The sequence below is a fragment of the Calypte anna genome, chromosome 1, assembly GCF_003957555.1.
Source record: "Calypte anna isolate BGI_N300 chromosome 1, bCalAnn1_v1.p, whole genome shotgun sequence".
In the NCBI taxonomy this organism is placed as follows: domain Eukaryota; kingdom Metazoa; phylum Chordata; class Aves; order Apodiformes; family Trochilidae; genus Calypte; species Calypte anna.
This window is the reverse complement of record NC_044244.1, coordinates 104845817-104971357: the sequence shown is the minus strand read 5'-3', so window position 1 is coordinate 104971357 and position 125541 is coordinate 104845817. Positions and strand designations below refer to the sequence as shown.

The following is a 125541-nucleotide window of genomic DNA, read 5'->3' as shown; positions in this document are numbered from 1 at the left end:
CAAAAAGTCTGAAGATAAATATTTAGCTCTTCTCACCCTCTCACCTTCTAGTTCTAGCCCAGAATTGATCGAATCAGTGCAAATCTCAGGAAGCCAGCAGTTGTCCTTGTGGCCTCAAAAACCTTTTTCATACTTCGAAATTACTAAACTGCAAAAATATTCTACCCACAATGCCTTCCCCAGCAATGGCGTGGAAGGGTATCAGACATTAGTTAGGTCTCTGCTGAGGGCATCTTTTTAACTGCAGTGTGATTTCCCAAAGAGTGAGTGAAAAGAGGGACTGCACCTCTGACTATCGTGACCATTTTTCCTTCTCTTGATGTACTTCTGGAAAGATTGAGGTTGATGCAGGATTCCTCCCTATATGTCTCCTCTGGAAGGGGAGGGAGAGTGATTTGCCTCTGATCACAACCGTTACTGCAAATAACATTCTACAGCTCAATACCATCACCAGTTGGTATTAATCTCCAGTTCCAGGTCCAGTTCCTGTGAAAGCAATGGTTTGAAGATACAGAAAATCCTGGCTCCAGAGAAGTCACTAAAATTCTTCTGCTTCAGTTTCCATGGAGCTAGGGTTTCCCTCCAATTTGTGAGAGCCTCTTCTGCTTTGTATGGACAGATAGCATTTAGATGGAATGAGTGTCTCCATTACATGCCCAGGTGCCCAGGTGGCCAAGAAAGCCAATGGCATCCTGGCCTGTATCCGGAACAGCGTCGCCAGCAGGTCCAAGAAAAAGAAATAAGGTAGCTACGGTAAGGAGCTTAATTCTTAAAGTGCCTGTTCTCAGTGATTCTTAACCACAACAACCCCATTCTTGGCCACAACAACCCCATGCAACGCTACAGGCTGGGGACAGAGTGGCTGAGAGCAGCCAGGCAGAAAGGGACCTGGGAGTCTGGATTGACAGGAAGCTGAACATGAGCCAGCAGTGTGCCCAGGTGGCCAAGAAGGCCAATGGCATCCTGGCCTGTATCAGGAACAGCGTCGCCAGCAGGTCCAAGGAAGGGATTCTGCCCCTGTACTCAGCGCTGGTGAGGCCACACCTCGAGTACTGTGTCCAGTTCTGGGCCCCTCAGTATAGGAAGGAGATTGAGGTCCTGGAGCAGGTCCAAAGGAGGGCAACCAGGCTGGTGAAGGGACTCGAGCATAGACCCTATGAGGAGAGGCTGAGGGAGCTGGGGCTGTTCAGCCTGGAGAAGAGGAGGCTCAGGGGAGACCTCATCGCTCTCTACAACTCCCTGAAAGGAGGGGGTAGCCAGGTGGGGGTTGGTCTCTTTTGCCAGACGACTTTCAACAAGACAAGAGGGCATGGTCTTAAGTTGTGCCAGGGGAAGTTTAGGTTAGATATTAGAAAGAATTTCTTTACGGAGAGAGTGATCCGGAATTGGGATGGGCTGCCCAGGGAAGTAGTGGATTCTCCGTCCCTGGAGATATTTAAAAAGAGACTGGATGTGGCACTCAGTGCCATGGTCTAGCAACCACAACAGTGGTAAAAGGGTTGGACTCGATGATCTCTGAGGTCCCTTCCAACCCAGCCAATTCTATGATTCTATGATGATTCTATGCCATTTACAGTAAAGCCTAAGAAAGTCTCTCTATGTAAAATCTTGAGACATGGGTAATTTTCAATAGCCATGACAGCAAGGGTCTGGGACAGAAATTGTGGCCGAATAGCCCCAGTGTGGCTTTTCCAGGTGGCTCTGACACCTCACATTTCCAGACTGATACCTCAGTTGTATTCAGTTTAAATAGTATATGCATTTGGAAGTTGAGTTAATAAACATTTTATGCTTTGTATCCATTGTATACATGCTTTCTAAATTTCAGTGTTTCCAGTTAAATCTGCATTATTATACACACTTTACAAGAGAAGATGGAATCACCTGTACTTCACTTAATATGCACACTTCTCTTCTAAGAGGTGTAGTGCTTCCAAGAGCTACGAATCATGTGAAAAAATACCACAATTGTACAAACCAAAAGGGCTCTGATTTGCATTTAAATATCAGTTCTGTGCTTTATAGTGTGATTAGTCACCTGAAACTACTACTTTATGGAAGATAGTGTATTTTCAAGATGTGAGGAAATTATAGCATTCTGCGTAGAGAACATTAAACTTGGACCACGAGGATGAATGAATTGACTATAACCATTTTATTATATATTTATTTCTGGGGCTATGGTGCTAAAATGTCCAACAATATTGATTTAAAGGGCACATTTTAAAGGGTTCTCTAAATTACTTTATAACAAGAAACCAGTGAAAATTTCAATTTTAAACAACAGAAAAACTGAAATCCAGGGCACTTCCTTTCCATGAATTCCTCAAATTAACCATCAAAGGCATTGTAAATTTTGGTTAGAGATAAATCCCATTTGTCTTATTCACTAGGTAGGTGACTAAAATCTGTGCCACTAAAAAAATTACTCTCCCATTTATTGTAACACAAAAAAAATCACTCCTTTATAACAGGCTGCCAATACACCTTATAGCCCTATCTGTGAAAACTACAGATTGCTGATAACTCCAGCCTTTTTGTAGCCCTGTTTGTTTTTCAGCATAGTCTTAGTCATCAGATGCATGGTACCCAAGCAAAATTTTTTCAGTTCTCTATCACATTATGAAACAGGTATGCTAGAAAAAGGTGTTGTGTTTTATTCAACAACACTGTAAAGAAACACTCAAATTAGGAACACTGGGACTTACTGATATTCAGCAGTAGAAACATGCAAATTCATAGTAATTTTTAGGATGAAGTATCAGTTATTGTAGAGATGTAAAAAAATTAATATCTGCTATCTAATAAAACACCTGTTGCCTTCCTGTTTTTAGCTGTGCTACTTTCAATTCATCTCAGTTTCCTAGTATAAGTAGTATTTTTGTAGCATATGACTTCATTCATGCTAAAATGGTGTTTCACAGATTGCCAGTCACTATTTAAAAATACTCTTTAAGTATTATAGCATATGGAAGATGTTCCAAGGAGAAAATGAAAAAAACAAAAAAAGAAAAAATGAAAAAGAAAAAGAAAAAATAGAAAGTGCTTTGTCTAAAATTGCATGTGGAGAAGAATCATCATTTTATAGGTTCCTCTGAGTACAAACAGAATCCAAATTTTGACAGTTTCAGATGAAATTATTTCTGCAGCAGTATTAATAGTTAAAAATCCTACTGTGGGAGGGATTTGGTCTCCTTCAGTGACACTGTAGCTGATCAGGTTGGAGCTGTTTGATGTTACAGAGAATTGATTTTGAAAGCATAAACACTGGTGAGTTGCACATTACCTGTAGAATTACCAATATCAGTTAGATTGCATGACTCAGAATCTGCCAGATATTAAAAGCTAGATGGTATATGGTCTCCAATGGGAGTTAAGTGCCCTCAGACTAGCCACAAAAGTAGAATTTTTTTGCTTACCTTATCTCTTATGGACCCTGCAGTCCATGAGGATAACCATTTCAAGGTGGCATGGAAGTGGGTAGAGAATTTTTTTTTCTAAATCATCAGTTATCCTATGTGAGATCAGAACACCCAATATGGTATAATAAAATAACATTATTCTCAGACAGAAATCCAGAACCAGGAAAGAATACTTTTTTCTAGTCTTTTGGATAATGGAAAGGTATAGATCAAATATCTCACCTCACACAACATAACCTCCCAAGTCCTGAGAGCTCGAGGAGGCAACAGAGCACTTCATTACTGTTCCTAGATACTACCTCCAGTCTCCTTGACTAGGTAATATTTTAACACAGGTAAAATAATGTATTTTCCTCCAAGCTGTACACTCATAACGTCTGAACCCTATCAGATGAAATTAAGTCATTCAAAACAGGAAATGTGGATTTGCAGGAGCTGACTTTTTTTACACCTGTCTTAAGGCCATCTGGAAGTAACTGTAAATTGAATCATTTGAAAGCCTGATATGAAAAACTCCATTACTTCCACAGCAACTTCTAGACAGAAATCATGTGGCTCTAATGCTGCTGAGAGGAAGAGAACTGAAGCCTTTGAGATATTATGCTGCCAAGATCCTTATATATCTTTCACATGGAAAGTTAAGATGAAAGCTGAAGTTGGAAAAAATACCGGAAGAGCCTCACTGCTGTCAGAAATCAGCAGTGCCACAGAAACCTTACATGCCACACTCTCATATGAGGAAGAATTTTTTCATGATAAGGGTGGTGAAGCACTGGCCCAGGTTGCCCAGAGAGGTGGTAGAAGCCCCATCCCTGGAAACATTCAAGGTCAGGTTGGACAGGGCTCTGAACAGCCTTATCTAGTTGAAGATGTCCCTGATCACTGCAGAGAAGTTGGACTAGATGACTTTTAAAGCCCCCGTCCAACCTGAACCACTCTATGATACTGCGATCTATGAATTACAGGAAGAATTGTGGCACATCAATTGGCACAGAATGAGGAAGAGGATATGGATTGACAGGTGTACAGAAATTAGCTGGGAGATCAGAAGAAAAATGTTCAAAGGTAACCCTGGGTAGCCCTCACTAACTGGATACACCAGCACTTTCTTGCCAGCACATAGACACAAATGCATTAGTTTTGCTTACCAAAAACTACATTGGCCTTTGCCATTAAACCACATTGTCCTAGGATAAAATCATAATTCTCTCGTATCCATGTAAGAGCAGAGTAATTACTCCATTTCAACTGGACTTGCCACCCTCAAGCATTCAAGGGAATGCTTAGCTTACCTTGCTCTAAGGGAGCTAAGAGGATACTGAAGAGGATACTACAAGACACTACAGCCTCACTTGCTGATAATAGACAAGTTCATCATGCTCTCATGGATACATGCATGAGACTTTTAAGGCAACATACTTTTTCATGGAACTTTGGTGTTATAAGGAAGAAATCAGTATCCAGAAGAATGTGATAAAATGCCCAGTAGCAGCTGGTATTCTGCCCACACTTGAAACCTCACTCTTGATTCAGCACAGAAACTGCCTTAGTTGATAGAGCCAGCTGCAAAGACAGAGAAGCTTAGAAAAAATAAATGCTAGAATACTTATTATCAAAAATGTTACATTATTAAATACAGCTTATAACAGTCCAAGAAGTCCTCCCACCTCCTCTAGATATTTATCCTCCCTCCCTTCCTGAGGGAAAACATATGCTATAACCAGCAAGAGCAGAGCAGACAGCTCAGCAGTACAGTAGATGTTTCAGGCACATGGCTATCACACAATGACAGGATGTGTGTGCATGACTTTATCTCAGTTCTGTAGGATGAACTACACCAAACAAGAAACTATGGTACAAACTCAAAACACTGTCAGAATTATGACCTGCCTCCCTGTTTACAGTTGGTTTGCAACCCTTGGACATCTCTGTTATGGTCTTTAATGATGGATGCTAACACCACTTCCCCCTGGGAACCCAATTCAGCCAAAATTGTTTGTTACAATGAAAGATACTATCTTTTTATAAAGACATACTAGGAAAAAGAAAAAAGAAAAAAAAAACCTAGAAAAATAAGGGAAAAAAATGAAAAGAAAGGGAAGGGAAGGGAAGGGAAGGGAAGGGAAGGGAAGGGAAGGGAAGGGAAGGGAAGGGAAGGGAAGGGAAGGGAAGGGAAGGGAAGGGAAGGGAAGGGAAGGGAAGGGAAGGGAAGGGAAGGGAAGGGAAGGGAAGGGAAGGGAAGGGAAGGGAAGGGAAAGGGAAGGGAAGGGAAGGGAAGGGAAGGGAAGGGAAGGGAAGGGAAGGGAAGGGAAGGGAAGGGAAGGGAAGGGAAGGGAAGGGAAGGGAAGGGAAGGGAAGGGAAGAGAAGAGAAGAGAAGAGAAGAGAAGAGAAGAGAAGAGAAGAGAAGAGAAGAGAAGAGAAGAGAAGAGAAGAGAAGAGAAGAGAAGAGAAGAGAAAGAGAAGAGAAGAGAAGAGAAGAGAAGAAAAGAAAAGAAAAGAAAGAGAAGAGAAGAAAAGAAAAGAGAGGAAAAGAAAAGAGAAGAGAAGAGAAGAGAAGAGAAGAGAAGAGAAGAGAAGAAAAGAAAAGAAAAGAAAAGAAAAGAGAAGAGAAGAGAAGAGAAGAGAAGAGAAAAAAAGAAAAGAAAAGAAAAGAAAAGAAAAGAAAAGAAAAGAAAAGAAAAGAAAAGAAAAGAAAAGAAAAGAAAAGAAAAGAAAAGAAAAGAAAAGAAAAGAAAAGAAAAGAAAAGAAAAGAAAAGAAAAGAAAAGAAAGAAAGACACCTTGTGTATCAGCCAAGTTTACTATACAAAGCAATTTCAAAGCCCAATGTATCCAGGGATAGGTCCTGTCCTGAAAATGAGTCTACCAATTTTCTACCGAGACACAGATAAGACAAAGTGGAGTAAGAGTTACTTCTTAGAGAAGAGAGTTACTTCTTTTTCAGGGGGAAAGAGCATTTGAACTTTTTTCATTCTAAATGATTATCCATGCCCCTGAGGATGTCTGCACATAAGGGACCAAGCACTACCATTTTGCCATTAGTAATGCCACACACTTCCTTTTATCATGGGACTTTAAAAAGGAAGAAGCTGATATTCTTGTGATCTAATGTAGAGGACCAAGCCTGTTATACTAATAGACCAGAATATTCACCCACAAAATGCTCTTTCTTAAGTGCAATACTTCCAGGAAAGACGAGACATCTAATTAGCATTGTTCAAGATGATACATCGCTTCTAGAAATGACATAATATTGATATTTGTCACATGAAAAAAAGCACACAAAAAAACAACACAAAAAAAACCCCAAAATCAAACCCCCCCCCACAAAAAAAAAAAAAACAACACCAACCAAAAAAACAAAAAACACCACCAGTTGAACAAACCAAACCACCAAAACAAACAATCAAACACACCCAAAATAAACCAGGGGGGTTTGGTGTGATTTTGAGTACCCCACAGGAGAGAATTACAATGGTTTAATCACTTAAACTGAAACTTGTCTGCTATGGGATTTCTGATGGATTTGCATTTATGACTCCTAAACACATTGCTTACCTTTAATAACCTGTAATTCTAGACAACAGAGAACAAGCATTATGTTTTTAGTCCCTTACTCCTTATGAATAGAAGCTGCATTTTACAGAGAGATTTGCACTTCAATGCTGCCCCTTAGAGGACACATCCAATAAATTCATCCATCCAAGTTGAAGGAAATACAAAGACAATGGGATCACGACAGTGTGATGTTGCACCACTTAAAACCTATTCACTATTTTAGTACTGACTGTTCACCAATATGGCCTATTAATGTAAAACTCCTTAATCACTTTAAGAAATTGCCTTTGCTACAGCAATTTTTGTCAGAAAACAGAGCTTCATTGCCCAGACCACCTTCATGTGAGCCCTTAATGACAGCACAGGTTTGATTTTATGTTTTTCTTCATGTGGTCATCCACAATAATCCAAAACTAAAATTAAATTTCCAAACTAAAGCTGTAATGATTTATATATAAATATATATTTTAAGCTTTGTTTGCAGTACCAGTTAATTGTTTTATCACCATGAACTGTATGTACTTCCTGCTGGAGCTCCCGAAATCCTGGTTCTTATCTGAGAGTGATAGGAATGCCACCTCCAAAGGGAGGTAGCAGGGAATGCCAGTCTCAAAATTACCTGAATTATGGGCTCTGGTAAAAACATTTAAGATTCTCATCTTGCAAAATGTAACGTTTCTATGTGCAAAGTGTCTCCCTACTTAGAATGCCTTTAGATCAGCACTTAGATCTTAATGTTTGCTAACTGTCCATTTCAGGTGAAAACACCACGAAACACAAGACTGCAGTCTCAGGTAGCCATCCATGGCATCATGAGACAAGCTGTAAGGCATGTAGAGTTTTGCATACATTTTGAGGGGAAAATTGTGTTTCAAACTACAGTTCAGATCATTAACTTGTCTGCCACTTCAGTGTTCCAAATCTTCAAACAGAGTGCAAAATTAGAAAATTACTAGTGAAATACCTAACAAGAAAGCTTCTCATGTTTCCATATATATATATATACATATATGTATATATATATTCATACGAATTCTTTTCTGGTTTGTTTTGTTTCAGTTTTTTGGGTGGGGCTTTTTTTCAGTAAAAATACCCTACATGGCACTGTAGTGAAATGAGGCAACCAGGTGCCACTAATTGCCAGGGAGTGAGCATGAGCTTGTGTCAAGCCCACCTGTGCCTAATTAGGGCGGGCCCCCACTGAGCAGGAGAGGGTGAGGCTTGAGTGGCGCAGCCGGCCAAGACCCAGTACCGCAATGGTGAGGCCCCAGGTTCGAGACTCCTCAGAGCTTCACCCTAAGGGCGATGAGCACTAGTGGCGCAATGAAGGTAATACAGTGCTGAGAGAAGCAACTGACCTCTCTGCAAAGCATGCTCAGGCCTGAGCTGAGCCTGTGCTTCAGGACTCACCTTTTATTGGCCCCCTGGTCCTGCTCATGCGCAGTGGGGGCCCGCCCTAATTAGGCACAGGTAGGCTTGACACAAGCTCATGCTCACTCCCTGGCAATTAGTGGCACCTGGTTGCCTCATTTCACTACATGGCACACTTAAAAAAATACACTTTGTTTCACTATTTCAGCTTGGACTGTGATTCCAGCATATAAAATCAATTATTAGCTCTCAATTTCATAATCAGTTATAAATCTCATCAGAATTAATGTTTTCTTTTGTAGTTCTCCTGCACATGCCACTGGTAATTGAAACTCAAAGTTGAAGAAAAATTGCTGGTAAGACTGTATCGTAGAGGATTGGAGGCATGAAAGCACAAAAAAGTTTCCAAGTTGGTCTGAGAGTTCCAATTTCAGGGACCCTGCTGGCTTGAAAGGCAGGCATCACACTGATGAGAGCAGAGAGTTGCACCTCTGTTTTCAGCTGCATCATAAATGGAATCACACACTGCTGAATGCCTGCTTTGGGTACCCAGTCTTTCCCAAAGATATCTTTCTGAACCCTACTCTGCTCTTTTTTCTGCACAAAAGAAGTGTAATTGTCAAATATGTTATTTAATTGAAACAGGAAATCAAGTTCAAAACCTTAACTACAGGACAGAGTTTGGAATTAAATATAGCTGATGACTGACCAGGGAAATTACTGGTAACCTCCTTTTGCTTCCCTCAGCTTAGTTTTGTCATTCTCATATCATCCATTCCTTGTGCAGTACACAAAGTGTTCGGAGATCAACTTAGCAAATAGACAGAACTCTGACTGAGCAACGTGCCAATAACTTCATTTATCATCGTAGAACAATGCAAACAATAGTTCCTGCTGATTAGAAGTATATTAGGGTGATTTTCTTACCAAAAAACTTCCAGGTCATTAATTTTTCTTTTATTGTACAGACTACAACACTTGTACATTCACAATTACCTGTTTTGAAGTTGCTTATTAGAAAATGTTTTCTCCTTATGTCTTACATGTTAACTGTGTTACACTGCTTAAATGATACTTTAGTAACTGTCTGCAAATATTTTATTTATATATATATATGTTACATGATTTTTCTCTACTGTGGAATTTAAGCAGCGTAATCTTCAACTCAACAGGTTTTTTAGGCAGCAGGAGATGTGTCTACTTTAGAATACAGGAGATCACACTCTTGGGATTTCATACAAGACAGGAAAAAAGTCCTGTGCAGTACTCCCAGCTTTCAGCATTAATCCTTTCTGTGACCTTTGACCCTTCTTACAAGATGGCATGGTTCCCTTATTCATACATTATGGTATGGTATCTTCTGCTTTGCAAAATCACATTAGGAGAGCTATGATTCCTAGTTACAGCTAGGAAAGCCTATGCAGTCCAGAAATGAGGGCTGCAAAGGTATCTTTGGAATTCCTTTGATTCACAACCAAGCACAGTATCAGGCCAGTTTCCCAGCTGCTGGCAGGTATATGGGGCTGACAGAGTATCCAGGAAATAATGTGACACACAGACATTCCCCAGGCCATGCTGGTGCATCAAGCTCTATGCTGGCAGCTAAGAGAGTGCTCTGCAGCCCCTGGCCCTGATTCAGAGAACCGTGGGCCAGGAGACTCTCACTGACCTGAGTGCTGAAGAATTAATAGATTTCTCAACAGATATATTCATGCTTAAGGGTACTAAAGTTAATACCCAAATAAAAATGGGGACAATATGAAAAACAAAATTTGTAGTTATTTGGACAAGGTTTTTGAAATTATTTCAGTAGAGAAACAATGTATTAAAAATAAGGAAAAACCTCTGTCTTTGTCCTGAAAATTCTAGTGCTGTTGTAGATCGTAGAAAATTCCAAATTGGGCATCCAAATCAAGGCATGACACAGTGAAGAAAGAAGACCGCAGATCTCAGTGGCCCAGGTGCCAAGCAGAAATTTGTGGTATTGATCTCAGAATCCTACCTTTTAGCTATATTTTTTCAGCTAAGTGTCTGCAGAGCTGAAAAAAAATGCAAATCATGTGTGGTAGTAGCTTGTTCCCAGAAGTATGCAGACAGTTGTTACTTTTAGTCTTCATTACTTCATTTGGGTGCTATTTCTGGAGAAGTCTTCAGCTATTCAATTCCAAGCTAGCCACTCTCTTCCAATATTTTCTAACTTTTCTAATTACAGCCTAAAATTACTATTTCAGTCACTTTTCAGTTTTATGCTCTCCAACTTCCCACATCCAATAGATACTGATAATTTCTTCCCACCCCAACAAGAACATCCAGACTTTTGATAAGAACTGGCTTTTTTTTCCAGGTATTTCCACACGCCTGTGCACTCCACTGGAAAAAAGTTCCAATATGACCACTCTGAAAACTAAAGAGAGATGTTTTCCTAGCCCTTACCTGTGCCTTCATTTGACTTCCTCACGCAGAACAGAACTCGTCATCTAGAAGGCATGGCATTTTTGCCCACTTGTGGTTGCTTTCTTACAAGATCAAAAACAGAAAGATCACAAGAATTTTGCTCTCTCTTACGAAGCAGAACTCTTCAATTGTATTTTGGTGTGTACTGTACCAGTGTCACAGCATGATTTTATACTTTGATTTTATCTTCAATACAAAATTAATACAAGCAGCATCAATTCCATTCTGAGACTATCATGCTTTCCAGTCTTGTTTGTTTAGAGGAACCTCTAAATTCTTGCCACTTGGGCACATAGAATCAAATATACTGAATCCTCAACTCAGCTGGGAACTGTCATCACTGTTTTAATATATCAACTTTTTCAAACAATTTAACCTAAGCATTGCCAAAGCAAAGGCAATGCGCCTCTAAAATCCCCAGAGTGCTTTTCAGTGACTGGAGGTAACTGGATTAGCTATAGCAGAAAACACATAGGTAAGAATACACAAATAGTAAGAAAAAATTGCTTTCTTGTCTAGTTTTCAATCCTCTGCACCAGCAAGCAAGCTCAGGATGAGGGTAGCATTTAACCCAGGAGCCATGGACCAATGACCTAAGAAGTACTTAACTGATTAAAAGTATTCTAGTTGATTAGGGTGCTCCTCCTCATTATGTTTTAAGTGAGATATGCACAATCTGTCAAAAGGTGCTGTAACTGCTGCTGATGTTACAAGAGACTCATGCTTACCGTGCATGTTCAGATCTATGTGGTTCACAAGTCTCTGTTTCATATACAGCATAATCCTCTGCAAACTATGTATGGTCCTCAAGGTTCCCTCAACACGCCACTCAGATTTTTTCACTGGCCAGATGTCAGTGTTGTTGGACACAGTCAGATGTTGCACTCACAACTTCAGCAGATGCTTTTCTAGCCCTTGTATTCCAATTGCTCAGGTTCCCACTGCTGAACAAGAAAATAGAAATTAACCTTCTGTCCTTTCTATGAACTTCCCAAGATCTTGGTAAATTTTTACCATCCTAGAATTTAACAAACAAGTGTCTACAGATAAGCTGGGGATTTCCATGTGTACAGTAATAGATTCTGGATGGTGAAAGGATAGCCGACTGCCAATAGCCAACCCTCTGACCTTTGGATGGCCTTTTAACATGGCAATGTCTGTGCAGAATATAAATGGTCTAGAGGAGTAACTAAGAAAAGATGAAAGCCAACTCAAAGTTGTAATTAGTGAGTCCCAAATAACTCCTGATTACAAGAGAAAGAGATGTTTTACTGAGAGCTTAATAGAGGAATAGATATGCATATATTCATAACCACAAACCACATTTTAGATTTAGTGGTATTCTGGCTTTAAAAAAAAATATAGCTAGCATAAGCTTCAATCAAGGCAGTCCCAGAAATATTTGAAGATGGCATAAGGCCACATTGCTGCAGAGAGACTGCTGCACTGTCTCCCTTCAACTCCCCTTGTGCCAGCCCAAGGCTTTGCACAGCCCTATAATGAGCAGAAAAGCTAATGGCTGTCCTGGCTTCTTTTGGGTTAGTCTGAATGCAGATCAGATCTTTATACAATTCACTGCATTGTTACACAAATGTTTAGCAAGAGATTTGAGAAAAGGGGAAGGAGAATGCAGAGGTGAAACAAGCAGACAGAGATAGGACTGCCTTTGTGGCCAGTGTCCTTGCTTAAAATACTGGACCTAGTATGTGGAATCATTAAGCAACACTGACTTCATGATTCTGGAATATTATGAGTAGAAGCAAACATGAGTGAATTTACTTTTTCAAGCAAAAGCAGCGCTTAGGAAGAAGCTTAAATTGGAGTGACCTGGACAGCTGAAGTCCTGAGTAAGAAGAGCTGAGTCTTTCAGCCCCAAATTACTTATTTAGCTCAAGCAGAGCTGACCTAACAAGAAGTACCATGCAAAGCTGCAATGGGTACTGTTGGCCTGAGTGAGATGACTTTGCTTTTTGCTGTAACATTATGCAAGCTACATTTCCTGCATATAATCACTTGAGAGACTAATTAAATAACTGTTTTCATTATTGAAGACTCAGAAGGAGATTGTCACCTTCTTAGTAGGTTGGATGCTCACAAGGTTAACATGCTACGTTGCCAGGTGGTAATAACCCTTGATTTAATTTCTGAACTAACATTTACTAATATTTTGATGAGACACGTGCTTTGTAGAGGCCATCCCTGAAAAATCAGAATTCAGATGTTATGAAAAGGTAAATACTCAGCCTTTCTTGTTATGGAAAGGTTATAAGAAATGTTAGCTTGAGAAGTGTTTCTAATAGTAAAATTTAATTTCTTTAGCATCCTACATACTATTGCCCTGATTCCTTTGTTACTTGTCTTAGTGAAAATCAAGAAAGAAAGAGAATACAAAATTTTTAATACATCTAATACATTTTTAAAATACAAATCAGTACTGCTTTGGGCATCATAATTCAAGTCCAGGTTAGCAATCCACCTACACAAGAGATAGGATACTATAGGAAAAGAGCTTTGGAAGAATGCAAAATTTCCAGGAAGCAGTTTTATCATTTACTTATTCTATTTCCTATCTAGAAAATAGTGCACTGATATTAAACCTTGCAACACTGAAAAAGCTACATCCAATTTACATTGAAAATGTAAAATACATGGTAACGACAAATCACTGTACACCTGCCTGAGGTTATGAAGGGTTATTAGTCACAGTGAACTGGAACACATCTTGCAGTTACAAATCAGCAGTCTAACCACTTGAACCATCCTTTCCCTCTGGCCTGAAATGAATGTCACTGACTAGAGTGCATCTAACTATTGATATAATGCATGTGACTTCATGCTCCTGACTCTGAAAAGCCTTCTGCACTGACTTTGGAGTAAGCACCTCCTGTCATCTTTATGCCTAACAATTGAGTACAGAAGTTGCTTCATAAAAGACTTTCTGGTATTTGGGCATAATGGAAATTTCCTTCTTTCCTAGATGCATCGTGAAAAAGATACACTGGATAAAATAAGAGGGGGATAAATGGGGTTATGCCCCCTATGCCAGCCCCCAGCACTTCCTTTTGGAAGTGCCTACACTCCTTTGTCGTGATAGTTAAGACCGAACAGGTCCCCTCTTCTGTTTCAAGTGGCATTTGCCTCTAAGTACATCAAGCAAACCTATCATACACAGATTTTTTTCAAGTTCATTCATAGGGTGCTTTATGTAGTTTTGTTTTCTATCACCCCCCATTGTTACAATGACTGTTATGTGTTACAGGCTGAAAGTGACTAACTTTTAAGAATTATGGGATGGCAAAACTGACCCTAGTCTGTTCCTGAGGTTGCATAGGCAATACATATGGTGATTTAATTAACCTTGCAAGCAGCACAGCTGTGCTGCAAGGGTAGAGAAACTCAGTCTCCACTGGGTTACAGGCTTCTGAACTACACAGCCTAAATGCAGCAGTATTATTTCTAAGGCCTTGAAGTTCCTGTCTTGAAACAGTGTGTCCTGTCTTGAAACTGCTGCTGACTCCAGGAGTCCAGCCTGGACTTTCCCAGGGCTGCCCTGCAGCCTCGGTGGTGACGTGAGAGTTATTTGGGGAAAAGGGGAAGGAATGTGGTATCATTTTTCTGTATATTTCTATATATTTAATATTTTTTCCTTTTTATCATTACTGCTTCATTGAAGTTGTGTAATTTAGTTTCCAACCCATAAGTCTCTCTCCCTTCTCTCTCCTTTATTTAATAGGGAGGGGAGGGGGATTAACAGAGCATGTTATTCAGTTTAATTGCCGGCCCATAGGAAAGGCCACCACCACCCAGCGCTCTGACAAAGATGTAACGAGCTGCATGCACGTAGCACAATGAATCAAGCTACACCAGCTTTATTATTTCACAAAAAAACGTTAACTGGGCTCCTTTCCAAAGTGAGATGAACCATCGACTTTGATAGGTTTAGTTTACCTAAAACTAAATGCACAGACACACAGGACAAGTTACTCCTTGCGTTATCAGTCTCCAGCGGCTAACCCGTTCTGTCCATCTTGGCACTCTCCGAGAAGCTCAAAGGCTTTTACTCGGGGGCCGGGGCTGCGAGAAGAGACAAACGCCAGCCCAGGGATTGCTCCAGCGAGCGACGGCTCCCAGGAAACCCTTCCGAGGAGCAGCAGCTCCGCCGGTACCCGAGCGCCACCTCCCGCCGCCTCGGAGCTCACAGCCCCCGCCGAACCGCTCCGCTCCGCTCCCCACGCCCCGCCCCGCCATCGACCTTCCCCGGGCGCAGCTCCTCCTGCCTGCGGGCAGCGCGCTCGCCCTGCCGCGCCTGCGCTCCCCTTCCCTCTCTCCCGTCGTCCCCGGTGAGCGGCAGCGTGTGGTCGGAGAGGAGGCGAGATGGCGCTGCACGTTCCCAAGGCCCCGGGCTTCGCCCAGATGCTTAAGGAGGGGGCGAAGGTGAGAGCGGCGTGAGGCGGGCGCGGTGCCCTCAGGGGGATGGCGGGGCGGAGGGGGGGGAAGTCTGGTCCTGGCGGTGCGGGGAAGGTTCTGGAAGGCCGCGGGGCCTGGCGGCTCCCACGGGGCGGGACGGAGGCCTGCGGGACGGAGGACCGTGCTCCCCGCCCCCGGGTTTGATTCCCGCGGCGGGCCTTGCGGGGCGGGGGTGGGACCGGGACCGGGTCCGGCCCCGCTCCCGCTCCGCCGACGGGAAGAGGGTGGTGCCGGCGCACGCGGCCTTCGAGAAGGCTCCAGCGGAGCCGGGATCCCTCCTCCTGCTTCCTCGCCTTGCCCTGTGGGGCTGCCTCCCTCTGGGGGGTGTGGGGGTGTCGGTGGGTTCCTGTCTCCCGAGTTGTGCGCTGGCTGTGGAAAGGAATCCCGGGAAGGCGTTTGGGCTGCAGAGCTGAGGGTGCGGGGATGCGGGTGTTCCGTGGCTCTTGCTCTGTGGCTGTGCCCGTAAGAGAAGTGCCTGTGCCAGGACTGCAGAACAGCGTGGTTTTCATCTCTTTTCCCTAAATTCATTTTCACTGAATTTAAGGTTAACGTACTGTGGCTTTTGGTAATAAACAAGGACCATGCCTGATAAAGTAGAAGCTTTCTTCCAAAAGCAAGCAGGGTTGCGTTTTGGTTTCTTGGGTTTTGGGCTTTGTGTTTTGTTTTTATTGCAGGAGAACATTAAAAAAAAAAAAAAAGAGTATTTCTGCTTGTTGCTGCTTAATAGATAGGAAAGTGAAGTTAGCAACTCGGAAAGCCCTCTATTTTTCTTTACTGAATCTTTTTTGGAGTCAAAGGATGGCGTATATCAAAGGCAGGAGTGTGAGGAAACAAAGCAGTTTAAATACTGATTCTCGAATAGAGAATTTGTAGCAAGAATAGCAACAGCTGTTTTTTACAAAATAGAGGGAAGTGCCATTCTGAGAGACTTCTTTTGTATTTAAAGGGTAACTACTATTAAAGAGTGCGTTTCTCCTTTATCTTATGGCTGTGCCATAGGTTCTACCCTGCTGCTTCTTCAGGTACTTTCCCATGGCCGTCCTTGTCTTAAAGTTTTCAAGCTTATGTCAGTCTAGTCAGGTTCTCAAACACTAATATTTTATGAATCGTTCTTCTGAATTTTCACAACACACGTTTGAATGTAGAACTCAGTTAAATGGTTTTCATGGAGCACAGATTTTTGAGTAAAGAAGCATGTACACAATCACATGCTTACAGTGGTCTTGCCCCTCTTGAGTCCAGTATTGGTTATTTTCTGTTTCCTTTTGATGTGCCACTATTTGGAAGATTTAGGGGGTGCAAAACGTATTGAAAATGTGGTGACTGTTCAAGTTTCTCTTCAGAAACTTACTTAGCCTGCTGACCTGCCCAGTTGAAAAGGAGTACACAGTGGTTCTTTTCTCTGTTTTTTGGTAAGGCTTGGTCTCCATTTAAACTGTACTTGAAATACCAAATCTACATCTAAAACCTTCATGGAATCAGGTTATTGCTGCTTTTATTAGGAGTGGCTGGTTCATCCCTCTCATTTTTTCTTATAGAGACTAATTGTGAGCAAAACATTTTTCTTTATAGCATTATTCAGGACTAGAAGAAGCTGTCTATAGGAACATCCAGGCATGCAAAGAACTTGCTCAAACCACCCGTACAGCTTATGGGCCAAACGGTAAGTTAATCCTAAAACTATTATAATGTTTTTCAGCAAAATGTTAGTTTAGAAGGCAAAATCTACCTTGAAACATCTCTTTGTTTCTTGAGAAGACACACTGGATTTGCTCTAGAATTCTAGTCTTTTTGGCTTTACAGATTAGGCTTGGTTAGCTCTTGAATTACATATAATATACCTGCCTTTGCCAGGTTTTTGTACCAGTTACTGTGTCATCTTTGGTGTTGTACTGCTGTGTGGAGGACCAACAAAAATTAAAGACAGTAACATTAAAGACATAATGAACGTAACTGTACCGTGTCGAGTCAAATATACCAAAACAAGAGTTGTTTTCCAGTATCAAATTATATACAAATATTCCTGAAGAGAAAGCTGCTTACATAGAAGTTATTGACTTCTTATTAATGTAACACAATTCCAAGCATTGCTTCGCAAAAAATCTTTTAGATTCCTTAATTGTAAATGGGGGTGATGTTTTGTTGTTTAAGATACACCTGAAAATTATGAAACAGCATCTGTGTACAATATGATATTTTCCTAATTATTTATTTCATTTCTTCTTTCTTCCCTGTTAGGCATGAACAAAATGGTTATCAATCATCTGGAGAAGCTTTTTGTTACAAATGATGCTGCTACTATCTTGAGAGAGCTGGAGGTAAAGTTTCTTGCTTCAGAAGATGTCTGTTGTAAGCTAATGTTTGTGTTCTTGGGTTGCTGTGGTTCTGAATGTTAATAAGGAAGCACGCCACCATCCCAGATGATTTACAAATGTCATTTTGTAAATAATTTACGTGTTTCACTGCATTTGAGAAATAATACAGAACCGACATTGAGGATGTCTGATTCATGTTGTAAGGGGAATGTTTAGTTTTCCAATTATTTTTCTTTTCATGTATTTTTGTACTTCTGCTTATTAGGGAAGCTAGCTGATTAGTGTCGTTAGATATAACTTGAAACAAGAGTTTATACTCCATACACAGAAAAACCTGGAGCTGTAGTTGAGTTAGGATGTTAGTAACTATGATGTGTAACTTCTTGTAAAGGTCCAGCATCCTGCTGCAAAAATGCTTGTGATGGCTTCCCACATGCAAGAGCAAGAAGTTGGAGATGGAACAAATTTTGTTCTTGTTTTTGCTGGAGTTCTTCTGGAGCTAGCAGAAGACCTTCTGAGGATGGGATTATCAGTCTCAGAGGCAAGTTACATTATTATTACAATTCACATGGCTTGAATTCAGATTGGTGTTGGTCAGTATTCTTGACTCATAATGTTATGAATTGTCTGCTTCCTTATGAAATAATTTTTGAGATAGAGATGTAGAATCCTGAAAAGCATTATTGTCTCAGAACATCAGTCCTGACAAAATGGACATTGTGCTTGGGTAGAGGCCTCATTCCATAAGCCACCTGGACTCTGTTTTCTCAAGGAGAGACCCTCATTTGGGCAACCACTCTGATAAACAGGGCCCTATTCTCACAAGAGCAGCCCCTCCTTTAGAGGCCATTCCAGTCAGCTGAACACTGTCCCTGCAAGGGGAGCTCTGTTTGATGCCACCCTGACAGGCAGGACACTGTCCTTATTCCATAAGGGACAGGGGCAGGGAAGCTGCACCCTGGGGAGGCAGAATGACATCTTGTGTGTGCCCCGGGTAAAGACACTGTGCAGAAATAAGGGTTATTGCTGTGTCAGCCCATCTGGAGTGGCCCAAATGAACACCTGGCTTCACAAGAACTGCCAAAGCCCCCCCCTAAAATGTGGGGTCAGATGGCATAAAAGAGGCACACTTGAAATCCTGGATGTGCGCCTGACATCCAGGGGCCACAGCTTCCTACCAAGATCATTGCTAAGGGTGATCTAAGAGTGGTGGTATCTTTCTTTTCTTTTCTTTATCTCTCTTTCTCTGTGTCTGTGTTTCTAACTTTTATCATGGTACATAAGGGTAATACAGTTTCTAATTTTAGGTACTACCCATTGCTTTGTTAATTTTTGTTGTAACCTGTTTTGACAATTTCCTGAAGTTTTGCTAAATTGTAATCCATTGCTTTGGAAGTACCATCATTTATAATTCTGCTAGTTGTAATCTGACATGCTTTATAATCTTACTCATTTTTAAGTAAAGTTGTGTTTTTATACAAATCTCCTGGGTAATAATCCTACTCACAGAGTACTGCGCAGAGAATTCCGAACTTAATCTCGTTGAATGGGTTTTTAAAAGAGATAATTACAGCAGGATTGGGCCCAGCCATACCTAGGCTCTAGGAAGCAAGGGGGTCCAGTACAAATCTTTTTGGGTTGACCCCCACTCTGGGGAGCTCTACCCATGCCCACTCTGTGGGATGTGATATTTAGTTTGGCTCTCACCTCTGGGGAGCTGTGTTCACTTTGTGACATGTGAGTGTGCTGCACCAACCGATATATAAAGAACAGTATATGTTTTGCTGCTTGTGATTACTTGCTTTCTTTGTAAGCTTTTGCATTTCTTAAATGTTTTATGGGTCTTTGAAAAGGAGTATGAATGAACAGTGAAGTGGTGTAGTGAATTTATTTATTATTTGCTGCACAGGTGATTGAAGGATATGAAAAGGCTTGCAAGAAAGCCTTAGAGATTCTTCCAGACTTGGTGTGCTGTTCTGCAAAGAACCTTAGAGATGTTGAAGAAGTGGCATCTTTGTTGCACACTTCAGTGATGAGCAAACAGTATGGCAATGAACAGTTTTTGGCAAAGCTGATTGCTCAGGCCTGTGGTAAGTGAAAAAGAGCAGATTTGTGTATGCATCTGAAACACTGAGTAGGTTTGCTTATGGTTACTACTACTGTCTTCATGTGACATAGAAGGTGCATTTAGTCTTCCAGGTTGAATTGAATGGAAAGCTTTAGCTTCTGAATGTAGTATAACCTTTCTTGTGCTGCACACTTCATTGGTATTGTTGCTCAGAAAAGGTCTGTTTGTTCTCTTAAGTGTTTTAGTCCTTTCAAAGCAGAAACCCATCTTCCTGTTTTCTCCCATTAGGAAGTTGTATTACATTTCAGGTAAGCTACTGCTAGTCTCAGAAAAAGAACAGTGAGACTGTAGCTGTGCTGAGTTGTTGCTTTCTCCCTTAAATTTCCCAGAAAAAACTTTCACATCTAGCTTAAATGTTTTCTTAGAACAGTCTGGGTTGGACTTCGCTCTTGCATGTAGATGTGTAAATGGCTTTTCAGTCTTAATTTGCCTGAGCAGCCTGAACAGATATTGCTTTCTGATTACTCATTGTAAAGACAAAATTTCTGTTTCTCTTGAAGCAGGTTATTAGCAGATTATAGTTGCCTTATTGAGACAAGAATCTCAAACCACTGAACTTGAGAATTTGAGTACTTAAGAACAGCTCCAGACATTACTTATGGTGTCACTGTTCTAATTTATTAATTAAATAATACATACTTTTTTTCCTCCCCCAAACAGTTTCTATTCTTCCCAGTTCTGGTCATTTCAACGTTGATAATATCAGAGTGTGTAAAATTGTGGTAAGTTGGAAGATGCTAGCTTTACTGTATTATTAAGGTAAACAGTCTTATGAAAGTTAATATCTAGCTCTTTAAAAGTGCCTTTCCTGTTCTAATAACTGTTGTGTTATAGTATGCATAAAAAGTTTGGAAAATGAGTCTCTACACTCCTTGTCCAGTAGCAGCATTCAGAAATGAAAAGCATTAATATTGAAATTTAAATCAGAGCCATCAACTTAATTATACATGGGGTTGTTGCATCTTTATTGTGGAAACAGTCACAAGATAAGGACAAGATGCAGGCTGGGTGACATAGAAGTCTAATCTTGGATTCATTTAGCCAGTGGGATATTAGGCCTCAGTATGGTATGTAGGATTGGAACAAGTTTATATCTATTAGAAATTTCCCCTTGTGATTTTTTTTTCCCCAAGCTAATAAAAACATAAAATTTGAGCACAGAAAACTAATGTCTTGGGCTTAACTTGGACTGCCAACCAGTCCTAAAATGGGAAACTGTAAGGCAATGTTTGATGTTGATCAGCTTGTCCTATTTTTTTTATGCTCCAATGCAAACTTAGGTTGCTTCATTGAAATGAATATAAGGATTGTGTTTCATAAAATGCAGTGCAGGTTTCTGACAATAATCAATAATATGACTTCTCTCATTGCATTTCTTTCCTTTCAGGGTGCTGGTATCTCTGCATCCTCAGTACTGCATGGCATGGTTTTTAAAAAAGAAACTGAAGGAGATGTTACTTCTGTCAAAGATGCAAAAATAGCTGTATATTCTTGCCCTTTTGATGGTATGATAACTGAAACTAAGGTATGTAGTAACTCAAAATAAATTAGATATCTATTAATGCTCATGTGCTCTTATTTTTAGGCTTAACTATAAATATTCTTGACACTTAGTGATAGAGATTTTTTTAATATTGAGTTCATTAGTTTAAAAAGGTTTGTAGAAAACATCTGAACCTAGTTTTGCTTTACAGGGTTTTTGAGGTTGGGTTATTTGAGCTGAGCTACATGCTAGAACGTCTGCATCTCAGCATTTCCTAGGAATGCTAAAATTGCCCCCTTTTGTTGTTTTACCCCAGTGTCTGGGAAGGGTGGCAGTATTATAAAATAGAATGATTTGAGGTGTTTGGACAGATGGGAAGACAAAACTTGCATGCATGTCTTAAAACATTGGATTGGTAACAGTATGTGTTTTTCACTAGGGCACAGTACTTATAAAGAATGCTGATGAGCTGATGAATTTCAGTAAAGGAGAAGAAAATCTAATGGATTTGCAAGTCAAAGCTATTGCTGATAGTGGTGCCAATGTGGTAGTAACAGGTGGCAAAGTGGCAGACATGGCACTTCATTATGCCAACAAATACAATCTTATGTTAGTCAGGTGAGTACTAGAAGAGCATAAAAACATTTTATCTACCAGGTTTATGAAAGGTACTTGCCTTATTGTTTCTTGCCTCTTAAATTAAAAAACAAAATACTGCAGACTATTTGTTTTTCTAGTGGATCAATGCCTGAGCTGCCATGTGGTTTCATAGCTTATGTTTCTTGATAGTATTTCACCTCTGTGACAGCTAATTGGGGCTTAACTTCTGTATATGGTACTATTATTCTGGTGTAAGGGTCTTTATATAGCACAAATGAAATATAAGTATAAAATCTGTGGGCCTAATACATAAAATATAAAATTTGTGGGTCTAATAAAGAGAGCTTGTGGGGCATGTAAGACTGTACTGTGATGGTTCCTCCTGGTTGCAGCCCTCATGTGATGCTTTAGCAATTATAAGATACCCCTCCACTCATCACTAATGTATTGCTGAATGGAAGAAAAAATCTTAATACTTTCTTAAATCATTCTTAATACTTTTCTGTCATTTTTGTAGGGCTTTAATCTTCTTATCTATAAATAAAGCGTGTTTGTGTACCTTTTAAATACATGCTGCAAAACACGAAGTTCAATTGCTAGCAATAGCTCTCATGTCTCAAACAAATAAGTGATCCTTTAGTGAAAGCTGCAGCTTTATTGGTGATGTCCAAAAAGTCTGAACTTCGGGAAATGGAGTGTAATGCTATAATCTCTGGCATAACAAGTATTATTACAGAGGTGTCGTAAAGATTACTTCGAGTCTTACGTAGTAGAGAAAGCAGCTTAAAAATTTTTATGTATTTGAACTTCTTATTTATAAATTCTTTGAAAATTGTCTTTGGGTAGCATCCCTGAAAATAGGTAAAGTAGAAAAATGCACGAGTGGATTTTATAACTCGATGCATCAAATTTTGATGGCTATCATTAGTTTACAAAGTGATGCCAAGTTAAGAGAATAACTTGTGTTAAAATTTGTTCTGGAAACTTGTTATTACAAAGACTGCTTTTCATCTTAAAGGTTGAACTCAAAGTGGGATCTGAGAAGACTGTGCAAAACTGTTGGTGCAACAGCCCTACCCAGACTGGTATGGACTTTCCAAATGAAGAGCAGAAGGGAGAACTGATAAGCAGGTTCACTTATTAACTCTTGTTTTTCTTTCCAGACTCCCCCTACTCTAGAAGAAATGGGTCACTGTGATAATGTGTATTTGTCAGAGGTTGGGGATACACAAGTTGTGGTGTTTAAGCACGGTATGTATGTTCTGTAGAGCTCCTACTGTTTTGTAGAGCTCCTACTGTTATAGAAATATTATGTTCCTATGTGTTATACATCTAACAAATGTCACATAGTAATGCTCATCTGTCTGAACAGAAAAAGAGGATGGTGCCATTTCTACTATACTCATCCGTGGTTCTACAGACAATCTGATGGATGACATAGAGAGAGCTGTGGACGATGGCGTAAATACTTTCAAAGTACTCACAAGAGTAAGTAACCAGAACACCTCAGTTATCAGAACTGAGCTATGGATCAGTTTGAGGCAAGGCTTTGGCTTGCTTTGTCCTCATTTGCTACCTAGGCTATAGCAGATACTTACATTGTCAGCTTAGAAGCCTTCTTGAGATGTAGAGAAGGCTGTGTAGTACTGAGGTGTAGAGGCCTATGTAGAGAAGGTTGTGGCTGACATCCTTGTGAATAGAGTGTACAAAGAAGATGGTGCTTAGCATGCACTGCATTCAATTTTTCAGTAATGAGGTGAGCTCTTAAAGATAGGTTAATTTTATCACTTTCTAATGACAGTCAATTTGTTGATTATTTCCCTAAATGTTTCATAATGTTCCTTGGAAACCAGGCACAGAACGGAAGCCAGATAGCTTTGTCACCACAGGCTAGGAAGAACTGAGTGGTTGCAAAATAAACTACCTTACTGGTGACAAGACATACTTCCCTTCCCATACCACAGATACAATTTATAGATGGAAAATTTTAGTTCTGCAGAGGTTTTTTGTGGACTTGAATACTTAAATTTTTTTAATGCAAATGGAAGTGTTTGTGTATTTGCTCAGCAGGTAGCATGCAAAAAACTTTTGTGTGACACTAAATATCCTGTACATATCAATACATGCACTTTGATTTGGAGTACAAAACCAGCCACAAGCTGCATTTATGATTGTTTCTAGGAGTTTTCCTGACTTCTGGTTTACATTGATTACTCTTCTGTTCAGAAGCCTAGAAGTTCTGGAGTAGATGCTTGGTTGTACAAAATGCTTAATTTAAAAATGAAACAAAAAGATCCAACATCTTGTGATACTTCTTTACATATTAAGCTCTGTAAAGTAGATTGATTTCCTGCAACATACTTTCTAACAAGTTAATGAAAAAGATGAGAACATCTAAGAGTTCTAATGTTAGTAAACAAAGTTGAAATTATTAAAAAAACGAACAAACCCTACAGCAAACCCAGACACAAAACCTAATGTATTATTATTTTCCTTTTTACAAGAGAAACCATTTTTTTTCCTAAGACTTTTGGCATGAATGAGTAACTTATGATTAGTTTCTTTTACAATGTAAATTTGTTCTGAAGCAGATTTTTAGTAAGCCTTCATGAGATAAAGTTCTGTTGCATTCTTCTTGATATAAATGAAAAAAAGTAAAAAATAGTGTGATGCTTTAGGCAAAACTTTGCATTTTGGCATGGTCTGTTCACAGGATAAACGTCTTGTTCCTGGAGGTGGTGCAACAGAGATTGAATTAGCCAAGCAGATCACATCTTATGGAGAGGTACAAAATGAGCTTTTTGACTTTTTATATGCACACATACATATGTGTACTTAAATATGTATCTGTGGCTTACATATAAATCAATTAAAGATATGGGAGAATACCTCTCCCCCATCTATTGGCTTTTGAAATGCTGATGTAGTTTTCAACTTTGCTTTAGACCTGTCCAGGACTTGACCAATATGCCATCAAGAAGTTTGCTGAGGCATTTGAAGCCATTCCTCGAGCACTGGCAGAAAACTCTGGAGTGAAGGCTAATGAGGTCATCTCCAAGCTTTATGCTGTGCATCAGGAAGGAAAGAAAAATGTTGGATTTGATATTGAGGTAAATAGTCTCCTCCTGTTATTTGGTGCTTTTCAATACAGGGTTCTATTTAAAGGTACCTCTGTTGGTATTAAGTATTTATAGATTAAACCATTGAAGCTCTGTGTGAACAGTCTAGAAGAATTGTTTTGTAGACTTGTAATATTGAAAGGTTGATTTTCATCTGCAAACAGTTAAATTTGATGTAGTATAGTGGCCTTATGTAGGAGGTAAAGTGGGATATTGAACTAGTGTGATGGATGGAGAATAAGTACTTATAAGTACTTATTTTGTGTTCCTGCTTATGGATTAGGAATGAACGTTTTGTGAGGGGAGAAGATGAAATCAGAAAACTTAATAATTTGTTCTAAACCTATAAGTTTGAAAACTCAGTGGCTTGCTAGGTAGAAGCCTGAGAAAGACTTGAATAATATTTTTCCCTACAATAGGCCGAAGCTGCTGCTGTGAAGGATATGTTGGAAGCTGGCGTATTAGACACATACCTTGGAAAATCTTGGGGTATCAAGCTGGCTACAAATGCAGCAGTAACTGTCCTAAGGGTAGATCAGGTAAGCTTACAAGTAATTTAAATGCTGAGATGAACCCTTTGCCTCTGTGCAGAACACTTAATGCCAAATGTGTGAAACCTCTGGGAATGTAAGGAATAAAAATATGATACCTGAAAACATTATTTACATTTTTGAAAGCCTGGAAGCAATTTCTTAAAGAGCTCATAATTTGGGATGTAGCAATGTTGTTGCTTCCAAAGGCACACTATTAATGTTTCTTTTAAGATGTGGCAGATGATACTTGTGTTCACAAAGTTTTCCTAACTTCAGTAGGAACAGGATGTAACACAAGAAACCTTCTCATGAATTGTTTTTACATGAAAATCCAATTTCTAGGAAGATGGAATGACAAAAGTCGTAACTTTATATAATTTTGCTGAACATAAGAAAAAATGTGTTTGCATGTAAAATTTCTGTAGATTATTATGGCAAAAGCAGCAGGCGGTCCAAAAGCCCCTAAGCAGCAAGGACATTGGGATAAGGATGACTGGAAAGATGAGCCTGAAAAATAGTATGCAGTAAGCTCTGTGTCTCTAGCAGAGAGGTATCTGTGTGAGTGCATGCATGGATATATTGACAAGCACACGGCAAATGATACCTATCTTGGACACGTAACACTGCTGTCTTATGTGTGCTGATTGCTGCCTTTTCTACTTGTGCTTTTGTGAGTGAATTTTACTCCTAAAACAAAGTTTTTTAGACAAGCTCACTTCTACCTTACTTGTCAGTATAGTAAGTGCAGAACATGAGCCTTTACCCTGGCAGTACCAGTGAACTCTTGCTTTTGAAGTGTGTTTAGATTCAGTAATTCAGAGCAACAGCTCTGAGAATTCTGCTTTTCATAATGTGTGTCCTGCAAATCAGTCACTTGTTAGCATTAATTTTCTGTTGTCTTAACTAACTGAAGTTTTAATTTGCATGCAAAAATGAGGTAAAAGCACATTTTTGTGCATCAGGTCTCAGTTTCTGCCATTTCAAGAAAAAAACTTGATTTTTTAATATCAATTAGATGGATATAAATATTCACTGGCTTATGTTCAGAATGGGGAAACTGCATGAATTCAGTGAATGTTGGCTAGAAGGAAGAATGGGGTAAGAGTCTGATTCTAACCTTATCTTGTTCTACTTCCATGTTTCCTTCAAGATCATTATGGCAAAACCAGCTGGTGGCCCTAAACCTCCATCAGGAAAGAAAGACTGGGATGAAGACCAAAATGATTGAGGAATTAACTGTACTTCTTAAGGGACGTGACTACGAGTTTTTTAATATTCCAGTTGAAGCCTGTCATGTTTTTGCTCTGTTGCCTTTAAGTTATGAACGGTGTCCATTGGAGCACAGAGCTCTAAACACTTCAATAAATGTACTGACTGTTAAAATGGTAACTTTCATTTTATTTGGACTTGGCATGATGAGGTTGCTCCCAGTATGTGAATATACAGGAACTTTTGTCAGGATGACAGTGTGTGGGTGGGCACAGTGGGCTGAGTTTGGCTGCCAGGTGCCCCTTAACAGGACAGAAGCAGAGCAAAACTTGAAAAAGGTCATGCGTTGAGATAGGCAGGACAATCACTTATCAGTTTCTTTCACAGGCAAAACAGATTTAGTGTCTGGAAAATCAGTTTATTAGAGTTGGAGGGTGAGAAACAAGAAAAAATACCTTGCAGTTCACCTCCCTTTTTTCCCATGTCCCAGATCTTTGTTCCTTGCTCCTCTGCCTCTACCCCCCCTACATGGTATGAGGAGTGGGGGCCCCTCCCACAGGGTACAGTTCTTCATGAGGTGCTCCAGTGTGAGGATCCTCTGTATGGGTTACAGTTTGTCAGAAACAAATGCTCCTGTGTAGTTCTTCGTGCACTACAGTTTCTTAGCAGGGAAAGGTGCTCCAGTCTGGGCTTCTCTCTGTAATTTCCTTCAAGGGACTCATCCACTGGCCTGGAGGCCTCTCAGCTGTAGTGTGGTGTTCCACCTCAGTCCTCTCCATGAGCTTCAGGGGGACAACTTAATCCATCGTGATGTCTCTAGGGGACACAGGGCATCAGTGTAAGAAGGACAGAGATGGGCTTTTCTCATCAGTGATGTCCAATAATCACAGAATCATCCCGTTTGGAAAGGACCTCTGAGATTATCAAGTCCAACCCTTGACCCTCTGCCACTGTGGTTACCAGTCCATGGCACTGAGTGCCACATTCAGCCTCTTCTTAAAAACCTCCAGGGACGGAGAATCCACCACCTCCCTGGGCAACCCATTCTAGTGTCTGATCACCCTCTCTGTAAAGAATTTCTCCCTAATATCCAACCTAAACCTCCCCTGGCAGAGCTTAAGTCCATGCCCTCTTGTCTTACTGATGGCTGCCTGAGAGAAGAGACCGACCCCCCCCCTGGCTACACCCTCCTTTCAGGTAGTTGTAGAGAGTGATGAGGTCTCCCCTGAGCCTCCTCCAGACTGAACACCCCCAGCTCCCTCAGCCCTTCCTCACAGGACTTGTGCTGGATCCCTTCACAGCCTCCTTGCTCTTCTCTGGACCTGCTTCAGCACCTCAATCTCCTTCCTGAGCTGAGGGGCCCAGAACTGGACACAGGACTCGAGGTGTGGCCTCACCAGGGCTGAATACAGGGGCAAAATCACTTCCTTGGACCTGCTGGCCACACTGTTCCTGATCCAGGCCAGGATGCCATTGGCCTTCTTGGCCACCTGGGCACACTGCTGGCTCATGTTCAGCTTCCTGTCAATCCAGACTCCCAGGTACCTTTCTGCCTGGCTGCTCTCAGCCACTCTGTCCCCAGCCTGGAGCTCCCCATGGGGTTGTTGTGGCCAAAGTGCAGGACCCGGCACTTGGCCGTGTTGAACCTCATCCCGTTGGAATCAGCCCAACTCTCCAGTCTGTCCAGGTCCCTCTGCAGAGCCCTCCTGCCTTCCAGCTGATCCATACTCCCCCCAACTTAGTGTCACCTGTGAATTTGCTAATTGTGGACTCAATCCCCTCATCTAAATCACAGATGAAGACATTAATCAGAACCTGGCCCAGCACTGATCCTTGGGGGACACCACTGGTGAGCGGCCACCAATTGGATCAGCACCGTTCAGCACCACTCTCTGGGGGCCTCCAGCAGTTCCTAACCCAGCACAGAGTGCTCCTCTCTGAGCCCTGGGCTGACAGCTTTTCCAGGAGAATGCTGTGGGAGACGGTGTCAAAGGCCTTGCTGAGGTCCAGGGAGACTTCATCCACAGCCCTCCCCTCATCCACCAGGCTGGTCTCCCAATCATAAACAGGACCTGTCCTTTCTAGCCCCGTGCTGGCTGGGTCTGATCCCCCTGTCCATCCTGTAGGTGCTGTGTGATTGCCCCCAGGATGATCTGCTCCATAACCCTGCCAGGCACTGAGGTCAGGCTGACAGGTCTGATATGGACAAAGGGCAGTGGGTGCAAAGCTAGAGCACAGGAGGTTCTGTTTAAATAATAAGGAAAAGCTTTTTCACTGCGGGTGACAGAACACTGGCACAGGCTGCCCGCTGAGGTTGCAGAATCTCCTCCGGAGATATTCAAAACATGCCTGGACACATTCCTGTTTGACCTACTCTAGATGATCCTGCTGTGGCAGGGGGTTGGACTTGATCTTTCGAGGTCCCTTCCAGCCATCAACATTCTATAATTCATTTTTCTTACAGGCATTGATTTGATCCTCACTCTTTATGCTCTCAAAATGGCATTCTGATAGCACTGAACTGCTTCTCATGCTAATGGCCTTAAAAATAAACACTGAGCAGCAACAGCCAGGATGATGCAGGGGACTGGAATCTTTCAACTGAAGCCCCTGTTAAGATTCTTCTTGGAAAATAAACAGCTTACATGTCTCAGAGTAGCTCGAAAGGAGAACTGCACTTGAAATTCAAGCCACTTCAATAATTAATTCTTTTATTACTCTTGCAGTACTGCTCTATTTCACAGCCAGAAGGGAGTGGAAAGCTAAATCAAGCCTGGAACTATCTTATGCCTAAATAAGGCTGCCCATACAACAGCAGACATTAGTGCTTGCTTTATAGTTACTCACTAGGTTAACTGAAAAATATGCTCAGCAAGTTTTCAGGAGGATTGGCATACTGATCTAGTCAGCTGGGTAAGTGCTACTGCCAATTACTGTAAGGGTAACCAGAACATACAAGACTGCCCATTTTCTTAGTAAGGTGGTTGTGAAAACTGCACTGAATGTAATTGGATGCCACTACAGCATGGAGAGGCCAAGATTTTCTTTACATGACCTCCACGTGAAGCGCAGCTTGTGGAGAACTTTGAAGTTACAAGTCACTGCAGGACTGGTTTTCTTGGCACTCTAGTGCAGAAAGGCTACACAGGGGTGCCTATGGCAGAAGGGAGAGAGATCTGAGCTCTAAGCCTTGCCAAAATACCAGTGTAAAGTTCCCACTGCAAAAAAATTCCTAGAGAGTTTGCAAACTGAGGGCTCCTCTACTGGCCGTAAACCAGCAGTGGAAAGAGAGCTGATGCTGAATTTGTCCCAGCTCTAAGTTGTGTAGGAAGGAACAGCTTCCTATACTTGGAACCCAGTTCTAAAATACACATGGAACAGTCGATAGCTGAGGTAACTATAGTTAAAAATTATAGCCCCTTAAAAGTGTTAAGAGCTGCTAAGATGTATAGCACTTGCTGGAAACTAAAAGTGGTTGCTTGTCTGTACCAACACAAAAATTACTCAGTAGAAGCTCAGAGCTGTAATTGTGAAAAAACTTTTATTTAAAATTAGTGAAAACACTGGAAAAAGTATAAGTTAACCATTTGTCAGTGTGTCTTTGAAGCACAGATTATATTCCTGCAGCTGTATACAGTTGTTCCAAACTGTTAACACAATTTGCAAATTCCTGCCTTCTTTCAGACCCAATAGATGGCTGCACATAAAAGAAGCCTTCTCAGGTGATTACAGCAGTCGCTCATAGAACAGGAGATAGGCTTGAGAGCTCAGCACTCTGGATACAGACACAGGTTGTACATGGGTATCACTGATGTGGAACCACTGCCCTTTTACTACTTCAGTTTCTAAAGCTGTGAAAGAAAGAATTTGGGAGTAAAAATTACTGCAAATAACTGTAGCAAATAATCCTGTTAATGTCCTGCAGTAAGAAATAATTTATAAAATATTTCTAATTGTTTTACCTTGAGGAGATTGTCCTTGAAGGACAAGATCAGAGAGATGATTGTTCAGACTTCTCATTTTAGCATAAGCAGTGTAATGCCCGGACCTCATTGTTCCACTGTGTTCAACAACTCCATAGAGAGAGTACAGTACTTTTGTATTCCCTTCAGTCACGTTCTATAACAGCAAAAGTTTTAAATGTATCAGTCAGGTACTAGGTTTTAAACAAGGCTAGAATATAAGCTCTTCACTTTGCTTTGACTTGTTTGCTGATGACAGGGAAGCTGGTCATTACAGCTCCATGCAAGCACTACAGCTGTGATCAGTGGAAGTACACTGACTCAAGTCCAAGTTACACTCTTGCAGGTTACTCTGCATTACCACACATAATAACTGAATTTTCATAAAGATTCTACAAAGACTGTGCTAAGCACCTTAATTATGAAAGCACATTCAGAACATGGGAAGGGAGAAACTGACTGTTTTCCCACTTACTTTACATTTAGCTGTACAGAAAGGAGCCAAGTCTAACACTTCTGGAAACTTGATATGCCTGTTAACCTTCCGTAGATTAAATCCAGCCTTAAGGAGATAAAACAGAGGAAAACCCCATAAAGTTATATTCTAACATTTTAAAATTATGTTTAGTTACTAAGTGTTTTAGGTAAAGTTTCAACCAAACATTAGTTTTACATTACACAACAATGGGAAATACCAACACTGGATGTTTTTAGGCTTTTTTCCCCTAATTTTTCTAGAATTACCTCCTTGCCCCCACACTGGAGCACAAGACACTCTTATTGTTACTTAACTGTAGCAAAAGTGAAAAAGAATAAGCTCCAACTTACATAACTATAAGGACATCTTTTGTTTCTCAGACACTAATATGCCTAAGTATCTAATTTTGTAGCAAAACCAATGTAACTTCTACTCCCACCTTTTTCAAATAATCTTTCAGTATCAAGCTGGAAAAACAATGTATTTTTTTCCTCTGCTAATAGTTATCTCCCTTACTTCCAAATATTTTGACCAAAAGACTGAATGGTTTTAAATTTACAAGAGGCATCCCCATTCTTTTCCTCTTTTTTTCTTGATAACCTAAACTTCTAAATTAAACTTTTTCCTACAACTTGGAAAAAAGGGTAAGCCACTCTACTTTGGTGTCTATAAACACTTAAGTTGCATTGCTTCCCATACATCCTTCCTCATCCCCCCACTAAGGCCTGCAATTTTCTTTCCTGATTCTACTGACCCGTTATATTAATTTAATAGGGGATTATATTCTATCTGTACAGAAATTTAAGAATCCATGAACTGCTGTACTAGCAGGAAATAACTAACGCTACGATACTGCTTAATACAGTAAGTAGTAAAGAAATAACCTCAAAAAACAGTGTTTTCCAGGTAACTATCAGAATAAGCTTTCAGGAAAAAACATCCCAGCTCCTCAAATACCATAAAAACCAATGGTGCATACCAGTTCCTCCCAAACCTTGGAAAAAACTCTAAAGCATGTTTATAGGAAATGAAAATATTCTAACACTAGTTCCAGGTTAAGACAGTATTTTGTGTATATATACATATTAAACTGATACTATACAGATAGATATTTTTGCAGTATCAGCCTTCTGCTTACCTGTTGAAACCTCTTTAGGTGAAGAGTTAAAATTGGAGGAGCAAGAGAAATTAGCATCTGCTTTTTGGCATTAGTATAAACATACTTATTTTCACCTGCAGAAAAGAAAAATCCCAGTGATTAAGATGTTAACAAATGTTACAGCAAGAATGACATAACTAAGTAGTGAAAATAAAGACATCTACTACAACTCAGAAACTGAACATTTTAACATCACGTTAAATGATGAGCTGTACGAGAGCTGCCATCTGCAGATCCCGAATCTCAAAAGTAACCACTCACACCATGCCTGAGCAGTGTCAGTACAAGCAGGATGAATTCTTGTTGTCTACAACTCTCAGAAATTGCATGCAGCTTTAACTGGCCTTTTCAGCAAATACCAAAATGATTTTGCTATGACTGCCACAGAACTTTCACATAAGAAACAAAGAGTCACCTGCTAACAAGCTACTCCCTACATCCCTCCACATACTGAATTTTTAGACTGACAAACCCTTTGGACCCACTCCTCTGTCCTCACTCTGCTTTTTCAGTCCTGTAGTATTCTGCTCAATTAAGAAATTACTTGTATTTATTACTGTGAGTTTCCCAGAACCTAACTACTGAATATTAGTTCAACTAATCCAGGCTGAAGTTATAAAAATGCCACTTCAGGGACATTCCCGCACTCACCCACCCAAGCAGTGGACAGAGATACATTTAAAGATTTAAAAGGTAATTTTTCATACTTTTTATGTTCTTCTTTGGTCCATAATTTCTTTGGGTACATACATCACAAAGTAGTTTATTGGTCTCGGTAAGTTTTTCGTTACGGGTAAATTGATACAAACAGTGATAGATTGAACTTTCTTCTGGGTTCAAATCTTCCCTGTTTGCAAGAGTACAAAATGCTGTTTCTGGATCTTCAGTTGATACTTCACATGTCTTGAGAGGACTACTTTGAAGGTCATCTAAGGTACTCATATCAGATTCAGCATTGGCACCCAAGTGTAGTTTTGAGAAGTCAGTAGTAAGCTCATCCTCATCTTCATCATTCTCATCATTCAAAGATAGATTGTCAAGGCCATTGACAAATTTTCCAGGACAACCTAAGCCTTCCAATGGGAGATCCATGTGATACTCTTGTTCTGTCTTTACTGTATTTTCATGCACGCTCTGAACTTCTGTGCTGTTTTCCTGTATGCTCAAGTCTTTTTGAGTTAAGCAGTCGTCTTGGCAATCATTTGATGATTCCTTTTCTTGACTAACATCAGGAGTTTCAGAGTTAATTTCTCCCTCTGACTCTTCGTTATACTCAACATCTTTTTCTGACTGTTCAGCTGCACAGATATTTGCCAAGTGAAGCACCTTTTCCTGAAGCTTTTTTTGGCGTCGCTGGCTCTGCAAATTGGAACACATAATATACAAGAATACAAAACCCAGAAGTTTATATTGTACTTAGTATTTCATAACATCTTTATCAAAATTTTTTGTAGCATGTCATACATACAAGGGGTAGGAGGCAGAAAAATCTATGATTATTAGATGATCAACTCAACCAATACTAAATTTTTCCTCACTCAGGTATAGTTCCCACTGCTCCTTATCACACAGAATCTTCAAAACACAACTAATAATTCCCTTTATTTCTTCTCAGTTCTTTCTTAAGTACATATTCTAAAATTTTGTGCATATTCTTGTAATCAATGACTGGAGAACAGTTGTCTGAGACAAATTAGTTCTGCTTCAAAGAGGCAACACAGGTTCCACACTTCTTTACATACTAGCTTATTTCCTAGCATAGCAACTTGTAACAGAACATGTGACTTTTTAACAGCAAAGCAGTAGGTGTCTTTTCAGCTGTGCCTCTGAATGAAGAGAAATTCTAAGCTCTCTTTCTCCTCCATCTGTCCTGAGGGAGCAAAAAATCTGTTTTGCCAGAAGCTGAAAGCACTTCATTAATAAAAATTAAACACTTATCAAAACCAACCTTGGCTTGTTTTTTGGCCTGTTTCTTTGTTTTTTTCTGAAGATGCTTACTTGTACCAGGGGTCTCATCTCTTTGCTTAAGGTAACAGCCATTGTTATTATCCTCTTCATCTTCAGATTCCTTTCCTTTGTTTTTTTTAACATTTCTCTCATTTGTAATTTTTATTTTCTGCAAAAAAAACAAAAAACACAAAACAGTCACGAATGGAGAGCTGTTAATGTCATGAATAACAAAATAGTATTCCAAAGAAAACTAGAGATGAGGTGTTATCTGAGTTTTCAGCTCAATATGCAACATTTTTGTAACTGTAACATAGAACTAACTCATTTATGCCACCCTAATATTTACAAAGAGTTGTCTAGCTCCAGACATTCCAGAGTCCATGTGAAACAATGACTTGCAGAATGAAACAGTATAAAAAAGTAATGCTATCAAGGGCCACATTCTGAACCTGTAAAAGGGAAATGTTACTTTTGGCTCTAACAAATGCAAGTCTCATTAAATGCATTGGAACAGTAACATTTCACATAAATGGAGACATCTTCAGTTGAGCTGCCTGCCAGAATTTGCTTCTGCTAAAATTAAACCTGCTCATTGCAAAAGACATATGATTCCTTTGGCTGAGGGGGTTTAATTTCAGTATTTACTCATAAGCTTTTGTGTGAGCAGTGCTGTGTAACAAATCTGAAATATTAACATTTACAGATTATCGGTATGAAATCCAAAGCAAATCAAGTATTTTGATTGTCTAGACTCTGAACAACTTAATAAGTATTAAGTATCAATTAAGTATTCACATACTAACATTTAACTTTCTTTTAAAAATGGAATATTACAAGAAGCATTCTTGCTACTCAGTGTTGAAAAATGGATGAAAAAAAAGTAAAAAAATAAATCATGCAACCACTAGGCACCTGTCACTGCAAATTAGTTCAGTTTACAACACTGTTTTGCAACCATGAAGATGAACTGGGAAACACTGCTTTTTGCAACTCAGTCTTCTACAATAGTGACAAAAAAATTGTAATAGATTATTTCCTAAATCAATCTCTATATTGGAAACATTAACTGACAAAGTAGCAAGATCACTAAGCCTTATCAGTGTTTTTCCAGACACAATTTATGAGCTGTAACTTATGGCAATGACTCTCATGAAAATCTTACTCTCCATCTTTTTTGGGCAAATTTATAATTTTAACTTCCAAAAGAGACATTGAGAAAGATGCATAAATTAATTATCTAATGATTATATAATAAAGATGTTTTCATATAAACAGAAAACCACTAAGCCAGAAAGCAAAACGTCAATTTTTTTACCTGGTCATCCAGTACAGGAAGCGACAAATCAAGGAAAGGCTCATGGACCAAGGATACCTTTAAAAGATTATTTAAGAGGATGGATTGCTGTCAGTAGGCTTATTTACATATAGTCTTGTTTGAGTTCAAGGAATGTTTTCAGTAGTGCACACAGATGTAAAACACAGCTTATCTACCTTCACAAACAGGTAGATATCCATAACTAAAATCTAGCAGTTACGTAACTTCAGAAATAAGCAAAAAATAACTTCATTTTTCTAGTGGCCTTGAATGTGAGAACCCAGCCTTGGGCCTATGAGATTGATTTCTGCAATCTCTCTTGACGTTCATCTAACCAACTCACTTATAGCCTTAATTTCTTTGTTTTCATGATCCCAATACTGCCCTCTTACTTAACTGTTCTGGCAATTCCACGATCATTCCAGTGTACAGATGACCTGATCATCTGATGAAAAAGGCAAGAGCCTCTGGCACTATACTGCTGGTAGCAGAACAAGTCATCCACTCTACAGTTTGTGCCACTGGAAGGTGTTTACCAGGAATCTGAGAATGAATTCTTCTGACAGAGGCAGCTTCCTGCTGCTGACCTTTTTTTCTGGACTGAAAGATGAGCTTTGTAACACATGGGAGTCAATATTTCTGCCAACAAATGTCTCTCTGACAAGTATACAGCTAGTCAGCTCTTAGAAGTGTACTAACTGTGGCAAACTTTTCCAATTCCACTTAGTTCTACATATAGTTACTTCGAGGGTTTCCTGACTGTTACACAAAATTACACTCTAGGCTATTAAAAGCAGGCAGTTTACTTACAGTTCTGCATTCATCACACATAATTGTACTGGTTAATTCTCCACCAAAGATTCGATCTACAAAACTCTGTATTCCCTTTTTCTTTTCATATTCTGAGGATTGGCAGAGTATACAGTAAAGTTAATAAATTACTTCTTACTTAAAGTTAATAATATTACTTATAAAATACTGGCAAGCAATTTAATTATGACATACCAAATAAAATGAAAAAAAAAATTATGCAAGATGGAGCCTATTCTAGTTTTCTCAGGAAGCAGAGCAAGATTCTTAAGATCTTTTTCTATGTTAAGGGAAGGGGGAAGAAAACATTTGAAGACAACAGTTTGCCTGAAGCAACACCTTTACTATTTTCTCAACTGAAAGTTATATCTCTATTTTTGCAGAAGTACCACATTCTAGTAAGAGTTCCTGTTTTCTCTCAGGACTTAAAACAACTGCCTGAACCTAAAAATAAGAATCAACTTTCATTTGTAGAGGTGCCCTATAAACAAAACTAATTTCCTCAAGTTACATTTTCAGTGTTGTGCATACTCTGAATTTAACTTTGCTTTTCAACTTATAACCTAAGCGATGCTGAAAAGTTTGAACATTCTTCTCTTCAGTAGTTTAGGATTTTTTGATACCACTGCCAAGTAATAATGGGCTATTTGGACTAAATAAATCATTACATCCATGTGCTAATATTTTTATTGCTTCTATAAATGTTTAAATGAATACAAGCTATTCAAACATTTTAATGTATAGTGACTAGAGATTCAACCCTCTTCTTCTGTTGAGAAGAAAATACCACCAAGGTAATTAACACATTTAAACAAACAGACTAACACTATTGAGCCTTATATTCTAGATACAGATCTATTAATGATGTGGCATAAAACTGCACAAAAGATACAAAAACATTTATCTTTTAGTTGATACTAGTAGTGTTACTTTGGGTAGACTTCAATGAAACAGAAGATTTAAAATTATCACATCAATAACATGAAATTTACCTTTAATTTTCTTTTTAAGTTCTTCTTCATTTTGTTTGTTAGAGTCAGTCAATGCCTTCAGTATTCCAATGCTTACTCGCTGAAATTGTCAAAACAATACACACTGTAAAATTTCCTAAATTAATTCAGTTAGTTTTACAAAAAGGTGGAGAAAAAAGTTTAATGTTCATCACTGAAGAGAAATAATACAAACAACACAACTGCCTGTAGAAACACAAAACAATTCCTGCAGATAAAAACATAACAAACCAAGAAAAAAGCCATCCAAACAAAACAAATCAGTCTAAAATCAAATAATTTCCCTTATAACTGGCAAAAATCAAAAGAAAAAAAAAATATAGAATTTCCACTAGTGAACTTCCAGGCTTTTCAGAAATTACGACAAAAAGACATTCTTCATGGTGACTACACATACTCCCAACCCAGTATTTCCATATAAGTTTTCTACAAGTCAACCTATTTCTAAAGGACAAAGATTTATATTAAAACATTAACCAAAGACTTTTAGAGCAAGGAATAAATACTGAACCTTTCTACCTCCTTTTTTTAGAAAAGCATAGCGAATTATCAGTACACTGCTTTCCAGAAACACAGAAAATTTCATTACCTTGGAAATCTAAACAACATGTGCTATTTTTATATAGATAAGAGATACAGGCCACAAACTAACATCTCTTTAACAGCTTTGTTAAATGAAAATATTAAGACTTGTGGTTGATCCTTCACAACCCCACTACTCAGAGGCTGCCTGGTTCTACAGCTGTTGCTAATCTGCTTCAAGTGTTATGGGTAACACAGATCACTCTACAGAGTCTGATTTATCTCAGAAAGAATGTTCTTTCTCCTCTCAGCAGAGGAGGAAGCCTTGGTCTGGAGCATGAAGAAGAAAGTTATGCAGAACTATGAAATTAGCACTCACTTGGATTTCTTCTGCTCTCATTCCATCAAGTAAGTAACGAAGCAATTCATGACTGTCTTGTTGCTGATAACCTTTAAATCTTACTGCTCTGTTAAATGAAACAGTAATTATGAAGTATGACTGAACTTAAGAGATAGACAAAGCAAAAGCAATTCATACCAGACACAAAAAGGACAAAGTTTCCAGCATATGTGTATATAAAAGCAGGAAGTGTCTACATGTGGTATTTTCTAGAAATATGAAGCTAGCTAAACAGATTATGTCACTGAATATCTTTCATTTCATTTATATTTTGCTGTCACATATATTTTATATAAAAATATATTTTTATATCTTATTTCAAAATCTGCTATGTATTATACAAATGTATATGCTGTGATGTGAGCTCAAGAAAAAAATGGGAGAAGACTGACCTTCTTTATAAACAATTTTTTCATACTCACTTTGACAAGCACTTGTACAGATACTCACTTTTTACAAACCTGAGCAAAAAGTTCCTTAGGAGTGATTACCCCTTTTTTAGTCTCTTGCATTTCTGTCAGGAACTGATACATGGCTAATGTCAAATGACCTGGCTGATCTAGTTTTATCAGCTGAGGTTCCTGTTTTAAACAAAAGCAAAAACGTTTTTTGCCTTTATTTGATGACAGATCCTTCTGGATTAGGCTATTACTTATATAAACACTTCAGTTCTTAAAAACACTACTATACAGAAAATGTAATTCCAGAATGGCAGTAAATTAATCTCACTAAAACAACACATGGTTTCTCATGAGATGATAGGAAAGCCCTGGGGTAAGATTAAGAATTTATTTATTGCTTAATTGCAACTCCCTTTTTTCCAGCCAAATTGATAACTGTAATGATAGGTACATTATTTAAGTTAATGCTGCAAACATCCTCTAGTTTTTTATTCATTTAGGCAAAACACCATAGTAAAAATTACACATTTTCATCCTTAAATCATGGAAGTACTCTTTTAGTGACAACTAATAATTAAAAGTATTCAATTGCTGCTCTTTCCTTGAACAGAAGACCTCTGCTGACTTCAGATGCAGCTCTGTGAAAGTCAGTGGTGAAGTTTCCTTTGATTTTTACATCTTAATCTTGTTAGCATTTAGCTGAAACAACTTTACAAATCCAGAGTACTGCATGTTTAACAGATTGGAAGGGTAACAAGAAACACCATGGAAGCTGAAGCATACATACAATGGATAACTCAGGTGACTCAATTTTAACTGTTGTGCCAGGCATTTTTGCTTCTTTAAGAAGTTCCCTCAGGACTGGAGTTTGTGATAAATTCTGGAGAACATAAAAGAGAGAAATATTGCTAAGTGGGGTATAAGAGGAAGGGCAGCTGTGTCTCACTGGTCAGGGAATTTGTAGCAACATGATTAGCAGCAACTTTTTTATCCTAAGTAAAACTGGAAATTCAGTGTTTAACCACTAAAGGTACATTCCATACAGCCAACAGGTCTACCGAGTGTCCTCTTGATATATTACTTCAGGTTGCAGAAACCCTAAATGTATTATTCTTCTACAGACTAATCCTTTGACAGTGTATTTACTAGTGTTTGTTTCTAAAATCAAAATGCACTATGCATATTTATTTTGTTTAAAATATGTTTAAAAAACAAACAAAAAAATCAAACCATTTGCTGGAGCCTGCAAGTACAAGGGAATTCTGAGTAGATTCATTATCAATAGCCAAAGAACACAAAGTTTCAGTGAGCTTCAATACATATGAAAGAGCAAATTTATTCTATCCAAACACTTCTTAGCTGAGCAAGACACACAGGAGGGCAATGCAATAATACTTAGGGGCAACCTAATAGGGCAGCCTAGTAATACTTACTTTCACTTGATTTCTTGTTGCTGAGAGAGACATTTTTGTTTCAGTACACACCCTTGGTTTGGAGTAGTAATCTCTTACATTCTGAGGTCATGCAAGGTCATGTGACATTATTTTTTCACTAACCCAGGAAGCTGGCATGCTATATCTGTATCAGAGAAAGATGCTGTCCCTCCAAGACAGGATAGTTTGTTATATCTTCCCTTAAAACAAGTCTGAACATGCAGCTCCATTTCTTCATATTTCTCCAAGTCAACACACAATTTTTAGAATCACCCCATCATTCTTGGCAGATAAAAATCACATTCTAATTGTATCATTGTACAATACCGGGGTGGATTTGTTTTGCGTTGTTTGGGGTTTTTTCTCTGCTATTCAAAAAACATTTAAGACCAGCAATAACTACCATACCTGCATCACTGCATTGAAGAAACATGTATTTCCCAAATTACTGAGTCCTTTCACACTCACTTCCAAAGTAGTACTTGAATGAGAATTCTCTTCTTTAAGCGAGATTTCTTTTTCTTGCTCATTTTTGCTGTCTTTTTCTACTTTTTTATTTTCAAATATTTTATTCTCTTGTTTTTCTACTGAAAAAAAAAAAAAAGATACCCTCAAACACACATTAACCCAGTAACTGGGAAACAGTCTAGGAAACAAGTTATTATAGGCAGCGCCAATCTACAACATTTGAACTTAAGGTTTTGATAATTCATTCTGTAATGTATAAATATAAAACACTACTGGATAAAAGAAACGAAAAAAAAGTATCAAGAAACTCCTGAAGTGCCATTCTAGATCCACAAACCATTTAAATATGCCATTTGCCTCAAGGCATTCAATGCCAGCGATCTCTGAAACTCTGCATGTTATCTGAAATTCATTCCTGTAGCAAAATTACCTTTACACAATAACCATATAGTAGGCCTTTATACAATAACCAACAAGATTACATCTGAGATAACACTGCTTTTAACATGGCACTACTGTCTGGAATTATATACACAGACCTCCCACAATAAAAGCATTCTCATGTTCATTTCATGAACCTAAGCAGATGAACTGGAAATTCCATGTTATTCAAGACACATTATTTCCTCAGTAATTACTTTGATGTGTAACTCAAAATTTCAACGACCTGTTTAATAAAACTGCAAGGGAATTACAGATAACTTTCAGAATAACACCCACACTGGTCGTTCCAGTATGGCAGCCAACTATTGATAAGCTTTCTGATGAATCAGGCTGTGAGCCCAGAATAACTTTCAAATCAAGCAACACCAGCTCAGAGAGAGCAATGAAACAAGGCAATACAATCTGTGCAGATGGACAAGAAACAGGTGGATGGACAACATACAGAACACTGAAACCAACAAACAACTGCACCCAGGTATTTATCTCTTTTCCAGGTCAAATCTGAGAAGAAACTTCTGGCAACCAATATGAAGTGTGAATACTAGATATAGTGAATTATATATCTGGGAAAGATTGACCAAAACCACCCAAAGATTCTGGTACTTCTGAGAAAAGTTCAGCTGCTTCCTGAACAAATACTCAGAAGCAGCCACTTCGCATTGCTGGATGGTTGTGATTTACTTCCCAAGGGGATTGCCATTTCACACTAAGATATAGGATGGTGTCAGAATTTTCACAGCCATGAGTTAAAGCATTTATTTTGATAAGCAAATTCTTACAAATTTTCTAATAAAAATGCCTTGTACAAAACCAGTTTTGCCACTGCAGAGACTGGGGGGGGATTTGCTGGGTTTGTTTCCTTTTAAGCAGCACGTTTTACAGATAGAGTGCAGGCTAAACACCCTGTTTTAGAAAGTTCTGAATGCACTGCAGCTACCCATACTGAATGTACAGACCCAGCAGACAAATCCTGCTGTGTACCTCCACTAGGAAACATGCCACATCAGCTGGAGACCTGGTCATTCAAGCTGATATATTCACAGATAGCTACAGGTCCTCCAGATCTCAAAGACATTTAAAAAGAGACTGGATGTGGCACTCAGTGCCATAGTCTAGCAACCGCAACGGTGGTTCAAGGGTTGGACTTGATGATCTCTGAGGTCCCTTCCAACCCAGCCAATTCTATAATTCTATGACATGCTAAGCAATATTGACGAATGAAAACAGCACTTCCAAGTGCTGAAAGTCAATTCTTTACTCACAGAACAATGACAAGTCACACTTAAAAAAAAAAGTCACGATACAATTGTAATTTTTTCCCTCCTATTCCTGTATTTCTGATCTGTGAAATTCTAGGGGACACTGAGCAACATCCTGGTGCAATTACATTGCTTATGCTATCGGAATTTTAATCAAAAGAAAAAAAAAAAGAAAAACAAAATTAGCTTTTTAATTTACCACAAAGCACTTAAAAATTGTATTAGTGTAGATTCTTAATTTACAGTTCCATCTACTATATTTAGGGGATGTTTTCATTTGCTGTATGTATACTAGAGTTACTTACCTGTATGTGATGAACCAGTACAAACTTGCTTTCTAATATAATCCACTGTCTGACCCAGTCGGGTTGAAGTATTATATGTAACTTCATTATCACAGCTGTAGCACCTGTCTCCACCCCCACCCCCCAAAGAGAAACAATTAATCCAATATTTTTCCTGTTGTTCAAAAATCCTAAACTCTTTGCTTGTTTCATGCAATTCATTACACAACTAATAAAGTACAATTCCTTTTTTTTTTAAAGATTCAGAAATATCAGAGAAGAGTTCAATCTAATCCTGATCAAGAAAGTATAAATTATAAATATAAATTAGACCCTTAAAAGATGTGCTTAGTAAGCTAGTCTCCAAGAAAAAAAAATGCAGGAAAAGTTTTGCCAAAATTAAGAAACTAAGATATCAGGATATAAAGGAAATTACTTAAAAATGTTATGACATGGGAAAATATTCTGAGTATTCTAACCAAGCAACTACTTAATTATATTTAAACTGGATAAGAAACAAATAAGTGTCCTCCATTGGTTCAGCCTGCTTTTATTTGCTCTTCCATTGCTGATACCAATCTAGTTTCTCTTTATGAGCACAGTGCCACATGAGCTAAACCACTAACCTGTTTTAAACAAAATTGTGAGAAGCTGCAGTGATAAAAGCTCAAGGAAGAGTAAAATTCTGCCAGAACACATACGACACCACATACCAATTTTGTAGTTCTGGCCAATCCACATGTAACAATCCACAGGTGACAAAAGGTACTGAGAAGAATGCAAATACTTCTGCATTTTGAAACATACCTATTACAGTTCTTAGGCACAAATGCATTTATGAGATTTCAGGATTACCATAAGACTATTTTCTGATATTAAAAGCAGCAGAAGTCTGCAGTGAAGTCCTTCTCTAATCTCTAGCATGCCTGCAATTGGATGCAATTTTCACATTTCTCTGTGACTCATTGAAGAAACTGGCTCAGCCTTTGAAACCTGAATATGTATGGTCCCTCTGGTTAATTATAAAAATAGCTATTCTCACTCCTGGAATAACAAATGTTACTTCCATAGGAAATTTTTACTATCATAACTTTTCGTTCATCAAACATTTTTATAGGAAGCTCTGAAGGAGCCAAGGGATCAAAGAGATGGGTTTTTTTCAACAATGATTGTTTTACCAGCAAGGGAAAAATATTAAGTAGACCTAACTGGTAAGTCATGACAGTATTGAAAATACACAAAATACCAATTGTTGTAACCTCAGCAGAGCAGAACTTAATGAATTACTAGATCTGTCCTCCTTCTCTCTAGGTTCAAAACCTTTTCTTTTAACCATTTACAGGTACTATTCAAGTCCAATTTCAACCATGTATGTAGGCACACGATAAGAGATTTATTCAAACATTCACAGCATTAATTCTGGTCAAAAAGGCTTTTGCCTTTATGTCTTAGTCTCACTGTGAAACACAGTTCTTGACAGTAGGTTTCATTTTTAACAATAATTTATACCCAGAATATCAATCTCTAAATACTTTTTTGTGCAGGATTGTCCAATTAAGAAATTACAAAACAAAGCAGAATATCTTGCTTGGACAACTTCCTCTTATTTGCAAGGTACCTGGATAAAAAAACTGTAAGTTTTAGAAAGGAGAAACTGAAGCCCTTTAAAAATCGTAATTTTAAAACTTACTTAAATTTACAGAATTAAGTTCACTAGTTTATGAGTAATATATGTTATTAATGTTCATTTCCATTCTAGAGTTCAATAAAAATACTCATAATTGCACAGAAGAGTGCTAAATATGATCATGTATAGAGACAGCATTATATAAAATAAACATAACAAGTTTTAAAAAAAGGCTAGAAAGCAAAGAAAAAAGTATTTAGGCAGAGTACTTATGTATGGAACAGTTTGAAAATTGAAGTTCCTCCTTATATAGTAATGTGCAATTCCTTCTATTTCTCTCAAAAGAGTTCCTTTTAAGGGAAGAAAATATTATCAGGGAGGTAGAATTTGTATTGATTGATTCAGTAGAATCTTGTAATTCTACAGTTGTGCTTCTTCACTACACATATGGTATTAAGAAGTCATATTTATTGAAAAAATAGAATTAAATTTGTCACTAACTGTGCACCAGAAAGCAGTTTCTCTTAAGGGCAAGAGCTAAATATTTAGTGCTACATAATAACATATATATCTACACATCAGTATTCTGACCACACAAAAGCAGTAAAATATGAAGCCAAAAGCATTTATTACTTGCTCAATTTCAACTTCAATTATGAAAATTTCCTAGTTATGAGTTTTACAAGTAATATTTAATTGGCAAATCTCAGCAAAGGCTGTTGGAAATTTTGTGTAGAAAAGCTTAGAAAATTTCTAGTAGTAAGTCCTATAAATCACAACGAAAGCACAAATTATATCCCAGCCTCTGTTGCCCTCTAGCTTTTTCTTGTAACTGTTGCCTGACAAACTCACCACACACTCCAGTTGTCCAAACTGAGGACCAAACAATGGGGATCTGATCTTGGTGTTTTATAATGCTTGAGAGCATGCTGATCTTGAGAATTTCTGCCACAGCCCTAAATGTGGATAACCAGAAGTGTCACAAAAACACACATACACATCAGAGTATAAACAAAGTATTAAAATGAAAATTGTTTAATTATGTTAAACTAGTTAGGATGAAATTATGGGTCTCTAGTTCAAGATATGTGTATCTGCACAAAGAAAACTAAGTTACTGGGTGCAGAACAACTACAGAGTTGCTTGAGGACTCAACATCTAATTTAAAAATTCAAGTTTCAACAGCTCAAAGAACGAAACAGAACAGAAGTGAGAACCTCTTCAGCATGCAGAGTTCTAAGTTTACTAAAGTAATGTTAGCACAAGATCTTATTTTTAAAATCACAAATTAGGAGCATCAACACAAATTTTATTTTCTTAGAAAAATAATTTGGACTTTCTAGGAAACTAACTCCTCAGGATGGTGCTTCAGCCTTAAGTCTGATAAATGCTTCAGAGCAGATATTTTTTATCACACTAATGTTATATATATGTATATATATATGCATATATATATACACATTTATACAAAATATATATAGTATATTCTATATATATTTATGTATTTATATTTCTTTACATTTATGTATTCATACATAATGCACCACCCTCAAAATAACAAAAAAAAAAAAGAGAGAATATAAGAGTTAAATTAAAAGCTCTTTTGTTCCACTATATTATGAGGCTCTGGAAAAATATTAAGATAAATAAGCAACAAAACAGATACCCTATGGCCACATTTTAGACATAACCATATTTCCTCTTCAGATTTCTCTTGTGTCTTATCCTCTGCCTTGCAGTCCTGACAAACATGCCATTCCACGTTCAGCAGTGCCTTTTTCAGATGACTTTGTTCCAATCCTTTACGAATATGCTTGCATACAGGTTCTACAAAACAAAAAAGCGCAGGAAGAATGTAGGTAGTGTAACAAAGTAAAATGTCTCTAGGCTTTAAAGACACAGGCAGCAATCCGGAGGCTAGGATGGCCTTTCCACAGCCATAGAAACATTCACAGCTTAACAGTACCAGAAAGAAACCCTCTGTTATCCCCATTCATAACATGATGATACTGTTACTAAATCCTAAACTAATACGTTACTAAAAAAATGTTTATCTTTCTTAATAATAAAAAGTATCACTCAAGTCTCCATCAAGTCCCAGGGTGTGACAGAACCTCTGGATACAGACCTACCTACTGTGCTAGGCTGTGGGCTCCTATTATTGTGGCCTTAGGATTCCCACACCTCCCAGGGAGCAGCCACAGCCCACTGCCATGCTTCCCAGACACCAAGGCAGCACCTGGCTGGCCTATAAAAGTAGAAATTATGGAGGTTACACTTCCAGCTGAGCTGCCTCACTGATCTTATGCAGCAGACTATGGTTAAAAAGTCAGTCATCCTACCTATATTGTTATCGCTTCATGCTACAATACTACACCTTAATTGGAGCTGCATCTTCTGGACCTGGTGTGACTCAAACTCTGCTAATCATAGAATCATAGAATTGGCTGGGTTGGAAGGGACCTCAGAGATCATCGAGTCCAACCCTTGAACCACCGTTGTGGTTACCAGACCATGGCACTGAGTGCCACATCCAGTCTCTTTTTAAATATCTCCAGGGATGGAGAATCCACCACCTCCCTGGGCAGCCCATTCCAATGCCTGATCACCCTCTCTGTAAAGAATTTCTCCCTAATACCCAACCTAAACCTCCCCTGGCAGAGCTTAAGTCCATGCCCTCTTGTCTTATTGATGGCTGCCTGGGAGAAGAGACCGACCCCCACCTGGCTACCCCCTCCTTTCAGGGAGTTGTAGAGAGCGATGAGGTCTCCCCTGAGCCTCCTCTTCTCCAGGCTGAACAGCCCCAGCTCCCTCAGCCTCTCCTCATAGGATCTGTGCTTGAGTCCCTTCACCAGCCTGGTTGCCCTCCTTTGGACCTGCTCCAGGACCTCAATCTCCTTCCTGAACTGAGGGGCCCAGAACTGGACACAGGACTCAAGGTGTGGCCTCACCAGCGCTGAGTACAGGGGCAGAATCACTTCCCTGGACCTGCTGGCCACACTGTTCTGGATACAGGCCAGGATGCCATTGGCCTTCTTGGCCACCTGGGCACACTGCTGGCTCATGTTCAGCTTCCTGTCAATCCAGACTCCCAGGTCCCTTTCTGCCTGGCTGCTCTCAGCCACTCTGTCCCCAGCCTGTAGCACTGCATGGGGTTGTTGTGGCCAAGAATGGGGTTGTTGTGGTTAAGAATCACTGTGAACAGGCACTTTAAGAATTAAGCTCCTTACAGTAGCTATCTTATTTCTTTTTTGTTTAATTTTTAAGGTTGTTGGTTGCATTGTTACTTGAGCAAAGAGAAGCTTCTTGTAAGCTTAAGTCATGTACAGAGAAATTGAGAATGACAGACAATGCATTTGCATTTTTTTTACACAAAGTTTTTCAAGACATTTAGCATCATCAACCTACAGTTCTTCATATTTTGCAATTACAGATGTCTACATTTGCAAATACAGGGTCAGATATCTAAAAGTGCAGTTGCCTTAAGTGTCAAAAAGCACAGAGTAAACAAACCCACGCTAAAAGAAAAATGCTGTAGGTACTTAATATGTAAAAAAAATTTAAAAAAAATCACAATTTTGTGAAACTACTCAGAAGATTACATATTCATGCAATTCAACTGTCTTAAGTCCTTTGCTACAGGGGTATTTTTATTACTATTAGAATTTCATTGCAACAGTTCTTAGGTTCTCTTGGGCAATCTTATACAAGATTACAGCCTCAAGATAGCAAACTACTTGGCATGAGCTGAAACTGGTGAAAAGTTTTGAACCTGCAGTTTCTGTCCAAGATTTTGGGATTTTATCATGGTACAAATGCTAATCAATATGAGACAAATACAGATATTCAGATGCATTCTTTAAGCCTTTTATAAAAATACAGGCTTCATCTACAACTTCAAAACTGTCTTTTTTAAACAAACTTTTTGTATATTTACCCCTACTGTACAGTGGAATCATTAAAAATTATTAGCCTTGGTTTACATCTGTCACTTTAGAGGACTTCAGAGTAAGCCAGTGTATTCTTAGCCAAGTAAGTGAGATGCCATCTGCAATTGCACCATAACTATTTTTTTTTCCAGAGAAAAATGAGGAACAGTCAAAGCAGACACTGATCTTGACTCTGTTAGATTTAAAAATAAAAAAAGAAGCTGAAAAGCCATAGGAGACAGAAGCTACCCCAAGACCAGGACAGTAGGAAACCAAAAAGTTGAGGAGACTTGCATTTAAAATAAACAGGCTATCACACTGTGCCTCTTGGCTACAACTGTAAGTGCTCTCTCTGGCAGCTGAATTAGCATGGCTCAACTTGTTTCCCCAGTCAGCATGAAAAATAAAAAAGATGGGCAAGACACAATTTGTGACCTGGCAGACAAGGTGGTAGAAGAGAATGCTACATGGCAAAACAACCAGGATAAACACAATAATAAATAAAATTTCAGCACAGGGGTTAAATCCAGTACAATTAGAAGGAAACAATGACAATTTAGGATTTTCTCTAAAGGAACAGAAGAAGCAGAAGAGAAAGAAGTTTGAGCACTATGATCAGGGAGCTGAAGCATCCAGGACCAGTACTAAGCTAGCTGCTAGAGTAAAGACAAATGGTTTCACAGAAATATTTTTATCATAAATGAAGCAAAAATCTTCTGCAACAAAATCTTGAAAACCAGAGAATAATCCTAGTTTTCAAGACAAAACTATTATTTTCTAGCATACTTAGGAAATATTTCTTGGTGGACTTCTGCTTCAATTAAACAAACCCACACTTTATAAATGAGACTTCAAAGCCAGCAATCAGTGTAAAGGCCTTCTAACACTAATGAGTATTCAAGCCCTCTCTGAGGTTAAAACAAACATTAGGACCACAGACTTCTCTGAGAAAACATACCCTGTGTATCTGGAGACTCATCAGACTGTGTATTTTTGCCTTTTATGCGTTTCTTTCCCATATTTGCAGTCTGTAATTCTTCTTACATGGAACACTGACCTAGCAAAGAAAAACGGTGCATTAGAAAGTAAGTTCTGGGTTCCCTTATTCATTGCTAAATAATAAATTATGTCCAATATGGTCTTTGAGATGAATTAACTTGTTTAAATTTGACATTTTCAAAAGAAAATAGATTGCACTTTAACATGAAACAACTGTAGCTGCTGTAGAGGCAAGATCATCGTGTGAACAGCAAATATCAAATGATTCAACACCTTAAATCAAAAGCATTGCACAGAAGAACAGAATGGGAAACTTAATTATCAAAATCCTAAAACCTGTGTGACTTATACTTGCACTAATAACAACAGGATTTTAGGAGCAATAATTGATTTTATTTCAATCAAATCTTGAAGTTTTTTGCAATTACAATTTTTCACTTTTCTGTACCGCAAATTCCTTGTATCTTTGATGAAGTCTGACACATAAATGACTCACAATGTATCTGAAAATATACAGACTATGGGTTTTACAACTTTTCCACTTCTTCACTTGAGTTGATTTACCATTGCCTTCCCAATAGCCAAGCAAACTATTCAGGTAGGTTATACCACATGATATGTCTGTAGACCCTTCTACAAAAGGGTGATCTACCACTACAATCAAAAGACAAGAGGCTACTGCACATCTGGTGGGACATTTTAAACTTCTAGACTATCCGTAGCCCCGGTGAAAGTCCTGTGCCATATCTCACAGAAGATCATTCAAAAAGATCAATTACACGTACAAAACATCATATGCTAGACAATGAAAATACACAAGGTAAAGGGGCTCAAAGCCAGGTCTCCACATTTTAACTCTGTCTGTGCAGGCTGGCCTACTGCTGCTGCCCAGCCTTCATGTCAACATCCTGGCATATCACTTAATCTAACTTTAAGTCAGATATTATAATATTAATAAACAAATAAACCACCAATCTCTTCTATCCGCTTCCTTATCTCATGCTCAGCAGCACAGAGGCCACAGAGAGCAGGTGCTGGTATGGAGCTGTCACAGCCAAAAGACACCAGTCCAAGAGAATCACAGAGAAACTGGGAAGAGTTCACGTGTGAAACTCACAGAAGACTTTTGGTTTGAAGATGCTTTTCCAAACACGCTGTTAGGGCAGATTATCAGATGTTACACGGTGGGCAGCCACTTCATTAAGGATGGGTAAGACAAAAAAGGGACAGCTCACCCAACAAACTCCCTCTACAGCACTTTTTTTGGCTGCCTCTTTTCTTTTTTTTTTCGGCAATAAGCTACAACATTTGATCTTACGGGAACAACTCTGAAAAAATCCTTCCCCCAATGACTCTGTTCCACTGACACGCGTGGCTATAGGCTTAACCCACGCCGCGCCCGGTCAGACTTGTCCGACGGGCTCCACGCCACGCAGCGGCCCAGAGGGCAGCAGAGCGCTGCGGAGCCCCGTCGGTACAGCAACACCCGGACCGCTCGTTTCGGTGTGATTTTTAATCAATAGGGTAAGGGCTGTCTGCAAACAACCTGTACTCAGCGCTGGTGAGGCCACAGCTCGAGTACTGTGTCCAGTTCTGGGCCCCTCAGTTTAGGAGGGATATTGAGGTCCTGGAGCAGGTCCAAAGGAGGGCAACCAGGCTGGTGAAGGGACTCGAGCACAGACCCTATGAGGAGAGGCTGAGGGAGCTGGGGCTGTTCAGCCTGGAGAAGAGGAGGCTCAGGGGAGACCTCATTGCTCTCTACAACTCCCTGAAAGGAGGGGGTAGCCAGGTGGGGGTTGGGCTCTTTTGCCAGACGACTTTCAACAAGACAAGAGGGCATGGTCTTAAGTTGTGCCAGGGGAAGTTTAGGTTCGATATTAGAAAGAATTTCTTTACGGAGAGGGTGATCAAGCATTGGAATGGGCTGCCCAGGGAAGTAGTGGATTCTCCGTCCCTGGAGATATTTAAAAAGAGACTGGATGTGGCACTCAGTGCCATGGTCTAGCAACCGCAGCGGTGGTTCAAGGGTTGGACTTGATGATCTCTGAGGTCCCTTCCAACCCAGCCAATGCTATGATTCTACGAACCGCAAGCGCGCCTGCGTCGGACGGAGACAGGGGACAAACGCTCACACAACCACCCCCGGGCCCGGCGGGATAGGGAGCAGAAGGCCGGGCCCCCGAGGCTCCGCCGCACACCTGCCGTCCCGAGGGCAGCGGAGGCGGGACGCAGGTGCGCCCCAGGGCTTGGCACAGCCCGGCTGGACCCTTGGCTGGTCGCTGCCTTAACTCTCACCCGCCCCACGGACCGCGCCACTCACCCCGTCCCGCACTTCGGGCCGGACCGGGCCGGGCCGCGTGGCCCACGTGCTCCCTGTCCCCACCGGGCGCAGTGGCCGCCCCGCCCCCCCCCGCTTGCGATTGGCCCCCGCCCGCTTCCCGCGCCTTCACTGACAGGTGGTGCAGCCAATAGGGAGAGCGCAGCCTTCCGGCAGGAGCGGAGGCTACCGGAACGCTGACGGTGTAAGCGGCAGGGAGGGGGAAGAAGGGCGGCCGCGGCGGTAAGAGAGGGAGCGGGGAAGGGGGTTGGCCCCCGTCTCTCACCTGCCGGGGCCGCGGGTCTCACAGCGGGGCTGTTCATGGCTCCGTCTCGGGGCAACCCGGCAACTTCACCGCATCCCCCGGCGGGAGAGTGTCGGTCACCGGCTGCCATGCGCGCTTCCCGCGCGTTGCATTGTGGGGCCAGGAGGTCACGGGGGGCGGGGACGGGAAGGGACGCGGGTACGGGAAGGGCCGAGGGGACCTCTTGGCGCCTGCGTGCTCTTTTTGGGCCTCCGCCAACTAGGACCTAACGTGGGTCTGTGGTGCGGGCCGGGGTTCTGGTCTGCCGACCGGTCGTGTTCGGCGGGGGAGTGGAGACAAGATACCCCCCTCCCCCGTGCTTCCCCCCAAGGTGCGCCAACGCCCGCGGCCCTGTGAGAGGTGACACGCCACCGCATCCTGATCCCTCTGAGGTGAAGAGAAGCCCGGGAGACTGTCAAAGCGTGTCTGTCTCCTTCTGACTGCCCGACGAGTTGGATTTGATGGGCTTGGTTGTAGGGAACTCCGTCCCGTGTTCAAGCCCTGTTTTTCTACCCTAGTTTCTTCTCTGCGTAGAAACCAGAAGAATGACTGACCGGGAAGAAGCCGAAATGCAGGTTTCAGAATTGGATTTACTCTCTAGCATGTTTCCTTATGATGAGGAGTTCGTGGTGACTGACCAGCTGGCTGTAGCAGAACTGAAGCACTATGTTGAGAATCCGTCTGCAGAGATGCCGTCTTCAAAAGTTCAGTTTATACTGAATGTAAAACCAGAGGTCTCTGATGCCTCAATGGTATTGTAAAATACCTTTTAAAAATAAATAAAATTTTTGTGGGATTTTAAGGCTTACTTGAACTGAACATCTGCTCATTTGTTTCTAGGTGGAATTCTCTATGGCCTGTGCTTTACCATTTAGATACCCAACTGTTCCACCAGAAATTACTGTGAGGTAATACACCTAATAAAACCATTTAGAAGCCGTGGCATACCACATAAATGCTGTTGTGATAGAAAAAAAAAAGTCCTTTTTTTTTTTTTTTTTTTGATAGTATACTGTCAAATTAAGCCATCAATATTGAAAAAAAACCAACCAAATCTACAAGGTTATGATTTCCTTGGTGTCCTCTGGAAATAAGTGAGAAAAACTGGCAATACATAGAAGACTGCCATCCTCTGTAGAAAGCAAGTTACATGTAGGTACTGTTCACAGAACTGATGCCTGAGAGATTGTTGTTGACTTTGATGAGGCTTAACACTAACTAAAGAAGTGAATGGTTACTTGGTGGTCTTCTTCTTCCCTTGTCAAAATGCTGTTACTCTTGAGTTTCTTGAGTTTCTGGAAGGTACTTCAGCCACCATGCATACTTTTCAAGTACCTTTTTCTTAATTTTGATTTATAGATTGGTACTATCTATGAATTAGCATACCAGTTAACACACCAGTTAATTACTAGTTAAGACCTCTTCATAGCTAGTACAACTGAAGTATCGATAGCAAGTACATTCTATCCAAATTTTTTTAATTATTTTTTGGCAGCTTGAACTAGAACTGTTTGAAAAACATGCTGACTTGTGAGCATACTAAACTGCATTTGTACTTTTCTCTAGGTCATCATTATTAAGCCGCGCTCAGCAGGTTCACCTGAACTCTGATCTAAAAATGTATCTGATGGAAAACTGCTGTGGTGAACCCTGCATGTTGAGTGCAAGGGAATGGGTTAAAGACCATGCAGCTGCTTACGTTGACAAAGAGCTTTCGTCTTCCTCAGAGTCAGCATCAAATGCCATGCAGTCAGAAGACACCATCTTCACTCGGTTGTGGATCTACAGTCATCACATATATAACAAGCAAAAAAGAAAGAATATTATTGACTGGGCAAAGGAGCTCTCTCTGACAGGATTTTCCATGCCAGGGAAACCAGGTGTTGTTTGTGTAGAAGGTCTACAAAGCAGTTGTGAAGAGTTCTGGTCAAGGTTAGTTTTTCTTCATACTTTAATGCTGTTATTAGTTGGAATATTGCATGTTCTGTGTTATGTATGTGCTAGAAGGTGGGAAATCCAACCACCTTCCAACTTATAAAAGTCTGCAAAATATTTGTGTTTATCATAACATAATTACAACTCTGCATATGCACTGTACTGTACCCAATGTTCACTACTAATAGCCCATAGTACACATTTATTTCTGTTTTACCTTCCTCTGTATTACACTTGTATGACGATGGACTGCAGTGCCCCATAGCTAGATGTGTATGCTCTTGTATCACGTTATCTTTGTGGTTTATTCTGTTCCCATCATTTATGCTTCTGGGTGGTGCACACTGAATGAACGTTGGAGTTTGATTATAATAGCTAAGAGAGTACACAAATATGAGAATTTTTAACACAGGCAAAGCCAGAGGTGAGCACTGAAATTGAAGCCACATTTTCATCAATTGTTTTCTGAGGAATTAATTAAGGTTTTGATTTTGAGTGGATGTAAAGAAACAAGTTCCTGCTTATAGAAGTGCTTACATATTAGTTGTATTTCTTTGACCAGGTAGGATACCATTATCTCTGTGAAGATACTATGTACAAATGAAATACAGTAATTTCTGTGACAATAGCTATTTCATAATATTTTTAAAAAGACTCTTAATTTATAGATTCATATTTCTCCAATTGCTTTCAGAATAAGGAGATTAACGTGGAAAAGAATTCTCATTCGACACAGGGAAGATGTTTCTTTGGAAGGTGGAGAACATACTGAGATTCAGAAGCAAAGAAAGTTTTCCATGTTGGAAGAAAAATGTTTTGATGCCCATGGTACCAGAGGAAATCATATGGATTTGGGACAGCTGTATCGGTTTCTAGAAGAAAAAGGATGTGCTGATATTTTTCAGATGTACTTTGGGGTTGAAGGGCATTGAAGAGGTTAAAGCTCACCACAGGTCCAAGTGCCTACATTTGTAAGTAAATCCGTGTACCAGATCCCTTAGCTGTTCTGCAGCAATCCATCAGAGAGGGAATTAATAATTTGGGGATGAATTCAGTTTTCAATGGAACGTGGTGAAATCGTGAATAATGAAAATTTTAAAATTAATGTTTTATTACGGTTTTCCGATTTTAAGGACATTTAGGGTACATACCTAATTGTAATGAGAGAAAGTATGTTTGATAACCTGCTGGGCAGTTAAAGAACTATAGATGAAGAAATACATGGAATTCTGGTGAATTAATAAGAAGAGAAAAATGAAGTGTGGATATCTCAGGAGAAGAACAGTGATGTTTACATTATTTTTTACTTTTACATACACTGAAAAGACTTTTTTGTAACAATCTTCTACTTCCTACCTGAAAGCATGATAAGCCGTGAGGTCAGTGTTTTATTTAAAAAAAGAAAAGGAGGGAGCAAGTTTGCAAAAGCCTTCTTCAAGTTAACAGGATGAGCTAGGAGGAAGTTCTTAATGCCTGCTCCAAGGCATAAGAACTTCTGGTAGGTAGGAGTGTGTATGCAGGTGAGAGAGATGCTGTGGTGGCTCCACTACATAGTCATAGAATGGTTTGGGTTGGAAGGGACATTTAAGATCATCAAGCTCCAACCCTTCTGCATGGGCAGGGACACCTCCCACTAGACCAGGTTGCACAAGGCCTCATCCAGCCTGGCCTTGAACACTGCCAGGGACGGGACATAAACAACATCCCTATTCAAGCTATTCAAGTATCTTACTACCCTCACAGTGAAGATTTTTTTTTTTCCTAATATCTACCCTTCCTCTTTCCATTTAAAACCATAAAGCCCCACCCCATCTTTCCTGTAGGCCCTTTCATGTACTGGAAGGCAGCTACAAGGTCTCCCTGGAGCCTTCTGTTCTCCAGGCTGAATTACTTGTCCATCAAGTGGTCCATCTGTCAAACTCATGTCTTCTCAGTTTGGAGACCAGGATGTCACGTGGAACAGTGTCAAATGTCTTGCACAAATCCAGGTAGATGGTATTAGTTGCTCTGCCACTATCCGCCATCTCTGTAGCCTTGTTATAGAAGGCCACCAAATTGATCAGGCATGATTTGCCATTAGTGAAGTCATGTTGGCTGTCACCGGTGACCTCCTTTTTTTCCATGTGCCCCAGCAGATTTTCCAGGAGGAGCTGTTCCATGGTCTTGCCTGGCACAGAGGTGAGACTGACCAGCCTGTAGTTCAGCAGGTCTTTTTTCCTCTTTTAAAAATAGGGTCTATATTACCTTTTTCCAGTCAGTGGGAACCTCACCAGACCACCATGACCTCTCAGATATGATGGGCAGAGCAACTGCATCCCATCTCCTTCAGGACCCATGGATGGACCCCATCAAGTCCCATAGACTTGACTTCAGGTTCATGAGATGGTCATGAACCTGTTCTTCTACAGTAGGGGGTAATTAGTACTTGTAGTCCCTGCTTTTACTTGCTGTGGCCTTTGCCATGCTGGAGCACTTGCCATGTGCAACTTATGCAAAGAAATCATTGAGAACTTCAGCCTTCTCAGTATCCTGTGAAGCTAAGTCTCTTGTTTCCTTTAAGAGAGGGCCTACTTTTCCCTTGGTTGTCCTTTTATCCCAAACATGAAGGTTTTCTTATTGCTCTTTACATCCCAGTTGAGATTTAATTCTAACCGGTATTTGGCTCTCCTAACCTGATCCCTACCTGCTTGGATAACCTCTCTATAATCCTCCCAGGATACCTGCACTAGCTTCCACCCTCTTTATGCTTCCTTTTATCTTAGTTGGGATGCACCACTCCTGGGCCTGGGACTAGGTGACCCGTAAATATCAACCAGCTTTCATGGGTCTCTCTTCCCTCCAGGATGTTCACCATGACGCTCTCATGAGCAGATTCCTGAAGAAGCTGAAATCTGTTCTCCTGAAGTCAAGGATAGTAAGCTTACTGTGAGTCCTCCTTGCTGTCCTAAGGCTCTTGAACCCTACCATTTCATGGTCACTACAACCAAGGCTGCCCTTGTGCTTAGCATCCCTCACCAGCCCTTCCTTGTTGGTCAGAACAAGGTCCAGCATAACACTCCTCTTTGTTGGTTCCTCTATTGGAAACTTGGAAACTACATCTCTAGTTGAGGATGCTGGCATGTGGAAGAAACACCTTAGTGAGGCATGAGGATGATGAGGGAGCTGGTGCACCTCTCCTGTGAGGACAGGCTGAGAAAGTTGGGCTTGTTTAGTCTGGCGAAGAGAAGGTTCCAGGGAGACCTTATAGCAGCCTTCCAGTACCTGAGGGGCTGGGAAGGGCATGTCACAAGAGGGCAAGGGGTAATAGTTTTAAACTGCAAAAGGAGGGATTTAGGTTACACATTAAGGAGAAATTCTTCACTATGAGAGTGTTAGGAAACTAGCACAGGTTGCCCAGGGAGTTATGGATGCCTCCTCCCTGGCAGTGTTCAAGGCCAGGCTGGATGGGGCTTTTAGCAACCTGGCCTAATGGGAGGTGTCCCTGCCCATGCAGGGGGGTTGGAACTAAATGATCTCTGAGGTCCCTTCCAACCCAAACCATTCTATGGTTTTATCATTGGGCTGTCTGATGATGCACTACAAACTGGTAACACGATCCTCCCCCCACTGAGTTCACAAGTTTGCAGTCTCCTAATTTGAAGTACAGTCTGCTTGTGAACGTTTTTGTGTCTATTTTCAACAAAGTTGTATCCATGAACGCTGATTTGTTTCTTTGCTTATGGATTATGTATCCAAATAACGCATGTGTCATAAAAGGTGGACACCGATTGCTTCTGATGTTGATTAAATGTTTCTGGGTCCTTGTGGTAGCATTCCTCCCGCTCAGACCTCCAGTGGGGGCTCAGGCACCTTTTGTGTTGACACTGCAGAGATTTTGTTCAACAAGTGCAGATTTGCTTCTGTTTAAACACTGCCAAACCATACGCCTGCGATGTGCAGAAACAAACTTCACAACCCACGAAAGGTTATAAATCAGGTATGTTTATTACAGTGCCAGGTGCAAGGGGGATCTCTCCTCCCAACTTGCACACCGCAGCTAAATGCAAGCAGGTATTTATTACACAAAGTTATACATATGCAATACAGAAACATGCATATGCGAAGCGAAGTTATTCAAATCGGCTATTAACATAAGTTTCCACCCATCCTCACATGCGCACTGTCCCCTAGTGGTCTTGGGGCGGGGTCTTTTGGAGGAAGGCTTCTTTCGCAGGGTGTCCTTTTCAACTTTGCTGGGTGGGCAGGGCTCCAAACAAACCGGATTTCGATGGTTCTTTTCTAGGGAGTTTTCTTTATGGACAATACAGGTCCGGCTTAATGCTTACCTAGACAAAGTTCATTCCTCTTATGTGTGACACAGACAAATGAATTTTCTCTCTGCCCCCGGTTTTCTACATTTTGACCCTTTATTTTCTAATTCTGAATAATTTATACGCGTACAAGAAAAATGTGGTTTAATAAATGACCAATGGTCTGCTTGAAAATCCGTGGGTACACAGTTTAGGGCCGGCACAGATAGATCGTATCAGCGGTAGAGACGGGCAGGGGGGTGCTGGCGATCATTCACACCGTTCGCAACTTTCCTGTCGGCCCCGGCGCACCTCTCACAGACGCGTCCCGAGGAACCGGGGTCATTTTCTCGACCCCGGGTGAGGGCCCGGCACCTCCGGGACACCGAGCAGTTTCCCCGCGGGGCTGCGGCACCGCCCCCCGGAAGCGCAGCGCTCGTCGGCCCCGCGAACGCGGTTCCGTGGTCCCGATTGAGCAGCGCCGGAGCTCCGCCGTTCATCGCCATGGGGGGCAAGAACAAGCAGCGAACCAAGGGCAACCTGCGGGTGAGCGGGCCCCGCGGGGCGGGGTAGGCTGCGGCCGTGGGCCCAGCGGCGGATAGGCCGGGGAGGGCGGTGAAGGCCGGAGCTGGGCCTCGGCCTTCAGGCTGGGGTTTCCGGCACCGGCGGGCGGGTTAAGGGCGGTCTTCCTTCCCCTGCCGGTGCCTTGGGAAGGGGCTGCGGGCCGCCGAAGCGTGTCCCCCGCTGGGAAGCGGCTCTGCCTTCGGGACTGGGTGCCGTAGCTTGGCCCGCCGCCCTGCTTCAGGCTGGGCCCATGCTTTAGGGGAGTGGGCCTGCACCTCCCCGGGGAGTTGGTACGCGCTTTCCAGGGCAAGGGGTGTAACTGCAAAATCACTCGAGGTGTCAGGTCAGCAAGACACCTGTGGATACATTTAGTGTATATTTTTTTAGTGGAGAGCCGTAGGGTACCCCTGTCATCGTGTCTTTGCTTTCCCACCCGGTCTAAAGTTGTGTGAGAATTGTCGTAGGAGGGGAGAACTGTTGGTGAAGTGTTGTGTTCAGGTTATGTAATTTCTACAAATGTTCTCCCTCTCCTGTATTTAGAGAGGAGCGGGAAACACAAGGAAGCGTGTCCTTACGGTTGAAGTTGCAAACGCAGAAAAATTTGCTGAGTCTGAAGATAGAGCAGTCAGGTGAAAGGTGGCCATTGAACCTCAAGAAAATCAGAAAAGTAGGGTGCACTTCAGCAAGCTGTCATTACTTAAAAAAACCTCAAATAAACAAACCCAAACCCAACAGCAAACTCTCAGAAGTTCAGCTGTCCCTTGGAAATAAAAGGTATTTGGACTATAAGGTGTCACGAAGAACATTAAAGCATCAATTTATTTTGGGACAGTCTTTTGAATAAAAAAAGTGGTTGAAATAAACATGAGCCACATAAATGCTGAGTAAGGTGTTAACTAGTGCAAACTAGAGCAGATGCTATACTCTGGAACACTCACTCTAATGCTAATGTAATTATATTGTGTTACATATATACTCTTTTGCCCTATTCTTCTAAATCCTTCTTGGCTCCTTTGTTGCTGGTTGCATCCTTTCTTTTGTGCGTGTTCTTGGGAGTTGGTCTGTTTGAAGTAACATGAGAATAACTGGAAAAACAAGCAAGGAAGGAGATGAAATGGTTTCTTAATACATTGTTCACTTACATAAGGATGTTTCTGTATTGTTTTTTTGTATGTGTATAAAACCAGTGTACTTTTCCGTAAGCATTCATGGATTAAAATCCCTGGGAGAAAAGGGAATGCTGGCTATGAAGGGAAGAAAAATTTTTTAGGCCAAACTTACAGTTTAAACCATAGGTGATCTTTTTTTTCTGAGACATTGTTTTAAATAGAAGGTCAATTACACACTAGAAATAGGATCATTATTTCAAATGCATGATATCACAGAATCACAGCAAGGTAGGGGTTGGAAGGGACCTCAAAATATCATCGAGCCCAACCCCCCTGCCAGAGCAGGGTCACCTACAGGAGGTCACACAGGGACGTGCCCAGGTGAGGTTTGAATGTCTCCAGAGAAGGAGACTCCACAGCCTCCTTGGGCAGCCTCTGCCAGTGCTCTGTCACCCTCACAGTGAAAAAATTCTTCCTTATATTGATATGGAACAAAAGTATATGTACAAAATAAAATGAAATGACTGAAATAGATAACTTCTGTCCCTGTTTTTTGCCAGCCTTCTAGCAGTGGTCAAGCTGCAGAGCTCCTTGCCAAAGAACGTGGAACAGTGCCTGGGTTTATTGGCTTTGGAACATCTCAGAGTGATCTGGGATATGTTCCTGCAGTTCAAGGAGCAGAGGAAATAGACAGCCTTGTGGATGCTGATTTTCGAATGGTCTTGAGAAAACTTTCTAAAAGAGATGTCACAACAAAATTAAAAGTAAGTGTATACTTTGTCCCCCTTATTTTTTATTATTATTATAAAACAATAACTTTGTCTTAAGGGTGGGAGAGGAATCTATTGAAGTAGCTAATACTGATTTTGTATTGGTAAATTTTCTTGAGCTGCAATCCAGAATGTACCTTGGAAGGTTCTTACATATAAGAATGTATCTCATGAAAAGGTCCATCATGCAGTGCTGGTGGAGCATTCATAAAGTTGCAGATGCTAAATTGCAAGAAGTGAATTGATTTTTGAAAAAGGGAGTTGCAGTGTCTGGTAAAAACTGGTAAATTACAGAACTTACCTGTGTTGTTAAATCATGCTCTCAATATTTTGATTTTAGGCCATGCAAGAGTTTGGGACAATGTGCAAGGAAAGAGAAACGGAAGTTGTTAAAGGAGTTCTTCCTTACTGGCCAAGAATTTATTGCAAAATCTCACTAGTAAGTATTGAAGTATCTAAATTAAAAACTTCTCTGGATACTTATGTGAAAACCTCTAAGGCACTCTTTATTGATATATCTAACTTTGTTGAAATTACTGACTTTTTCTCAGAAAAACATGAAGCTGAAGGAAAGTAGTGTGCTGTAATGTGGAGATGTTTCAGTATTCACAGTGGGTGGAATCTCGAACTGTTGATACCTGAGTTGTACTTGATGGATGGAGATGGTTTTTTGTTAGACCTTTATGTTAAAAAGATGAAAAGATATTTCTTATGAAAGGTGCTTCATGTAGATTCCAAAATGGCTAGAGAGAATGTACTGTTCAGTTAATGTAATCTTAAAACTTTTTGATACAGGACTGATCTCTAATCAGACTAATTTAAAGAACAAACAAACCCACAAAAAAACCTCAACCCAAAAGCATCAAGAACAGAAAGAAAAGGAACTCTAGTTCTTGCAAGAAGCAGTGTTTAAAAACAAAAACATGAGAATGCATGACTGAAGTCAGAGTCACATAGAATCACATTATATAAAAAGAAAGAAAAAAGAGAACTTGGAGGCATTAACATATAACTGCCAGTTTAAATATATACATAGCCAGATAATCCATAATTTTCTGACATATTTAATATATCTCCAAATTATCTGAACTATGGCCCATTGGAAATATGATATTGGATAAAATGAATCACTATTCTGATCTGTTAGAACAATTCCTAGTATTTCTTTTAAGAGCCAGGAGCATGAAAATCATGATGTTGTAAATTTATACTCATGTAATTGATAATGATGCACAGTTTGTGTAGGTTTATAGTAATTTTAATCCAAAAAGTGTCTTCAGGGCTTCCTGTTTCTTTTGCAGTTCTATTAAATATTTTTATAAAATGGAAATAAAAACTGTTAGGTAGTCCTGTCAGGAGAAGGTTAAAATTTTGAATCAGGAATATGGTGATGCTAAGTCCAGGTTCTCTTACCTAGAGATACTGTGTTGCTGTTCATATATAGATAGCCTGGTTCATAGCAAAAAATGGCTGGACAGAGAGACAGCTTCTTTGGTAATCACATTTGCTTTGAAGTATGTAGCATCAAAAATGCAATTCTCAAACCAATTTTGGGGGTTTTTTTTTGTATCAGGATCATGATCGTCGTGTTCGAGAAGCAACACAGCAATCTTTTGAGCAACTGATTCTTAAAGTAAAGAAACACTTAGCTCCTTACTTAAAGAGTATCATGGGATACTGGCTGATTTCTCAGTGTGACACCTACTCTCCTGCTGCTTCTGCTGCAAGAGAAGCTTTTGAAAAAGCTTTTCCTTCAAGCAAACAACCCGAAGCCTTAGCATTCTGTAAAGATGAAATTCTTAATGTGAGTTTACACTTAACTATTTCTTTAAGGCTTTCTATTGAGTACATGTCAATTCTTATTGCAAGTTTAAAATTCATCCTGCCCCCATTTATTCTTTATGGTTATATTTCTTTCTCACCTGAAACTTTGTTCCTGCTAATATGAAGACTGAGGCAAAGACACTTCCTCTGTTTTTCTGACTAGCGGTTAGAATGGCTGAAAACAGAGGTATTAATATGAGGTGAATTTTCTTAGATGTATTTCTGTGTAATATTTCTCTGTCTACATGTAGTGTTGCTGATAGGTGCATTACAAAGTGTTGCTGGAGTAGTTTAGCTGCAGTGGTAGAGTGTGTCTGAAATGTATTTAAAACACTTGACTCAGAGTTTGAGAAGTTTTATTGTACATCTGTTTCTGACTAACATATAGATGATGTTATTCACATGAAATATTAAATTGTCATGTGATTATATGTATTCTTTTTGCCCTCTAGGTTCTTCAAGATCACCTCCTGAAAGAAACACCTGATACACTCAGTGACCCCCAGTATGTTAGACTGCTTTAATGTGTATGGTTTAATTCTTGGTCTGTATTGGGTTCTCTGTTCTTGGAGGCAGTAGAGTTAGTTTTGTTTCAAGGGACTCATCAAATAGTTATTTGAGTCCTGATCCCAATAACTTTGGGACTAAAGTAAAAATGTTTTTTAAAGTTTTATCAGCTGTCTAGTTCTTGTTTCAGCTCTCTTAGGAATAGCATTTAAAAATGCTATTTAAAAATGGAGCAGCATAGCTAGAAGATCTTGAAAGATCTTGAAACTCTATCCAACATTTTATACTGTGATTTAGTAGCATTAGAACCTATGGAAAATTTACATCTTTACATTGCTGGCACCTGAAATCAAAAGGTGATCCCAGAAAAATTGAAGGCAGCTTAGTTCAGACAGTTTAGGAGATCATGAGATGCCTACTGATTTATTTCTAAAGCGATTTTCTTCACTTTAAATTTTTTGTTCTTTTTTCTTTTTGAGAACTGTACCGGAGGAAGAAAGGGAAGCCAAATATTTCAGAATTCTGACCAGTTCCTTGTTAGCTTTAAAAAAGTTGCTTAGCGTATTGCCAAAGAAAGAGATGCTTTCATTGGAGGAAAAGTTAATGTCACTTCTGTCACAAAACAAGTTTTGGAAATATGGCAAACACAACATGCCACAGGTAACTTTTGTATTTCTTCGTAATTTTTTTTAGTTAAAGATAATACACTGAACTTGGGCAACTATTACTTGTGTTCTACAAGAATGAACTTTGTACTTTACTAAATAATGTTTCAAATTTCTAGGCCTTAGACAGTATTGCTTTAAAATTTGCCAGATAGGCTGATTTATTTATGTCACCATCATCTACTTCCTGGCAATATGCCATTATACCAGACTGATCTAAAAGATACAAACCGTGTCATCTTACTGTGCATGTTCTTAGTGCTTTGGGGTTTTTGTTTTTTGTTTTTTTTAAAGCCATTTTAATGCTCTGTACTAGAACATGGAGTGGTAAATCTATTCTGGTAGTATTTAGCTAAAAAGCCTTAAGGTGCTTTTGGGAAAACATGTCCTTTGAAAAGTATATTAAAGAAAACTTTTATAAGCATTTCATTACCAAACAGGTTACTTTAAAATATAAACAGCCTTATAAAAGGATTTCTTTATTTTTGTTTTCTTTTAATAAGTTTAAAACTTTTCTAGTTGATAAAATACAGAAACCACATGTTGTAAGTTACAGTGACTTGAAAAGGAGTGTTATAAACTGCATGTTGCAACAAAGTGTTGTCAAATGGCTAAAATTTTGTTTTGCTGTGGCCTGTGTCAGGTTCGCTCGGCTTTCTTTGAGCTGGCTTCTGCTTTTTGCCGGTACTTACCTGAGCTGGTGAAAGCTGAAGCAGCAAGAGTTTGTCCTGCTGTTCTTCTCAGCATTGATGACAGTGATGCAGTGGTGTGTCCTGCTCTTTGGGAAGCTGTACTGTATGTTATTGCCACTATTGAGGTAAGGTGGGGTAACCTAGGGGGCAGATATTTTTCTCAAATTTAATGTTCTACCAAGTAATGTTGTTCTGTGTGTAGAATTAGGAAGAACATGCTGAATTGACTTTATCTATAGTTAATAACATGAACTCATCAATATTACGTGCTCCTTTTTCCTCCTCAGTGTTTCAGTGTAAATTTCAAGTATGTTATATCCAGCATGTCTGAAGATAAGGGTGGTTTTATGTTTTAACTATCTCAATCCCTTTGATTAAAAAATAGTCATTGATAAGTACAATAATACTTAGAACCTTTTTCTTGGTTAAAGATGGTTACAAAAATGACTTGCAGTGCATTTTTTTTGTTTCTTTTGTTGGGGGTTTTTTTGTTTGTACTTGTTTTTGGAGTTGGCATAGACCAGGATGCTTTGAGGGTTTAACGCTGCAGATGTCTTTTGTAACTTGTGGTATAAATTGTAAAAATTCATGGGGGGAAAAATGCCCTTCTTCAATTTGCTATAAATACAGATATTTAGAACTGTGACAATTCAGAACAGATGACAAAAAATCTGGGGTGATGAGAGAAAGTGCCAGGTATTTTGTAACCATTGGAAAAGATTTTTCAGAGGAGGATTGAAGTTATTGATGCTTGTAAAGTTACGAATTTTGAAATCATTGCTTATTCTTAATAATAAGAACTCAGAATTAAATACAGGACCGGTTACAGTAATGATTTTTATGAAACATCCTTAAAGCAGTATTAAAGACAATCCTTTAATTGTAGTTTCCTAGCAAGGAAGGTCCATTGATTTTCAGCAATACAGAAACAGTTTTATCATCAGGTATCTTTTAAATACCTGCAGGGATGGTAACTCCACCACTGCCACCTACTAGTCATTCCAGTGAAGAACGTTTTCCTAATACCCAATCTAAACCTCCCTTGACACAACTGGAAGACATTTCTTCTTATCCTTTAATTTGCAGTGAATGTATTTCTTCCCGTAGGACTGTTGGAATCATGTAAATGCTAAAAAGGGAGTTCTACCAAAGCTATGGACAGTGCTTCGAGAAGGTGGACGAGGACTAGCTACTGTTATATACCCAAATCTCTTGCCGTTCATTAGCAAGGTACCTCCTGGCATTGCTGAACCAAAGCTGGAATATTTCAGAACTTTTTTCAGCTCTCTAATTCAAGGGTATGAACCACAAATTCATTTCTTCATTTGAAATCAGTCTCTACTATATTTGCTAATAGTAGAACTAATCTTCTTTAAGCATTAAAAGATAAGTAACGTATCGTTTGGCTTGAGGATATTTAAATTTGCATTGATTAGTTGATAAAAGGTTGACTTAACTATGGTTTTTGAAAACAGTATTCTTAGAATACTGCGAAATTATCCAAAATTAATTAGTTCTTTGTGGCTGTCCCTGTCTTTTTAAACCTTCAGACTTCTTTTTGATTTTATTATGTCTTCTGTACTGAAAGCATTCTTCTCTTTCCTTGTCAAAGTTTCATGTTTATTTCATGGTAAGTTTTAAAATGGGAAATTAATTTAAAATTGAGTGGCCTTGGAGATAATCAGGCTTTTTTCACCAGTGTGTAGTTATAACAGAGGTTATTGGGGATTAGCATTGTGATTGTGAAATTTCCTATATGAAGGAACTTAAATTCCTGTTTTTGAAGGGATTGAAGCTGCTCTCATGTTTTGCCTTTAAAATACACCAAAACCAACTTTCTGTCACATCTAATTTAAATAGATGTATGTGCATTGTTTACTCCAAAGTGTATATATAAAGTTACTTTATGGAAGATTAATGTGTAAATTATTTAAAGAAAAATCAGTTCTCAATTGATTTTGTCATGGTCATTAGCAGAGCTTTCAAAGAAGAGAGCTATGGCATAGGTTGTTTTTATGAAGTGTTTTATTACATGTAGTGAAATGGCTCTGGTATTTGTATGGTGGTTTGTGTGGTCTAGTTTTCACTGAAAATGACAGCTTTTCAGACTCAAACTGGGTATGGTGAAACTGTGTTCTGGTGACTTTTTGTTTTACCTATTTATTTTGTCTGTAATGACAGATGGCTTGTAAAGCTCTGTGGTGGGAGAAAATGGCAATGGAATTTCGATGAACATCTGAAACAGTACAATATCAGATATATTGCCTCTATTTACATAGATTTTTTTTTTTAATGAATGCTAAAACTAAATAATTTTTTTTTATATTAAGTGCTTGGATTTATTGTTTTGACTTTTTAAATATGTCCTGTTGAATTTGTTTTGATCTGTCTCCTATTAGCGATTCTCATATTGGTGTTGACTAGATCAAAAACCAAGGTTATATTCATTACCTACATCCTGGGTTTCTCAGAAGTACAGATGACTGAGTGTGCCTTTCCTCTGATGTTACCTTTCAACAGGTTGTCAAGTGAGCGAGCAGTAGCCAGTCCTTTGGAGAGTTCAGCAATTATAACTGCATTTATGGAATGTCTACGCTTTGCTGTACTACAGAAGATAGGTGAAGAAGACCAAAGACAAATTCATCAAATGCTTATCAATGACCAGGTATTCACTAGAAATACTTAATACTATTGTGTGCGCATTTAAAGAACATTTAAAGACATTCTTTATGTTAAAGAAAACCATACATTCTGTGAGGATTTACTTCTCCGTTGAAAATTGCACTAGATTTTGTGAAAAAAAAATGCTGATTAAATTTAGTAATTTTTTCCTTCCTATGAAATCATTCCTTCAGCTGTGTGTAAAAAAAAAAAAAAAAAAGAAAAAAGCATCTCACCCTGTACATTTTTATTAAGTGTTCAAGCATGAGTAATTCTGATGGGTTTGAATTGCGTCCAGGTTTTTCAAAATTAACGACTTTTCTGGTATTACAAAGAATAAAGTGATCATCTAGTTGGATCAGTGTTCTTTAACAATTTTTTTGTCTTTATAGCTGATTCCTCTTACCGATGCTGTACTTAAGGAGCCCAGGTTACAAAATGGACCGTTATTTTATCAAATGGCAGAAACACTGAGCTCCTGGGAAGCTAAAGCAGAAGTCTCCAGTGGTGATGGCTCAGATGAAGTTTTCCAGAAACTGTTGTTAAATTTTTGGGACCATCTTTTAAAAATGTGTGTGCTTCATGTTGATAGGTTGGATGCTGACGAGAAATCCTTGTTTGCCATCTCTGGTATGCTAGAAATTCTTCAGAATCCAAAGAGTGCTACAAAACTAAACAGCAGGAAATCTCTAAAAATCAGATTTACAGATGAAGGTGAATCCGAAAGAAGCACTGAGAATGGAAAGCTCACAGAAGTGAGAAATAATGACTCGGAAATGCAGGCTGACTTGCAGCATTGTTCACTTCTAAGGAAGGAACCTTTAGAGAACTTAGTCTGCAGCCTCGCTGAACTGAGCATTGTGTATGTCAATGTACAGAAGTCAGAACAGCATTTGAAATTTCTCGCTGCCTTGCTGAAATCTTTTTCTTCAAACAGAGTTTTCCAAGTACTTTTAGAGCAAGGAAATGATTCAAACTCGGTTCAAGCTGAATCCCAAAATGAAATTAGAACTCATTATGGAAGTCCATCTGTACAATTTCTGTATATGAATTTAATAACTTGGCTGAAGGAAGACTGGAGGAAAGACACCCATTTTCTGGTTGATATTCTGTACAGTGTGCTCAATTGTTGCAACAGTAATAATGAAAGGAAAATAATCCTTGATGATTTAACAAAGGTATGACTGGTACATTTTACTACTAGTTTTAATCAGAGACTACTCTTTTTGTGAGCTGTGGTTAATTTATTTTGGGGCTGTGGAATGGAAGATATTCTACATGAACTTCGATTAGTTCAGTATAGTGAAGGTAGAATTAGGAAAGATTGACCTTAACAGTGTTGGAGTGAAAGGTTATGACATATATCCTTTGATATAGTATGAATCAATAGAAAAGCAGTAATACCAGAATTTTGCTGTTCTTATTTCTTTACACAGTGTGCTTTTATACTACTCATAGGTAGTCTTATAAATACAGTCCCTTATTGATCTCTGTATTAGAGGAGGATTTGGAAACTGAAAATAGTATAATCAGTAACTGCTACTGAAACATAGCAACTTTTGCTTATCCCTGCAGAAAATAAAGGTGTTAAAAGAGACAGTTAAGGTATTAAATGCTTCCTACTCAGCAAAGAATTCATTAAATTAGAATTTGTTTTTGTTTTCAGATGGATCTGAAATGGATTATTTTTCTCCAGATAATTCAAAAGGTACTTAAGATTTTTTTGTTCTTGTTTTACAGTTTTGAATATTTCACTGGTATTAGTTTTGAGGGTTACATGAATTTTAATGGCTTTTTCAAGAAGATATTTGAGTAGCGATGATTTCCATAGCTTGAAAAACTTGTGCTAGTAGTTTTAGAGTGTTGTTTGTTTTAACTGCATTTAAATCTGGGGACAGTCTTAGAAATTAAATAGTCACACCAAAGCAAAAGTATCTTGGTCGCTTCTATTTTTGGTCAGTTTGGTCTTTGACCTAGATTGATTACTGATTTGTGTCTGGTCATCCCTTCTTAACTAGAGAGAATGGAATTGGATGTTAGACCAATAATTTATTTCTGTCATCCCCCTTATATTGTGCTTACAAGGAAAAGGAAGTGTCCCATTTTTTCATACAGTATGTTGAGAGACTGACATTTAAGTGATTATGTGGGATGAAATATGAAGTGTATTACAAATATTTTGTCAAGAAATTCGATGTACAATCCAGTGCACTTACCATAATACCACAGATACTGTGTATTATAGGAGTACTCAGTTTTAATCATTTTTTTAAATGTATAATGGCTTGTCACCTAAATAAGATGCTGTAAATAAATTAAATATTGTAAATAGATTTTATGGCAGCCAAACTGGTCATCCAAAAAGTTACCTTTCTAACTCCAGTGTAGACATTCTCTGGGCTTTATAGGTGGAAAAAAGGAAGAAGAGCTTTGAGAAGGTGGCTTGTTTCACTCTGAAGTAGAGCTCTGACCCAGCCACAAGTTTCTGTCTCTGACCAAAGAGAAATGTGGGGGATTGCTGTAAATATGAATGCCTAGAGAGGACTTGTATATGACAGATGAAATTATTCCCACTCTTTGTGTGCAGATTTGACATACGTGCAGGTCTTATGCTTAGTGAGTAATAAAAGTTAACACCCTCAGAAGCTTATTAAAATAATTTTCTTGTGACTCAGGCATGCTCAAGCATGACAAAACTGTCCTTAGTCTCTGCTTGGCTGAAAGGAGATACACTTGGAGAAAGACTTGTAATGCTGGCAGATGATCTGTGTCACCTGGGTTTAAAACCTGTAGCAGCCTCATCAGAATCATCCTCTTCAGAAAGGTGGACCCTCCTGAGCCTGGTGTTGTCACAGCACATTAAAAATGGTAACTGCATTTATTCCTTGGAGTTTGTGAAGTGTAAATAATGTGCTTATGCTTTCTAGAAAGTTGAAAGGAATTGGAGATCTTCCACAATACTTAATTACTTAATTCAGTCATTCTTCATTTTCTGTGTTTTGGTTTCTGGTTTATGTTTTGTTTTTCTTTTTTCTTTACCTGAGCTGATTAACCACATCCATCTTAATTTTGTAAACGCTACTTTGCAGCAGAGACATTGCAATTTTAAACCAGTAAATATCAAAAGTATACACGGGAAGAATACAGTTGTAACTGTATCTGTTCAGTGGTAGGCTCTGAGCTGTTAAAACTCAGAAAAGAGTTCTTCAGTGATTGTGATGGTTCCCAGTTACTGGCAGGCTGGTGCTGAGCAACAAAAAAAAGATCACAAGCTATTAGATACTGCTGTGAAAAGAATAGAAAACAAATGGAAATTACTGTATCATTGGTGTGTCAGTATCTTGAATGCTGACTGTAGTTCTGGTCACTGCAATATACTTGTTTAAAATAAGGTGTGATAGAATTACAATATACCCAAAGATGGCTGGGATGGTTAAGCAGATGCAGTGGCCCCTGCTTGTAGAGACCATAAAGCGGACTAGAATTTTTCATCCTTGCATTGTAAGATTGGGGATGGGGCTTGGGGAAGAGCAATAAAACCATAATTTGTATCAAAAAAGTAAATAGGAGGACATTTTTCATTGTTTCTTTAAGTGGAAGAACCTGAGATTGTTCACAGATACTTACGTACTAGACTTGAGGAAAGAGAAAAGTAGAATTCTAGGTACAGTTCAGATTTAAATAAAGGAACTCCTGGAGTTTGAGAATAAATGGGTTAAGCCTACTTTGATAACAGTGAGAAAGGACTAAGCATATTCATGGAAGATGGGTCTGATTTGGTTAATTACATGCAATAGTTCAGGTGTAACCTCTGAATCAAAATTGATTGCCAGAAGCTAAGAAAGTATAAAAGAGGAAGAGATCACTCTGCACCTGCTCTGTTTTATATGCCTTTTGTCTAAGCTGCTTCATCTGGTTTAGAGAAAGGGCAGTCCTAAATGATCCCAGGTGACTGTGGAATAAGAGTTGAAGTATATATTAGCCTGAAACTACTTTGCAATTTATTTTGCATTCAAAAGTAGTAAATAAAAAACAAACTACCTATTTTAATGTGATGCCTTTGAATGATGATGTTTATGAAGTAATCAAAGCATGCTGTGCTCTTCCCAATAGAATCTTTGATTGGTGAAACTTTTGTTGAAAGGATTATTGATAAACTTCAAGCAGCTCTGTCTAAAGCTAAGGATCTTTCTGAAGCTGGAAATACTGAACCTTCAGTATCTTTTATCTGTGATGTTGCCTCAAGCTTTTTCAGCTCAGTTAAAGGGTGTTTACTGATGCCATCCTCGGAAGACTTGCTGCTTACCATCTTCCAATTGTGTGCTCAGAGGCAGGATGCTACACACTTAACAGGTAATTTGGAAAAAGAACTTCAGGCTTTTTTGTTGTTGATAATTACATCAAAATTCTTCTTGAAAAATATTCAGGTACATAATAGAATATTAAGTCCGCAGACACTGAATACTTGCAGCTGTAGCTGACATGAAAAATGGTACTTTAATTTACAGTTTCAGTAGTTAATACTAAACATAAAGTCCCATACCTCTTTACAAGGATTTTAGAGGTGTTTTTTTTTTAATGTTAATGCTTCAGGTTCTTTGGTGCTGTGATATTCTACACTTTCCTGAGTGTTTAATGAATTAGTTAAGGTTTTAGAAGTACAAAGAATTTTTATTTCATTCATTCTGCAATTGCTGCATTAAAAATACTACATATATTCTGAAACCATTTATATTGGTCAAATTGGCTCTGTCAATTTTTTGACCCATTTCTGTCTCATCCTGCATCTGTTTCACAGACACTATCTAAATATATATTATTGGAACGCAAAATTTCAGAGTGCTAAACTGGTATTTGCTCACATATATAAAAAGGAGGAAATGTAGTGCTGTCATAGAAGTGAAACAGGATGACACTATACTGAAAACTGCTGATGCTTTGCAAATGAGTACTTAGGTTGTGAATTTTCAGTGCTTAAAAAGATCTGTGATTTTGAAGATTATGTGGTCATAGCGTAGTAGGCAACAGGAACATCATTGTTATTCTCAAAGTTATTATCTATGTATTAGAGTCAACTTAAAATTACTTTAAGACAAGAAATTGGTGTTTTTGTTCTTGCTAGTTATTGCATCTAAAGACACGGAAAAGATAATTTTTTTCCTTCTCTAGGACCTTTAGACATGTGATTGTTGTATGCAGTGGGTGTACTATTTTGTGGTGGCTTTGTTTGTCTATTCTTTTTTTCCCCACAATAGATTTACTTGTGTGTAAATTAAAAAACACTTGGATGTCTGGTGTAAATTCACTTGTGCGTCAGCTTCCGGGTGTGCAGAAGCAGAGCACGTTTTTGCATAAATCTGCACTGTGGGTCAAGAATCAAATTCAGTCTTCCTCTCTGGATGTTAAAAGGTAATTGTGATGTACATGTCTGTTTCAGAATTATGTTGTCCTCCAGCACAAAATAAGATCAGTGCTATACTATTTGTTATTTAATTGGTGTCTCTGTTACTGAGAGGTTTTTCAGCCTGTCAAAAAGATAACTCTGTCATAGAGCATAACTTCAAATGCCATTGATGCAGCATGAATATAGCATTGATACAATGTATGTAGCATTTTACCAGTGTAAGAACTAGAGCACCTTGATTTTACTGGGTTTGCACTGCTTTCTCCTTTTCTTAGCCTTCAAGTTTTGATCTCTGAAGTAAGTGATTTGTTATCTAAGCTTATGGAAGCTGGCGAACAAGCTGGGTATCTGGTGGGAGCTTACGTTGAGCATGTCACGCCAAACAAAACTGAGTGGGGGAAATTGCAGGAGTCTCTGTCCACTGAGGTATGGAAATGGTAATGAACTTTCATATGGTAGTCAGTCTTACCTCAAGTCTCTGTCCTTTAGGGTGATAAGCTTTCTTTATTTTGGCATGGCACTACACTTATGAATATGTATATGTCTGTGTAGAAGTTCTTTTCAGCCTCTCTGACAAAGAACAATATCTGTACATTTATGGCCCCATCAAATACTACTGGAGAAAATCCAGATTATGAGGTTACCATTTTTTTCACGGAACACCAGCATCTAATTCAGAACACCAGAACTCTAATTCAGGGATTTTGTCTAAAATACGCATCATGAAGATGTTTTTATCTTTACCTTAGTTCTTCTTTAAGATATTTTGTGAAAGGTAGCAATATCTGCAGAGGAATATAATACGCTATCAACAAAATGCTGTCATAGAGTGGAGAAGGATGTGAATTTCCTGTCCAGCCATAGGTCTTCAGTAACACTACTATTTCATGTAAAATACATACTCTTCTAAAGATACATATTAATTTCTGAAGCAGGAGTGCAACTTTAACTTACTGCTGTACATTTAGGTGTTTTTTATATCCTCACCATTGTGTTTTTGGTGTTAATTTGTATCTTTCATGGCTATTCTTGAGTTTTCATAGTTATTTTCAGGATTAAATAAATAATAAGTCTTCTATGCATGATTGTAATGTAAATTAATTGTTCACACTCTTTTTATGCCCTTCTTACAGTGGATGCACAAACCTCTTTTAGAGGGAAGGCTTAGTGTGAATTGTGAATCTTTGGTATCATGTGTTAAGCTGTGTGGCACAACTAAACTTCCAGGCCATCTGTGTACTTCAGCCTTATTAAGTAAAATGGTGCTGCTTGTATTGGAAAGTGGCATGGTCCATGGAAATGATGCTGAAAGAAAAAAAATGGACAATATAAGTAAGTTACAGTGTTAAAGCTTGTTGTACATTAACCAGAATTGGCAGTGAATGGTTGAAGTTTACTAAGTAGTTATGAGGAATTACCTTTTACTTTTAGTTGTGTTTTTTCTTTTTCTTTAGTTCTCCTTTAAAAGTATAAGTATGCACAAGTACAGTGTTTCTGTTTCTGGGACCTCTGTGTTTATGTACATGCTATCTCAACAGTACTTTGAGATAGGAGAAGTTTGAATTTATGGTGAACTTCAAAGTTGTTCACAGCCAGAACACATGGTGCATTGGCATGAGTGGGCAATAGGAACTGTATCTGTGCCATCAAATAAATTCTCTGAGTACTTATCCATAATGTAAAAATCTTTTTAAGACGCAATTTTTCCTAATTTCATCAGGTAGAATCTTTTTTAATTTACAGAATGCTCAAATTAGAGCCTGAATCATCAAATTAACACTTCTGTCTTCAAAAGCCTCACTATGATTAGAATTGTAATTGTTCAGTGTGGTTCTTTCTAAGCTAATGAAGGGACCACATGCTAACTTTTAGAATCAAATTTGTTTGCTTGTTATGGTTTTCCTCTGCACTTACATCTTAGATCTGCAAAAAAAAAGAAAAAAACAAAAAGAGAGAGAATAGTGAGGAGTTAGAATTCTTGTCATGCTTGATTTGCTTTAAAATGTCCTGAACATCTAGAATAGATTATTGTAACCTTTGATTCTCTTGCATTTTATGATGCAATAGCAAGTATCAAGTTCATGCTCTGGAGCTGTGTGTAATATCATCTTTTTAATGCACTAAAATCATACTTAAGAGAAACCAACAAAACCTTGACCTGGAACTTCTTGCTTATGCAGTGACTGTATTTAGCAGGTGTTTGTAAACAACAACCTTTGTTTAGTTGCAGAGCTGTTATACTCCTTACAATGGATTGAAGAATTGGAGAATCCTCCTTACCTGCTTCTGGAATATCTTCACATGTTAGAAGAAATGCAAATCACGTTTGAGAAGTTCAGTACACTTAGTAATACAACTGGCCTTCAGCAAACCATATTTGATAGGTATGCAAGTAAAACTGCCCTTAACTCTGTCTTCATATTTTGTGTTGTATAGAGAACTCCCCTCTTTCCTTATGTGTATTGTTTCAAAAAGCATCCAGATGCTTTTGTTGTGAACTGTGCAGCTGTGTATGTTAATCAGAGTCTGTCTTCTTCTTTGAAGATCAGAGGAACATGGAAGACTGTGGTCCCTAACCATGGCTAAAGTGATCCGTGCAGAAAACACTGTATCCTGCGAGATGAAGCAGCTTTTTAAGTCAACAGAAGGGTACCTTAATACTGCTACCTATCATTTTTTAGTTTGCTGATAATGATGGTAATGTTAAATGGCACTGGTTCTGATAAATGATACCTGAACACTGGAAATTTGGTGATATATATATATGTATGTTTTGTGAAAGTGAGACTCAGTTTAGTGTGTGGAATTAGTTACATTGTTAGATTATTATGAAGCAATTGACATTTTGTATACTATTTAAATTTTGGGGTTTCTCTCATTCTTCATGTTTTGCTTGTATTAATAGGTTTCTGCCATTAACTGAGGGCAGATTGCATACACTTCAGTGTCTATCACCTTTTTTAATTGAGGAAGAAAAGAGAGAGCTTGTCTTCCACTGTGTGGCCAAACTTATGACATGCACACAGACAGAGCTTTCCAGCACAGATGGTGAGTATGGTCTTACTTCAGTCCACTTCATTAGAATTTAAGAACATTATTTTGTAATGTTTGCTTTTAGATAAAACATTTTAGATACAATGATACTGTTTTTCCTAGAAAGAAATCTCTTCTCAGCTTGCGTATATCTTCTGGTCTGTTTGATCTACTAGTTTTCTATCTTATAAAAGAGGTACAAGCTATATTGCATGGTACAAAATGAGAACTAAAGGATTTAAAAGAATTTTGATATTGCTGTACTTTTTTGGTGTATTTGATTTGAACGTATCTGTAAATATCCAGTTTTCATTCAAATTCTCTGTCATCAGGCTTATAAGAAATATTCTGATTTTCCAAGATACCTAGGTACATGCAGTTGTCCCTAAAAATGGAACTTCACTCTGAAAGTAAAAATCAACACTCTTACAACCAGTGTTGGAATCCACATCTCACAGTTACATTTGCTTATCTGTCCCAAATGCTGCTTAACATACTGCTTTTTCAGTACCATGAATAAATTTAAGTTTTAGTTTTAAGTTTTTAAGTGTGTTATTTCTTTTTGTTAATTGTATGAACCAACACATTTATAGGAGCTTTTGGTTGGTTTGAGGGCTGTTGTTTGTTTGTTTGTTTAAGATTGGTTTGGATATACTATTTTTTATTTTGATTTTTGATTTATACTATTTTTGAGTTAGGTATTATCGAATCTTACAGTGTAATTGTTAAATTCAAATAAAATCATCCAGTCAATGTACACACTTTATAATGTTTGCTTTATCTTGATGATAAAGGCCTATTGAGTATGATATTTTTTCTGATGTTACAGGAGCATTTGGGTGTCTTTCTATTTTGAACTCCTGCTTGAATGATAAAAGTATTGATTGTGATCACCTACTACCTGGAATACTAAAAATCATAATATCTTGGAAAAGTGATAGTGAGGACAGCTTTCTCTTTAGCTGGTGGGTGCAACCTTAAGGTTTGACTGTTTTGATAAATTGTTAGTTTCTAAAACAAGAGTTTAAAATATAGAACGGTAATTAAACAAAATAAATTTGTAAGTTACAATCACCACTCACTGCTCTAATACTGCATTTTCAAGCCTTGTTTTAATGGGCTTGTCTTTGAGTATCTAGTAACTCCTACTGAAGAAAGTTTCCCAAGTGTTTGAAGGCTGGGAATCTAGGAGGTTTTTTTCATGTATCTAGATATCAACTGTTTTCAAAATATTCAGCATCAACCAACTTTCATAGGCATTGGTGGGTATTTAGCTGCAAATTCTGACTGCATATTTAAGCAGCAGAAAGAAAACCTGGAGGCGAAACTTTATGTGTCTGGGTTTTAAAATTCTGGACCTCAAAATGTAGCTTGCAAAGCTTCAAGCAAGGAGGTTTATTTGCCTTTAATATAGTGAGAAAAATCTGGGCAACGACGTCATGAAATAATGTACATTGTTTTGACACTTGAGGGCTTACATTTTATTTTTAAAACAAGTATCTAAAGTGGTTATTTTTCCTGTATTGATTTTGTTAGTATTGCTGACTTTAAGCAATTTTATTGCATACTTTATGTAAGGCTATTGAGTGAATATGTAATTTGTACAATTTTAGCAATCTATATTACATACTAATGTGCAAGTAGCTCTGCTACACTGCTTTGTATATGTTAGCTGGCTTATTTAGGCTTGGCAGCTAATGTAGTATTCTAACTTTGAAAGATGAGTATCAAAAAGTGCGGAGGGCAAAACCTGATGTGAGACTAGTGTGTCCTAAGAGGAGGAGTGAAGGCAAGGGTATAAATACTTGTGTCTGCAACATGAAGATGTGTAAGCTGTAGTTGTATTTTTATTTCAGCAATCTGAAAGAAACAAGTGCTCAGTTGCTTGGTTTCAACATAGAGATCATCCGCTACCTCCCCTTGTTGCTGAAGTATTCCACAGCTCCTCTGCTCGACAGTGAGTGGGACTTCATCATGTGCTCCATGCTGGCTTGGTTAGAGGTAATATGAAAGAGACAGACACACTGCTAACCACTGTGTTGCAGCTTTCAGTAGAATCCTCCTGATGCCCTCTGAATCTACTGGACTGATGTAGGGAAGTGGAGCTTAAAAAGTTAGTTAACTAAATTTTTATAATCTTACTGGGCTGTCTGATCAACATTTCCTCCTAAAGCTTTGAAAGCTGTATGTTGAAAGTTCGTCTGACTTTATGAAGTGGGAAGTTAGGTGTCAAAATGATAAGGTAAAACATTGTAGAAGCTCTGCCACACGGCAATTAAATGTCAACAAAGTTGCATGAGGATGGCCAAAAGGAGTGGAAATCAGAGTGCTTCTCATGATTCTTACCTAGGGCTTAAAACACAATGTTTTTAACAGTTTTAACTTTATTTCATCTAACGTGTGTGTTAACTTTCTAGTTAACATTAATATTAATATTAATATTAATATTAATATTAATATTAATATTAATATTAATATTAATAGCTGGGTACTCATAATTTTAAAGCTTGTTTTTAAAAAGCATCTTGATCTACATACAGAACTTAGAAAATAACCTTTACCCTACCACATGAGTGCTAATGTTCCATCTCCAGTTTTGATGTACTTACCCGTTAAGAGTATTCACTGGAAAAGGCAGACATACAGATATATCAGCTAAGCAAATATTTGACATAGTGTTCAAAAGAATTTCACAAAATCATTTTTTCATTGAGTTTTGACAAAGGTCATGAGAGGGCTTAAGAGCACAAACAATACTATATCTTCTGTTAGTTTTTGTGTATGGAGATGAAGTAACCTCTCCCTTGAAGTAACAGGATGTTTAGTAATGGCATTGGTAGCTGAATAGTAACTTTGAAATGTGTCTGAGGAAAGTCTCTTATGTTAAAAAATAATATCCCTTTAAGACCAAAGACTAACATCATACAAAAAATAACCAAATGAATATAGTACTTGGATTTCAATATCTAAATGATCACGTGAAATATCAAAATTATATGCTAATGCTACTGGGGAATAGGTCCAGAGATCTTTATTAATCAAATATGGGTAGATAATCTGTCACTCTCTGTCATCACATACTTACTTATACAGACAGGCTTGAAACTTCCATGTGGCCTTTCTTACTCTCAGAATTTATCTTCTTACCAATGCTTGATGTCCCTCAAAACAGTGGTTTTTTACTTAAAAAAAAGCCAAACAACAAAACCAGCAATCTTGTATGAAAAACTTGTTGCATATATTAGGTGCTTGGGAATATTTTACATATTTAAGGTTGTTCCTTTTGGGGGTAAACTAATAAAAAGGATCTGCGTTGAGGGCGTTTCAATAATTTCCAGTTTACAATAGCGTATTGCCAGTTTCCTTCTGCAATTTGGAAATACAAACACAGTATTTATATGGCTTTTATCTTTGGGAGAGGAAAGTGAGAGCACTTCACAAATCACTTTTGTCTCACTTGGCTGCTCAAGTGCTCCAGATAAGCTACTGCAGTGTACACTTCTACTGCAAGCCACTTGGTGGCAGTTTCTTTTTGCCGTTATAAAGAAGGTCATATAAGGGAAGCAATCCAGGGTTCTAAATGTTTATGAGACTTGGAAATAATTTTCAGCAAGTCTTACAAAAATACAGGTTATACTGTTAAGCTTTTGTTTCTTTTTTCTCCCAGATATTTAAAAAATGGTCTTTGCATTCGAGTCCTTATACTTTCTGGTATAGACAGGGAATGTGAAATAGATATATTAAAACAAATTTATAGTTAAAAATTTCTTTTGCTTTTTTTCCTTCTAGACAACAAGTGAAAACCATTCGCTCTATCATGTCCCGCTTGTTCAGATTTTTGCTTGTGTCACTTGTGACTTGGCATCTGCCCTTAGTGCTTACTTTGAAGCTGCAGCTCCTGAAACTACTGAAAACCTTCCTGCAAACTTGATCAGTGAATGGAAAGAATTCTTTTCTGAAGGAATTCACAATTTGCTGTTACCTTTGTTGGTGAAAGTCACAGGCAAGTTTATGGAAAGGAGGGTAATAGTGGTACCCATCAGGATATTCTGAAATAGAACTTGTTGGGCCATAGGTTTCAGTTTATTGGGAATATTATGCCAAGATAGCTTATAAAAACTCACTTTTTTGAACACTTATATGTGCCAATTAGTAAAGTAATTGCACTTCACATTGTGACTTTTAAGGTTAGATGGATTCTGATAAGCAGTCTGAGTACTTGTTTATGATATCATGCGTACATTCCTTATCACAACTTGTCTTTCTCTGTTTTAAATAGGAGAAACCAAAAATGCATCTGAAGGTTCTTTTCAGAACTCTGTATTAACATCTTTGGGTGAAGCTCTAACGTACATCTCAAAGGACCAGTTGTTAAACCATAAATTGCCAGCTAAGTTTGTTGCAGGCCAGAAAACAAATCTTCCAGATAAACTCCAGACTCTACTAAATACGTTATCTCCATTGTTGCTTTTCCGGGCTAGACCTGTACAGATTTCAGTCTACCATATGTTATATAAGTAAGAATCAACAAATATTTTGCTTTCAGTATACCCCATACACCCCTTTTTTTTTTTTTTATTCTGTAGAGCTTGCACTTATAGATATATTTAGCAAAGTCTTGTTCCATTATGGGAGAAATGCTCGAGTGGGAAATCTATGTTCTGGAGAGCATTATATAAAGCTATAAATGTTTAAATTGAATTTTAAAAGTAGACTAAATACATACTAATAAATTTTACTGCAGTACAGTGTTTTCTGTACCACAGTTACATAGATATTAGTATCATAATATAAAGCTTTTTATTTTTAGTGCCTATTTTAACACTCAGAGAATCCTAAAATATAAACTGAAATATTCCAGGTTTGACCTGGATCTGATAGTATCATTAAATAGTATGATCTTTCTATTTTCACTACTTCAGATAAGAAAATGAAGAAAGTGAATAAAAATGTGTAGTATTCTTGTGAACATTTTGGTATGTCTAATATAAAAAGAGAATATGGCTTAAGTATAAGAAGCTACCATTATCTTCCACTGGTAGTGAGGCATGAAATTGTAATTGCTTTATTCTGACACTAAGAAGTTTATTTTAACATGACTCAAGAAATGTAAAGGTCTGAAAAAAGAACTGCTCAAAGCTACATGCTTGTTGGCTACTGTCATTCAGGAACCAACTCTGCAATGGTGACATGTCTGCTAAAGATTCTGTGTTGTTATTAAGAAAAAAATTGCCATTATTTTGTTGCTTAGCATTAATGTTGACATTTATAAGCAATGGACTATGTATTACATATCTTGATATAGTAAACATTAAATCTGATTTTCTTTCCATTATTCTATAGATTAATGCCTGAATTGCCTAAATTTGATGATGAAGATCTCAAATCGTATGGTGATGAAGAAGAGGAATTGGCATTGTGTGTATTTTTTTTTAATAACTGTTTCCCATATTTTTAAGTTGTGTTACAAGAATTGAAATTTACAACAGAGTAGTTGTCTATCGGGAGATGTTAAAAGAAAAAAAATTAGATGGATATGACAGTAGGGTCATGAATTTTGAAAATAATGTAATTTGTTGAGTCTGTCTTTATGCTAAAAATGGGAAAAGTATTTGCACTGTTTTCTAGGTACAGTTACTAGAGTTAAGTGCAACATGTGTGCTCAATGTTGTAAAGTCTTGACAGATTTTTACTGGACTGCTATATTCAGAATGTGTCCAGCAGCACAGGTAACTTCAGCTTTTTGAACCTCCAGAATTGACCTGGGCATTTTGTATAGCTTGACAAAGAAAGAAAGGAAACCAGCTGTCCCTGATGTAGGTTAAATCAGCTCAGCCATAGACCAGTTTCAGATTAAATGATCAGCAGTCAGTTTGTCTTTGAAGAGGGAAAAACACCAACTGTCCCTTTCACAGAAAAAAAATAATGAAAATCTGCAACTAATGTGTGGGCCTGAAATTATTTCTTTAATAAAAGGCCCCTTTTAGGTTCTACATACCTGGCTTTACTAACAGGTTTAGAGGAAAGCTGTGATTGTAAATACAGTTTTAATGTTTTGCTGAAGATTTGAGTTACTATGACAGATAATTTTTTTTCTATAGATCACCTCCAGCAGCTCTTATGTCTGTCCTGACCACTCAAGAACTCCTGCTAGAAAACATCCTGGAATGCATTCCAGTTGGAGAATTTGCAGTTATTCAGCCCCTTAGTGATGAGTTCTGCCTTGTTCTAGGATATCTTCTCACTTGGAAGTTAACCTTAGCTTTCTTCAAAGCAGCTTCTTCTCAGGTATATATTCAGAGTCTTTTCCTTTTAACTGAATTTATTAATGTGCTTATTTGATTTGAATCTTGGAAGTTTCAGGCAGGCTTTTTATTCCTTTAATTCTTTATCTTGGTTTTGTGGAACTAGTGGAATTTTGAGAGCATGAACATACTTAGATTTCTGCACTGCAGTAGTTAAAGATGGCAATTTTAGAGCAATAAGGAATTAAAATTCATTAATAGATGATTCTTTCTGGCATTTTCAAACAAGCTTGCTACATTTTATGATATTTAATCATTCAACATGGTGCAGAGAACTAAATCTCTCTTCTGAATGCTTGTTCTAACAACAGTCTTGCTTTCCCTCCTTACAGAAACATGATTATTTACAGAGTAAGGTCTTTTTGTTAAGTCTTACCTGCATTTTGTGTTTGTGTGTTTTTTAACACTTTCAGCTGCGAGTTCTGTACTCACAATATCTTCGAAGAACTAAAAGCTTGAATAAACTGCTTTATCACTTGTTCAGGCTTATGCCTGAAAACCCTGTCTTTTCTGGACCAACTTCAGAAGTTCCAAATAAGGACACAAAAACATATTTTACTGAAGAGCTTCATTTAGGTGTCAAAGGTTAGTAAAAATTGTATTTGTGTGTTTCAGAGAATTTTGATATCACTGAAGTTTAAATATACTTTTCTGCTTAAATATGCATATTTATAAAAGCTTACCTATAAAATAGACTCACAAATACATGTGTTCAAAGATCTTTGGCTAATGCTCCCCATTTGAAGCTTGATCAAAGTTGAAATGTGTATCAAAAGAATCAAGGGAAAAAAACCCAAATAAACCAGGAAATGCTCAGATTTTTCACTTACAGCAGGAATAATAAATTAAATCCTGAATGTATGCAAAGATTCTAGTATACTAAAAAGGGGTGATGTGTTCTGGGACTTTTTTATCCACCTATACAGAATACTGCAAACTTATTCCATCTTATTGTTTATTCACTCCAGTGTGAGCAGTTTGTCATTTCTAGAATACAACATTGTTACTGATTTCTTGTAGTCCACCTAGAGTTCATCTCAAAATTAAATGATCAGTTCTCAGTTGTGAAGTGCTAGCCTGAGAAACAAAGAAACCAAACTGATGGAGAAAGGCAGAGTCAAGCGAGCACTTACAGTAGCAAGTACAGAAGGATGGAATAGTACATGAAATCCCAGTTACCACAGTCATGTTGGTATCAAACTTTTTATATGTGGTGTGGAAGAACCACCATTTGTGTCTAATGTGTTAAGAGTATTTCAGTATCCTTTATTTCCCTCACAGGGACAGGAGTCCTGGAATCCCAGATTCCACACTTGGCCTGCTCTGTGTACCATATAACACTGAAAGACTTGCCAGCCATGGTCAGGCTTTGGTGGAATAGCTGTGAGAAACGTGTCTTCAATGTTGTGGATAAATTTACAAGCAAATATGTCAGCAGCGTGCTTTCTTCACAGGAAATATCTTCTGTTCAGACTAGCACGCAGTTATTTAATGGCATGACGGTGAGTAAGTCTTTTTGTCCTTTTTTTCATGTACTACAATTTTTTTCAGACATGTTAAGAAATGTTACATCTCAGAACCAGACTGTGTTACAGTGTTTTATATGATTGCATTTTTGTTGTTCTAAATGATGGATGGAAACATAAATTATCTTGGTATGGACATATAAAGTTGATGTTTACTAATACTCTATTTGGAAAAAAAAAAAAAGGAAAGTAGAAGATACTGCTATCAGTATACTTCTCTTTTGGTTATTAAAAAAAGCACTCAGTAGACTGAAAAAAAAATGGTAATTTCTTTTTGTTTTGCCAAGATGTGAGTGGATTTTTATTTTCTTTGAGATAAATGTTTTCCTGGTCAAAGAAGATTATTTAATATGTGTAGTAAGGTATTTATGAGGGTTTTTAATGTTAGTGTATACTAGATGGTGTGTATTTCTCTGTGTTTTTTAATATGTACGTTTTTTTCATAGGTAAAAGCTCGGTCTGCAGCACGGGAGGTTATTGCTACCTATTCAGTTGATGATATATTTATTGAGCTAATAATACAGCTTCCATCAAACTACCCACTGGGATCCATAACAGTAGAGAGTGGCAAGAGGGTTGGTGTGGCTGTACAGCAATGGCGCAACTGGATGCTGCAGTTAAGCACCTATCTCACACATCAGGTGGGTTTAGAGAAAGCCCATAGTTTTGAAAACTGTTCTGATAATAGAAAAAGAGAATTGAAATAGAATACAACTAAAAATAGAATAGAAAAATATTCCTAGTAAGGTAACATTATTTGTTATGTTATTATATGTTATGTTATGTTATTATATATGTTATAGAATGTATATGTTATGTTATTATATATGTAATGGAATTTAACAGTAGATCTCAAAGGACTTCATAGAATTGGTCGCTCTTCCTCTTTGCTTTTTCCAGATGCTGAAACGGAGAGGTAAAATTATTGGCCTAATGAGTTGTTAAATCCATAGCCAAAACTGAAAATTGAGATCTCATAAGACATGAGCCCTTTTATGACAAACAAACAAACAAAAAAGGAAAAAAAAAAGGAAAAAAGGAGAAAAAAACCAACCAAAAGCCAACCCCAAAACCCCAACAGAAACAGTACATTAAATTCTCTAAATATTGGTGGTTGCTGAAGTTGCAACATCTGTGGTTAGAACAAAACAAAACAGTGACTCAGAATGCTAAAGTCCCCTTTTAAGTGCTCCTAAGTACATTTTATCATTGTGATTAATGCTCGCCTACATTCTATGATATTAAAAACTATTTTTCCTCTGTTAGAATGGAAGTATTATGGAAGGCTTATCTTTGTGGAAAAATAATGTGGATAAACGTTTTGAGGGCGTTGAAGATTGCATGATCTGTTTCTCAGTCATTCATGGTTCCAACTATTCTCTTCCCAAAAAAGCTTGCAGAACATGCAAGAAAAAGTTTCATTCAGCTTGCTTGGTAAGTACCTAGACGAAGTTTGTTTTTATTCTTTTTTAAACAGGCAAAACATCAATATGTAATTTAAACCAGGAACTTCTGTTTTAATACCATTCATTCTCCATTATGTCATTGGAGTACTTGGGATTATTTTATAATAAATATAAATTATAAATTATTTTATGGACTAAGACGTAAGGGCATGTAATGAGAGAGGGGCTGATAGACATCACAGTTAATAGCTCTCCATTTTGTGTTCATTAAGACATAAGCCATTACATCTGCATAGGGTGTAGCAACTGCATTTTCTTGCTATCAGATCAGACATGGAAGTAGAAAAGATTAAATTTTAATTTACACAGTGTGCTTTTTAGTAAACTATATTGATCTGAATAATTAACGTGTAACTACATCTAAGTCATAAGCATTGGTTTTGTGGTTACAAGTATATTGGAACAGGTTGCTACCTGTATAGCCATACACTGGAGGAATTTCTGCTGCTTTAAAAATGCTTTCTGTTCTGAAATGAGGCTGGGTAAGAATTCTTTTGTGCCAGGTTTTATTGACAAAAGCTTTAGTATTTTGTGTGTGTGTGTGTAGTATGTGTATATACATATATGTAAATATATGCATACATACACAAGTGGAAAGGCTTTTCTGACTATTTCTTGTTTTATTAAAGCATAGTTAATATTGATAATTATATTAATTGGTAAATAATGGTTATTACTAGTGATAAACCAGTGTTCCTGATATTTAGCTTGCATTCGTATATTAAACAGTTATGTTTCTCTTTCAGTACAAATGGTTCACATCCAGCAACAAATCCACCTGTCCACTCTGCCGAGAGACATTCTTCTGAAATAAAACAGTCTGTCTTCTTTCTGTGAGTGAGTGAAGTAATAAATGAAGAGGGGAAAATAAACTACGTTGAAAAAAAGCTAACTTGGAATAATGTCAGTTACTTCGAATTCTTAACTGGTGGGATATGACACATACTTACCTCTGGACTGTTTTTTGTAAGTTTGAAGATTCTTCTTTGATATGAAGAAATGAGTAATTTATTTTAATTTGTATATTTTTAAGGTATTGAGATATGCTAAATATTCAGAAATAATGCATTTGTCTGTAAAGTGGTGTTTAAGCCACAGCATAGTTGAGAAAAAAACCTCTTATTTTAGGTATATTCTAACATGGTATTATGCACTAACCCAGATCATACCTCTTATTATAACAGGTGAATTTAACATAGGTCGTATATAGACTTGATATTTTACTATAGTACATTCATAATACTTTCTGTTAAGGGGTATAATGAATGTTGTTCTGTCAGACTTTAAGGAATGGAACTGTGGTGATAACCTTCTGCTAAAGCATTTAAATTTAAACATAGCATGCTTTAAATTAACGTTTATAAACTGAGCTTTGACCTTTAACAGTCTTGTTTTCTCAAAAACCCTTGGCCATGAGCACCCTGAAAATCAGAAAATGAGCACATGAAAATCAGAAGCCCAAGTAGAGAGAGTACAATCATTCCTGCATGACAGTGAAAACCACTATCTGTTTATTGACAATTGACAAGAGGAGGCATACACACTAGTCAATCAATTATTTAATTCCATGGCTTCCTTAGCTGGCAAATTAACTATCTCTGAATGTACACTGTACTTTCACTGTCCCATAAGAATAAGGACTCCTAAGTAAACATGACATTTTTTTCCTGCTTTTGTTTTCAACAGCAGTAGCATACTAATATATTTTAACTTGTTTGGATGGTATTTGTGATGGATTTCTTTGAAAAGTAAATAAAAAGGGAGGAAGAAATAACTTTTGTCATTCTCTGTAGTTTCTGAATTACTGTCTCTTCCTTTGTGTGATTATGTTTCCAAATTGATAGTGTATTCAATTGGCTGTACCTCAACAGCTGTTGGTTTTGGTTTTTTTTTAGATTCTGTGTGTTTTCTCAAAGTTGGTCTCATTTGAGGTAACGGTTTTATAAATTATTTTTAACTTGATAATTTAAGCATATTTTTTAACAGGTAGCACTGAACTTCTAGGGGAGAAATTTTCTGACATTACTATGAGAGAATCAAAAAGGATGAGCTGAATTTTTTTCATAATTACTGATACTAAACCTACTAAACCTACTAAACTCATCTCCATTACATATCTTTGACTCAGACAAGACTGGTTATTCTAAATTACTTATTTGTTAGTAACTGGTCTGAAGGCTAGTTGTGGTTAACCAGGTATTAATTGAAAAGAGACACCTTAAACTCTTCTACCAGATCTTAACTCTCATTCTCGTCTTCTAGAAGGAATAAATGTTCACTGAAAAGTATTAAATGTACCAATATGTAACGAACATTACAGCAGACAGCAATACAGCGTGGCCAGGAAATAGATCTGTGCAATATTTTTTTGTTGAAAGCATGTTGTTTTATTACTTTCTGTTCTAAATTTGTTCTGATTTTCATTATTCTGTCCTTTATAATTTAAAACTGCTTACACTGTTGAGCATTGTGACCTGCTATGACACATGAAAGCCCTTTTTTATCTTTGATTACCTCTTTGAAAACTAAATCTTTAGTTCTAACTAAAAGCTAGTCAATTTAACTAAAACTCACTTTTGATAAACCTGTAGTTTGAGTCTTCGAGTGTTTTGAGTACATCTTCAAACTGTGTTTTTATGTTGTGACTCTTACTCAGCATCCTAACTTGGTTAGCAAAAATGGTTTACATAAAATGAGAGCAGCCTCAGGATGACAGCATTTTCAGCCTTATGGCTGTAATTATAAATTAAGAAACCACAATTCTGCATAAAAGCAAAATCGCTACGCACAAAGCCTCCTCTCCTTAGTTTTGTAAGGGAAAACTGAACAAACAAACAAATAAAAAAGTGAGGCATTGCCAAGTGCCTGCCATAAAGTCACCCTGTTCTAGAAGTAGGAGGCAACTGAACTGAAATGTGACTTCCCAGAACTGACCAGTTGGTAAGCTTCAAGAACTAAAGTTTGCCCAAGTTCTTCAGTTGAAAACTGTGGAAAAACATTATTTTCTAGATGGCCACAAAGCTTCCTCTCAACTTCAGCGTTCTTTAGACTAGTTATTCAAAATCAACAAGTATCTTGGTGATTCAAGAATCAACAGTATCCCGAGTCTAGCCTTACTTTGGTTAATGAAATGCATTTTATTTAGACTCAGGATTTCCGAGTACTAAAATTTACTGTATATAGCACAAAAGCTGAGTAACATCCTTAACATTACTGAGTCTTCCCTCCAAATGCTCCAGCTGCATGTTTGTGCTCACATTTATGTTTGTTTGTGTATATAAAAAAATTGAAAAGTTACTGAAGGGGATGCATTAGCTGTGTTTAAATTGTTGCAGTGTTGCACTTCAATCAATAGTTATCTAAGCTGAGGAATAGTGACTTTTAAGATCTAAAACAATCACCACTGCACACTTCCTGCTGTCAAATCCTTTCTGTTTTCTTCAGGATGGTGTAAGGAACAACTTTTAAGCCAGTCAAAAGCAGCTTCTCACAAACTATTGCAGTAAAATACTTCAAATGGTCTAGCTAGGTTTGCAGTCACATGTTTCTGGTGTTATCTGTCCAAAGCCTCTTCTATCAGTCTCCTAGAAAAGTTTTTCAGGTGGTCAGATCAAAGCATGGAAGAACTTTTGATGCTTGCACAAGCTGGGAAAATACAGAGTTGTAAGTCTGGTTCTGAAGTCTTAAACAGAAGTCTTTTCAGTGCCTCAGCATTCTAAAAATAAAAACCCAAAACCCTTTGGACCTTAATCCCTTAAAGGGACCTAGCTAGTGGTTTACCATGACACCAAAAGAAGTTTGACAAAAGCTTTAAAGATCAGTTTCCCTGAAAGTATTCCCTTCGCCAGGGCTCGTGGGGCTGCACACCTGGACAGTCTCTAGCTTTGTGCTGCATGTGAGGAAAATACCTTCCTCCTCTGCCTGTGTCCACTGCACAGCATCCCTCCTGTAATGCTGTGGGCACCAGGAAGGGGAGGAAGCTGCAGAGGAAAATTTTTCATCAGGGTCTGATGCTCAGAAAATAGCTTCCTATTTTGGATAGTGATTTTGAGAAAGGACTTGTGTTCCTCTTCTCTACTTACTGCCACTGTTTTCAGCTACCTAGCCTTTTTATTAGCTTACGTTTTATATGTCCCCTTAATATCTTTTAATGAATGACAACTCTTTAATCTGTGTCTCCATAGTCATACCCTCCTTGTAAAATGGCATAAAAAGGAGCACAGTAGCCACAACACTTCACCCAGAAGACCTCAGAAGAGTAACAGCTTGCTTTTGTCTCAGCTCTTGAGATGCACTTACTGTGTTATCTCCAGTAGTTTCCTTACTATAGAAATAAACTCACTAATTGTGTCTTAGATCTCTAAGTGTCTGATACTAGATCAAAATGAGTAACACTACAAACATTAATTTAAACCATGCATAGGTATAAACTAGCTCTTAAAACATGAAGAATTACATCAAACTTTATTATATTAATCCATAATGGCAATTATACAAGTACATTTGTATATACTTCATTGCTTAAGTGCAAATGTGGGGTGTCGCAAGTACTTCCTCCTGCAGACAGCCAGAGGACTACTGTACCTCTGACAAGAGTTTATAGCTGGTTAAGATTTGGAATATAAATAAGTATACAGTTTTGGTCAGTTCCACTATAGTAATCAGGAAGTGAGGATGCACCTCGAGAGGGTGAAAATCTTGGTTTAAAGGCTGATTTAACTTCAGTATTCTGTGTGCAACTTTCTGCATGTACGTGGAAGATTAGGAGTTGTTCTCAAGACTTCCTAAATTTGAGGATAGTAAGCATCTCTTCTCCTGCTTGCCTGGAAAGTACTTGTGTACCTTCTAAGCCATATTTCTTCATAATTTCCAGAATTTCATCTGAAATGGAAAGTGCAGTGTTACAACAGAGCTTATAGCTAAACTGGCTGTAAGAGGCAGCACTAAAATATCTAGCAAAGATAAGCTGTAAAGCCAAGATTATAAACTGCCTCCTTTCAGACAGTGATTTTATGCAAAGTAATCTTCCATCAAGAACAAATAAAGCTTACAACTTACTAACTCAGTTCTGTATTTTGGTATTACAGAAATGTACATCCCAGTTACAAAGCTCATTTGTAGCACCTTCTCCCAGAAGCTGCCTAATCAATCAGGTGTGAAAGAACAATCTTTCTTCTTGAAACAACATAGAGCCAGTAAGCATTAGAGCAGAAGGAGCAAATCTGAATCTTCGTGTTTGTCAGAATGAAAGAACGTTTCCAGTTGAAGACTTCTGCCTCTTAAGTTTACAGCACCTTTCTCTTTCAGAAGAAAGGGTTGGTCTGGCTTTATTAGTCATTTTTCCAGAAGACAGTCCAGAAGACAGTCACTTTTCAGACCTGGAACTGAAGTTTTGCAGTGCTGCTGAGCTCTGCACATAACCATTTTCCAAACTAGCCTAATGAGTTCCTAATGAGTTGTGGTGAATTTGCTTTTTTTGATCTAGCTCACCATACACTGCATGCACAAGGCATCAGGTTATGTAGAAGTCCCTCTGTAGATCAGACACTACTTGAAAAATGAGAAGCACAAGATTCCAGAGTTGCCATAGTAAAGATGAAGAATGCAGATGCACTCTATCTGCCTGTAGCACTTCTACACAATGACTTAGCTAACCTATATAAATTTCAGTACATGCTGTCTATCCTCAGTCAGTTGCTATCACCACAGGTTAGATTCAGCTGATGTTATGTTAGTATTTTTTTCTCACTTACTGAAGTCTGATAGCCTACAGAATATTGCTATGATCAACATTTTGATTAATACACTGTTAAATCTGGTTTGGCACATTTCTGGTTTGGCACATTTCAGGGTCCAGGGAAAGTGATCACCTGGATTATTTTCTTTAATTGTGACCAAGTAGAATAATCCTCCTGGTGAAAGTAGGTCTGGTACCAATGGAAAAACTCTATCCATTACTTCTCTACCATTTTTGCCACCAGCCCAGGATGCCTCTATTCCGTGGCTTTCCACCTAGGAAGAATGAAAACACAGACTGTCTTAATAAGAATTACAGAAATGTCAATGATAATAAAAGACAAACTTCATCATGAGTTCTACCTTTAGCTGTCTGCCATTAGAAATCTGATTCAACTTTGATTCAGCAGATTAGTTTATGCAGCAAAAGTACCCCAAAACTACTGTCTACACAGTGAGCATACTAATTTTGTTCCAAGTTCTGTTCTAAAACCGATTCAAAACAGCTACGTTTTGTCGCATCTTCGCCAAAGGAAGGCAGCCAGCCAACCCTTTAAGTGTTCCTGGGTCCAATTTTAAGAGTTGGATTCTGTGGAAGCACAGAATTTATTCTGTGGGGAACAAATGCATTTTGCATTGAATCCTTCCATAAGAATACCTCAGCATGCCTAACAGAAGTCTGACAGTTCATAGCTGATGGAGAAACTAGATACTGAGAAGGAGCAACTAGCAACCTTTATTCCCATGGAGTATTTATACGCAGCTCAATAAATAATTTTCACTAAAACACTGCTGGTCCTACAGCATCTGTTACCATTTTAAAAACATGCAGTTTCCATGCAGGAGCTTATGTGATTTGCCATGTCTCTAGAAACACCATTTTTGTTACGTATTTCAGATTTTTCCTACCTCTTCAGAAGGTGTTACCACATACGGTGGATTAAAGAGCAGCAGATCAACCTTTCCATTTAATCTTGGAGTCAGTCCTTTGACCTAGATATGAAGTTGATGATTATTTTCTTAGTGTTTGTTGTTTGGGGTTTTTTTGAAGCATAAAGAGTGCAAATATGTTGTAAAAATAGTTACATGGTGATGGATATTCTGAGCATTTCAGCCTGACTCATGAACACTAAACTTTACTTTGAATGAAACGTCAAGAAGTACCTGTGCATAGCAGAACAATTTCAATAGTTTTAAGATAATGTTACATATAGAATGTAGAAGAGGAAGAGACACATATGCAAGCACAAAGGTAGTACAGTATTCTTGTTCAGTTCAGAATTTAAGTTTGGTATGAAAGAGTTCTGAATTTATCAACAGTTATTATTTGTTACCCCAAATGACCAGTCTGTGGCTACTGATGTTCAGGTCTCAAGTATAAGCAGTTGTTCACCCAATTTTAGATCACATTTTTTGTTGCCTGTCTTCATGTATGTTTTATAAACATATGTGTTAAGGGTGTTTTAAATATATTCCTTGCTAAAAAGATGAGCAACTTAATGTTTTCTCCACATCAAATTTTCTAAGAAACAAAATGTAACAACATACAGTTTGTAATTAAATCAGGAATTGCTGAGAACAAAAAACTGTGTAGCAATAGGGGAAGATATGGGATAATGTCTGCAAAGTTCTTTGTGCAGCATTTTCTGAGCAATACCTACATAAATTATTTTTTAAATTTCACTTTTAAAGCCTTATTTTTAATTTTAGATCTTAAGTAATTTGTTTTCCCCTTCTTTCAGAGATAGTTTGACATTTTGTTGTTTCCTTTTTATTAACCCAGGTTTACTAAGATGTTTGTTCTAGACTTCACAGTTTTCAGTATCTCTAGTAAGCATTTAAAAATTTCAAAACACTATAAAAAAGGTGCTACTGAAACATCTACCTTACCAAGTCAGTAATGACTGGCTGAAGGTGAACATTATTAAGCAGAGCTGTCTCCAGTGTACAGTAAGCTGCCATCGGGTTGATATCTGTACATCTAAAAAGAAAATATTACTAAGTCTAAGTTACTGGCTATTGCATCTGAAAGTTTAAACTTGTGAACATGGTAATTAGCTACTCTCAGTGAAAATACCCCTTCCAGAATCCATTACTTTGCAATTAAATAGCAAAAGTTCGCCAGTAAAATACACACAATGTGTCAGTAGCTAAACCAGTCAACCCGCATTGGAAGTTTTGTCTGAAAGCTGAAGTATAGAATTTCCTTTTCAGTGGTAGCTCTGCATAAATACACATGCATACAAGTATCCCGTCATTGCCAACACCTGGATAGTTAATGCTATGCCATCAAAACTCAGCGAGACCAGTCAGTGGCTAAGACTTAGGATTTAACCCAGTAAACATAAGCATAAGCTAAGTAGTTTATCTAAGAAGTGGAATATTGGAATTCAGTTGCATGACTACATAACTGTTACAGAACCTGAAGTAAATAGGGTCTATTTGATTTCCATATCTGTAGACTGAGCTAGTATTTTGTAGAATCATGGAACGTAGAATATGCTGCGTTGGAAGGGACCCATCAGGACCACCTAGCCCAAGTATCTGCGTGAAAAGATTAATTCTTAAAATTTGAAAATGGGAAGTACATATGCAAGGGTTAAGTATTCTTTATTATTGCATGCACCAGTTTAAGTGCCATTATACTTACATGTACACCGCACTGGACCCGATAATGGAAGAAGCTAAAAATGTTGAAACCACACCAGATCCAGATCCTATTTCAAGGCAGACCTCAACTCTAAAGAGAGAAAACTCTGGATGACTTTTATTTGTAGCCTATAAGAGCACCTGCAACAGACACAAAATTTATCAAGACAGTGATATGAAACATGCTACCACAGTGCCCTTCTCCCAGACAGGCTCAAATACTCCCTGACCATACAGTCCCCAAAGCCCATGTAAACAGCTGCCAGGTTCACCTGTGCACACACAGGCCATTCCAAGTCATCACAGGCCATGCTGGGAAACATGTATGCTTCCCCCAGGACCTAGCATTAAAGTTTCCATAAACTACCTGATCTTAACACTACAGGCTCCATACCTACAGCATTTATGACACATTCATTGGAGCAAGACTGAACTCCCAACAGAATCACAGAATGTCAGGTTGGAAAGGACCTCAAGGATTATCTGGTCCAACCATTCTAATATTATTGTTTACAGTACATGTCTCAGCAGCCCCTTGAGCTGAGACTTAAAACTTTACAAAGTGGGGGAATCCACCACTTCCCCTGGGAGATCACTCCAATGTCTCTGACTGTCCTCACAATGAAAAATTTTCTGTAATGTGTGCCCATTGCTCCTTGTCTTGTCCATGTGACTCCTTGTAAACAGGGAATCTCCATTCTTCTTTGTAGCTGCCCTTTAAGTACTGGGACATTGTAACAAGGTCTCCCCTAAACCTTCTCTTCTCAAGGCTGAACAGACCCAGTCTTCTCAACCTCTGCTCATATACCAGGTGCTCCAGTCCTCTGATCATCCTCGTGGCTCTTCCCTGGACCCTCTCCAGCCTGTCTGCATCCTTTTTGTACAGCAGAGACCAAAACTGGATGCAATAGTCCAGGTGCAGTCTGACAAGTGCTGAGTAGAGCGGGATGATGACTTCTCTGTGTCTGCTGGTGATGCCTTGTTGCAAAGCATCCCGATGGCTTTCTTTGCTGCTGCAGCACACTGTTCACTCATGTTGAGCCTGTTGTCCACCAAGACCCCTAGAGGATCCCTTTCCATAAGGCTGCTCTCTAGCCAGGTGGATCCTAGTCTGGACTGTGCTCCTGGGTTATGCGTGCCCAGGTGCAGGACCTTGCATTTCTCCACACAGAACTTCATAAAGTTCCTGTTAGCCCACTTACCCAGACTAAGTCATCCTGGAGGGTGGCTTTCCCTTCTGGGGTGTCAACCTCTCCAAGAAGTTATGGAAGATCACCACAAAGCCACACGATGAAATCAGGACTCAAATGCAGAATGCCTCAGAAGAGTTTCAGCCAGCTCTGGACGAACAGCACTGGTGGGCAGTTTCAAAATAATCTCGCCTAACATTTAACTCCTTGGGCGATTTCTGCAGCGGTTATAGTAACACTGGAGTAGTTACACTGACACTGGGGAGCGACTCGAGCAGCAGGGCAACTCCTGCCGCCTCCTCATGGCCAGGGAACGGGCATTTTACCACTCTCAAACGCCTTTTGCTGCCAACACGGTAAACACCAGCTCTCCGTTCCTGCCACCATGCTCCAACCTGCACCCACAGGGCAGAGAACAGAGTCGCCCTGACGAGAGGAGCGGGCTCTCCGCCAGCCGCCCGACCGAGGAGGAAAGCTCAGGGCGCATCGCTTCCCCGCGCCCTCCAGGGCCTAAAGCCCGGGGGCCGAGGAACAAGCGGCCACGGAGCTCGACATACCCTCCCCATTGCTCAGAAACACCGGGCCTGAGAGACGGCGCCCTCCGCCCTCCCCTACCGCCACCTGCTGCCCCTACACCCCCTGCAATTTTCCGCTCCCGAGGGCCGCTCCCACCCCGCCGCGCCTACCGAGCCTCCCTCAGCCCGGCCGCGTCCCTCTCCAGAGCGTCCAGCAGCAGGAAGGTGTCCTCGGCCGGCTCGTACACATCCCGGAACGGGCCCTGCGGCCCCAGATGCTCGTAACGCGGCGTGGGCAGCTCGGGCGCCGCCATCACTCCCCGCCGACCCGGGGAGCGCATGCGCGGGCACCTTCATCCAACCCCTCCGCGGGACGGGGCGCTCGGGAGGGGAGGCGGGATCGGGATGGGGATCGGGGGCGGGGGCGGGGGCGGAGGCGGAGGCGGGGTCGGGATCGGGATCGGGATCGGGATCGGGATCGGGATTGGGATCGGGATCGGGATCGGGATGGGGGGCGGGGGGCGGGGGTTGAGACGGAGACGGAGACGGAGACCGAGACCGAGACCGAGACCGAGACCGAGACCTTAGTGCGGGACTAAGGAGCGGGGGCTAAGGGCTGGGGTGGCCTCGGTGTCCGAAATCGGAGCGTTCCCTGCCAAGTGGGAGCCGCCGTTCTCTGTGGAACTCCGGCCCGGGGTGGCATCGATTGATCCGTCATTAGAAACCCTCCCCGGGCCAGCTTAGGGGGCACAGCGGTCCCCGCAGTGGGTTACCCAGGCGTCCCTGAGGATAGGTGTGCAATGCACCTGCTATTCTTGCGGGTTAATGCTGTGTCAGCCTCCCAAGTGAATTGTTTTGGGGTTTTTTTTCCATCCTGAGAGGTACCACTTGTGCACGGCAAGGTGGCAGGAAGGCGCACAGAAGAAGTGCTGAGGAAGTTTCTCAGGGACAGTTTTACAGCACAGCGCACAGGGGAGAGGCTTGTGCTGATGCGCAGCTTAAATGAAGCTCTTTTTTTTTTTTCCAGTTACGAAAGAATATGTTTCTGTGATTCTTTGCCAGAGACACTTGACAGAATCCTGAGGTCCAGCCTTGTGAACTCCAGAACTCTGTCAGATGTGGAACATGAAGGGCTTCTTCAGGGGCCTATAGTGAGCTGGAGCCTGGTTAGAGACAATACCCCCTTTTTTTTTAATGCAAAAGGAAAGCCAGTAGGTTCTCCTTCATTTCATCTGTCTTCCCAATGAATTATTGTTGTGCCAGAGGAATAAGTACTTGTAAAACATTCCTTGCATAAAATTCCATTACTTTGGCAAAATGGAGACGTGTTAAGAGACAGGATTTTGCACTGTGTCCATGTTAGGAAAAATCTTCGGGTATATTTTTTTAATCTCTACAGGTGGTCACGCTTTGGAGTGTAGTAGAAGAAATTACTTCACTATCTGCAGCTGTACTGATTGTTATTTTTGGCTGGTTTATTCTTCATGAAATCTGGATAATTATTACTGTGGGTTTTAATATTTATAAGTCCTTCTGGGTGAATTTTATAAAACATTTATTTTTATTGCTTATCATAGAATCATAGAAAGTTAGGGATTGGAAGGCACCTCAAAAGACCATCTAGTCGAACCCCCCTGCCAGAGCAGAGTTAACTACCTAAAATGTTTTTCTTGGTAGACAACTGTACTGTTTTTGCCAAAACAGATTCTATTTCAATTTTGGGAAATTGTTGGAAAACTAATATTCCTGTTTTCAGTGGTGCCTGTGCCATGTTATTAAACTGGGCTTTATGGAGATGAAAAATTGTTCTTGACAGGAATCATAACCATTTGTTTATACTAGCTAAGCTGTGTGGCTCTATCCCATTTGGAATGTGGTGCTATTCCTCTCATACAGAGATGCTTAACCCATAACGTCCTAGCCCTCAGAAGTTCCCACCATAAACTTCTCAAACAGCTGTGGCCATCTGTGTCCTGGATGAGGCATTGGCCTGTGATGGACTTGTGAATATTCCTGTTCTGGTGCATCTGAGAAAGTGGAGCCACCAGGATCACTGCAAGGACAAAAGTGCCGAGAGAGGTCTGGAAGAAATCTCTTTTTTTTTATGTAGTCCACCAGGCAACCACATCATATAATCTCTTCCTAAAACTGTGCACATATCTTCCTAAAAGTAGCTATGTTTCATGACATTAGTATTTCTAATGAAAAGCTATTATAACATTTAATGCTCTAATAATTAGAAACCTTGTAATTCCTGACCTAAAGACAGTAGTGATAGGTTTTATACTCACTTATTCTTCTGGCTAGTATGTAAGCTTGAGAGGTTCTTTTTCTAGTTTTTGCTTGATGGATTTGTAGACATAAGAAGGCTCTCATCAGCCTTTGTTTTGCTTGACTAGATAAGGTGTGGTCTTAACCATTTGCTGTCATAAGACATGGTTTTACTTTCTCTTACCACTCTTACAGACTCCCCATGTATGGGGGGGGGTCACATCTGACATCATCCTATAAGTGACTTGTACAAAATACTGCAGGTAATACCTTACCTATGCTTTGCAGAATTTATTGGCTTCATCATCTCTCCTGAAGCTTTCCTGGTACATCCCACTATCATGTTTGCATTTTCCTTGAAAAAGTGATTTCTTACCATTTTGGAATCAGCTGTTTTTCCTCAGTTTTTCCTCAATGGTTTCCAAATTACTGACTATAAATTGAGAATTCTGTACTCTTTTATTAGCTTTACTAGTTCACTTTGCACACCTGCTGCTCATGTTCTGATCATGTTGTCCTGCTGTGTGATACCTCCTGAGTTCAGGTCATCAGAATGACTTCAAGGGTATTGAAACTTCTCAGTAAAATCAGCCTCAAAACTGGTCTTTCAGGAAGTCACCATTAGTGTCTTAATTTTAACCTCATACTATTTCTTTTCAGTATGCAGTGTAGATGTATAACTACATAACCTTTTTTCAGTTTCTTGTTCACCTGACGTTTCCTCTGCCAACTCTATCATCTCCATCTTAGCTCATACTTTTCCATGTAACATCACATCAAAAGCTGCATGGGAGTCTACATAGATTCACTGAGCTTCATTTTTCTTTTAAAATGGAGACAGACACTGCAGTAGTGATGTAAGATGCCATCATGCCACTTGCCATCATGGCCAAAATCATTATCTATCTGTTGTTTTTAATCATTATTCCAGCTTAGCAGTACAGAGGTCCTGCTGTCTTCCCTCTTGGCTTTTTTAACACATATGCAAACTGTGTTTTAATATCTTCATTAAGACTATATCAAATTGGTTTTAAGAATTCTTATTTTCCATTGTATTTTCTAGCTCTAAGACATAACTGTTTACAGATCAATTTTTTTCTATTACTTTTTGACACTGGGGATAGTCATGTCTTGCTTAAGGATGGTTACTTATCCAATTAGCTTTGAAGATTATTCCTACAAGCACTGGTCCCCTTCTACCTTTAATCATGATATTTTTTTGCCCTTTTGACCTGAATTAAGAACACTTTCACATTCACATTCCATATTTTTTTTCATTTAATTATTCTCTTAATTATTAAAGCTTGTCATCTCAGGGTTTTAGCTACACACCTACTTTTGTTCACCCTTATGTAAGTATATTAAAATATTCCATGGTTGGTAATGTATGGTTATTTTCCTTGACATCCTTGAATGCATCCTTGACACATTACATGGCAAAGTCAAAAGTAGTATCATCTTTTTATTGCTTCCATGACTATTAAGTGAAGAACTGTGCTAATGCTAACTTGAATAATACTCATAACTAGCCTTTGGATAATTACCTTCTTTTTCCAAGTGTCACGTTTCCCTACTACATTTCCCATTCTAATCATATCACTGAGTCCCCTAACCATACCAAAAGCCAGACCTTGGAGTTCATACTCCAATAAAAGTTTTTGCCTCCCTATTCTCCATAGATTCACTCAGATCAGTCAATGCTGCCTTTTTTACACACTGTAATTCTAAGGGGAATAGATTAAATCTTTTTTCACCTCCTTGCTTCCCTACTGACTGATGAAAATTTTTGCCCTTACATCAAGACATTGCTTTAATATGCTATGGAATGGTAATTTTTAGTCACTGCCATGGAATTTTTAAACCTGCTAAGGAAAGGTCCAGGCATGACATATCAGGCAGTAAGAATGATGGATACTTGTTTATAGCCCTTCCTGAAAAGATCCCAGAGTGCATGCTAAACTTTACAAACCAATTACAAACTATTCTATTGAAGGAATTACCTCACTGATCAGTGAAATGCAGCTACCTCAGGGAAAAGTCAAGAAACTTTTTAATAGTGTAAAAAAGTATTTCAGCACTTCAGGAGAGAAAATGAATAATACCATAAGCAACTGAGAAGAAAGAGAATGTTCAGGTAAGCAGTCCTATATAGTTTTTACTGGATGTAGGCCAGAAACCTAGGAAAATCTACTGGCTGATGCAAAAAAAATGGATTTGGGACTTTTAAGTCACAAATGATCAAGAAGAGTTGTACATTTTTCTTTTATACATGGGTAACCAGCATTGTCTCCTTCAGTGGGTAAGAATGATGTCTGATTTTTCCAAGAACCTACAACAATGTTCCTGCAGGCAGCTTGGCTCCTTCAGCTATTTTCAGAGCATTTGCTTTTCATTGCAATTTTAAAGTAGTTTTTGGAGGTAAATAAGGCTAAAAAAGATTTGACTGCATTAGTTCTGACAAGCAAGCTAGGAAAATAAGAGATTTTCTTACTGCATGCTCATTTTGAGTATGATTTCTTATCTTGCCTCCAAAGACTTGGACTGGACAGTACACAGAGAGAAACCAAGAAAATGATGTGCAGTTACAAGGCAATACTCCTTCTTGACCATTATAAAAGACCAGGAGTCTTTTTTAAAAAGGTTGAAAATAATGTGGGTTACTCTAATCACTGTGTTAGTCTGTCAGTAGCACTCATGACAGTCTAAAATGCAGCTGTATTCCTTGTATTTTTTATCTAGAACCATCACTCACAGGAAGATGTAAGGGGTTGATTTGGAATGTCTTACAAATAGCAAAATTGCTATGCAGTCAGATTTGGTAGGATCATAGCAAGGAATTTACCAAAGAAATAGCTGTTTTGAATATATGTGTATAAAATACATATACAAATAATATATAGCATACACATAATGTAATATATAATACACAATAAAAAACCTTTTGGTTTTTAATTACACTATTAAAGAAACGTATATATCTGCAGGGAGTAATGTGACACAGGAAGGAAAACATAAAATAATTTCCCTCAAGACTGTATACAACAGAAAAAAGATAATCAGGACTCATGTTCAGCAAAGATGTTCTAAAAAGCATGAAAAAATCTCCCCTCTTTCAGAACTCAGGCAGAACTGACATTTCTGTCCCATGAATAAGGGGTAATGTTTATGTGTCAGTTCACTGGATCTGGAGTGAAACTGAAGTTACTCAACAGCTAAGCAGAAATTAATTTGCTCAGAAGTCATCCCAAGAGGGACAGTTTTTCCTGAATGTCATTAAAAAAGCTCTTTGCTTACTAATCTTTCTCTCCTTTTTTTTGCTGGACCAATATAGTCCATGAGCTAGCCAGAGAAAATACCATCCTTTTTGGCTTAGAGAGTGTTTAACAAGGAAATAAAAGAATATGTGCTCAATTTCCATTATAAAACAGGCTGACAGATTGCTCAAATTACTGAAATAGTTCTGATGTTATAAAGGAATGTAGGGAGAGACAGCAACACTAAAATCAGTTCCTTAAATTAGTCAGTGTTAGAGAAAAGTATAATAAACACCAGTCTCATCTGATCATAGGCATTTGAGTAGGTGTAAATATACAGATTAAATCTTTGCCTATCTGAAAGTATTATAACCTCATTGACTTCAGCAGCCATAGCTACTCTAGTGTTCAGAAACAGAAGATAGAAAAGATGGACAGAACAATTAAAATTGTTCATAGGCATTTCAGAGTAAATTTCTTGTAACTCTGCAGAAAATCAATGACTGCCACGGTAAATCAGTGACAATCTGTTTAGCAAATGCAAGAAATATCATAGGAATAGCTTAGATTAGGAGAGAAAATAAAATTTGAATATATTTGTGTTGATACATGTAAGCATCCATAGATTTATAATGGCATTGTATAAGAATGGTATTGTATAAATGTAATATATGTTACCTGATGATATACATCTATATATTTTTATATACATGCACAATAATATTTATTGTGTATTGGTTTTATAAAGAAGCTGATGGGTGATGGAAAGTTGTTGAAGCCAGGGAGTAAGAAAAAATGTGACTGAAACTTTTAAAGCAGTAAATGCTGAAACCTACGTTAGATGAACTGAAGAAATTGAAGCTTTAAGTGAGTTCTCAGGAACTCATAAAACTTAAAGGAAAGAAATGTATTTTTTTCTCAGTATATAATTAAGTAATAGAACTATTTTTCCAAATGTGTATGTGAAGCCAGCAGTTTGAAGCAATTTATTTAAGGAGCAGGCAATAAAAGACACTAACACTTTTGCTTCAAATAAAAACCATCTGTCCACAAATGGGCAGTCAGAGTAAGATTTATTAAATGGTCAAATTATTCAAACATCATGCACTTAGTTTTAATTCTGATGGGACCACTCTACATTAAGAGTGGCTACTCAGAGGTGTTAGTAGAAAAAACGTCATTTTCTGTTGACTTGCTGAAGAAGGTTATATCAGGAGTAAAACTCAGGAAAAACTCACCAACCAAAGCGATTCAGTTTGAACTGAGTCACCTTTAAGGAAGAGGCCTAACAACCAAACATAGTGAAAAGGTTTGAGCTGGGTTTTTTTTGTTTGTTTGTTTTTAATTTTTTGTTTTTTAAATCTTAGTATTTCTATCAGAAGGTCCCTGATTACAAGATCAAAGAGTCACTAAGGTGGGAAAGGGCTTCAGGTCTGTGGTCCAACCTCTTGCCCAAAGCAGGGCCCATGTCTGGGGTCAGACAAGGCTGCTCAGGGCTTTCTCCCAGCAGGTCTTGACACTCCCCAGCGATGAAGCCTCCATAACCTTACTGGTAACCTGTTCCACTGCTTGACTGTCCTCAGGATCAAGTTTATTGCTTCTTATCTGTCCATCACAGAACAAGTTCTCCATCAGAAAACTTGCCTGGGAGTCCTTTATCAAAAAAAGTACTTAGAAAACTGTGGGGAAATCACCCACCCTGTAGATATCTTGTACCTTCTGGCTGACACTGCTGATACCAATTGCACTGACACTAGATAAGGCAGGCTGTGGCTCTTGCATGTGTAATGTTATGTCTCTGTCTTTTTCCTTGGATATATTGTGATAATTTGGCTGGCACCTTATCCCTAGTATTTTCTGGACAATTTTATGTGTTCATATAGTCAGTGAAGGAAAGCATAACTATAAAGAAACTAAACAAAATCTGCATGTAATTATGCTTTGCGTGGCATGTTTCCCCTGTATGTATTTTAGTATGAAAATCTAGTAAAGAGATAATAAAAAGGATTTTAGTTTAGTACAAAACAACCTTGAAATGTCTTTCATAATGACAGTGATACTCCATTGAAGTCATGCTTCAAAAGTGGGGGGCTCAGTAGCTGTCCACCAAAACACTGGGTGTTGATGTAGCAAGCAGTAGGCACTGGAGAGAGCATGTCATCAACATGTTGAAGGAAAGATTTTCTTGAGGTTTATATAAATAAAGTATCTTCACAGACTATGGGGAAAAGACACTTATGTTATGCAAAATAAATGTTGTCTATAGCTGTATATATTGTAGATGACTGATGTGTATATATATTGTAAAAATTCAGGTCATAGGTAGTCACATAAGACTACTTTAGTAGAATAATTCCTGAATCATATTATTTAGTCAAAAAAAGAACAGCAAAATTTGGTCCATATTGAAGGACTTTGTCACAGTCAAGATAAGACTGCCACCAAAATAGTCTAACAATGCTAAGGACTATGGATGAGAGCCCACTTTTTCTATGGCTTTCCACAGCAACAAAAATTTGCTGGCACTTAATAAATAATGAAGCAATCCTGTATTTAATGGGCTTTGCAGGTTTTCAATAAATTTGAAACTTTTTTTTTTAATAGTTTTATATTTTTTTTAAGGAGAAGATACAAAAAAGCATGACTGGAAGAAGAAACTAAATATATTATGGGAAAGAGCCTAAAAATTATCCTATTTCTGGCTGAGTTAGCCTGATCTGTAATCAGAATGTGAGATTTGGAGAATTACTTTTTTTTGTGGCTTGTAAGGCTACGTAATATAACATTTTCATTGGACTACACCCAAATCAAACCTTTGTCCAGCAACAGCAAGCTCCTTAAGCTGTTTTCACATGCACACCTGTTAATATATTTTAAAGGAAATACTAAAAATTTGTTGTAAGCAGAGACATAACATATATCAGTAAGGACAAATGAGGTGATTTAGAATTGTATTAAAATCTTCAAGGTGCCTGGTTGATGAGCCATGCTCTAAAGTGTTGCAGATTGACCTCAGCTGGAGACAGGACGTAGCTGAGCAAGTAAAATTGCTGCAATGGATCCTTCTCACTCCTCTCTTTGCACAGCACATGACACTCTCACTTTGGTCTCTTAGTGTGGAGCTGAAGTTTGTAAGAACTGTTGGAAAATATTTTGTGATCTGTGCCGAGTTGTGTCAAATGGAGTCAAAGCTCTGCAGATCTTCATCCATTGCATACTTGCATGTAAACTTGGAGAACTGAACTCAAAGATCCATTCAGTCCCTTTCAGCAGCAAATCCCCAGGTGGGAGAAAAGGGAAATAAAAAAGACTGGAGATTGGAAGCTGCAAAGGTTGGGAAGTTGAGAAGGAACTCACAGGGACAAATTTCCTAGCAAGAAGAAACATTATAAAACAAAAGGCAAGCTCCATCTTGAAACAAGGAAAAAGTTGATTGCTTTAGAAAGATATAAATATTTCTTGTATATAATAAATTGCAATTTGTTTTCTTTTTGCTGAGTCTTCATGTGTTTGGTTTTTTTTTCAACTGTCACCTGTACCTAAGGTAAATTGTAATGTGCCATAAGACTTGGGAGACATATGATCTCCTAGGGCACTTTTGGTGCCTAGACACAGTGACTGGTCTTTTGGGAGACTTATTTAGGAGGGGGTGTGTGTAAAAGTCTGCTGAGCTGGTGGCTGGGTCCTTCTTCATCATGGAGAATCCAAATTCTTCTGAGCCGAGCATGTACCTACAGTCAAAGTAACAGGATGAATATCTACAGAAAAGATTAATTTGCAGTATTAATTGATGACCAAAAATGCAAATGTGAATATTAGTTAGATATTGAAATTTCCATTTTATTTTTCTTCTAAAGGGATTACTGCTTTCTAAAGGGAGTAAACACTCTAGTTTTTTGTAATACCCTCACTTTACAAACAATCTTTTGAAACACTGCTTTCAAAACTCTCATAACTTGAACAGATATTCAGTCAAGCACATATTTCATGAGAGATGTCATAAGCTCTAGGAGATAAAATTTGGGATGGAAATCAAAACTTGTAAGTAGATACATAAACAAGGCCACTATTTAATAGGTCCACAGCAATTGTACATGGAAGAAAAAAGTTATAAATCCTTTTTGCCTGTCATAGTCCAGTACATCTGCTAAAGAAAGCAAAACTAATCAAACTGAAATGTAAGCTGGTGGTCTGATTAACTAATGCAATTCCTTCAAATAAAATTAATTTCTTTCTAAAAATGCTAGATTTTACAGTTTAACCTATCAAAAATTCATATGGCCATGTTTTTGTCATTTCCAGCTTAAAATAACAACACTGACCTTGGCATGAGATAGTCTTGAGATTAATGATCAGTTTGGGTTAATGATCCTTGGCTATGCAGCTGACCTTCATCTCCTCCTAGCTTGTCATTAATCCTCAGGAAATTTACTGCTCCTTGATTGTAATTACTTACATAGCCCATGTATGAACCTCAGGTGCTGTGGCAAATATGTGGTACTTCACAGCAAGAACCCTTGCAGCAGAAAACAAAGCAAAAACAGCTTTGAAAACTTTAAAAAAATCAGAAAGGCAAATCATACGATTTTGAACAAAATATTAGTAACAGCCTTCATTGTGGTCTGTTTTCTCTGGATGTCTTGGAGCAACCATTGAAGATTATTACAGAATACAAATAATGTAGCATTTGGCATTGACCCTCTGGTACAGGGATTTCCAAAACAGCTATCAGCTTTGAATTTAAATGCCAAATACAATATTTTGCCTTGATGTAATCCTTCACAATTCCGTTCATTCTTCTTTCACTGGAAATGATGCGAATCAGAACAATGTTTCTATGAAGGTATAAGATGAGTGAGGATGTTTTTGCTCATCAATTATTTTCCCCTGCCCACATGTCATGCAGTTAACTCTTGCACTTAGCTATAGCTTATAGATGAAGGACATTAAAAGGCAGAGAGAAGATGTGATTTTCCCAAGACCTTACCTTACCAGTAACCATTTATGGAGTTTCCATTGGAAGATGAGATTTTTCCCAGTTAATGCTGATGTTAGTGACCATTTTTCCTTCCCTGTGTGGAGGATCCTGTTCCTGAGGATGGCCTCTCATGTAGGGATGCCTTTCCTAGACCTGAGAACGTTATCCCAGTTCCAGGTAAAGGAGCGAATAGGAAGAACAGCAAGTGACACAATATTAATTTCTAGAGCTGTTTGAATCAGTAATTCAGGAAAAAAAGAACCCAAGGAAATATCACAAAAAAAAATTTACTGAAATCAAAACAGCCATGGTGTTGAAAGGTCTTCCTATTAAGTATGAATCTCGTTAAAGTTCATTTTCTCTCCAAAAATGGACAAACAAGAAACCAGGAGCCTGAGCAGAAAGGCATCCTAGAATTCTTCAGCAATCTAATGACTGTAGAATTAATTTAAACAAAACCACTTTGTGAATTAATGGCTTTAAAGGACAAGGATACTAATTATTATGAAGTCAAGCACCCATCTGCAGGACAGAACCCCTATAACCTCAGACAGTGTAAATGAGGTATATTTTATCAAATACCCATCTGAATTTGCAGGCTCCTTCCCATGTGTGATACTGGGAAGCACGGCACACCTCAGAGGGGCACAGGAACAAGGCAGGCTATTAAACTCTGAACAGGCTGCCCAGGGAGAAGGTTGAACCACCATCCCTGAAGGTGTTTAAAAGAGGTGGTGCTGTGACATGGCCCAGCATCTGCCATGCTCCTCAGAGCTGCACGCACCAGGTTCAAGGCTGAGTTGTCTTCCTGTTCCTGGGTTCCTCCCAAAACCCAAACCATGCCACAATTCTGTGATCATCTTCCTTTGTCTTTCGGAGTTATTTTTATTAGAGAGCAGCACATCACTCGATGCTGCTTTATATCATAAATACTTAGTTCAGAACTGATATTTTAGTGTCAATGTTTCTGGAGGAACACATAGAGCTCCTGAAAGGCAGGTGTTTTCTGAGCTTACTTCCAGCCCTGCAAACAGAGCCTCTGAGGACCTGCTGCTGCATCTTCAAGCTTAGGATGCTGTACAGAAGGGGAAATGGTTTTCAACTCAAAGAGAATAGGTTTAGACTGAATAGTAGGAAGAAGTTCTTCAGTGGGAGGGTGGTGAGACTCCGGAAGAGATTGCTCAAAGAAGCCGATTTGACAGGAAGCTGGACATGAGCCAGCAGTGTGCCCAGGTAGCCAAGAAGGCCAATGGCATCCTGGCCTGTATCAGGAACAGCGTGGCCAGCAGGTCCAAGGAAGTGATTCTGCCCCTGTACTCAGCCCTGGTGAGGCCACAGCTTGAGTACTGTGTCCAGTTCTGGGCCCCTCAGTTTAGGAAGGATATCGAGATCCTGGAGCAGGTCCAAAGGAGGCCAACTAAGCTGGTGAAGGGACTTAAGCAAATATCTTGTGAGGAGAGGCTGAGGGAGCTGGGGCTGTTCAGCCTAAAGAAGAGGAGGCTCCAAGGAGACCTCATCACTCTTTACAACTCCCTGAAAGGAGGGTGTAGCCAGGTGGGGGTTGGTCTCTTTTCCCAGGCAACTCTCAGCAAGACAAGAGGGCATGGTCTTAAGTTGTGCCAGGGGAGGTATAGGTTGGATATTAGAAAGAATTTCTTTACCGAAAGGGTGGTCAGACATTGGAATGGGCTGCCCAGTGAAGTAGTGGATTCTCCATCCCTGGAGATATTTAAAAAGAGACTGGATGTGGCACTCAGTGCCATGGTCTGGTAACCGCAATGGTAGTGGATCAAGGGTTGGACTTGATGATCTCTGAGGTCCCTTCCAACCCAGCCGATTCTATGATTCTATGAAATGCTGTGGCTACCCCATCCCTGGAGGTGTTCCAGTCCAGGTTGGATGAGGCTTTGAGGGTGGTGGTTTAAGAGGCGGGCTCGGTAGCGTTAGGTTAGCGTTTGGTTCACCGGTCTCTGGAACGATTCGGTGAGTGCTCGGGTGAAGTTCCCGAGGTCACACTTCCCCCAGCAGAAGCCCTGCGGGGTCCCTCAGCCGCACCGCCCAGAACCGGGTTCCTTCCCGAACCCCGCAGCGCCGGGCAGCAGCGCCACCTGCCGGCCCAGCAGGGGCACACCCGCCTCCAGCGCCCGCAGCCGGGAGCGCCGGGGCTACCGAGGGGGTACGGGGCGGGGAGGCGGGGGGGCTTAGGGGGAAAGAAAAAAGTCAGCAAGCCCTAGCCTGTGGTTCTCCTCCTCACACAGATATAGCCGTGTGCGACTTCTTTAAAGATCAATTTGGAATTTTTTCCTGTAAGAAGTCCTGCCTGGGTGGGGATGCTTATTTTCCGTCAGGTTCTTCAGAGCTCCTTAGCAGGGGGGAGTAGGGAAAAAAAAAAAGAAAAAAAAGAAAAGAAAAAAAAAAAAAAGGAAAAAAAGAAAAGAAAGGAAAAAGAAAAAGAAAGAAAAAAAACCCTAAAATTCTCAGTCTTCAGTAGGCTGAATAGTGTCAGCCCGGCTCTGCGACATGTTGGTAGCATCCAGAGGCCAGGCCTGCTGGTCTGCTTCACTGTTATTCCTGTTGCACCTGGGATAATGACAGGCTCTGGGATGGTCTTCTGAAGGTGGCTGCTCTGCTCTCCAAAGCAGTGGGATACCCTTAGCATAAGAAAAAAACCCCAACACTTAACCCCCTCCACTGAGTTCTTAACCCTTAGTCATTACTGGCACGTTTGCAAATAGCTTTGCTAAGAAGAAAAGCTCTTATTTAACTTAAAATGACACAGAATCCTCCATCTTCTTCCATTCTTCCGCTTCAGTTTTCTACCAAATTTGGCCCTGCGTTGCCTACCAGCACTGCTCTGGCTGAGGAAAATTGGATGAGAAGCTGTGGACTTGCTGTATTTTAACCAGCTAGAAAGATAACCAGTGAAAGATGTAAGGCAGTTTTTATCCTCCATAAACAACTGAGTTGAATGTCTTACCAGCATTCCCAGGTCTGCCAGTCCGAGAGGAGCAGAAAAAAACCCTGAGGAACAGAAATACAACTGCTACTAAATGTTGTCTTTCCAGTGTAAGTTCTGGCTCTGTGCAGATGCGGATGAGCAAGGAATGGTTTTCTCAAGCAAAGCAGAAGTATCAAAATGCAGTTACTTTATACGTACTGTTGTTCTAGCAAAAGCATTATTTAATGGAAAGTGTCATCTTAACATACTGTGTATATATCTTTATAAGCCCTCTCTCTGAACTATATGCATGCAACTTAAGATGCATCCAAAAATCCATTAAACTCTTAAAAAATGTAGCATTAAAAACAAAACATGTAAAGTTTCTCCACTACATTTTCATACTAAAAACGACAAACGGTTTGACTTTTCTATAGGTCCAAGAGGATTTTACTGAGATAAAGTGAGAAGTTCAGAAGTCTAGTTTTAGTGCAAATATAAGAGTCTTGTGATGGAGGGGAAGAAGGGAGGGAAAGTGTGTGGAACCAACACAAAGTTTATCTTGTGAACCCCCATGGTCTGATGAGGTAAAGATAAAAATCTTCAGTCAGAAGCAAGATGTTAAAAAAACCAGCTGAATTCAGTTAAGGACTTATTTTGGGGTGCAGCAGTGCATGCTGGAGGTGGCAGTAGGTTGCCAGAACAAGGTACAAGAGGCTGAAGATTTCCAGGGGTCAGCATTTTTAGAAATGTCATCAATACAGGTAATAAATCTTAATTATTTAACAAAAAGTAACAAAAATATGCATGGCTCATCACCCTTTCAGCCTTTTCCCAGCCCTGTCTCAATACCCTATGCTTGAAGCAGACATCCTCAAATACTTGGTTACTGCTTAGTAGCAGCTACCTTGAAAAGACTTCTACAAATTAAGAACTGTTTAAGACAATCAGTCAATGAAATATGCAGTTCTGGTATCTCAAAACAAATTGCTTTCTTTTGTCCTGCCAGAAGAGGAATATATTAAGTATGAGCTCAGGTAATTAAATACACATAGCATGCATACATTTAATATTGACATAATTAGCTTAGTGCAAACTGAGACTTTATGAAATCCCTGCAAATCCTTTCTTAGAAGTTTGTTATGCATAATTATTGACTAATAGAGCAACATGATGATTTTGCTTGCATATTGAAGGAAGAAGATGCAGAAGACAGAATAACTATCTTTTTCACTGATTAAGAAAACACATTAAACGATGCTGTAGTTAGTAAAAAATATGCATGCGATTAGGGTTTTGTATTAAAATTACCTGGGTGAATTTAAATTTTAGATTTCTTAACTTTTGAATGCCTAACTTTATAACTGTAATTTTATTTTAGTGTCGTTAAGATGCATAAAGTAAATTAAGTGGAAAAGAAGTTTAAAGGAAAAAGTGCATTAAGTCCATACCTTTAAAAATTATTAAAACCCTTCCATAAAAGTAATAGATATCTCTTCAACAACATCAGTTTTTCTGAAGAGTTTCATAAGATATTTTTTCTTTTAGTGGTAATGTTTTATTACTGACAGCCTGCTCCAAACAGTATGGACAAATTTTGTATTATCACTATTATCATCTTGCTGAGGAATTCACAGTAAGCAAAGGCAAAGTTATGATAGAAAATAAGATTCAGGAGAAGAAAAGAGAATCTCACCTGACATTGGTGTGTTAAGTCTGGATCTACGCTAGCAATTTTATTCTGGAGCTTTAGGTGGGGTTAAAGTTGGTCAGACTCAGAGGATGGTTTCAGTATCTGCGAGTGGCCATCTCTTTAGAGGGAAACAAACTGGAAGCTCCTCTTTAGCTGCACGCCAGGCTTTGATGGGGATATGGAGAGTGGGGTTGTAGTCTGCATCCATCTGGGAGATCCTCCAGGATTCTTGCTCCCTGCCACTCTTATCCACCACTGTCCTGGGCCAGTGCTCCTGGTAGATGTGCAGCTTTTTTGGTATGTTTTGTACCCCTGACCTGCAAAATTGGTGGGGCAGGAGGGAGTGCTTGAGGATTATGGAGGAGCTGGAGCCTTTGGCTCATATCTCAGAAAAGGCTTACCTATGGCAGGCCTGGCTCCAGTCCCTGTGGAGATTTGGGGTGCAGGAATACCTTTCTTTGCGGACATTTGGATGCACCAAAGACAGCCTCTCTGTTTGTCACCCAGTGCCTGTGCCTGGCTCCCTCCACATGGCCCCCAAGGTATGTCTACACAGATGCTGCCTGTGGGTCTCCTTCTTGCCCCAGATGCAGTGGGTGATCACCAGGGGCTTGGTGCCATGGCCATCAGGAGGATGGTGCAGATCCTGTCCCTGGTCACATGAGAGACAAGCTCGAGCTGAAGGATCTGAGTATTTAGTTGTCAGCCAAGGAGGAGCAGCCAGTTGTGTTAAGTCTCTTATCCTCCCCTCCTCTGCCTCCCCACCATCACATGTTAGGTGGCTGCCCATTTTTGGTGCCCTGTGCAGCAGGGGTGCAGGCTTGCCCTTCTGTGTCCTCTGCTGCAGAGACCCAACATGGCACCGAGCTTTCCTCTGGGCTTTGAAGAACCAGAGGTTTGCAGGAGCTCAGCATCCAGCATGCAGGACTGCTTCCCTGCCCTCTTTCAGCAGGTGACCCACAGACAGGATCCATTAAGGGTCATGACTTCCCAGCCAAAGGAAAGGGTAGAGGAGGGAGCACTGCTGCCTTTCCTGGTGAGCTGTCACAGCCTGTGGAGCACTGACTCTTGCCTACACTGTCTCCTCCGTCGTGGCAGGGAAATGGCTGTGCAGGCTTTGCAGGCAGCAGCATGTGGGGAGGCAGACCTTGGTGTTCACTTCCACCCCCATAGCACATGAGAACATGTTCTGGTTTGGGCCAGGATAAAGGTGATTTTCTGTCTTGTGATTTTGCTTTCAGCTAAATCTCTTGTAAGTAGTTGCATTTGCTGAAATTAACAGCAAGTTTCTCAGACAGTGTCTGCTTCTAGGACTGATAACACTCGATATTTATAGTTACTGCTAGAGACTGGTGTGCAGAGCCAAGGACACTGCTCAGTTCTGAGTAACATTTTGCCCTCCATAAGGAAGAAAGACGTCCCACTTGCAGCCCTCCTTTGGGGAGGAATGGACAAGATAGATGCCAGAATTCATCAAAGAGAGTATTCCATCCCATACAAGTCATACTCAGTATAAATTTGAGGGATCACAAGGGTCAAACCCCTTCCTGCCCTTCCTGCCCTTCCTGCTTCCCTTCCTTCGCCTGTCCCTGTTTGCTTCAGCATCCTGGGAGGATTCCATCCATTCCTCTGCCTGTGGTCCTGATCCGTGCCAGCCCATATCTGTGTGTTCCTGCCTCCAGCTCCCAACTGATGCTGACTCCAGGAGTCCAGCCTGGACTTTCCCAGGGCTGCCCTGCAGCCTTGGTGGTGATGTGAGAGTTACTGAGGAAGAGGGGGGAGGAACATGGGATCAATTTTCCTGTATATTTGTATATATTTAGTAATGTTTTCCTATTTATCATTACTGTTTCGTTAAAGCTGTGTAGTTTAGTTTCCAACCCATAAGTGTCTCTCCCTTATTCTCTCTCCTTTCTTTATCAGGGAGGGGAGGGGCATTAAGCTTAGCTAGCTAAGAGAGCATCTGTTATTTGGTTTAATTGCTGGGCCAGGGTTAAAATGTGACAGACCATAACTCAATCTGTATTGTTGCAGCATGGCACAGCTACCAGGTAAAACACCTCTGGATTCTCTTGAAAGCACTGTATATTCCTTGGATCAAATCCCCATCTCTGGCTGTGGACAAGAACCTATGTAGGCTCTTGGAAAAGTCTGGACAAGAACATATACAACGATATTCCTAACACACTTCTAGGACATGTAAGGGATGGGAAGAAGTGTTTTATTTTCTGACCAGCTCCTCTTGCACAAGATTACCTGCCCAAATCCTGGGCTGTATCCACCCAGAATAGGTACCTCAGCTTTCTCCTTCTACTGGTGGGAGAGCTGGGACATCACAACTCTGGCACAGGGCTCTGGTTTTGGCTTTGGGCTCTCTCTGAATGAGCCACCTGCAAATTTGGGTGCATGGGAGCCATGGAGGAGATAGCAAGGCAGGACTAACAATGCTGCTGAGCAGATTTACACATATGTGCAGGATTTGACACAGGCAAGTCTTGGACAGGCCTGTAGAGTTAGTGCCTGTACAAAGGTCTACTCTGACCCATTTTCTGGTGAGGTAATATGGAAAAGATGTTTAAATCTACTATGATTCCCATCGACCTGAGAGGATTAGGCAGTCCATCCCTACACCTACAGCCTTATCAGCAGCACTGGGGCATTCCTGAAAGACACTTTTATGATGTGCTCTTAAAGATACCTGTGATGTAGGCTTCATAGTTTCCCAGGTAATCTATTACGCTATCCCAGTATAATTAGAGACAACTTTTCAAAATGCCTGTCCTAAACAGCTTTCATTTCAGTTCAAGCCTGTGACTCCTTGCTGTTTCAATGAAAGACACAAAGAAAAAACTCTGTGTTTTACCTTCCAGTAACCTGTGGTGGGAGACTGTTATACCTTTGAGTTGTTTGCCCAGTGTGTATATAGGTCTATATAAGTGTGTATACATGTATGTTAGACCTGTTAAGGCATAACCTATGAATAAGGTTTCCACTCGAGGAGTACGTGTTGAAATCTACAGCAAGCACTGTACAAAAGCTCCTTCCCAAATAAAACTATTATTTTCTGCTTAATTATTTGCTACCAATGTGAATAGATGCTGCAGTTATATATGGCCACACTCGATTCACAACATATGTGCCAGAACAAGAGGAAAACAATTAGTCCTTCTGTTCTATTCACATCACATTTACTGCGGAGAGAAACGTTTCTTTCTTCCTGCAGGAAGATTTTTTTTTTTTTAAGGGATTCATTTTCTCTCTAGCCATGCCAACATTCCTTTCACATTAGAAAACTTGAACAGATTTCAGCCCTCATTCAAAGCAGGGTTTGTAGTACAAACATGCTACAGTTGTCAACACACAATGCACAAACACACACGGGGCAAAAATAGACTGAGCAGAGCGTCCGCCAGCCCCTGCTGCCAAACGCTTCGTGGAAAGAGGGGGACGAAAGTATTTTTACGAACTGCCAGCCAAGCTCTTCGAGGTCTCAGAAAGTCTATATTTGGAGTAATTATATGACTATGTTACGTCTTGCCTAATTGCAGCAGTCATGTTAAATAATGAAATTATTCAGCCATTTCCCTTTGTGTGAGAAATGGCCCCAGCTGCTCGGCCTCATCCATTTTATCCCAGTGCAGTGCGGCGGCACTGCTGATTAAGAGCATATGGGGAAATATTTTAAGTGCAGTGTAACTAGTTTTATACCTCAGTTCAATTTAAAGAAATAAACAGACTGCTCTAATTCCTCAAATTTTTTATTCCACAAATGTTCTATAAAATTCTTATTATATCCGGGGTTTTACAACATAATTTTAGAAGCTGGCGAAAGAAAGAAGTCTTATAAAAGCAAATAAGTATTCCGTATGATTCACGATGCTAAAAGTGGTAAAACTAGCATTGTCTATAGGATTTAGATATATACTCAATAATAACAATGCTCAATCTCTATAAAATAAAAATTTCCCTCAGCACACTTTTGCTTCATATGGTCAGATTCCACAGGTTAGCTTTATAACGCAACCAAGGAGACAAGAGTTATTATTGAAATTCCACCTGTCCCCAGTGGTATGTACCCAAAACTGATGCCAAGTCCAGCATAATGTCAAAATGAATTCACTCACGCAAGAGAAGAATTAGCAAGCAAGTATTTGATATTATCCAGACACTCTTAGAAAAGCAAAACTGGACTGAATTTTGATTAGGGAAGCTCTTATGCAAAAACAAGCTGCTAAGATTTCTGCTGAAGATTCAACTCTGAAAATTATTCCAGTAGCCTTCCCATTTAGTGCTCCCCATTTAAGTGCACTGGGGCACTGTTAAGCAAAGGGATGACAGCAATGTGTACACAAGGCTATCTTGTTGCATCCTAACAATTAACTCCCTAACATCCTAGCAATACAATAAACTCCCAAGTGCACATTGTTAGGGAGAATATTCATGAAACAGCTCCTGGAAGCCTCACCTTCAAAGATGATGGAATAAAACCAGCATCAGATAGATGCATTGCAGCACCAGCCCCAAGTAGGTTTCCGGAAAGAACAAAAGTCTGTTTTCTTTACTTGTTTGCAGGGAGCCAGGCATATTGGTGTTTAAGCTCTCTGAAGTTTTGTGCAGTCTGTTTTTTGCATAGTGTGTCTGAAAAAAAGAACTGTTTGAAACAGAGTCCTGGGTTACATTTTTCAAGATTCTTTAGATTTATCCCCCCCCCCCCAAAAAAAAAAAAAAAGAAGAAAAAAAGAGCGGGTAATTTACCTATAAACTGGCAGAGAGGGGGATCTGAAATGGTTGTATTTTTTTTAAAGAAACATTTGGAATTCAGTGTCTTTAAACATATTATTTGCTCTAAGTGGAAGTCTGTCAGTCTGTCTTCAAGAGGTGTCCCATAAAGCCTCCTACCAATTCAGGATGCTGGCTGGACCCTTCTTCTAAATGTTGACATCCTCTTCTTACTCTAGTTGTTTCTCAATAATCTTGGCTGCCAGCTTCCTCTTGAGCCCTCCAGACTCAGCAAGTTATCCTCTAAATTCCCTGGGGGGCATGGGGCTGGTGAAACCAGGCTCCCCGAGGAAAATGTCACACTGTTTTGGTGAAGGGATACTGAGACTACAATGTAATTGCAGGTTTAATTGAAGAAAATTGCTTTGTGTGTTTGTGTATGCAAGAAATCTTGCAAAGAAAATGTTGAGAGGGGCAAATACATTAGGATGAGATTGAAGGGGGTTATGAGATAGAATAGAAAACAGATTTTGAAAGGGATGCAGCCTCAATTTTACCTAATGGCAATAACTTAGTGGCTAAAAGGACCAGTGAGTATGTTAACTGTTAGCTCAAGTGCCTACAGTACACTGTTTTTTTATGTAGCAGGGATTTTTTATATTAGTGGAGAAATAGGTAACAAATCCATGGAAAGGCTGGAAATAACATTATGTACGCAAGTCTTTTGCGAGACACAAAAGATTGTCGCCACTAAATAATGGATGTTTTCTGTAGCCTATTGTTTTGCATTCAATTGCTGAATCATCCTTTTTAATGTCCATGAGGTTTATTAAGGTCAGAGCTTCTTTCTGGTGTCATATTGCAGTCGAATTGCTTAATGCAACAGCTAACATACAGGTCAGGAATAGATATTTTTCCCCTGAAAGTGATATCTAGGTGAGGAAACTGAACATTAACTTGGGCAGATATATTAAGAGGATACAGGACAAAAAAAAAAAAAAAAAAAAAGAGCTTCAACATTTCTTGGCAGATGTTTGTGACAGCATTCTAATAAGCAGCATTTGGAGTTCCTTCATTCCTTCAGTGCACAGCTTGGCAGGACAGTGTTGTTCCTTGAGAATATAAAATTAATATGTGTAATTATTGAAAACATATTGTAATTAAAATTACTGCTTTATTAATAGGTGGTTTGTGAGCTATGTGGTACTCCACCCCAGCAAACTCTGAAATAGCACTAAGAGGCTAAGAACCATGCTTCATGAACAGAAAGTGGACCTAGAATTTCAATGTAAGTACAATCTATGATATTCAAAGTCAGGAAAAGCATCCATATGGATCAGAGAGTATAAGAATGGTAATGTTTGGGATTTTGAATAGACGGTATGAAAATCTGTACTTCTAATAAAGCAAGTTTTAGTCTGAAACCTACATAATTTCCTTTGCCATGTTACACATGAGATCATCCTTTAAAACTTCTTAGGAAGGCACTGATGACACTGACAGTTCATAGGGACTTGACTTTTAAGTTTTACAAAGTCCTAGCACAGTGCCATTACCCAGGCAGTAGAAGGTGCTCTTGTAACAGCAAAGAATGTTCCTTGATCTGGCCAGTTAGAGCTCAAAATCATCCTGTCCCTCATGTAGCCCAGCATCCTGTATTGCAAAAATCATGGAGCCAAATGATTGCACAACCTAATTGGTTTTAAACAAGCAAGGCCAGTTTTAGTTATGTTGAAGTGTATACAGAGAGCTATACTTCTAGAAGTTTCAGTTGATCACTTGGGTATCTTCTGGAAAATCTCTAAAGTTTACAAGTATATCCTTTTATTGCTATGACTGCATGTGGTTTTATGTACAAGGACTGGTTTGAGGGACTTGACTGGGAATAACAAAATAAAGGCCAGTACCATACAGGTACCTTCTGTCAGCATAGCCCCTGTGGTTTCACTACCTGAGAAGCAAATTTTGTAGGATTTCCTCACTATTGCCTGGAAGAATAGATTTTCATAATTTTATTCCAGGTCTTAACCTCATCCAGATGTTTTACTGAGACTTATCTGCTGGCCCAGCTGTTCTCCTCACACACTACCTAATATTCTGATAAGGTCTGGTTCTAAAACAAAATTGCTGCTGGCTTTTCTGCCTTGCCTTGGCTCTTCCAAATTTCCCATAACTTCTTCAACAGGATACCTTTGCAATGTGAGGACTTACCCTGTTGCTCATTTCCTCCAGTCCTATATCTGCAGCAGATGGTTTGTCCCACAGCCCTGGAATTTCTGACAGCTTTGATGGTACAGAATACTTCCCTTTAAAATAGAGGAGAAATGCTAATTTCTACTACTTTTAGTTCTTCTCTGTAGCTGCCTGGATAGATCAGTGTGAAGTAACTTTTACTGTTTTGTCTTATCATATGTAACTGTTCTCAGATCTACACCTGCAGTCTTCAAGAACTGCAGCTGTTTTTTTTCCACTGATGGAGAAAAACTCAACCATTTTTCAGATGTTTTTACATCCTAGCTGGCAGCTGACAGCACTCCTGTATCTGAGCAATGCTGCAGTCCTACAGAAGGAACTTTACTTTACAAGCCTTTCCAAATGTAGGCTGCAGTTGTGGAAAAGAGCGTGTGACTGAGCAGTTGTTGAAGGGTTCTTCTTCCAATGGTTGGCATGTGGATCTTGACACTCAGAGAACGAGGTTCATGGAAGAGAAACAGATAAGTAACACATGTTTAGTTAGCAGGAACATTGAAAAAAAGTTTTTTTCTTTAGACATTAATGGATGAGTTTCAATTTGTCCCTCCAAGATCTAAAATAAATTACAGCTGTTACTTTCTGGAGGAAGACACCACCAGTATTTTAATTCTGATTATTCACTGGAAACCTCTGTATATTTTCACTTGTGTCTTAGTACAACTATACAGACTTTATAATTATTCTCTAAATTGATCTCTTTTTTTGATTTTTATAGTTCATGATGCTTCCCTCTGTGGAGAAAGTACAACACCTTTTTGTTAGTTTTTTGTCTTCCAGAAGGTTTCAGTGTCAGTGTGATACATACTTAGTTCAGGATAAAAAGAATACTCACCCTTCTAATTATGCAACAGTGAGTTAGAAAATACTAGTAAATGCAATTTTATGGGCTTAGTAGGTAGTGAAAGGGCCCTGATTATTAGGACTAAGGAATATAATTTTGAGTGATTACATTTGTGTTCATCCACCTAGATAAATACTGCCTCATTTTCAGGGGTGTTTGGGAATCCACAGTGAGGTGGAGCAGCAGAGGGGCAGTTAAGAGTGAAAACCTCACCATTTAATGGTGAGTGTAGATTACCTATGAAAACTGGCAGCTACATTTCAATTTTGGTCTAAGGTGTTTATTTGGGTGCAATTAATCAGAAGCAGTTTGGTTGAAAAATTATTTACACAAACTTTTCACTAACACAGACATTGACCTGCAGAATGAAGCTAGCCTTCCTCATTAAATGCACTTAAAAAGGAAAAATAATCTACCTACCATGTTTTAATAATCTTGAACAAAGTCTTCTTAAGTTCTTGTAGTATGAGTAAGAGCCAGTGAGATTGTTATATTAACTATGTGATCCTGTATTGACTTGTTATCTTGTCCTGCTGTAAATTAAGACACTTGAATCACAGACTCATAGAACCATAGAATGGCTTAGGTTGGAAGGGATCTTAGATATCGTCTGCTCCAAACTCCCTACTCTATTGCAGACTTGAAAATGACCCACCAAAGAGAGTCCCATGATTAGCAGCACAGATGTGTCAAAGCAGTTTCAAAAACAATGAATACAGATGTGGGTAATAGATAAGTTTCACCGTGTGTACTGAAATCCCAGAGTCTCTGATCTGGTGGCCACTGCCAGTTAGAGCAGTGATGTACCAGGGACTTGGTATATATGCTGCAGTGCTGAATCTGGGCTGGCAAGCTGTAGTAGACCTTCAGTTTCTTATCAAGGCTGCATGTGACTTCTACTGCCTGTATTTTCACTCACTTCCCTTGCTTGCTTTCCTTTTTTTGTCTCTTAGTGCATGTGAATGAAGCAATGCAGCTTTCTTTACTTGCAATTTCAAAGCAGCCTTACACACATTGCAAAAGTGACAGAAGTCACTAAAGAAGCAATTATTAGTTTTTTTTTTCCTGAATTTTAAAGTTACATAATCCTAGTCATAAAAATAATTTTAGTGTGAACTGAATAATCCTTTTAATCTGATACTTTCCCTTTTTGTTTATCACCATCACAAAATATATTTCAAGGTCACTTATTTGATCAGGAATAATCTTGCCTTTCTATCTGTCCTTTACAACTGAGATCAAAGTATGCTGAGTGTCTTCTACAAGTATAATTCTGAATTAATTGCAATAGTACTAGCAAGACAAGTCAAAATGATACATGCTTAAACCTCAAACACTGCAGATACTAATACGTAGCAACTTATGAAGCAAAAGAGGAACTGCTGTTTTGAAGTCAAGACTTCACAAACTAATCAGGAATTTTGGTGCAGCAGTTTCTACACATTACCAGGTAGAGGCAGATTAAATTTTCAGGAGGTGTCTAATAGACAACCATACAAGGTATGCTTCCTTTTTATGCAGGGGAACTTGAGACAGTAACTCTACACATCCAAAGTACTTGTGATTTCCTTAAGCACTTACAAAATCCAGTACTTGGCCTCTCCCAGTCTGTACGTACGAGGTTTCCCACGTGCTCAGAAGGCAGGGAGGGAGCACTGCCCATGTAGAGCAAGAAGGAATTTCAGGCCCAAAGATATGATCAGCCTTAGTTCAGGATGGTGAAAAAATCCGTGACAGATCAGAAAACTGTAATCACCTTAGTGCACAGATAGAACCATAATTAGGGGGCTGTGCTTACTCTCTAAATTCACTAAATTTATCTGTTGTTTTTGGCTTCCTATGCACTCTCACTACATAACGTAGGCAAACACTGGAGGAAAAGAGTAAACCTTACTTTTAGAAGTAACAATATTTAAAAAATGGAGAAAACTTTACCTACTTTATTACAGCTGTAAAATAATTACATTTTCATCTAACTGAGGTATAAAACAAAAAACAGAAACAAAACAAACCCCTCAAACCTATGGGAATATATATTGAAAAACTTAGGCCACAAGGTGAATACTACAAAAATTTCTGATACAGTCATTGCCAGTGGCAAGTGGAGTGTTGGTCACACTTTAAAAGTAATCTATACTGATTTTACATTATAGCTACAAGATGAAAATAAGTGCTTGCTAAACAACTTTGAGTGAAACCATCCATTGCTAGGAAACAAGAATCAATCAGATTTTCTACAATTATATAATTTTTGGAAATACTGTTAGCTGTGTTGTCAAACCACTGAATAGTGCTTTGCTAAAAGCCTTGGAATTATTCAAGTACAGAAAAGGATTAGATTATAGCTCCTTAAAACCACACTTCTTCACAGGAGAAGACCACTACTTACCAGGAAGGAGAGCCTGGTTTCAGGCACTTATTTAAGTTCTGTGTTTGCAACTGTATTTTATTTTAAACACTGAAAATTTGACTCAGCTAGATTAAGTAAACTTCTGTATTTGGATGTACAAATATATCTGTTGAAACAATATTCAACATTTTAACTCATCAGTGATGATCCATCTAATTTTCTGTCCAAGGATCTTCAATCTAAAGCCTGTTCTCTATCCTTCTATTTGTAGTTTTTGTGTCCTCTAGTTTACACAAGGTTTCATAAAGTCTGTTCACTCTGTTGATAGTGGTGCATTACAATATCAGTTCACCATATGATATTCACTTTGAACACTACCTACAAGCTGTAACAAGAAATATGTCCAAATGCACACCATTACTGAGGAGATACTTTTTGCAGTAACCCAAGCCTGTCCCCCAGAAGCTGCAAGAAAGGTGAAGAAAGCACCAGTTTTGTTGGCAGTTTTGGTGTGGCAACAAAAATGTCTTTTTGTGTTTGCACAAGAACCCTGCAGTGCTGGAAAAGGTACTGCTCCTTCACCACAGCTAAGGGGCAGGCCACCAACATGGAATTTAAACATGGGAAAGAGGCTTTCAAAAAACCTGGAGGTTTAATATGCCTTGGGAGAAAAAAAATTGCCAGCCAAACAGCATACACACTGGTTTGAGAGGAGCTGAGAGCATCCACTTCTTTTCATCTGTGTGCTTTCATCCTGGTCCAGCGCTGCCGTTTTTACTGCCATCCACACAAAGCCACTTGCAGATGAATCAATGGAAAAGGCAGTGGCTTTGGGGTCCAGTCGTACTTTGCGGTTTTGAGGGAGGAAGGAAGAGCCAATCTGTTTGCATTTATGTTCTAAATGTGAGTCTTTATTTACAGCCCACTGCAGTTGCACTCATTAGCAATGGTATGCCTTACAGACTACAAAACAGTGCCAACAAGTTTCTGTAAAAATTTTTAAATATAAGGTTGCTCCATTGCAAGGCACAGAATTCCAGATTCAACAGGTATTTCCCTACATGAACTACCCTGTTCTTCTGCAAACTATACAGACACTATCGTTTTAATAGCATTTAGATAGCATACTAACCCACACGTCCTCAAACAGTACCACTAGGCATCCTCAGATGCTTTGTTTGACAGAACGTGTGAACAGAAAAGAATGACCAAAAATGATAAATTCACTCGAACAATCATCCCTGTCTCCTAAAAGGCAACCTGACTCATTACAGGTACAGTCAGTGCACTAGCATCTCATAGTGGTTGAAGTTATGTTCAAGCTTAAGGTAGCTTGAGCTTATTATGCAAAAGATGCACTGCAATAGGAGCAGGGCATTGGCCTCTGCTGCTTTAGCCCTGGGACCAGCAGGGACCAGAGCAGCCCCACAGTCACAGCACAGTTTCCATTTGCTTTTTCCCATGTGCATGATTTGCACAATTCACTCCTTAAATGGATCTCACATTCCACCAGCCATGTCTCTCCCCACAACAGATATCCATCAGAGAACAGATCATTGTGAAGGGAAAATAGCCAATGTGGTTTTTCTTAGATGGATTTTTGGCAGTTTAAAGCATAAATGTTATGAAGTGTAGTTGCCAAGTCACAAGGCACTTTCCTTTTCCTGATCAGCTTGCTCCTCTCAACCCCATCTGATACAGAGGTTTTGGTGCAGCTACCTCACCATGTCTGTGTCCTTTAGTGCCATGACTGACATCTCTGCCATGTTGCAGCTGATAGGTTTTATCTGTGCTTCCAGCATCTGCCTCCTATTTTGGAAATTGTATTTCACTGTTCTGGTATCTGGGTGACCAGTGTAGTTCTGGCACTGAATCTCCATCCTCTTCTAGCACCAGCGCAAGGGAGGGAGGGAGCACCAGACAGAGGAGTTTCAGAAAGATTCATTAGCCTTTGCAAACCAAGGACAGCACTTTGTATGAACAGATGTAACTAATAGCACTGGTCAGAGGCAGACAAGAGTCAGGAAAGAACAGGAACTGTGTAAACTCCACGCACATTTATGTCACAGTCGGATTCCGATCTCCAACACTCCCTTTGACCTCATATTCAGCTTTCTTTCGAATACAACCTGCCAGACATGTTCTATTGGGCAGTGCTTTTGCAATGTGCAGGGTGACCCTGGAGGACATCTGTGACATCATTAAGATAGCTCAAAAAACTGGGCATGTTTTAAACCTTCACATCTGGAAGAACTAGATGTATGCTTGAAAATCCTCTAATGTCTCGCAGAATTCCAGGTTCACTGTAACCTGTCTCTCTTTTGCAGATCTTGCTTTAAAGAGAACAGAGCATGAAGAAGTTTATTTTATGCTGAACATGGCAATGAGTCTAGTTCAGGACTTCGTAATTAGCTTATTTTACAGAACTCTACATGTGGCATGAAGCAAGTGATTTCAAAATGAGTAATAAATTAACCTGTAAAAAATGTGAAACTTTGGCTCATGATGGACTTCCAAACAAAAGTATTAGACTCTGGATGTTATTTTGATTTTTAACACCTGCAAGCAAATGGAGATTTATTTCTCCACAATACTCCTAGCGTGCAGCCACAGATGAATTTTGTTCATACTGTAAATAGACTTATCTGTACTTTAGGGCTTAACTTCTGATTAAGGTTTCAGGTGCTAGTGCAGCAATTATTCTAAGATGTGTGGTTGCACCTATTCCAGTTATGCTATGCTGCTTCAGCAGATTATTAAGCCTCCTATGTGCATTTATTTTGCAGTTTATTTTGGCACTAGAAGAAACATTCTTCATGAATCTTTGGAAATCTCAGCAGTCTTTTATTTATGTCTTTTACATACATTCTTATAGGAAAGATTTTAGTATGTAAGAAGTCTGGTAGTTTTATTTCTGACCTGGACATTGAGGCTTGCGTGAGTATGCTATAAGACCTTCTTCCCTATTTCTCTGTTTCTTTCTATCCAAACATTTGTCTCAGTCAGTTTACAGAGTGCATCATGTAACTACTACATCTAAAATCTGAACTTAGGACTCCCATGATATTGGATAGAGGGTGCATAGGGAAGCAGCGAACCGAAGACTACAATAATACAGTAGATTTATTTTTGTTTGCAATACACTGAAATATGCTTTTTATTTTAATATGTTTTTGTTCTCCTCTTGCATCCAAACTATTCCCAACAATTAGAGAAAACATTGTATATGCTCTTCTGATTTATGGAACCTTAAAAACATTTTCTTTAGTGGAATTTATCCTGCTGGTTGCATGGTCAACATATGTTAAACACTTACTCTTTAAAACACCGCTTAGCTCAAAAAAACTCAGAAGATACCCCTAAGAATTTAAAAGAAGTTAAAGTAATCATCTAGGTTTAAAATAAATGGATAACTTAAAAACATCTGCTTTTTGGTAGATTATATTTCGTTTTTTTTTAAACTAGAGTTGTAGTTATCATAAATGAAATGCATGCACACCATTAACTCAGTACAATAAAGTCTATGGAATCAATCTCTGATGGATGAGCAGGCACCAGGAGATTCAGAAAAGAATTAGGATGCTGCTCTATTAAGGAGATGGTTTCTCTGTTGCTGTCTCTGCTTGAATTGGAAGACCTGAGGGTGGCCCCCTTCTTCCTCTTCTAATGTCTATCTAAAGGGTACTTCTGAGCGGCTGGGAACTCTGCCCCATGCTGAAGAGCCAAACTCTGGCACCATGGGGCTCAGCAGAGGCTGCAAATGCCTGCCCAAAGGCCTGACCTGAGTGCCCTGTGCTGAGGCCAGGGGGCTCTCCAGCCCTCTCCTTCCAGGAGGAAGCAGCTGGGTTTGTCCTTGTGGACCTCTGCCATACCTTTGATTTAGAGTATGAAGGGCAGGCTTGTCATCTGGCTTCTCTGAGCTGCAGTCCTGTATTCTTCTGCTCTTTGCAAAACCTCTGGTTTTGGCTGTGGTGGGAGACAGGATGGTAAGGCAGAGGAACCCAATGCTACGGCACCATGTCTTCATATATGTGCTGGCACTCAAAAGTGTACCTGCTTTAGAGGGGTCTTTTGACAAACATGATTTGCTGTATTTGGGTGCCCACTGTGTGGCTGTAGGGATGATAATCTGAAGATACTCTTGTCTTCTTTTGAAATGAAGTTAGAAGAAATACTAGGGCCACTGCCAGGTAAACATCATCATATAATCTAATAAATTAGCAATAGCTTTCATGTGAGAGAGAAAAATGGCACCCTCTACAGTCTTTGAAAACATAGAACAATAGTGTTTGGGTTGGAATGGACCTTAAAGATCACCTGGTTCCAAAACCCCTGACACAGGCATAGACACCACTACTAGACCAGATTGCTCAAAATCCCAATTAACCTGGCCTCAAACACTTCCAGGGATGGGGCAGCCACCCCTTCTCTGAGCAACCCATGCCAGAATCTCAGCACCCTCACAATGAAGAATTTCTTCTTAATGTCTAACCTAAATCTACCCTCATCCAGTTTAAAGCCATTATACCTCATACTATCACTCCATGCCCTTGTAAAAACCCATTCCCAGCTTTCCAGTAACCCCTTCAAGCACTGGAAGGCTACTATAAGTTCTCCCTGAAGCCTTCTCTTCTCCAGGCTGAACAAACCCAACTCTCTCACCCTGTCTTCAGAGGAGAGGCTTGATTATTTGATACATATTTGCCTGTCCAAATCAGCACATATTTCATAGCAACTCTGACTCCTGGTAGCTTTTAGTCATTAATGGGAAAGACTGATGGTGTTACTCTGGCTCTTGGAGGGATGTGTGCTTACATCCATCCACACCTTCACCTCATGCCTTGGAATCCACGTGGTTTTGCAAGGCTGAATGAGCAGTGATTGCTCAGGATTTGGCTACCAGTGGGTCACAGTGTAGGTCTGAGTGTGAGTGCCTATCTCTAGTTACAGCAAGGGCCTCTTTCCTCAGGGGTCTCTGTCAGGACTGTGAATATTAAAATTAGCATAGCCAAGAAAGCACAGCCCACAGTGAGGATCCAGGTGATTCTGTGTGTTCACCTTGACAGCTCCATTTCAGTTTTGACAATGCATACAGCTGCTTTGTGCATTATAATTCTCACCTGCAAAAAGGAGTTAACACAGTTAACACTCTCTTACCTTTCCAGCTCTAAAGGGGCTGGTGAGATAATATTTGTCCTCTTTGTTCTATTGCTAGGATGTTTACTTGTTATTTTAATTACTCGATTTAGTTGAAGTAGGGACTTTCCTCTACATGATCAGGCCTTCTATAATTTTTTTTGAAAAAGTTTACTTTCTTGTCTTAAATTTTGTTTAAAAATGCTGTTCATATTTGCTAACAGTTGATCACGTATCTTGGAAAACAAGTTTCAAAAAGACATCCGAAGAAAATGTTTTTTTGTGCAAATCTTTAGACTGTGGATACAAATTGAGTGACCTGTAGCCTTTAATTAATAGACATAATTCACTACTTATTGAACTGGGAATTTAATTGGCAGTACTCTAAGAATTCTGGAAATAACTGAGGATTTAAATTCCTACAAAAATATGTTACCAAGTTGTGCTGCCTCAAGTCTGCAGGAAGAATGCCTTTATACAGCCTTTCAGAGTGATTCATTCGCATATTTCTAAACAGAGTTGTTCTGGATGTTTGCTA

General features: G+C 39.0%; 5 protein-coding genes across 12 annotated transcripts; 3 read left to right on the top strand and 2 right to left on the bottom strand.

Annotated features, from left to right (window-relative positions):
• Positions 1 to 15054: 15054 nt before the first annotated feature.
• Positions 15055 to 26833, top strand: CCT8 (chaperonin containing TCP1 subunit 8). Of its 3 annotated transcripts, none has more exons than XM_030455595.1 (16): positions 15088 to 15239; positions 16845 to 16935; positions 17511 to 17590; positions 17979 to 18128; positions 19497 to 19677; positions 20376 to 20437; positions 21103 to 21240; positions 21638 to 21816; positions 22817 to 22883; positions 22962 to 23049; positions 23171 to 23286; positions 24512 to 24583; positions 24744 to 24908; positions 25337 to 25456; positions 25876 to 25974; positions 26601 to 26833. In XM_030455595.1, the coding sequence occupies exons 1-15, from the start codon at positions 15180 to 15182 to the stop codon at positions 25966 to 25968; spliced, it is 1662 nt and encodes a 553-aa protein (XP_030311455.1). In that variant the 5' UTR covers positions 15088 to 15179; the 3' UTR covers positions 25969 to 25974; positions 26601 to 26833. The 3 variants fall into 3 exon arrangements, with proteins under 3 accessions (XP_030311474.1, XP_030311455.1, XP_030311465.1); XM_030455605.1 differs by having other exon boundaries at positions 25876 to 25967; positions 26601 to 26687; XM_030455614.1 differs by lacking the exon at positions 25876 to 25974 and having other exon boundaries at positions 15055 to 15239.
• A 3348-nt stretch (positions 26834 to 30181) lies between these two features.
• On the bottom strand, positions 30182 to 51870 carry USP16 (ubiquitin specific peptidase 16). 3 transcript variants are annotated; one of them, XM_030461228.1, is made up of 18 exons: positions 51713 to 51870; positions 49069 to 49167; positions 45848 to 46008; positions 45034 to 45137; positions 42576 to 42679; positions 40508 to 40686; positions 39454 to 39546; positions 38716 to 38846; positions 38245 to 38332; positions 37326 to 37404; positions 36334 to 36425; positions 35524 to 35580; positions 34207 to 34374; positions 32966 to 33617; positions 32238 to 32332; positions 31097 to 31183; positions 30622 to 30778; positions 30182 to 30510 (listed from the first exon to the last, which is right to left on the bottom strand). In XM_030461228.1, the coding sequence occupies exons 2-18, from the start codon at positions 49127 to 49129 to the stop codon at positions 30386 to 30388; spliced, it is 2433 nt and encodes an 810-aa protein (XP_030317088.1). In that variant the 5' UTR covers positions 49130 to 49167; positions 51713 to 51870; the 3' UTR covers positions 30182 to 30385. The 3 variants fall into 3 exon arrangements, with proteins under 3 accessions (XP_030317088.1, XP_030317095.1, XP_030317101.1); XM_030461235.1 differs by having other exon boundaries at positions 40508 to 40683; XM_030461241.1 differs by lacking the exons at positions 49069 to 49167; positions 51713 to 51870 and having other exon boundaries at positions 42576 to 42683; positions 45848 to 45935.
• On the top strand, positions 51601 to 54715 carry RWDD2B (RWD domain containing 2B). 3 transcript variants are annotated; one of them, XM_030461263.1, is made up of 5 exons: positions 51601 to 51669; positions 52265 to 52482; positions 52571 to 52638; positions 53297 to 53662; positions 54360 to 54715. In XM_030461263.1, exons 2-5 carry the CDS (start codon positions 52276 to 52278, stop codon positions 54595 to 54597), a joined length of 879 nt encoding a protein of 292 aa, XP_030317123.1. In that variant the 5' UTR covers positions 51601 to 51669; positions 52265 to 52275; the 3' UTR covers positions 54598 to 54715. The 3 variants fall into 3 exon arrangements, with proteins under 3 accessions (XP_030317123.1, XP_030317117.1, XP_008494896.1); XM_030461257.1 differs by lacking the exon at positions 51601 to 51669 and adding an exon at positions 51912 to 52122 and having other exon boundaries at positions 52249 to 52482; XM_008496674.2 differs by lacking the exon at positions 51601 to 51669 and having other exon boundaries at positions 51912 to 52482.
• A 3093-nt stretch (positions 54716 to 57808) lies between these two features.
• Positions 57809 to 86255, top strand: LTN1 (listerin E3 ubiquitin protein ligase 1). Its single transcript, XM_030455510.1, has 30 exons — positions 57809 to 58500; positions 60188 to 60391; positions 60738 to 60836; positions 61971 to 62201; positions 62674 to 62726; positions 63208 to 63388; positions 64037 to 64210; positions 65193 to 65383; positions 66606 to 66750; positions 67139 to 67924; positions 68413 to 68454; positions 69422 to 69614; positions 70860 to 71099; positions 72002 to 72155; positions 72426 to 72576; positions 73284 to 73482; positions 74375 to 74534; positions 74695 to 74799; positions 75056 to 75198; positions 76013 to 76148; positions 77040 to 77184; positions 78973 to 79186; positions 79463 to 79700; positions 80527 to 80601; positions 81285 to 81471; positions 81902 to 82073; positions 82770 to 82990; positions 83461 to 83655; positions 84281 to 84448; positions 85227 to 86255. The coding sequence occupies exons 1-30, from the start codon at positions 58459 to 58461 to the stop codon at positions 85287 to 85289; spliced, it is 5307 nt and encodes a 1768-aa protein (XP_030311370.1). The 5' UTR covers positions 57809 to 58458; the 3' UTR covers positions 85290 to 86255.
• A 2662-nt stretch (positions 86256 to 88917) lies between these two features.
• On the bottom strand, positions 88918 to 94945 carry N6AMT1 (N-6 adenine-specific DNA methyltransferase 1). 2 transcript variants are annotated; one of them, XM_030454167.1, is made up of 6 exons: positions 94742 to 94945; positions 92867 to 92956; positions 92107 to 92197; positions 91126 to 91209; positions 90351 to 90492; positions 88918 to 89361 (listed from the first exon to the last, which is right to left on the bottom strand). In XM_030454167.1, exons 1-6 carry the CDS (start codon positions 94909 to 94911, stop codon positions 89255 to 89257), a joined length of 684 nt encoding a protein of 227 aa, XP_030310027.1. In that variant the 5' UTR covers positions 94912 to 94945; the 3' UTR covers positions 88918 to 89254. The 2 variants fall into 2 exon arrangements, with proteins under 2 accessions (XP_030310027.1, XP_030310036.1); XM_030454176.1 differs by lacking the exon at positions 91126 to 91209.
• Positions 94946 to 125541: the final 30596 nt, after the last annotated feature.

What these genes read in the sequence shown, in the direction of transcription:
- LTN1 (XM_030455510.1), top strand. Translation starts at nt 58,459, where the DNA reads ATGGGGGGCAAGAACAAGCAGCGAACCAAGGGCAACCTGCGG. An exon ending in GACAGCTTTCTCTTTAGCTG is followed by an intron (nt 76,149 to 77,039) that starts GTGGGTGCAACC and finishes TTTTTATTTCAG; the next exon opens with CAATCTGAAAGAAACAAGTG. An exon ending in GCTTCATTTAGGTGTCAAAG is followed by an intron (nt 82,074 to 82,769) that starts GTTAGTAAAAAT and finishes TTTCCCTCACAG; the next exon opens with GGACAGGAGTCCTGGAATCC.
- RWDD2B (XM_030461263.1), top strand. Translation starts at nt 52,276, where the DNA reads ATGACTGACCGGGAAGAAGCCGAAATGCAGGTTTCAGAATTGGATTTA. An exon ending in AGGTCTCTGATGCCTCAATG is followed by an intron (nt 52,483 to 52,570) that starts GTATTGTAAAAT and finishes ATTTGTTTCTAG; the next exon opens with GTGGAATTCTCTATGGCCTG. An exon ending in TGTGAAGAGTTCTGGTCAAG is followed by an intron (nt 53,663 to 54,359) that starts GTTAGTTTTTCT and finishes AATTGCTTTCAG; the next exon opens with AATAAGGAGATTAACGTGGA.
- CCT8 (XM_030455595.1), top strand. Translation starts at nt 15,180, where the DNA reads ATGGCGCTGCACGTTCCCAAGGCCCCGGGCTTCGCCCAGATGCTTAAG. An exon ending in TACAATCTTATGTTAGTCAG is followed by an intron (nt 21,817 to 22,816) that starts GTGAGTACTAGA and finishes TTCATCTTAAAG; the next exon opens with GTTGAACTCAAAGTGGGATC. An exon ending in CTTTCAAAGTACTCACAAGA is followed by an intron (nt 23,287 to 24,511) that starts GTAAGTAACCAG and finishes GTCTGTTCACAG; the next exon opens with GATAAACGTCTTGTTCCTGG.
- USP16 (XM_030461228.1), bottom strand. Translation starts at nt 49,129, where the DNA reads ATGGGAAAGAAACGCATAAAAGGCAAAAATACACAGTCTGATGAGTCT. An exon ending in TTGGACAACTGGAGTGTGTG is followed by an intron (nt 42,680 to 45,033) that starts GTGAGTTTGTCA and finishes GGGTGGAGACAG; the next exon opens with GTGCTACAGCTGTGATAATG. An exon ending in AGTCACCTGAGTTATCCATT is followed by an intron (nt 38,847 to 39,453) that starts GTATGTATGCTT and finishes TGTTTAAAACAG; the next exon opens with GAACCTCAGCTGATAAAACT.
- N6AMT1 (XM_030454167.1), bottom strand. Translation starts at nt 94,911, where the DNA reads ATGCGCTCCCCGGGTCGGCGGGGAGTGATGGCGGCGCCCGAGCTGCCC. An exon ending in GGGTCCAGTGCGGTGTACAT is followed by an intron (nt 92,198 to 92,866) that starts GTAAGTATAATG and finishes TTTTCTTTTTAG; the next exon opens with ATGTACAGATATCAACCCGA. An exon ending in AATTAAAGAAAATAATCCAG is followed by an intron (nt 89,362 to 90,350) that starts GTGATCACTTTC and finishes TTTCCATTTCAG; the next exon opens with ATGAAATTCTGGAAATTATG.